At 44.9% G+C, this 125,863-nt stretch overlaps 3 protein-coding genes and 1 long non-coding RNA gene across 9 annotated transcripts; 2 read left to right on the forward strand and 2 right to left on the reverse strand.

Moving 5' to 3' along the window:
* The first annotated feature begins 10,742 nt into the window (after window positions 1-10,742).
* Window positions 10,743-85,067, forward strand: MLPH (melanophilin). 4 transcript variants are annotated; one of them, XM_079978500.1, is made up of 17 exons: window positions 10,743-10,947; window positions 23,351-23,481; window positions 34,943-35,164; window positions 37,137-37,273; window positions 41,074-41,112; window positions 42,629-42,720; window positions 43,893-44,012; window positions 45,173-45,374; window positions 49,111-49,274; window positions 58,171-58,254; window positions 60,030-60,233; window positions 72,947-73,102; window positions 73,744-73,836; window positions 75,184-75,276; window positions 76,536-76,593; window positions 81,531-81,628; window positions 82,501-85,067. In XM_079978500.1, the coding sequence occupies exons 2-17, from the start codon at window positions 23,369-23,371 to the stop codon at window positions 82,525-82,527; spliced, it is 1,902 nt and encodes a 633-aa protein (XP_079834626.1). In that variant the 5' UTR covers window positions 10,743-10,947; window positions 23,351-23,368; the 3' UTR covers window positions 82,528-85,067. The 4 variants fall into 4 exon arrangements, with proteins under 4 accessions (XP_079834626.1, XP_079834623.1, XP_079834625.1 ...); XM_079978497.1 differs by lacking the exon at window positions 10,743-10,947 and adding an exon at window positions 11,432-11,548; XM_079978499.1 differs by lacking the exons at window positions 10,743-10,947; window positions 75,184-75,276 and adding an exon at window positions 11,432-11,548.
* Window positions 79,857-82,629, reverse strand: LOC307220241. Its single transcript, XR_013840786.1, has 2 exons — window positions 82,494-82,629; window positions 79,857-81,621 (listed from the first exon to the last, which is right to left on the reverse strand). It is a non-coding gene; the product is annotated as an uncharacterized lncRNA (long non-coding RNA).
* A 3,545-nt stretch (window positions 85,068-88,612) lies between the features above and the next one.
* PRLH (prolactin releasing hormone) lies at window positions 88,613-93,038 on the forward strand. Of its 2 annotated transcripts, XM_079946941.1 has the most exons (3): window positions 88,613-89,025; window positions 91,830-91,999; window positions 92,796-93,038. In XM_079946941.1, the coding sequence occupies exons 2-3, from the start codon at window positions 91,900-91,902 to the stop codon at window positions 92,957-92,959; spliced, it is 264 nt and encodes an 87-aa protein (XP_079803067.1). In that variant the 5' UTR covers window positions 88,613-89,025; window positions 91,830-91,899; the 3' UTR covers window positions 92,960-93,038. The 2 variants fall into 2 exon arrangements, with proteins under 2 accessions (XP_079803067.1, XP_079803066.1); XM_079946940.1 differs by lacking the exon at window positions 88,613-89,025 and having other exon boundaries at window positions 91,652-91,999.
* A 2,981-nt stretch (window positions 93,039-96,019) lies between these two features.
* RAB17 (RAB17, member RAS oncogene family) lies at window positions 96,020-116,690 on the reverse strand. 2 transcript variants are annotated; one of them, XM_079983126.1, is made up of 6 exons: window positions 116,568-116,690; window positions 111,102-111,279; window positions 108,153-108,304; window positions 99,843-99,968; window positions 98,486-98,579; window positions 96,022-96,722 (listed from the first exon to the last, which is right to left on the reverse strand). In XM_079983126.1, exons 2-6 carry the CDS (start codon window positions 111,274-111,276, stop codon window positions 96,598-96,600), a joined length of 672 nt encoding a protein of 223 aa, XP_079839252.1. In that variant the 5' UTR covers window positions 111,277-111,279; window positions 116,568-116,690; the 3' UTR covers window positions 96,022-96,597. The 2 variants fall into 2 exon arrangements, with proteins under 2 accessions (XP_079839253.1, XP_079839252.1); XM_079983127.1 differs by lacking the exon at window positions 116,568-116,690 and having other exon boundaries at window positions 96,020-96,722; window positions 111,102-111,298.
* Window positions 116,691-125,863: the final 9,173 nt, after the last annotated feature.

Here is a 125,863-nt window from a genome sequence, read left to right on the forward strand (position 1 = left end):
AACAACAACAATTTGCTTTAGTTGATATATGTCTTTTGATTACATAGATACTGTATGCCATTTTTGTATAACTTCGTTAAGGGAGGGAACTTAGAAGGGTGGTAGTAATAAATTATAGAATTATAGAACTGTAGAGCTGAAAGGCACAGCAAGGGTCATCTAGTCCAAGCCCCAAAAGCATCCATGACAGATGACCATCCAAATTCTGCTTCAAACCCTCCAAGGAAAGAGAGTCCACAACCTCCCAAAGCAGACGGTTCCACTGTTGAATGGCTGTTACCATCAGAAAGTTCTTCCTGATGTTTAGACAGAATCTCCCTTCTTGTAACTTGAAGCCATGGGTTTGAGTTCTACCCTCCAGAGCAGGAGAAAACAAGCATGCTCCACTTTCCACGTGACAGCCCTTCAGATATTTGAAGATGGCTGTCGTATCTCCTCTAAGTCTCCTTTTATCCAGGCTACACATACCCAGCTCCTTCAACTGTTCCTCATAAGGCTTCGTTTCCAAGTCCCTTGATCATCTTGGTTGCCCTCCTCTGCACTCGCTCCAGCTTGTCAACATCCTTCTTATATTGTGGTGCCCAGAACTGGACACAGGACTCCAGGAGTGGTCTGACCAAGGCAGAATGGAGTGGGACTATTGCTTCCCTTGGTCACTTTACTTCTGTGGATGACAGCCTAGAATAGTAAATGTAAAGGGACCCCTGACCATTAGGTCCAGTCGTGACCGACTCTGGGGTTGCGGTGCTCATCTCGCTTTATTGGCCGAGGGAGAATGGCGTACAGCTTCCGGGTCATGTGGCCAGCATGACTAAGCCGCTTCTGGCAAACCAGAGCAGAGCACAGAAACACCGTTTACCTTCCCACCAGAAGGTTTCTACTATTTATCTACTTGCACTTTGACGTGCTTTCGAACTGCTAGGTTAGCAGGAGCAGGGACCGAGCAACGGGAGCTCACCCCGTCGCAGGGATTCGAACCACCAACTTTCTGATCGGCAAGTCCTAGGCTCTGTGGTTTAACCCACAGCGCCACCCGCATCCCTGCAGCCTAGAATAGCATTTGCTCCCCCCCCCCCAGCAGCCACTCCAAAATGCCAAAGGGAGAAGGCTGGCAGCAGCGGTCATGGAGAGGCTTGGCCTGCTCATCCTCCTCTGTTCTGGAGGGGGAAAGCAGAACATGACTGGATCCAAACAGAAACTGGGAATGCTTCTGTGGATCTGGAGCAGTTGGAGAAGATGCTTGATGCAACGGCATGCATTGAAGCAAACTTAATTATAGTAGATTTGAACATGCTCAACTGCATCCTGCATTAGAACCAAAGCATTAATAAAAAATTTTTACAAAGACATGTTACTGCCCTCCAAAATCAATAGTAATTTTTATTTTCCATAGGGATTATAAATACAGTGACCCAAATTTTATCTCTGAATGTGTGTTTAACTTGAATTTTCTTGTAATTGTACTGTTTCCTCTTTATTTCTTCAATACATTATTAAATTGTGGTTTTTTAAATTAAATAATTAAAGAAAATAATAATAATAATAATAATAATAATAATAATAATAATAATAATAATAGAAGCCCGTGCTCTGGATTACACACCCACAGGTTCTACTGGAAGTGGCAGCTCTCCAAAGCATCATGAATGGTTGGATGTGAGGTGACCATGCAACTTCCATCTGTGAGCGATCCCTTCTCTGAAGCTGTGGGTTAAAAGAGATCGAAAGAGAGCATACTTTGTGTGTTTGTCAGGGAGAGGAGGAGTTGCGTTTTGAGCTCTTTCAAAAGCGAAGTTTCCCACTGTTGAACTTTTATTAAATGAACGCCCCAAGGTCTGAGCAGCTGTCTTAGGAACATAGCCTAGATAAGTCCCCTCCAAAAGACCCAGAGGCTGGAGACAGATGTTTCCCATTGTTCCCCACTGCTGGGACTCTAACATAACTCCCTCCTTGATCACACTGTTTATGAGAAAGCCATGTACACTATAGTTTTTTCTTGCTGTAATGGAGGGTTACACAACAAGTCATAAATGAAATTCCCCTTTCTGGCACCCCATCTTGCTGCTCTGGGATTGGCAAGCTACATCTGGGTTGGGAAGAGTGACTATAACAGAATTCTCCTTTCAAGGCAGCAGCTGGGTCCATTTTGGTTAAGAAGATTTAAGTAGGAAAAGCAATGCTTAAGGAGGAAAGATCTTGACCCTTTAGCTGAATATTTTTAATGCGTGTTTGCAGCTGAAAAAATAGAGGTTTAGATTTGTTTCCCTCGATGCAGATTCTCCTTTTCAAGCATATGCAATTTGCAGAAGATGATTAATCATCGCTACATGCTCCCCAGTTCCCCAAGCACCAAGAGCTTCCATGGGCAAGAATTCCATTTCACTTGGATGTGAATTCACTAGAAACTTGTATCTTGGTAATATTTGTTCTGTTTACAAATATACAAGCAAAGCATAGCAGAAGCAAGCAGACAGTTCTGCAGTAGGAAGCAAATCCTTTAAACTTGCATCAGGTTCCCAGAGATCAAATGCTACAGCCCACCGCTCTGCAAACAGGCTGACCTAAGCTTAGTCAGATCCCTCTTGAAAATCCCAGCTTGCTTTCTCTTCTCTGTCTATCTCTACAGTGGTACCTTGGGTTACAGATGCTTCAGGTTACAGACTCCGCGAATCCAAAAATAGTACCTCAGGTTAAAAACTTTGCTTCAGGATGAGAACAGAAATTGTGCAGCGGCAGTGGGAGGCCCCATTAGCTAAAGTGGTACCTCAGGTTAAGAACAGTTTCAGGTTAAGAACGGACCTCCAGAATGAATTCAGTTCGTACCCTGAGGTACCACTGTACATGTAAACTGGAAGTTGCTTCTTTGCCATCCTGCTAACTTGGAGAATGACACTTTCTGAAGACTGGGTTCAAGGCCATCCAGAAAACCTGTTCCGCACTTGTTAAAGGCAGACTGTGTTCCTTTCATTACAGTTCCTCACTGCTCAAGACATCCCAACTCACACAAAAAAATATTGTCAAGGTTAGCTCAAAGCACAGAAAGGTGCCATGCCAAGGTGTTGTGAGGGGTGTATGAGGGCCCCTGATCAGGGGTGTAGGATGGGGGGGCGGGCTGCCCCGAGTGTCATCCATGAGGAGGGTGACAAAAAGGCACACTGCAGGACCCTGCACACGGTGGATCGCCCTGCCACCACCCCTCCCCCCCGGGTGTATGGCATGGCTACCACTCTGGAGAAGAGGAGGTTAAGGGGTGATATGATAGCCATGTTCAAATATATAAAAGGATGTCACATAGAGGAGGGAGAAAGGTTGTTTTCTGCTGCTCCAGAGAAGCGGACACGGAACAATGGTTCCAAACTACAAGAAAGAAGATTCCACCTAAACCTTAGGAAGAACTTCCTGACAGTAAGAGCTGTTCAACAGTGGAATTTGCTGCCAAGGAGTGTGATGGAATCTCCTTCTTTGGAGGTCTTTAAGCAGAGGCTTGACAACCATATGTCAGGAGTGCTCTGATGGTGTTTCCTGCTTGGCAGGGGGTTGGACTCGATGGCCCTTGTGGTCTCTTCCAACTCTATGATTCTATGATTCTATGATTCTATGATCACTCTGGGTACCTATGCAGCTAACTCCGCCACTGTCCGTGATCCCCAGGTCTTTTGCTGTGGACTCTGGCCTGTTCTTTAAAAACAACAACTTTGCTTGTAGGCCAGCTGGGAACACAGCAAAGTCCTGTGCTGGCAAAACCCTGGCCACCCATCCCACTAATTTCCCAGAGGCATTGATACATATGAATTGTTTCTGCAGATTTTATGCAAATATGTGCAATGGTCCTGTGTGTCAAGTCCTGTAAGACCTAGCAGCACCTCTGGAGCAGTGATACGGCAAATATTGAAGTGTTCGGAACAAAAGATACATGATAATCCAAGAGGTTGGTCCCTCTTGAATAACTTCTCTATTTGACCTGGGCCTTGCTAGAGTTTGAGACTTTTACAACTGGATGTTTAAACAACTACTCTCCTGTAGATTAGCTATGGAAATAGTTAAACTTTTCCTTAATGCATTTAGAAAAATACACCCACAGCTGCATAGCCTCAATTCAGGGGATAGTTGGGGAAGAAAGCCATAATAATTTATGATGTTAGTTTACAGGGCAGTATGAAAATTAGTCCAAGTATGTTGAAACTGATGGGTCTTTCCTTTTTCTGGGCTTAAGATAAGGCCTCCAGAAGAGCTGGGTACTTAGAGTTCTGCTATAATTTATAGTGAGGAAGTCTGCTTGGGTAGGAAGAAATTTGAAGTGTCTGCATTTTAACGATGAAATGATTGCTCCACCCTCACCCCCACCCCTTGCTACTATGGAGTGCCGTTTCATACATTAGCCTTGACTGTGTGCACATGCAAGCAGCTCAGTCTGCACATGTGTAGTTGTGTAGCACAGTTCTGTGAGTCTATGAGTTGGCAAGTACACCAGTCAGCTGCCTGGCAGGAAAAGGAGACTGAGGGAGCTTCTTCCAGCTCCTTGCTCGCCTTGCTGAGCACCTAATTCCCACAATCACTGAATATCTGAGGCACCTCTTCATCATGTGTAGTTCCAGCTGCTGGACTGGGCTGCAGAATCACTGGTGCATTCTCTATTTGCAAGTGCGTTTCTTCATCTAACAATGGTTATAAATGTGGATTCATATAGAAATGTGTCCAGTTCTGGGTGCCCCAGTTTAAGGAGGATATTGTGAAGCTGGAACGTGTGCAGACGAGGAGAACTGTAGAGTTGAAAGGGACCCCAAGCGTAATCTAATCCAGCCCCCTGTAATACGGGAATCTCAACTGAAGCATCCATGACAGATGGCCATCTGACCTCTGCTTCAAAATCTCCAAGGAACCTCTCATGACAGTCTATTCCACTGCCAAACGGCTCTCATTGTCAGAAAGTTCTTCCTGATGTTTAGTTGGACTCTCCCTTCTTGTAACTTGAAGCCATAGGTTCAAGTCCTACCTAAAACAAGCTTGTTCCCTCTTCCATGTGACAGCCCTTGAGATATTTGAAGATGGCTCTCATATCTCCCCTCAGTCTCCTCTTCACCAGGCTAAACATACCCAGCTCCTTCAACCGTTCCTCATAAGGCTTGGTTTCCAGTCCCTTGATCCTCTTGGTTGCCCTCCTCTGCATGTTCCAGCTTGTCAACATCCTTCTTAAATTGTGGTGTCCAGAATTGGACACAGTATTCCAGGTGTGGTCTGGCCAAGGCAGAATAGAGTGGGACTATTACTTCCCTTGATCTGGGCATTAGACTTCTATTGGTGCCACTGAGAATAGCATTAGGTTTTTGTTGCTGTTTTTTGCTGCTGCATCACACTGTTGACTCATGTGAAGCCTGCAGTCTACTAAGACTCTGAGACCCTTTTCATGTGTACTACTGGTAATCCAGGGGTCCCCCATCTTATATTTGTGCAGCTGGTTCTTTTAGGATATTGTGATTTAATCACACAGATTTACAACAGCCTCCTACTCTGCCAAGATTAAACTCTGCAGAATAAAAGTAGAGTGTATTTTGGAGGCAAAGCAGTCAGGTATCAGTCCTGTTGCAGGGATGGGTAACCTATAGACCTTCAGTTAATGTTGGACTCCAACTTTGATCAGCCCTAGCCAGCATGGACTGATGGGAACATCTGGGGGACCATAATTTCCCCACCCCTCTCCTACTGAGAGCAACAGAATTCAAGCACACGGCTTCATTTTGATGACATTTATGTGGGCAGATTTGTATGTGGAAGTTTGCATTGAACTTCCAGTGTTATGAGGTGGGACAGGATTTCTTTCCATTTCCCTTCTCCAATAACAGGAACTCTTGAGAGAAAAGCCTTTTGTTGGGTTGGCTAAGAAAATAACTGAAGCCACTTACACTTTACAAGTATATAGATGTAGAATACTGGATGGGAAGCCACCATAAGGGCCGTCCCACCCATGAGGCAAGGTGAGGCAACTACCTCAGGTGTCAAGATCCACAGCGGAAGCAGATATGGCCTCCAAGAAATGCATTGTCTGCTGCCGCCGCCACAGTAGCTGTGACAGCTGTGGTGCACTCCTTGGAAGCTGGATCTGTCATCGTCTTGGTGGAACCCCAAAATGCTGCTTCTGTAGAAGTTCTGTTGCTTCTCTCTTGGAGAATAGGAGGTGCTGCTGGTCCCCCACCCCACCCACCTTGTTCCCAGTGTAGATCTTCACTCACACCATTCAGTGGTTCCTCTTGGGTGCCAAAATGCCTTGAGCCCTGTGTATCTCGTGGCTACATAGGAGGTTTCTGCTCCACCAAATGTTTTCCAGAGCTGGTTTGTGTTTTCCCTCCTAGGAAAATCCCTTCTATTCATATATCCATGTGGGCCTCAGAGCCCACACAGATGATGAAACCATCCCGAGGAAGCAGGACAGAAGTAGAGGCAGAGTTATCCTCAGGGATCTTGGTCATTCCATAGAATCATAGTATTGTGGAGGTGGAAGGGAGCCCAAGACTCACTTGTAGTGCTCTGCCAAGTGATGGGAATAGGTTTATCACCCAGCAACAGCCGGTGTGTTGTGAAATGTTTATATGGTTTGTCTGAGAGCTCTTCTGCACATCACTGTGCAATTTTGGCTACAGGTGGGTGTATGTTTCCCCCCCAATGCTCTCCTGTGGAAGAAGCTCATCAGGAAACCCTTTACCTGAAGTGGGTGCAGGAAGGGGTTTTGCTTCCTTTGTCCGAAAGTCTTTTTTAAAAAGCCAACCTCCCCCTGGACTCTGAAAGTGAACAAGGCCCAAGAACTCAGGCATCTCACTCCACCACCTCCTGCTCCCTGCACAACTTGTCAAGCAGCTTGCAGAGTCCTGCTTCCGAGCCACACACACCTTTCCCTGGTGCTCTGCAGAATATCAGAGACTGTCTATTTACTTTCTTTAAAAAAATCAAAACATTTCCAGTAGAATTTGTTTTAAGAAGAATAATCAGCAAGATGACAGATTTAAGAAGCTGCTGCATAGAAACATAAACTATAAAAAGTGAATGAAAGAGGGTGAGGCGACCACATTCTGAAATAAAAGAGAGAGAACTGGACCTGCTGAGAATCATATCTGGTAAATTAGCAATGCAGTGAACAAGAGGAGTGACAGTTTGTTTCCTCATCTGGGTCTGATCTCTGGTCACAAGCCACCAAACTAGTTCCAGCAAGATCGGGGGAGGGACGCACATGGCAGCCCACATGCCGCTCGTTTGGTGTTCCAGAGAGGAGCAAGATAAATGGAAACTCGTTGCAGGGCAGATCAATAATCAGCTGCCCGGACATTTGGAAAGACAAATTGGATTCTCCTTAGGCGACCTTGCTGAGAGCATTTGCACTGATGCACCCAATACATGTCCAGACGTGGATAATTATCAATGAAATGCATGTTATTCAGATTGTCCCTGAACTTCATGCAAGCCTCCCTCTCCTCCCCCATTCAAATCTGCCCTCCCCCCCCCCCCAGTGGCGAAGCTACCTGCTCCGGCACTGGGGGCGGTGTACATCCAGGGGTGTGGCGTGCATCCCAGGGGGCGTGGTGAGCGCTGAGCATCCCGGGGGCTGGGGGGGCCATGATGTCATCCCCCCCAGATGGTACCCGGGGCAGGCCGCCCCCCACCTTTGTCCGCCAGTGCCCACACAGAGAGAACAGGCCAGCAACTTGTGAGAATTTGATTATGGCAGAGATGCTGCAGGGAGGGAGTCTAACCTTTCACAGAGGGGGGAAATGGCTGTTCTGTTGGTGGAAGTAAATTCATAATGGGGAAAATGCCAAAGGGAAAGGGAGCCATGATGAAATTTGAGGGGGTGGGGGCTGCACTTCCTTTAAAGGAAAAGCAGAAACATCTAGTGATCTGAAAACAGATCTCGCATATGTCACTTAATCTGGCCTTTTCATGGGCCTCTTTGTTGAGCAAAATCAGTTGACTCTGACTCCACTTATGGATGATAGTCTGTCCTGAAGAACAATGAATGGCTTTGTTCAGAGCACATAAAGCGAGCACACAAAATGAGAAGGCCTTGTTTTATACTTAACTGATGTGTACAACATAGTTTAGAATTTACATGGGATTTTAAAATTGCTGTAGAATCAAGGAATTGTGTCATTAGAAGGGACCAGGAGGGTCACCTAGTCTAACCCCCCTGCAGTGCAGGGATCTCTTGCCCAATGTGGGCTCTGAGATGAAGAGTCTCCCTCTCTACTGACTGAGCTCTCCTAGCCTCTTCCACTTCTTGCAGTGACCACACAAGCAGCACAAAAAGAAAAGCAAAAGGTGCTTTTCTGTGTCATCCATGAGGGTGCCTTTGCGGGGTTTTTTTTTTTGGGGGGGGGGAATACTCCAGAATGAATGCAGATGAATGCTAGACACAGGAATAAAAAAGAATACAGATGCAATTAAAATATTGTTGTCCCATACTGGAACAGATTGAAAAGGAGACAGTTTGCACATCTCCTGATAACGCTGCAGTGATTAATAGAATGCAGCATGGATTTGTCAGTAATAAATATTGCTAGATTAGCCTCGTGTAAGAAGGCTGTGGCATTATTTATCTTAATTTCAGCAAAACATTTGATTGTTGTTGTTGTTTAGTCGTTTAGTCGTGTCTGACTCTTCATGACCCCCTGGACCAGAGAACGCCAGGCACTTCTGTCCTCCACTGCCTCCCGCAGTTTGGTCAAACTCATGCTGGTAACCTCGAAAACACTATCCAACCATCTCGTCCTCTGTCGTCCCCTTCTCCTTGCGCCCTCCATCTTTCCCAACATCAGGGTCTTTTCCAGGGAGTCTTCTCTTCTCATGAGGTGGCCAAAGCATTGGAATCTCAGCTTCAGGATCTGTCCTTCCAGGGAGCACTCAGGGCTGATTTCCTTCAGAATGGAGAGGTTTGATCTTCTTGCAGTCCATGGGACTCTCAAGAGTCTCCTCCAGCACCAGAATTCAAAAGCATCAATTCTTCAGCGATCAGCCTTCTTTACGATCTCTAATATTTTGGTTAGCAAACTGATTGAATGCAGTCTAGACAATAATATTATCCAATGGATTTACAGACTGTAATTTCAGACTGTAATCTTTATTCTTGGAGAATGCGTAAAATTCACACAGAGGTGGGCAAATGTTGTCCCCACCTTCAGAAAAAGGGGGAAAGAAGATCCAGATAACTAGGGATGGTTCAGTCAGTACAGCATGAGACTCTTTACCTCCAGGTTGTGGATTCAATCCCCACTTTGGGCAAAATATTCCTGCTTTTCAGGGGTTGGACTAGATGATCCTCATGGTCCCTTTCAACTCTACAATTCTACTCGCTTGACCCATTGATACCAGGAAAGGTCTTAGAGCAGATAATTCAACAAGTCAGTCTGTGAGCACTTAGAAAAGGATGCTCTGAGTACTAAAACCCAGCATGCATTTCTCAAAATCCATGCTGGGGTTCCTGCAGCACTTGGAAGGGGGGTGGACTGAGGGCTGCCAAGAGCCCTTTCAACTCTACCATATCTCTTTAAAAACAAACCAACAAACAGATTCAGGTGATTAAATGTCCCTTTGCCACGGGAGAACACATCACCAGTGGGCTATTTTATAACTTTGCATATTTTATTAACCACATGTGAATAATAGTGCAATCCCTTTACATAAAAAATCAGGTTGACAGCATTTTTAATTGATTATACCTCCAAGTCAGTTCAGTTGCCTGGCATTGAAAAGGTTGCCAAAATAATTGCCCACTCAGAGCGACTTGGGGAGTCACCCACAAGGGCTAGTCTCCAGCGCAGAGTTTTCTATTGACACAACTGAGCGCAACTCAGCACAAAGGAATTCAAAGTATGAATTCACTTTTCACATTCTGTTTGAACAGGGAGATCAGGTTTAGCTGATAAGGAGTGAAGAAAATAACACAGCGGTTAAGAGCATTATGCAGCCCATGAATGTGCATGAGTGAGCTCTTTGCAAAGGGGTGTTTGGGAAGGCCCACTGCCTGGGCTGCTCACACACATATTTGAAGAACAGGGCAGCAGGCATTTCCCACTTTTGTCTCAGAAGATGGGAAAACCCTGCTGAGTTTTGGATGGAGCATCCTGCTTCCAACCGTGGGCAGCAGCGGGATGATTCGAGAAACCCGCAGGCAGGCGAGTGAGGCAACAGAGTCTCCGTCTTTCTCTGAAGACGCAACTTTTCTCCCCTGGATCTCAGTGCGAGTTGCTTTTCATTCGCCTCGGGCTGGATAGCTTACCGTTTTGTATATGTGGTTTAATGGTTGCGTTGTTAACTCACTGTGATTTCAGGAAAGGCGGCATTAAAATATTTCAGATGGTTAAATACGAGGGACAGGTTACTGCCTCTGCAAAATGAAGGTTCATCCTAGCAGGCATCCTAGCCTTGCGCAACCCGATCTCGCAGTGGATTTGCTTAACCCGCTAACCTGCTTTTTATTGATGCAGTTTAAAAAACCTTGCTCTTTCAAGTCCCACTCAGATTTAAATACCGGCTGACGGGGCCATTTATTCCCGCGCCCTGACCAAGTGCCTCCCACGTGCCCCACAGGTAGCCCAAGCAATCTTCCCCGTGGTTATTTAAAAAGCTGCCAGAGGCTGCAGCTCTCCCGTCGCATTTCTCCTTCTGCTGCTCCTCTTCTTATCGCTTTAGCTGCTGTTGCTGCTGCTGCCCAGGAAGTGGACTGGGAGGCCAGCGCTCGTGGGGCCATGTGATCGCTGCGCACCGATTAGGTGGTTGGATCTGGTGAGCCCTGGGCGAGGGGAGAGGAGGATGGGAACCCAGCACTGGAAGCATGTGACAGCCACATAGTTTTGCACCACCTTCTAGGGCAGGATTTCCACCGAGAAAGAGACCAGAGAGAGGACTGAGCAGCACCCAGGAAGCAGCAGCAGCAACAACAACAGCAACAGCGCGCATTGCAAGGTAACCGCAGCTGCGCAAAGGGCGATCCCCAGGGGGAGAAGCGCAATTGCAACCTGCTGCTTGCCTGGGCAGGCCAGGGGGCTTGTTTGCCAGGGGCAAAGGCAGTGAGCAGCAGCCCGCGAGGACCTGGCGGGCGTTGGCAGGGCTGGCACCTGCCGGCCTGGCTGCCAGGTCGGGGGCAGAGGAAGGACCGGGAGCGAGGGGCTAAGGTGAGCGCGGGCTGGAGGAGGAAAGGGCTGCGCATTAGGAGAAGGGCTGAGCTGGAAAGGACGGGGGCATCTCCGCGCACCAGGGATCCGCGAACTGGCAGCAATAGTCCTGTCACAGTGAAACCAACCTAGAGGAGGGATGGGAGAGTCTGCTGCTGTCCTGTGACACTGAATGCTCTCTGGCGCGCAAAGAGCTTGTGACTTCCTGCTCGTGGGGACGCCTTTTCGCCAGAGGCGCCCCGAGGCCGACTGAAGGTTAATTTGGGAAGCAAGAAGCGCCATGGCTGCACATGGCTGCAGATGACTCCACATGCGCCCTTTCTGGCAAAGCTGCCGACTGCGGTAAAAAGAGCAACTTCCTTGACTTCTTCTTTCCTACTGGAGATTTAAATGTGGGTTCATTTTTACTGTTGACATCTTGTAACTGGAAAGACACATTTCTAATTTACTGTATTACCGATTTGTTCAATGCAAACTATGGAAGTAAAGCCAATGCAAATCTATAAAAGGGTTCCCCTCCATGGAAACTCCCCTTTCAATAACACTTTATTGAAATATTTATGAAAGTGCTTGAAATAGTTTTGTCCGACAGCGGATCTATCTCGTTTTTGATCAGGAGTCAGGTTTCAGCTCCATGGAAGTTGCAGCAGTATTGGGACAACTCCTCCTATTTATGGAAAGCTATAGGAGGCCAGTCTGACAAGTAGACCTAAAGCCCCAGAAGTTGTTAATGGCAAACAACTCTCAACTCCAGCCAAGGGGGCTGCAGATTGTTTTTCAGACCTGCAGATCAGATGATGCCCAGAACTGGTATGTGGCCAGCTGACTGGAGTTGGGGCTGATTTGCATATCCGTTACTTGTTCTCCATAAATCTAGTCATTTGTCATTAATAATAATAATATTTACCTTTTTACCTTTAATCACCACCATCATCATCATCTGTGGCTGTGGCCTTTTGTTAGATTGATTATCTTTAGCATTTATTTTAGGTTTCAAATTATATTAACTAGAAGGCCAAGCTTAAGACATGGGGAAAGTTTATGCAGAATTTACCACCTGCAAATACAATCATATTCAGTGGTAACTGAGGGTACCCTGAAATTGTGTAAAGAATTGTCATATGCCATGAATAGAATGAGGTGACTGGGTGTCAGAAATCCAGGATCATAGAACTACTTTGTTAGAAAGTTCATTGATATGAATTGGGGAGCTTGACCTGATCTATCAATCAGGTACTGAAGCACTCCTCAGAAGTGTGGCATTACAGTGGTACCTCAGGTTACTGACGCTTCAGGTTACAGACTCTGCTAACCCAGAAATAGTACCTTGGGTTAAGAACTTTGCTTCAGGATAAGAACAGAAATCGTGCGGCGGCAACAGGAGGCCCCATTAGCTAAAGTGGTGCTTCAGGTTAAGAACAGTTTCAGGTTAAGTATGGACCTCCAGAACAAATTAAGTTCTTAACCCAGGGTACCACTGTAAATGAAAATTGCATCTCACGTCTGTGGAGATTGTAGTTTGCTAGGATTCCACAACCCCATTAGAAAAAGGGTCCTTTGCTGTCTGTTGCTGATGCTCAAAAATATCCAACAAGTCCAAACTACTGTTGTTTATCTCCTCCTTGTCACCCCCCCCACCCTTTTGGGTGTGACTTCAGGATAGCAGCAAAAAATGAGAGGTGGGTTACAATTTCTCACAACTTCTGTGTGCCTAATGCACCATTCTATTTCTCCCCTCTGCAGGGGGGTTAGACAAGGAGCCAGCATAACTGACATCACTGTGCAGGTGGACGGAGTCATATTTGACAGAAGCACGTCTGGCCTCTTTCAAAATCACTCCGCAGACCCACCCTCTAGTAGCCGGTCTACAGTCAGCACCCATATCTTTAGGAAGAGGCTTTTGGACTGTAGTTATGATTTAGCCCGGGGGTGGGTGAGTGTGGAACTAGTCTGTTAACCTCCAGAGGTTGTTTGGCTCCCAACTCCCACCAGTCCTGGCCAGCACAGCATGCTGGGAGTTGGACTCGCAACAATTTCTGGACTCTGTCCCTGGTTTCCCCATGTCCGATCCTAGCAACATTCAAGTATTTTGGAATTTCAACAGAATTTCCCACTAAGTCTTATTTTTGTTCTTTAAGGAGGCATGGCATAATGGTTGAGGTCCCCTTTGGATGATCACTGCTCTCTTGGAGGGATTTGGTCTCACACCAGCATGTTTAGGTTTGCCCAGTTAGCGTGGATTTAAAGCACAGTTGCCTGGAAATGGCCTAAGAGACAGAGTGACAAATCAGGAGGTTCCTGTTCAGATATCAGCTCTGCCACCTTTTCTAAGCCCCAGGGCCTTCATAACATGGGGGGTGATACGGACCTACCTTACAGGATTGGTGTAAGCATGAAGTACTTTGAATGCTCTAAAGCACTGTATAAAAGTGAAGTAGTATTATTCGCTATTTTCCATGCTTAAGCCAGTAACAAAATGATTGACTTGACCAGGTTTCCAAATATGGGGTGCATTAACTTGTGGAGATTATACAGTAGTGGTAGGGAGAAATTGCAACTGCCTGCTTTCCTTCTGGTGGCCTCCAACTTTTCTCATTATTTTGCTTCCAATACCTTGAGCTGCTGAGAGTGGCATGATTATTAATTTGAATCACAGGAGAGAGAGAGAGCTTAGATTGATAGGTCGCATTGGCAGCAGTGATCTGGAGTCTCCAGTCTCCTCGAGGTTGACCTTGTTCCACCTTTGCAGCTCTGTTGCAGGATGGAGGCCTTTCCGGCAGGGCCAGGTGACTTGGGTGTGCTGGAAATGCCTTTCACAGCTGCCCTTCCACCTGTAGGCCGCTTGAGTGTTCCCCCTCTGACCCTCGCTGGGATGGAGGACTTAAAGGAGAACCATCTTCTCCCATCAGCACATCACCCAGAAGGAGAAAAGACACATTTTCTGAAGCCACTTTTGAGACCCTTCTCTCTCCTCTCTCCACCTCCCTTCTCTTTTAAAGTTCATCACTTTATATCATGTTTCAGGATCCATTGGTCCCTTGCAGTTGCTTTTGACTAGGATAATTGTTCTTTAGAATTGTGTAGAAAACTCTTGTTCAAGTCAGTAAGCAACAAGGCATAAATATTAGGCCAAGTCTGCAGAATGTAGGAAGCAATACTTTCTCTTACGTGTGCCTGTGAGATCACCGAGGGTGGGGTGGGGTGGGGTGGTTAACCATGGGGTGTTCACTCTATTTTGCCTTTGTCAGACTCCACCTGGAGTCCTGTGCCCAGCTCTGGGCACCACAATTGAAGGAGGATATTGACAAGCTGGAAAGTTTTCAGAGAAAGGAAGCAATACCAGGAGAATCCATCCTGGATTATTTAAACTAAAAGGCTAAAACTAGTTTATCTAAGCTTCTCTTTAAGTTGCAAAGGGATGGCACTCTGCTCACGTGAGGAAGGAAGGATAATAGCTGATAAATATATCCTCTCCTGGCATCTAATTCACATCCCAACATAGGTTATGGGACCAGATTAGATTATTTTTGAAGTATTTTGGTGAATGCAGCTGAATTCTCTTAAGAAAGAAGAGAGGTGCAAAGCAGAACTCTTTCTTTTGTTTCTTGGTGAGCATATGGTGACTCCATTGTCTCCACTGTGAGGAGAGATTAGCCTCCACTTCCCTCACAGAGCAGTAACTAGGTAGTGGAGATTTTTTATCTTAAATTTTCCTTTGGAGACTTTGTTCTGGTTTTGGATTTAGCACATTTTTCTCCAACTTTTGAGTTTTGGACATTTCCTCCGTTTTTGAGATGGCCAGTGAGGTTTACTTCAGTGATGGAAGCCTCAAGATGCCCAGATTACCATCCTTACTCAATGGGGAAAGTATCTGTTGTTAATAGCAAAGAAATACTAGGTGGCATTAAAAGTAAAAGGCCTAAAGGCAATAACAAAGAATCTAGAGCTCCAATCAATGTATGAGAACGGCAGAATAAGCAAGCAAGAGCCACAACTTTAAGCAGCATTTCAGATGCCCAGGTTGTGCATATTAAGGAGACTGATACTGCAGCCCAGATACTTGAGGCTCTGGAACTTTCATATGGATTTGCAAGCAAAAGTTTCCATAGAAAACGGATGCGAGATTTGCTGAGGCTCAGGTTGAATTCTAAGGCAGATTGTCCCAAATATGTGACTGAGATCTTAACACTTCTCGAGAAACTAGAACTGTCAGAGTACCCAATGCAGGAAGAGCAAAATATCTGCAATTTCTTAGGGTCACTAGAACCCAAATTTGGGACTTTTGCAACTCTAATGGATGGGAAAGAGGACTTGACTTGACTTTCAAAAGTTTAATTGCCTGTTTAAGAGAGGAATGTGTACAAAGGAGAGAAGAGTCTCCAGTCAGGAGTGCAAAAGCCAATGATTCTAGTTATGTGTCTAAGTGTCAAATGAAGGGCAAAGCCATATCTATGAAAGTTGTGTGCTTTAATTGTAATAAAGAAGTACACATAGCAAAAGCAGGGCAAGCAAGGTTCTGGAAACCAAGCCTTATGAGGAACGGTTGAGGGAGTTTGGGTTTTTTAGCCTGGGAAGGAGGAGACTGAGAGGAGGTATAAGAGCAACTCTTCAAGTGTCTTAAGGGCTGTGTAAGTCCCAAACAGATTAATTATTGCATTTTCTGAAGCAGGAGGCTCATATTTAACCCCTTTAACTCCTAATGCTCAAAACCTGGAGGTAATGTTAGTTTGTGGGTGGGGAAAACAATCATCCAAAAGTGGATGTAGATAATTTTATACATGTATTAGAACCATGATGCTTACATTGTTTTTGCTTTCAGATGCACATTTATGTTTGTTCAATTGAATTGAATCAAAATCTTTTGACATTTCCATTTGTGGCGCTTGTTTCACAGCACACTGAAATTATTGGCCATAAGCAGATGGAGGAAGGGATGGAGCACTGAAGGCTCCTCAGCCTTTTGATCCATCCCTTTCACCTGCGCCCATGGGAGAACAGACTGATAGGTATCTACCATATATGTGGTGCTTTCCAGAACAGACACTGCATCTGTCTGCTATACTAAAATAACAACAACAACCCCAAGTCTAAAAATCCTCTGACTACTTGAGAGCAACCCCATCATATTCAGCAAGACTTACTTCTGAGTAGACCTACATAGATTTGAGCATTCTAACTAGAGTTGAAGCCATGGTGAAAATTGAGGCAGAACATTCTTTATTCTGGACAAGTTAATCCAGAACGCTCTCAGCTCTGACTCTGCAAACTGGCAACATCATCCCGAGGGAATGAGACTCTCCCTTGACTCGAGGGGAATGGACAGCCAGAAGCAATGTCAGCCCAACAGACACGTGTGTTCGCCTCGTATTCATACCATGCCTCCAGAGAAGTGCCAGGCGGCTCCTGCTCCTGCCTGGAAGCTTCTTAGCTTCTCCCTATCATTGTTGATACTGAAGAGCACCCCAAAGATCAGGGGGCCCCAGAGCACCATCTGTTGTGTCACAAGAAGCTGCAGGAGCTTTTCTGGAGACAAGCCGTTGAACACAGACAAACATTGCTGATATCTGTGACTGTATGGCTAAGTGCTTGGCAAGGCTCTTCCCACATCACAAAGCACAAAAATGTCAATGGGAAGCAAAACAAAGGAGGCAAATCATGCTATTTTGATATGAATTCACATTGCAAACATTCTTCACACATAGGTGGCATGCATGAGGGAAGGGCCGCAGATCAGCAGTAGAGCACCTGCGTTGCATGCAGAAGGTCCCAGGTTCTGGGAACAGCCACTGCCAATCAGTTTAGAGAATACTAAGCTAGGTAGAACAAAGGTCTGACTCAGTTCTATGTTCCTATAGATGGTGCAGTGGCATTGTAATATCTATGGCAGAGATCTGTAATGTCATCCTTAAGAAGACTTCCCTGGACTCAGAGGGGTTAAACCCAGTGGCAAATATCCCCTTTCTGGGCAAGGTGCTTGAGAAGGTGGCAGCACCCCAGCTTCAGGCATGTCTGAGGAAAACTGATTATTTGGATCCACTCTGTTCCAGTCTGGGTTCAGGCCTGGTCACACCACTGAAATTGCCTTGGTCACCCTTATTGAGGACATTTGTCAGGAGAAAGTTAAGGGGAGTGCAGCCCTGCTCGTTCTCCTAGATCTCTCTGCAGCTTTTGGAACTGTTGGCCACTGGAGGATACTTCAGTGGTGCCTCAGGAAGGTGTGGATGGGGGGGCACTGTCCTAAAGGGCTCCTGGGAATTATCCTGGGGTGTCCCACAGGGCTCCATCTTGGCCCCCATGCTATGTAACATCCAAAGAAAGCCTCTGGGAGCTGTCATTAGGAGATTTGGAGTGAAGTGGTGTTAAAATGCTGGTGACAACCAGCTCCATCTCTCTGTTCAGACTGAATCAGGAGAGGCAGCTGAGGTTTTAGACCACTTCTCGGAGGTGGTGAGGGGCTGGATGTGGGTCAATAAATTGAGGCTGAATCCTGGAGAGACAGAGGTATCCCAGCTCCTCATGTCTGTGAGGTGTGGAGGCGGCCTATCCTGGATAGGTTAGCACTCACCTGGAAGGAGGCTCAGGTAGCCTTGATGGCTTGGAGTGCCTTCTTTGGGCTCCAGCTGGTTTGCTAGTTATAGCCCCTTTTCAACAGTACTTGGCTACTGTACTCCCTGCTCTGGTCACTTCCAGATGGAATTATTAGAAGGTGCTGTACGTGGTGCTGCTCTTGAAGATGACTTGGAAACTTTGGTTCATCGTAAATGCATTGAGCAGACCAAACTGGGTTGGGATAAGGAGAGAGGGAAAGTTCACTATGGGTAATATTCTTGGATATTTATACAGTAAGCTGAATATAAGGTGACTGAGCAGCCACCACCTCTCTTACAGGGTGACTTAACAGGGTGTATGTTGCAGAGCCTCTCTTTAAGCAGAAAGCACAGCGGTATGCAATATACAGGCCTTCCCTTTGCTTAACAACCATCATAACAGTAGTCATTTTGCTAGGTTAACATAAATATAATCTGATCTTGATTGCATTACTTCTGCAAATAAGTTGTGTGCTGGCTTGTTCACTGGAAAAAAAATGGCAGAAAATCAGCTGACAGTCATGCTGAATTCATTTTCCCTCTCACAAAAGGGAACAGTCTTATACTTACTTGGGTGTTGGCTGAGTGATCCAGTTGTGCAGCTCTGTAAAATCCCACTAATGGACTCTAAATCTTATAACCAGGTCATCTTGTCTATGTAAAAATATACAGTGTCCATGTTTAAATACTTCAGATGCTCAGTGTTGTGTGAGAAATGCATCATCTAAGTATGACTTGCACAAATAACATTCATTGGCAACTAAGTTAGTTCTAGGTATGAGCTTTCGTGTGCATGCACACTTCTTCAAGGAATTTTTTCCTTTTATTTTGTATTCATTGGCAAGTAAAGCAATATCCGCTTACCGGTATCAATTGGGAGTAGGGATTGCAGCCAAGTGGGGCCACCAAAGGTCTGGGGGGCCTTTGGCCTCCTGCATCGTCAATGGATGACGTCAGCTCCTCCATCAGCCACTAGGGTGGTTGTGTCCCCCCACAAATTTTGAGTTTAAACTTTTTATCAGGGCAAAGCAAGCAGGCAGTTTCACAAGGGTGGATCGGACTACTGCCTGACGTTAGACAGGTCCACCAACTGACCATAAACACAGGCTGTGCTGGTGCTCAGTGGATCATCTAGTCCAACCCCCTACAATACAGGAATTTCAACCAAAGCATCCATGGCAGATGGCCATCCACTTTCTGCATCAAAACCTCCAGTGAAGGAGAATCCACCCCACCCCACCCCAGTCTTTTCCAGTGTCAAACAGCCCTTACTGTGAGATGTTTAGTCAGAATCTGTAACTTGAAACCATTGGTTAAGGTCCTTCTTTCCAGAGCAGGAGAAAACAAGCTTGCTCCACCTTCCATGTGACAGCCCTTCAGATATTTGAAGATGGCTATCATACCTCCTCTCAATCTCCTCTTTTCCAGGCTAAACATGCACAGCTCCTTCAAGCTTGCTTCATAATGCTTGGTTTCCAGACCCTTAATCATCTTGATTGCCCTCCTTTGCACAAGTTACAACTTGTCAACAACCTTCTTAAATTGGGGGTGCCCAGAATTGGACACAGTATTCCAGGTGTGGTCTGACCAAGGCAGAATAGATCAGTACTATGACTTCCTTTGATCAGGACAATTTCTGTTGATGCAGCCTAGAATAGCATTCACTCCCCCCCCCCCCCCATTATTATTATTTTGCTGCTGCTGCTGCTGCATCATCATCAAACTGTTGACTCATGTCAAGGTTGTGATCCAACAAGACTCCTAGATCCTTTCCACATGTTCTGCTAGTAAGCCAGATGTCCCCCATCTTATATTTGTGAAGCTGGTTCTTCCTGCCTTAAGTGCAGAATCTTCCATTTGTTCCTATTGAATTTCATTTTGTAAGCTTGGACCCAGGTATCCAGTCAGCTAAGGCCATCTTGATCCTGATTCTGTCTTCTGCGGCATTAGCTACCACTCCCAGTTTGGTGTCATCTGCAAATTGGAGATGAGTATCCCCTCAATTCCGTCACCCAAGTCATTTATAAAGACGCTGAACAATGGTCCGAAGACAGAACCCTGTGGTAGTATCCTGTGGCACCCCACTTGTCACTTTTTTCCAGGACAATGAGGGACCATTAATGAGTACTCTTTGGGTATGGTCAGTTAATCAGCTGCAAATCCACCTAACAGTTATCTCATCCAACCCATCTTTTACCAACTTCTCTGCAAGAAGTTCATGGGGGACTTTGTCAAAAACCTGACTGAAATCAAGATACACTAGGTCCACAGCACTCCCCTGATCCAACAAGCTTGTGACTCCATAAAAAAAAATACATGAGATTTGTCTCACATGACTTGTTTTTGAGAAACCCATGCTGGGGCTCACCACATCCTTTTCTAAGTGCTCACAGACAGACTGTTAAATTATCTGTTCTGGGCCTTTCCTGGTATTGATGTCAGTAGTTGGCTGGGTCTTTCTTTCCTCCGATGGAGACAACATCTGCCTGCCTCCAGTCTGCAGGGACGTGTCACCTGTTCTCCAAGATTTTTCAAAGGTAATAGGCTCTGAAATCACCAATTTTTTCCATCTATAAGACGCCCCCATGTATAAGACGCCTCCTATTTTGGGGGGCTCAGATTTAAGAAAATGGGGGGAGATGGCCCAGAGTATAAAACACCCCCAAATTTTTGACATTATTTTTTAGGGAAAAACCTAGTCTTATACACGGAAAAATATGGTACATCTGCAAGTTCCAGTAGTACCCTTGGATGCAGCTCATCAGGCCCTGGTGATTTGAATTCAGGTGTTCCCTTACTACGTCTTTTTCAGTCTTAGGCTGCAGCTCCCTCCTTACATCATTTATTCTGTTATCACCAGGTTGGGCATCACTTTCCTTTTGGGTGATGACAGAAGCAAAATAGGTGTTGAGCAGTTCTGCCTTCTCTCTGTCAACCAATAGCATTTCTCCATCTTCTCCACACAGAGTACCTACCATCTCCTTGTTCTTCCTCTTGCTTGGAACATGGTGGAAGAAACCTTTATTACAATGGTACCTCGGGTTACATATGCTTCAGGTTACAGACTCCGCTAACCCAGAAATAGTGCCTCAGGTTAAGAACTTTGCTTCAGGATGAGAACAGAAATCACATGGCGGCGGCGCGGCGGCAGTGGGAGGCCCCTTAAGCTAAAGTGGTGCTTCAGGTTAAGAACAGACCTCCAGAACAAATTAAGTTCTTAACCCGAGGTACCACTGTATGATTATTATTAACTTCTCATGCAAGCCTGAGATCATTCTGGGGTTTAGCCAGCCTGACCTTCCTGCTGCAACTGTTGGTGTATACTCCTCCTTTGTGATTTCCCCCTTCTTCCCCTTTTTATAACTCTGCTCACCTGGAAGCCCCTTATGTAGCCACACCGGTTTCTCTACATTCCTCACATTTTTCTTTCTTGTTGGAATTGTCTGCATTTGACTTGGGTCACTTTATCTGCTTTCCCAGTTTAAATGGGCCTTTTTATGGTTTGTTATCTAGATGCTGTTATAAATTTAATTCCGACTCATAATGAAGCAATCTTCTATTTCCGTAAACTGAAATGACCTGACATGTATGGTCAGATAAAGGCCCTGTTGTTCATTTTGCCCTTGGAAATGATAGCAGCTCATAAGGAGTGCCTCTGCCTGAATCCGTGCTAAGCAAAGTTGGCCTGCGTGTGGGAGATCAGCAGACTTTCTTGGCAGACCTTTCTGTCTCTTCACTGGCATCCTCCACAAGTTCAGTTTACCGGATAACTTCCTGGAGAAGAAGCAGCTGAACTAGTTTTTTCCCTTCTGGAAAGAAATCTACCCAATGTTAAGTCTGTCCTGTGTATTATTGCCAGTTCCTTCAACTCTGTGGCTCTGTAGAAAGCCCTTCACACTACAGTGCCATTAGCCTTATCCAGTGTGTGTTGCTTGTTTGACAACTGTGCAAAGGTAGGGGATTGCTGGCAGCCTGACATGCATTTCAGGGCGACAGGAATGCATTTCTCCCTTCATTTCTCATGATGGCTGCAAACTATCTTTTGACAAAGTCCACCATGAACTTCTTGCAGAGAAGCTGGTAAAATGTGGGTTGGATGAGGTAACTGTTAGGTGGATTTGTAGCTGGTTGACTGACCAATCCCAAAGAGTTCTCATTAATGGTTCCTCGTCATCCTGGGGAAAGGTGACCAGTAGGGTGCCGCAGGGTTCTGTCCTGGGCCTGTTGTTGTTCAAAGTCGTTATAAATGTATTGGATGAAGGAACTGAGGGGATGCTCATCTCCGATTTGCAGATGACACCAAACTGGGAGGGGTAGCTAATGCCGCAGAAGACAGAATCAGAATTCAAAAGACCTTAACTGATTGTATACCTGGGCCCAAGCTTACTAAATGAATTTCAAGAGGGACAAATGTAAGGTTCTGCACTTAGGCAGGAAGAACCAGATGCACAAATATAGGATGGGGGACACCTGGCTTACTAAGAATACATGTGAAAAGGGTCTAGGGATCTTGGTGGACCACAGCCTTAACATGAGTCAACTGTGTGATGCAGCAGCAAAAAAGTGAATGCTATTTTAGGCTGCATCAAGAGAAGTCTAGTGTCCTGATCAAGGGAAGTCATAGTCCCACTCTATTCTGTCTTGATCAGACCACACATGGAGTCCTGTGTCCAGTTGTGGGCGCCACAATTTAAGAAGATGGTGGTGGTAGCCTCATTTAATTTATTTGCGTGTTCATACCCAGAGATCTCCCCCTTAAATAAAGACACATTTGACTCAAATTTTGTTTTGGTTTTTGGCAGAATTTAGGCCACAACTTTATTGATTACAGAAAAGTGAGTGGTTGCATAGGCTCTGGTTCGACTAGCTCCCTACACCCTTGCAGGTAGCACTGACCCAGAGCTCTATCATAGGTAAGCCAAGGGTGAACACTTGAGGCAGGTGAAAAGCCTGGGAACAGACTCTGTTCACTCCCCAGATGCTCCCCTGGACTCAGGCATGGGCAGAACCCCCTCTCGGGGGTTGACCAAACCATTGAGACCCTGGATTCCTTTAACAAAATACCCTTCACATAGGGATGGCAAGACCGTTCTCCCATCCCTATCACCTGAACCAGTGCCTATCCGCAACCTTACAAGTTGTGACGAATTGCTACGTGGCAGGTGAAACCCAAATGGCAACAGCAAATCAGCCAAGTGGGGGGAATTCCTGCCGTGCCCCTGTCCCAACGACAGACAACACATGACGGCACAGCAAGGTCAATCGCAAAAATGCCCTAAAATTAGAGAGAGGTGGGCAGGTGTTCCGATGCACAAGCCGAAAGGGGAAGCTCTGGGACACGTGCAAGGGATTATATAGGTCCCTCAATCCTTTTAGACTTCACCCCATTGGCCAGATTAAACCCAGCAATGAGGGACCTACCAATCGGGGGTTGTGGCTATCCAATAGACCCACCCACAATCAGGAGGTCAGTCTCCAGGTCTCACCACAACACGTGCCCTCTTTTAGGGAGGAAACGGTTTATTTTAATTAAACAAAAATTATTGGAGAATAATGAGTTCTAACCTGTTTGACTCAGTTTACCCGGCTTTTGTTCTTGATTTTTAGGTGCTCTGTTTTCTAAAGATGGGAAGGCGGAAACTGGATCTTTCCAAACTGACAGATGAAGAGGCTGAGCATGTTTGGGAAGTTGTTCAGCGGGACTTCGATCTGCGGAAAAAAGAGGAAGAGCGTTTAGAGTAAGTGGCTAAAACATGAGAATAGGAACTTGGATGATTCTTCAAAAGGGAGGCCTTTAGCATTTGTCATTTTCAAGCTGTTTTCCAGCTAGCTTGAATCACTACTGCTAGACACATGGCGGGGGGGGGGCTACAAAAATGGCTATGGGATAATATAGATAACGTCATTACAGAATTTGTTAATATTTGTAATGATACAGTTTAATTTAAATTTAAAACTTCCTAAATTTAAATAGGAAAATTCTTTTACCACTTACTAGCTGTTGTATGCTAGATCTTATGGAACAGAAGACTTAAATGCATGAGATTCAGGAAAAGACAGGCATTTAGTGAATGGCTGGAAAAATATGTACTGTACTTTTGTATTTTGCTTGGTCCATAGATTTATCTTGTAGACTTCTCTAGGAGTTGGTTAGTTGGAAAATGCAGCTTATACAAAAACACTCTTTCCATCTTCTCAAAAGTCTCAGTTATGCGCTTCTGAAAGTACACGTTACAATTTTTACGCATCTCTGGCTCTCTCAGTTTCAATGTCAGCCTTTGACCGCATGCGGCTGTGATGTCACTTTGGCACAGCAAGGTCAGAGCTACCCTCACAACTCCCAGAATGCCAATTTAAATTTTTAAAAAGAAATATCTGTGTTTCAAGCCCTTGTTGTTTTGGAGATCTATTTAAGAGCCAGGCAGCGAGTACTTGACAAAGCATCAGGAACAAGTTTAGGAAGAGTCCTTTCCACGTGGCAGTAAATCATGTCCCATTTCTCATGTATCCATGGTACTGTTAACTTATGATCATCAACTGCTTTTTTAATCATTCCCCAGAAGAGCACAGGATGCTCACAGTACATGGTGCTTTCCCTTTCTCTTCAGAACAACCCTGTGAGGTCGGTTAGGCTGAGATTACCGTTGTCCTTTACTTCTCTACGCAGATGATGCTGTACTACTCTCTTACTCCAGAGTGGGTTTAAGGAGGGCACTAAAGATTTTTGCGACATATTGCCATTCTAATCATCTGTCTATCAACCACACCAAGTCCAAAGTACTGATATTTTCAAGGAGTCGAAAACTTTATTCATGGAAACTGGAGGGCACGAAAATTGAACAAGTACACAAATTTAAATATTTAGGAATATACTTTCAATATAATTTAGGGTGGAACGCGCATGTTGAATATCTTCAAAACAAGACAAAAGCCCTATCACACTCCCTCCTTCGTTTTTTCTATTCTGAGGGGGCCTTATTCATCCCTGCGGCCCTGAAAGTGTATAGCATCAAAGTGATGGCCACAATGGCCTATGCTGCACCTTTATGGGCTGCCTTTGCAAACCTCTCACCATTAGAGTCACTTCAAAGCCAATTCTTACGCTGACTTTTAAAATTACCAACATGCGTAAGTAATGCGGCTATTCGCTTAGAAATGAAGATCCCGTCTGTGGAGTTAGTTATATGGAGGAGAGTTTTGATCTATTGGATATCCCTATGGCATAAACTCCCGAACCACTATCTCATTCAATGCATGTGGCGAGATGACATCACAAATTTGTGGTCAGGAAAAATCCTTGCCAAATTGCAGTCCTATGAGATCTCGCCCACTGAATTGCTCAAACTGGATCTAAATGTGGCAAAAAGGTGTATAAATCAAAGGCTGGATGATGCGGAGCTATACCAAAATTTCGTAGCTGGTGGTGGAGCCTGTTCGCCGTTAAATTTTGGCATAACCCCTATCTACCGCACTCCGTCCTACTTAACATCGCTTATGGCCGCGTCTCACCGATATGCCTTCATTAGAGCTAGGTTTAATGTCTTTCCAACAAACGTGCTGAGACATAGATTCACTAAGGGCCAAGTCCCTTCAACATGTGCTTGTGAAATGAAAACATCTGAATCTCTATATCATGTTATGTTTATCTGCCCTTTGTACAATTCAGCCCGTGCTAGCATACTAAACTCCATAATCCAGCCAATGGCTGACAAACCAGTAGACCTACAGCTTGCCTGGGTTCTTCAAGATGTGGATCCTTATATTACTCTACAGGTTGCTAAATTCCTAACAGCCGTCCTCTCGTACAAGAGACGGAATGGAATGTTAGCTGATTATTGATAGTTATAAGATTTTTCTATAACGACATCAGATATTGATTTTAGTGTAGTGCAAAATTTTTTAAATTTTAATCTTAATCTTAAACTTTTCTTATGAATGGCTAATATTTGTCCTTGTGAGTTGTGAACTGTGTTATACTACTTGTGGCTTGTACGAGTCCGCTGTTTTATTTGCTTTGTTTTGTTGTGTTGTGTTTCATGATGGGCGTAAAGCCGAATAAACATTTTGATTGATTAGGCTGAGAGACAGCGAACTGCTAGTAGTTTTACCTCAAGTGTTCAAGACTGCCCTGGGATGGATGGAAGGAACATGTCCATGGTATTGTTTTGCAGTATAATCTGAAGTACAGAAATGTATAGTATGTTTCTAGGCACAGAAGAATTGTGAATGCATGGATGTAAAATGGAACCTTTAAGGAGTATATCCACAGCACTGCAGAAATGGTATTCTGGCAGTGGGGAGAACAGCTTAGCTCTGCATAAAATTCTCAAACAGCAACTTTTGAATGCTAGAAGGAAATGAAGAGTTAGAATAGTTATTTTTCTTTCATTCTTAATCCTTACAACAGGAGTCAGGGCAGAAGGGGGAGCTGCAGGAGAATTGGAGTGGCTTTGTCAGGGTTTTTAGTCCTCTTTAGAATAATTTAGTTTGTTGGTGTTTTTACCAGAGAGGACAAGCTGTCATACTGCAAAATTAAAAATAAATTAGTTATAGAGTTGGGAGTGCCTGGACCCTGCCTTGAAGAACAGAGGTGAGGATGTGAAAGAGAAGCATGCAGTTGCCATGTTTCTTGGGAAGAGAAGGAAAAATTAATTCACTCCTCTTAAAAGGAATTATTTACTTTGAGGGAAGAGGCAGGAAGTGAGTCATCAGATGGATGGCTTCTTTAATGTGTGCACTGACATTCATGGTTTTACAGTATCCATAACGAGAAAAAGAAAAAGAAAAACTTTCCTATGTCCATGTACTATGAGTGGTCCAGGAGGAAATGCATTTTTAGACTACTATAAGCCTTCTGGGCTTTTGTCAATCTGCTATAACCCTTTCCCTGAGGAGAATTCATTATATTTATTCCAGATTCATTCTCTCAACCTAGATTTCCCAGGAAAGGCAGTACAAATTATATTCAAATAGCAATAGATCTGTTCTTGCAATCTGAAGAGTTTTTGATCCCAATAAAATTACACGACCTCCTTTACTTCTACTGTCTTTGTAAGTCTTGCACCCAGTGTTTAGAGCAATCCTCCTTTCCCCCCTTGCTGCCTCCATTGCATCCTCTTCGTACTCCCAAGATGAGATCTTTTGAGTGGTTTGAAACTAATTATACACTAGCCCTAACGGGGGGGGGGGGAGCCACTCAGTGACCTGCTGTGATTAAAAATAAATCAGTTATACAGTTTGGAGTGTCTGGACCTTGCCTTGAAGAACTCTTTGTATGAGTTTCAGTTGGTGCTGCTCAAGGATGTGGAAAAGGTGCTTGGCCAAGATTGTGTGGCCGTTTGGGTGCTTCACAGTGGCGTAGCGTGGGGGGTGCAGGGGGGGCCAGCCGCACCGGGCGCAACATTTGGGGGGGGGCGCGCTCGCACTCGCAGCTCTCTGCCCCTACCTGGCTCACTCACTCACTCTCACTGTAGTGCTGGCTGTGCGAATCCAATCCGAGCTGCCGGGTCGCCGCCCACTGTGGAGGGGGAGGGTGCCAGGCGTGCGTTGTGGTGTGGAGCGGAGAGAGAGCGAGGGAGGGACTATCTGGGGGAGGGACAGTGCAGCGGCCGCCCAGCGCAGCACTGAGCGCGGGAGAGAACCACACCCGACCAGCCCAGGCAGCAGCAAGAAGAAGCTGGCAGCGGCGGCAGGTTAGGGGTGCAAATTACTTGCCTTGCCCCGGGTTAGGGGGCGCAAATTACTTGCCTTGCCCCGGGTGCTGACAACCCACGCTACGCCGCTGGTGCTTCATGGCTTATACTACCCAGCAAGGAGGTAACGGGGGTGGGCCAAGGAAATGACTATTGCCTTGTTACAAGAGGGGGTGGTTGCAGGCCACCTAACAGGCCACCGGGTGTGGCCATTCCTGAAAAGAACTTTCCATGGATCTTGAAGATCCAGATCATGACAGACCACTTGCCAATGTTCCCTCTTGGGTGAGCTTCTTAAGCAGGCAATCTGCAGCCAGGCCCAGGCACTCCAGGATGAGTGATTTTCTGGGTCCAGTTCAATCTGGGTTGAGACACAGTTTAGGCACTGCAATTGTCTTGGTTGGCCTGTATGATTATGCTTGTCAGGATAGAGATGAGGAGAGTGTAACACTGTTGATGCTTGATCTCTCAATAGCTTTTGATACCCTAAATCATCATATCCACCTGGAGCAACTGTCTAAGTTGGGGTGGGCAGCACTGTTTGCAATACAGATGACATGTGACTCTTTTTCTATGGGAGTGGTGATGCATTGGTGCTTAGCTGCTCTAAAAGACAGGATAAAGGCCGATAAACTAAAATTCAATCCAGATGTCATGGCAGAGACACTGTTAGTAGGTGACTGCTGTTCCCAGATAAGTAGTGCTTACCCCGTCCTGGATGGGGTTGCTCTCTGCTGACAGCTCATGTTAATAGTTTGTGGGTACTCTTGGACCCCTTGTGGCCTTCATGGTTTGGGGTGCCTTCTAGCAGGTTCTGTAGATTTTTCAGCATCTTATCACTGCTTTTGGGGGTTGATCATTTCAATGGTGATCAGGCTTACGCTTGTAGGGGAAAGTGAGGTCCCAAATACTGCATAATCACTTTCAGGGTTTTAGTGGCTAATTGTTTTGCACCTTGCTGGAAGCCATAGGAACATACAAGTGAGCAAAGGCTCAGCATGAAAGAGCGCCATGCTGGTGCATGTTGCTAAACTCACACCAACCCGACTCCCCTCTTCGCCGACAGGAGAGGAAAGAAACCTCACAGCACCAGCTTGGCATTGCATGCGGACAAGTGTTTGTGGTTTCATTGTCTCCAAACAAGCCATGAGAGGAGGTAAAGGTTTGTTATTGGCTTCCTCCTGTGGTTTGTCTGGAGAGAAACAAATGTGATGCTTGTTCCCCTGTAGTGCTACAACGGGGTGGAAATGAAGTCATACTTTGTAACTATAGTTTACTGTGACGTAGGACTTGTCTTTTGTCTCTTTCGCCTTCCTCTGTTGTTTGTATCTGATCCCTACAGCAGCCTCTACTTTGCTATGCTACTCATGGTCCCAATGCTTTGGAATTTCGCCTACCAATTGTGTTCTAATTTGCTAATGCTAACCTTATGGTCCAGCTAAGCCCTAGTGCTAAGAATTTTCTGACCCTAATTCTGCAAAGACTCAGGGACATTTCATGCATTCATTCTCAGTTTAATATCCTCCAGTCAGAGAAAAGTTACTATGGGGATTGAAATGTGTATTATCACTGTGTGGGGATTTCTGCTATTGCCACAGTACCCAAAAATGGCTGCAGAGTGGCTGAGCCTATGGTTGCCTGTGGATAGTTAGGTGGTTAAAATTGTTGCATGAACCACTTAGCTCACAAGGGTTCTTCTGCATGTAAGCAGCCAATGCCTCCTGCAGTTGCATGGGGATAAATTTGCATGAGCCATCACTTGTGTAGATACACCACTGCACTTCTTGTAGTTTGGGGAACTGGGAAAACTGCTGCAAAGCTTTAAAGCCACCCTGTGATTAGAGGGGTGCGCCTGGTTGCATGGATGGGAATCTGAGAATTGGCTTGCCTCTAAATATGTCTAGTAAAAGTTGTTCCTTAACAAGTTCAAGAACTGAGAGCAAATATATTCAGATTGCAAATCTGCCTCCAGGAGCAGTGGAAGAATAGAGAACAGCTTTGGAATCTAGAATTGGGCTTGCATGTTGATGAGCTTGATTCAGTGTGATGAGGATTGATCTCTGGTTTTTCCTGACCCCTGACTCTGAAAACACTGAAACCAGCTCCCCCAAAATCTGCCCCTTACGATTTGTAATTCACACAATGCCGAGGCTTGGAACACATGGTTGGGATAAAACATTTACAGCAGGTCCATGAATGCTTTTAAAGCACTTGTATTAATGAAGTGCTGATAAGATAGCTGATATTCTGCCTTGCAAAAACAAAGATGAATTTATTTACCGTGGTTGTTTGGCATTGTTGCTCAGTTTCCAGAGTCCTAATGACGTTGAGGTATGTATACTTTTTTGAGGCAGCAAACTAGCTCCAAACCTTCATGTAAAAATATGATACAAAGGGAACAGCCATGCTTGCTTATTCATGGGTCTACCACATGTTAGGTTTAAAGAGGTAGGAGTGATTTTTTACATCATCAGGGATGTGAAGGTGAGAAGAGCGGAACTCAGCTACTAGCTCCCCATGCTTTGCCCAAGTACTTACTCTTCACCCCCAGCTCAGCTCACTTCTGGCATAGGAAGAAAAGTTCTTGAAACGATGGAGAACAGAGTCTGGATGGGAGTGAGGTGGAGGCCCAGATCTTCTCACCTGCTCTCATTTTGGTGTACAAAGTAGAGCCCCATCTCAGCTTCATACTTGAATGAGAAGTGTCTGCTCTCACCCCACTCAACTTGGCTTTCGGGACTGCATAACGTGCACGAGGCATTTTCCGATGACAAAAATGATGGATTCATTTAAAACCACTAGGTTAAATTTACTTGGAGTTTATGAATAAGCAGATATGAACAGTGGTAGCTTTTCCACCCACTGGCTCTTGTAGGAGAAAATGTTCCCTTCATTGCCTCAACACCCAGCTGTCTGCCCCCAACACCTTGCTGTTTTGAGTAGGTCCAAATGAATTTGGCCAGAGAAATGAATGAATGAATAATACACTTTTGGAAGGAAATCTGTTACATTTTTGGAAAATCCAAGTTTATAAATACACAACACATAAGCATCACTTCTTGTATCCCTGACGACAAAAAGGCCTGCTTCACTGAAGGGTTGGATAGGAATTTCCAAGACGGGGAGCTTGTCACATCCTTGATGTGTTGAGTAGTACCAACAGGGCTGCCCCTTAAGCACTAAAGCAAGTGCCACTCCCATCTTCATCACATCTTCTGCTTAACTGAGAGTGGGTGTGGGGTGTAGAATCACAGAGTGACCAAGGCTCAAATCCCCACTTAGCCCTTTTGCTGGCAGGGTCGTTTTGGACCAGGCACCATCTCTCACCCCTGTCTGTAGAGGGTGTGGTCAGTGTGGTCCAGTGGCTGGAGAGTTGGACCTGGGTTCAGATTCCCACTGGGCCAGGAAGAATGACTCTGGCTGACCTTGGGGCAGCCACTATCAGTCAACCTACCTTCACAGGGTTGTGGCGGGGATTAAATGAGGAAGAGAACTATGGATCCCACCTGGAGCTCCTTGGAAGAAAAGCGGGCGGGATTTAAGTGCAATAAACACATAAATTCATGAAGACATAAATAAATGGAGAGGGAGGACTGTGCACACCACTCTCAGCTAAGGGGAAGGGCAGAATAAAAACAAAGTTTCCCATTAAATGCAATGGGATGTAAAAGTGGTTCTGTTTGGCTTCGCAGTGGTGTGGGTCCGTATCCGCTAGCCTCATGTTCTTCAGATGCTTGGGACTGTCACTCCCATCGGCTCCAGACAGCACATCTGAAGGGCAACACATTGGCAAAGGCAGATTTTTGTGTTGAGAAGGTTCTTTGCATACTTTGCTCTGTCTGCTCTTCATGGCTGGCTTTCCCCCGCTTCTCAAATGCTTAGCAGACATTTTGCTATTATGACAAGAGAGAAAACTGCTGTCCCGTTAGCACTCCTCTGCCCTGTCTTATGCCACCTGCTGTTGCCACACAACTTGGCCTGCCTTTGGGTACTCCAGTGGTGCCCTCAAGCCCTCCATCCCTTTTGGCCTGGGCATCCTTGGGCCCTTCCTCACTTGCTTTTGCCAGCTGAAGAGGCGAGGAGGGTGGCACCCTGGGTTTGAGTCACAGCTCTTGCACATCTCCCCTGTCCTGTCCTGGATTCTTCTCATCTAGGCAAATGCCCAGTGCTGGCATAGGCTCAATGGCTCTCATGGACCAAACCAGAACCCCAAACTGTCAGGTCTTCTTAATGCATCACTCAAGCATTCACGTATACAGAAAAGTTGGCTTTCTGCAAGTCCTAGCTAAGATCAGTATCTTTTTGTCTGTTTCTTTGGAGGTTTCTGTAGCTGGTCACACTCCCAGACACAGCCTTAAATAGGAATAGAAAACATTTCAAAAAGGTGTGTGTCGGTTAATGTACCACAAGAGCATTGCTAATTACTCTCTAGGTGAAAAATTTCCAGCCCTGCCTACATGCCTCCAGGGGCCCATCCTACTAACCAAACATTGCACTTCTTACTTGTAGCCCCAAAGGCAAACAGAGGGCCGTGTCTATTTCTGGTTGCTCTGAAAGCAAACAGAAACCTATCGCACAGCCTGGCAGATCCTGTCCTGCTATAATCCAGTACAAAAGCATTCACTTTGATTCAAACCTCACCAGAAGGGGTTTTTAGACACCACACAAGGGTGTTCTGCTTGGAGTAGAGTTTCTAGAGTGGTTTTGCTTTCACATTGGCTGCATGTGGATGTCATGATAAACAAATCATAGTTTAGTGTGTCACGTACCAGCCTGCACAAGTCTTGGGCTTGTTGCTGTCTTCATCCCGTCTCCTCTTCTAGCATGGCTGCGAGAAGTTCAAAGCTTTAGTTTCCATTTTAAATTAACTGCAGTTTTAGCTAAGATTAACAACAGGATTCAGAGCTTAACTATGGCTTGTTGAAACAAGCCAGCTTCACAACCCATAGTTTGCAGCAGGGTTGTTCTGTTCTACTCTCAACCTTTCTGAATAGTAAAAGCTGTTTGACAGTGAAACTGTCTCCCTCAGGAAGTGGTGGACTCTCCTTCCTTGGAGGTTTTTATGCAGAGGTTGGACGGCCATCTGTCATGGATGCTTTAGGTGAGATTCCTGCATTGCAAGGGGTTGGGCTAGATGACTCTCAGGGTCTCTTCCAACTCTACAGTTCTATGAAACAAACCACAGTTGAGATTTACCACAGGTTAGGCTGACATAGCAAGCCATAGATCAGCATAGGTCCCAGTTTGGCTTGCAAGGCTGTCTTCTCCAAACCCCAAACTATGCCCACAACCTACACCTGGTGTCATATGTGGTGTCAGGTAAGATCCAGTTTCCCATCCCTGCCATAATGAAAAGTGAAAGTGAAAGCTTCCAAACATTGCTGCACTAGCAGAGTGGAAGGGAGCAAGAAGGTGTGCCAACCAGAAGCTCGAACCAGCTCCTTCTCAGAATTGGGGGAACTCAGGCCCTGTAGGTGAATCCAGCCTCCCTCCAGGACTCTCTGCCCAGCCCTTGGGACTCCCCCCCCACACACCCCTAGAGCCTGCTCCTCCCACTCAAGTGCTTTTGCTTATCTTTAAGGTGACCATTCCTCTTGTTTGCCCTGGTGCTCATGTGTCTGTAAAGCCCGACTTTTGCATGGTTAGAATGAATCATGCCATGTGAAGGTAAGAGCGCATCCATTGCTCAGCCACTTTTTGGCTCCAGTCACGCCCACTTTTGACTGGCATGTGGCCCCCAGAAGGTCATCCACAAGAGAATGTGGCCCTTGGGTGGAGCAAGGTCCCCCACCCCTGTGATTGTACCTGGTTTATCATGACGCCCCAATGCAGCCACTTTCTGACAGATTGGAGCATTTCTGTTTTCAGCTAAGAAAGAAAAAAAAATCCACTGAAGTACCAGACATCTATAGGATTGTCACTAACTGTTGGGATACTGCCAGGGAGACAAAGGCCATCAAGCCTCCACACCGTCTCCGGACGATCCATCGATCTCTGATAGAAACGCAGTATCAGTCAATTAGCGACACAAGCCTCAGAAATAGCATGCCACATTCCAAGACTAGGGCACGCCCTTTCAGCAGAGTTTCCACAGCGAAAGATGCACCCAGGAGAGCATTATTTACAACTTTATTCAGCGTTGGTCAGAACAAAGAAAAAAACATGACTGCCTGCTTCGATGTCCAGACACACAGAGAGAGCAAAAGCTATATACAAAAACAGAAACATCCTGTGAACAGGAAATACGCAGGCTGTGACACAACAACCTGCTCCCTTCTTAAGGTGGAACGGAAATATCCTAACACTAACAGCTTTGGTTTCTAAAGAATTATGGAAAGTGAAAGGGTGTCAAAACTGCAAGGCAACTTCTTTATAGATTATTTTGTGAGCAGATTTAAGGTACCATCTTAACGGTCCCTTGGAGGATGTCCCAAGAGCCATTGGAATGAGAGGTCTGCCCTTGGATTCCTTCTCCAAGGGATGGTGAAGATGTCCCCCAAGAGCTCTGGGGATGGGGGTGGGGCAGAAAGGGTGTCATGTCAAAGGCGGATTGTAGGGAGTTTGGTTGGATCCATCTGTAATATCAGGATAATAATACTGGTCACCTTTGCAGGGCTACAATTACAGCAAGGAAATATATGAGACGTACTTTGAGTACTGTACTCTGAATCATACAATTATTATTGCTATTATTGCAGCCAAAGCAGTCATGTAGGACAGATTCCCAAGCCTTCTTCAGAGGACATATGCCTGCTTGTACTTTGAGTACTTTGAGAATATACTGTAGACAGTGATGATGTTGCACAATATTTATTTAATGGAAACCCATAATGTTTTTCTGAGTCATGAAGCTGAACGATGGGTGTGGGTTTTGACAAGAGTTCCATAATGGTTTGCCACTAATCTGGACTCTCTGTTCCTAAACAATCACCACTGGAGCCAAATATATGAATCAGGCAGAGGCAGATTGGGGGGGCTTTCTCCATGAGTTTGACCACCCAGATTCAGAACTCTCCCTGTACTGCTCTCTCAAAGTCCAAGCCATCGGCTCACCACTTACCCTGAAGCAGTGAGAGAGATACATTCAGTGGCCAGAGGGAAATACTACGTTGTCCCAGCCTTGATAGGTGCATGTTTGTTACTGGTGAGAATTGGAGGATTGTAGAAGGTAAGAGCCAGGAGAGTTCCAGTTCAGATCCCACCGCTGACCCAAATTCACTAGTCCTTTACCCATCGGCTTGCTGAGGGTTTGGTTGTTAAGAATTACTCAAACAGTATGTGAAATGTTCTGAACCCCTGAAATGTGCTAAGTATTAATTGAATACAAACGTTTGTTGGAGCCTGAACATTTGTTGAACTCCTGTTGAGTTCTGAACCAACTTTTAGGGCAGAATGATCCAACTTCTCTTCTGTGCCTTCTGGCTAGATCTTGAAGCCTTTGTTTTTTGTTCAAAGTTTACTTCCTGTATTCAGGTTCTAAATACTCCTATTATCATTTTTTTCAAAGGGAACTGAAAGGCAAGATTGAAAAAGAAAGCACAAAGCGTGAACTGCTGTCCGGTCAATCCCACCTCAATGAAACTCATTGCATTCACTGCCTGCAGCCCTTCAAGTTCCTGGTGAACAACAAACGCAAATGCTTAGACTGCCACTTACACACCTGTAAAAATTGTAGCAGCTACAATAAAAAGGAGGAAGGTTGGGTGTGTGATCCTTGCCGTTTATCCAGGTAAGTAGGACAGATTCTTGTTGTTGCTGCTGTTTGTATAGTAGTGGGCCAAAGTGGATGTGAGATTGGGTTCTGTCTGGTACTAGAATTTCTCACAGGTTTCAGTGTTTATCCACCTAGCCCTACAAAAAACACCCGAAATGATTTTATTTTCATTTTTTATTCCTTTGCGTGAACCTTCTGCAAGTTCCACTTAATACTCCAGTATATCAGAACAGGATTGAACTGGTGTTGGAGGGTTGGGCAGGTGAGCGGTTGCAATAGGGAGGTGCTGCGTTGCCATTTGACTTTTCTGTTTTCAAAAATGGGTGAAACGGTCATTGTTTCATTTTTATCTCATCCTTTACCTAGACAGCTCAGGGTAGCTGCACACACCTCTCTTCTTCCCCTAGCCCTGCGGGATAAGTTAGGCCTAGAGACAGGGATTGCTCCAAGGTTAAAGTCCGGCACGTAAGATGCTCTCTTAGCAATTCATTTCACTTCTGCTTTGCTCAATCCCCAGCATCAATTCCCTCAAGCTTCAGGCACTCATCTGCCAGCAATGTGACTTGAGGGTGCTTTCTTTAGTTGTGGTTCGAGGACCCGACCCCCACAATGTGGAATGAATACACAAGGACACGTGATATAAGGTTAATGGGCAAGAAAAGGCCACAACTTTATTGATTACAGCAGTGATAAGGTATTGGCTTAGGCATTGGATGTCTAAAACAAGGGGGTTTATTCACCAGTAGGTGGAGCCTGTTGATGCTAATCCAACTATAGGGTCTCCCCTGATGTCACCGAGGGTCGTGCCATGGCCTCCCGCCAAGCAGGCATCGGACAGAGTACACGACTGCTGGATTCCTTTAACGGAATACCCAAAAATTGAAGGCATAGGCGATGGCCACACCTAGCTCTTCGACACCACAACACATTATTCCAATGCCTAACCTACCCACCAATACCACGAAAGTTGTGACGATCGCTACGAGGTAGGCGAAAAAACCAAAAAGCCTAATGCCAAATGGAAAAATTCCTACCAGGCCCCCTGGACAACCAGGGCGACCAACCTAAGGTCCATAGCAAGGCCAAGGAACTAAGACCCTGAGCTTGAAGGGAGTGGAGGGTGGGTGACTCGCGACGAGACGACGGAGAGGAGAATGAGGCCGAGGAGGGGCTGGCGCCGCAGCACATAGGCTGCTGAACACGCCCCCTCGGAGGCACCTGGTTGGGTGCCTGCCAATGGGCGTGGGCGCCAGCCAGGTGAGTGGGGGAGGCAGGGGGCTACTGCCCCCTACTAGGGGCGGAGCTCGGGCTCCCGCCCACAACCACTCCCCTCTCTTCCAGGGAGGAGAGTCTTTTTCATAACAGGCCTTTATATTTGGGTATTTTCCCCCATTACAGTGGTGTGAGGGGAAGCACAGAAGGACACCTGCTGATCCCACCCAGTCCCTCACATCACCTTATAGCATGAGCTCCTATAGTAGGCTGCCCAAGTGAAAAAGTTCATGGAAGGAGGTGGAGCACTTGCAGCCAACTAGTGCAGTAGAAGAATGTGTTGTTGCCAAGCACCAATCTTTTCTATCTCTCATTCCACAAACTTGGTTGCTGAATTCCCTGCTTCCCTCAGAATGTTTTATCCCCAGGCTTGTGTTACCTATGCAGGGCACTACCTGTGCCTAGAATAAGGAGCTGGGCTGCATCCATGACTGGGCCAGCCATCTTCCCCAACAGCCACTCATTGAGCACAGACAACTGAAGAGGAGCCCCTGGAGATGAACAGCTGCTCCTGCCAGGGAGCAGTCAATATGGGGATGGAGAGGCCAGGGCTAATCTGGCTCCATGGCAATGGAAATGTTACCTTTTTGTGTGTTTTGTGTTTGTGTGGTGCAGTCAAAACGGCACTAAAGTCAACAGGTGTGTTTTAATTGATTGAAGGTTTGGGATCATACCTGTGTACATAATCCTTTTTTTGTCTTCTTCTACTGGACAGGATTGTGAAGACTGGATCTGTGGAATGGTATTATGAGCATGTGAAATCTCGTTTTAAGCGGTTTGGAAGTGCTAAGGTGATGCGGTCGCTCTACGGAAGGATGACACATGGACAGAAAATGAATCCTACCTTGCTTGGTATGGGCAGGGGTCTGGGGGGGGGGGTCCTCTCAGTATCTTTCTATACAGCACTCTGAAGGTTCCACAGAATAGTAAAGGTAAAGGGACCCCTGACCGTTAAGTCCAGTCATGGATGACTCTGGGGTTGTGGCGCTCATCTCGCTTTATTGGCCGAAGGAGCCAGTGTACAGCTTCTGGGTCATGTGGCCAGCATGACTAAGCCGCTTCTAGTGAACCAGAGCAGTGCACAGAAACACCGTTTACCTTCACGCCGGAGCGGTACCTATTTATCTACTTGCACTTTGACGTGCTTTCGAACTGCTAGATTGGCAGGAGCAGGGACCAAGCAACGGGCGCTCACCCCATCGCGGGGATTCGAACCACCGACCTTCTGATCGGCAAGCCCAAGAGGCTCTGTGGTTTAGACTGGGTACCAAATTAACTGTTACCACAAATCACAATAATTACATCTGAGTAGCCACAGTCTGTTCCCACACATTTGGAGTGAGTGACATGGCTCCAAAGTTAGAGAGTGTGGTTTCTCAGCTGGCTTGAATCCCAGCACCTTTGCTTTTAGAAATTAATCACCATTGGTGAGCGGTTTGGAAAAAGTGAATTGCAATGAGCTGTTTGCCCTTTCACTTAATGCTAAAATTAGGAGCACTCACTTGGAAGTTAACTGCAGTTGATTTAAAATTTATCCAGCAACAATTTTTGAAGGCAGAACCATTTGTTACAGTTCCTGGTAGCAACCAATCTAGTGTTTAGGGGTGTCGTTAACATTAACTATTGAGAGATCAATGGCAAATCTTCCTGGAGCATCTGAAGGTGGTCTCTGTTGAAGAAAGTCAAAGGAGGCTCTTTAGGAGCTATGCAGGTATCAGGTTCCCCACAGGGAACAAAATGCATAAGACTGGCCGAGCTGCCATCTGTGAAAACACAAAAATTGGTGATTGCCCAGATCTGTTTTAATTTTGCAGGCCAAGTAAAACAAAATGTCCAAATAAGACATTATAGAAACAAGGCTGGAGACGAACAAAATAATGGTAGTAACAACAACCACTTCTACTTCTACTACTATTTCAAGCAATTGTTGTCAGGTTGTGTACACACTCATCTCTCTGCAGTTTTCAAGTGAAGTCTTTGCATGTTTTTGTGTGCTTCTAAAAGTCATGATCGATGGGAACAATCGTACCAAAGAAATGAATGTGTACCATCACCTACCAGCGAGTGTAGTATAAAATGCCCTACCATGAAGCTGATGTTCACCATTCTGGGGAAAACGTAATTGGCGCAGCAACCATTACATGCATGTTTTTCCTCACAGAGCAAATGGCAATTCACGGACTGAATTATTTGGGGAAATGAACCAGACAAAGGGTTGAGACCCACTAATTTGCATTGCTGTGATGCAGGTTCAGATTGCCCCAACCCTGGATGAAACTGCAATTTGCCCAAATTTAAAGAAACGAGAGGTCTGATGACACCTTGCCTCATTTGGCCCTCAGCTGTGAGGGAGATACTTCAGAACACACTTATTGTTGGCATCCGTCTGTCTCAGGAGACAATGGAAGAAATGCAGACTAAACAGGCCTCTCTGGGCTCATCCACACTTTTGCTTCTCCCTTCCTTTCTAGGCACAGGTCTGAGTGGTTTTTGGTTTGTCCCACCACTTTCCCCAGGAAAAGCTCACTGTTGAATCAGAACATCAATCTGCAAAAAAACAACAACAATTGACTTTGGTTCTGATTTAGCGGTGGGACAAGCAGAAGTGTGGACAAGCTTTCTTTGCCTGACTGTCCTCCAGGCCTGCCTTCTTAAGAAATAGCCAGTGAGCCAGTGTTGCATCTTTAAGGCTGGACATTTCATCCTTAAGTCTTGTGCAAGAAAAGTGAAACCTGATCCCGATACGTTATTCTGCTCATGTAGAAATTTGTGCAGCCTCTTGCTTAAGCAGAATCGCTATAAGAATCGCTATAGGCCCTAACTTTTTAGCACTGTGTGGCTGCCTTGTGGAAGACTGCTAATGGTTATTTTCCTTCTGCTTAGAATTCTTTGAACCCAGTCCAATAGATCTGCTCGGCAGCTGGAACATAATGACTTGCTGCTGGCTTTCCTGGGACACATTGACCTCCAGGGTTCATTCCAGTGAAGCATTCTCTAATATGGCCAAAGCTTTCTGTTGGCTGAAACATTTGCTTCCGGCTATGAAACCTTGTTTTGTCTATTTGTCTCGCTATCTTCCTTTTCTATCTGTCAAATACTGATGCAGTAGGCTAGCCCATTGGGAGCCACTGTGTAATGAAGACCTCACAGTTTGTGTTACCAAACGCATCACTGGAACCTATATTGTCTATGTACTTAGGTAGACTCCTTGCTTATCCAAGAACTCTAAAGCAAATTAGAATAAAATGTGGAATATATAATGAACAGCATTATTGAAAGTAATATAAAAAATAATAATTCTGGAAACCTACAAACTTAACAATAATGATATGTTTAGGAGAATCTCAGATTCTTTCTCTCATGCTTGTTAATTCCCCCACCCTCATTAGATCTGTAAAAGTTTAATGTCTGAAACTGAAATCCAAGGCACTCTTAACTTTGGAGCACATCTTAACCCAGTGGGACTTAACTTTGGAATACATGCACATTATCAGGCCTGAAAGTGTGTGCATGTGTGTGCATAATGCATTTTGTTTCTATTGCTCATACCTGCTGAATTGTACCTGGCCAATAGATGGCAGTCTTGGGCAGTCTTGCAGGTTTGTCATGTGAAAGCAAGCTGCCATTTACAACACACTCCATGAGAAGTGACATTTGGAAACCTCTGGCTCATTAAGGAAGAAGGTGTTTCTATGGGTCTTCCTTGTTTTCAGCATGGGATCTTTGGGAAAATTTGTATCCCTGTTCACTTTTAAAATGACAGCACATTAGTTTTATACAAAATCATACCAAAATCATGCCAAGGATGGGGTCATTTACATTAGATCCTCCTTCATTTGACTGATGATATCTGGGGTTTGGGATCATTAATAAGCAGAGATCAATATGGTTAACAGAGCACCCTCTGATTCTGGCATGCTGACAGAGTGACAGCAGAATCCTCTGCAAAGCAAACCAGGGAAATCCACGCTGCTCTGTTGCCCCTTGGTTATGGGTCTGTTGCAAAAGTTGGTTATAACATATCAGGTGCATTATATTGTACTCATACAAATGGCTTCATGCAGGGCTGAAATAACCACCCTCAGTTCTCCATGCTATTTTGGCATGGGCTGCATTTGTAGCCTGATGCTGATGTCCTGGTGCCATAGCATCAACCCAGGACCAGGGGAGCCCCATGCTGTTGCAGGATGGAGAGATGCCTTTCTCTTGTTCCACATTTTGGCACTGTGGTGACCCCAGTTATTATTCCACCACATCTTTGTAAGTGTTTGCTAGTAGACCAGGTTATAGGAAAAGCCTACAGAGATATAAATATATCTATCCTGTATACATATTACATGTGTCAGTGGATGTTGATTTAAGTGGAAATCAGGCACAAGTAACTGTTTCCTAACAGGAATTGCCGACCTAAACCTGAATTATCCCTACAAATGGTAGCTCCTCTCAAAGCCAATACAGCATTTTCTCAGGAACTAACTTGCATGTGACCACAAGCTTGTTGGTTTTCAGTCTAAGCTGGGGCTCCAGGCTGATAATAGATGCTATTTTTAATTGTCTTTACATGCTCAAAGGGATAATTATTCAGCCCTACATCAGACTTACTGCAAAATATGTTTTAAAAGTATTTATGTTGCATTTTCTTCTTATTCTAGGTCTTCATGACAGAGTTTATAGCTTGCCAGACATCAACAGTAAGTGGCTTAAAACAAACAAACAAACAAGCAAACCTATACACCCTGCCCCACCAAGAGATGTCAGGATTGAACCTGGAACCTACTGCAGGCAAAACAGATATTCTGCCACGGAGCTATGGTCTGTCAAGGACAGAGGAAGGGGACTAAACTGGCTTTGGCATCCCCATAACATGGGAACAGCAAACATTCAGGCCACAATCTGAGCCACTTACCGTATTTTTCGCTCCATAAGATGCACCTAGTTTTTAGAGGAGGAAAACAAGAAAAAAATATTCTGAACAAAACAGTGGATGTATGATTTTTGTAGTTCATGCTGTGGCCACAGACATGTAATCTGATGGTGAATTTGGGGTGACCCAATGCAAAAATCCTGAGGATCCATGTGGATCTGTGCTTTGCAACCACGTTTTTGCACCATTGCGGCCCCACGCAACAGTGGGTGCGTGATTTTTTTGGTGCAGACTGTAGCCATGGACATGCTATGTGATCTAGGGGTGAATTTGGGGTGACCCAATGTAAAAATCCTGAGGATCCATGGGCTTTTACCTCCCCCCTCCCAGGCTGCCTCCACCAGCATCCCATATCTCTCCTCCGATCCCACCGATCAGCTGTTTCCTTTCAGCACTCCCTTCCCTCTTGTTTGCTTTAGTGTCTTTTCCTTAGCTGGAGCAGTTTTTTGCTCCTCTTTTTCTTCTAATTTCTCTCCTTATTGCCTTTCTCTTCCTGTTTTCCCCCTTTGCAAGTTTGCTCCCCCCTCCCAGGCAGCCTCCTTTATCTCTGGCATCCCTTATCTCTCTCCCCGATCGGCAAACGATCAGCAGCTTTGTTTCAACACCCACTTCCCTCTTTCAAAAAAAAAGAAAAGAAAAGTGCATGATCTGCTTTTTGCCTCTGGGCAATTTGGCTCCAGGGACCATGCATTCGCTCCATAAGACGCACAGACATTTCCCCTTACTTTTTAGGAAGAAAAAAGTGTGTCTTATGGAGCGAAAAATATGATACTTGGAAGTGAGCTCCATTGAACTTACTTCTGAGTGAAATGCCTAGGATTGAAACAAATGCTGTGCATTCCAAAAATCTATAATAGCAATGATCAGAAATGAGGATAAGGTGGTCTTAGGCTGAGTCAGACCACTGGTGCCTCCTTCAATATGCAACCCTTTTCCAAAATCTCAGAAGCTTTTCCTCATCTTTGGAGGAGAGCCATAGCTTAGCTGTAAGCGCATCTGCTTTGCATGCAGACAATCCCAGGTTCAGGGCCAAGCAGCTCCTGGACTGGCAGAGAGGCCTTCTCAAATGTTGAGCTGCTGCCATGGCTGGACCAATGGTCTGACTCTGTATAAGGCAATTTCCTATATTCCTGTGTCTTTCCTGCTAATACCCTTTCTAGTGGAGATGGCTGACACATTCTGAATGTAAAGCATGCATTCTCCTGCTAAGCTACAGCCACTTCCTGAGTGCACCTCACTTGCCTGATTTGACCGACCTGAGGGCCCATCTCTTTGCTGTCCAGGTGACTGCCGCTTCTACAGTGGGAATGAGGACAGTGAGGAGGGAGAGGCAGAAGATGCTATCGATGGTGGAGAAGCAGAGTGCTATGCAAGGGTAAGGGCACCTGGGAATGGACTTTCTTCCATGTTAGCACTGGGAGCTCATTTATATATCACGCTGGGCCTTCTTGAATGAAGATATTACTCCTTCTTCTCTGGGAAAAGGCAATCTTTCTGCTTTTGATTTCTGATATAAATCTCATTTCCTGTGGAGTCATTTATTGGAGCCCTCGTGCCTCAAGCTGGCTTCTGGGTGATGTTGTCTCATTTCTGTGCTCACAGGCTCTAGGAAGAATCTAAATTATACCTCTGCATCCACTGAAAATGTAAAAAAAGGAAACCCACCATTTTGCCTTCTATAACCATTTGTATGGAGTGTGCAAAAGCTGTTGAACGAATGACCGAGTGTTAGCCAATAAAAGTTGAATGATCTTGAGTCATGGACCTAGGCATCAGCCCAGTAGGATAGCCTCACCCATATAAATGATTTATTTTAGGAAGAATTGTTATTTAGGTTAGGAAAAAATTCTCACTGAAATCTTAAATCCTCAGATTCAGATCTTTAACTTCAGCTTTGGCATTTCAGTATATGTACAGTGGTACCTCGGGTTACATACGCTTCAGGTTACATACACTTCAGGTTACAGACTCTGCTAACCCAGAAATAGTGCTTCAGGTTAAGAACTTTGCTTCAGGATGAGAACAGAAATAGTGCAGCGGCAGTACAGCAGCAGCGGGAGGCCCCATTAGCTAAAGTGGTGCTTCAGGTTAAGAACAGTTTCAGGTTAAGAATGGACCTCCGGAACGAATTAAGTACTTAACCCGAGGTACCACTGTATAAGGAAATCAACATTTGAATAAATTCCAAATTCAGAGTGCAGAATGCTGGATCGGAATGTTTTTGTTTGAACTTATTTCTGCCCTTTTGGGGGAAGTAAATTGTTTTCAAAGGAGTGTTTGCATGTTTTCTATATAAATCTATATGGAATAGCTCTCAGCTGCCCCTGTTCCTTATTGACCTGAAAAGCATCCCATTAGGAGAGAACAGCAGGGCTGGACTTGAACTCTGGCATAGAACTAGGGAACTGTGAGGAAAATCCCCTGCAGAGCACTGCGTGGAAAGTAGCAAGATGGTTACTAACCTTTCCAAGAGACCTGTGAAAATATTTCACTATCAACTGTATTTACAATGGACTCTGGTTTCTTAAACTCTCTGTGCTTTCTAAGATGCGCAAGACCAAGCGCCTGCTGTCTGTCCATCCCTTTGATTTTGAAATGGACTCGGAATATTCTTCTCAATCTCGCCGGCAGTCTGAGCAACTCTCTCCTGGGAATGAAGGTCTTCAGGTATTACGGTGGCGTGCATGCCTTCCTGCTCGCTTGCATCATCCTTGGCACCTCAGAATTGCTCCCCTCCCTCATTCTTCTCATTTTCTTGACCTTTGCTAGCCCAGCTTGTCATATAAGCATTTTCGTCTGCCCTGTGAAATGTATTAGTGAAAGCTACAAGTTGGAAATAAGCTAGAAAGTGAGAGAGCAGATTCAGATGTCAGGAGGCTTTTGTTTGTTGTCACTTTCTGACTGTAGCATCAAGCAGTGAGTTGCAAATGTGACTCAGCCTTCAGTGATGGAGCACCACAAATTATCACTTCCACCACACACACACATATATATATGAGTTTAAATTTTTCCCATGGGGAATTCTTTGAAACACAACGGCAGTAAAACATCAGGTATTACATAGAAAGCTTCATACAGTCCTATTCATGCTTTTGGTAAGCTGTTTAGGATCTCCTTATGTTAACTCAAGCACAACACTTCAGTGTAGACTGTTCATGCATTTAACAGCCACCCAACTTTGAGACTGGGATGCGGGTGACGCTGTGGGTTAAACCACAGAGCCTAGGACTTGCCGATCAGAAGGTCGGTGGTTCAAATCCCCACAACAGGGTGAGCTCCCATTACTCCTGCCAATCTAGCAGTTCGAAAGTACGTCAAAGTGCAAGTAGATAAATAGGTACCACTCCGGCGGGAAGGTAAATGGTGTTTCCGTGCGCTGCTCTGGTTCGCCAGAAGAGGCTTAGTCATGCTGGCCATATGACCCAGAAGATGTATGCCAGCTCCCTCAGCCAATAAAGTGAGATGAGCGCTGCAACCCCAGAGTTGGTCACGACTCGACCTAATGGTCAGGGGTCCCTTTACCTTTACCTTTAACTTTGAGACATGAAGTGGGAATTACTATTTTTCCTCTTGGCAGCTACCAGAGTGACTGTGGCTGCACATTGGAAACCTCCTCCTCCTCCTCTGCAAGCCCTCTCTGAGTTTCCCACTCACCATCGTGATTTGGGGTGTGTGCATGCAAAAAAAGATCATTTCAATCAGGTGTGGTATCAATTCACCACATATATAACCAACACTGAGGAAGTGCCCCTCCTCCAGACACTTACCTGTCAATGAGAGATCAAACTGCCTCCTTGTTGACACTGATGGGCACTGTTTCTTCTTAGAGCTTCGCAGGATTTCCCGGTGCCAAGGAAGACCCCTCCCAGAGGGAATCAATGATTGCCGAAGCTGACCTGGCGGCAACGTTCCACCACCTCCTGCAGGAGCAGGGGCAGCACCTGCTGGCCCCTGAGCAGGAGTTCAGCACCGAAGTTCGGCTGACCGTCAACTCACAGCCTAAAAGCCTCGAGAGAACTCCCAAGGCGGGTAGGTTCTCCTGTAGCCAAACACCTGAGGAAATGCCTTCTCAGCACTGTTTATTTTAAGAAGAGCTAAAATATTAAAAGTACAGTGGTGCCTCGCAAGACGAAATTAATTCATTCCGCAAGTCTCTTCGTCTTGCGTTTTTTTCGTCTTGCGAAGCACCCCTATTAGCGGCTTAGCGGATTAGCGCTATTAGCGGCTTAGCGGCTTAACGGCTAAGCGGCTATTAGCAGCTTAGCGGCTTAGAAAAAGGGGGGGAAGGGAAAAAACTTGCAAGACTCGCAAGACGTTTTCGTCTTGCAAAGCAAGCCCATAGGGAAATTCGTCTTGCGAAGCGCCTCAAAAAACGGAAAACCCTTTCGTCTAGCGAGTTTTTCGTCTTGCGAGGCATTCGTCTTGCGGGGCACCACTGTACAGCCTTTTGTAGATTTCTGTCCTTTAGAGTGAATCTAATTTACATGCAAAAATCACGTGTCTCAGAGGATACAGAGGATGACCAGGCATATCCCTAGCAAATGGTTGCAGAACAACATGGGTCTTTCTTGCCGAATCCTTCCTGCCAAAGTGGAACAAATACCACACTAATATGTTATTAAAAATGAGCCCTGCTGCAATGGACTATGTGAACTTCTTTTGAATTTTCAGATCATTGCTGTAGTTAGTTACGATTTATGCTCATTTACATAAATACATTTGACTAGAAGACCAGGAGGAACATGGTTCTCCTAGAGTCAAACATGATTTCTGTAATGATGCTTAGCAACAGCAAACCCTCAGTGCCACCCTGCCAAAATGGTGGAAAAAACCAAAAAAAACCCGCCCTGCCAATATTATATATAATCAATATATATAATCATTATATTAAAATAAAAAGGAAAGATGTTACACTAAAGCCTCTTTCTGGAGACACTTCAGATATTACTTGAAATTATCAATTAGAGTGAGAGAAACAAATTTGTATCATTTGTGTGTTTACACTGGGGAGGGGGTCTTTTTTATTTTTTAAAATTAAAATATTATTTTTAAAATTGCATTTTGAAATGGTTATAGTGTTGCTGTGAACCATTCCTCCGCTGTGCTAGCAGCCACTGAGCTTGCTGAAGAAGAGGGAGGTTTCAGGGCCACAAGGCCTGGGATAAATTGGTGGCCCCCAGGATAAAGGACAAGCCACGCATCCCAGGCCAAAATTGCCCCTGTGCTGTCTGTACTTCAGACCGTGGGGAACTACATGATGAAATATTCCCTTCATGAAAAGAAATTCCTAAACTGATATGACAAGAGCAGCTTCCTTTTGGGTAGCGTGCATCATGTTTCCTATGCACAAGAGCTGTTTAATTTACATCATTCCTCCTAATAGCAAAAGTGGCTGGTTAAGAGTCTGACAGTCTGCAAGTGAAATGGGACCTCCCAAAAATAAGGGTGTGGCACCCAAACACTTGGGGGAGCACTTCTCCCTAAATTAAAATGTTAATAATAAGTTTAAAATAATGGAAGAAGAAGAAGCAAACCACCAAGCCCATCCTAAGAAGGATGAACCAGTGTGGTGTAGTGATTAAGAGCACTCATAATCTGGTGAACTGGGTTCGCTTCCCCGCTCCTCCACATACAGCTGCTGGGTGACCTTGGGCCAGCCACACTTCTCTGAAGTCTCTCAGCCTCACTGAACTCAGAGTGTTTGTTTTGGGGGAGGAAGGGAAAGGACAATGTTAGTTGCTTTGAGATGCCTTCGGGTAGTGATAAAGCAGGATATCAAATCCAAACTTCTTCTTCTTCTTCTTCTTCTTCTTCTTCTTCTTCTTCTTCTTCTTCTTCTTCTCCTTCTCCTCCTCCTCCTCCTCCGCGATTCGCCGCTTCTGCGCATGTGCGTGACGTCATTTTGAGCATCTGCGCATGCGTGAGCGGCAAAACCTGGAAGTAACCCATTCTGTTACTTCTGGGTCACCGCAGGACGCAACCTGAAAAGATTTAACCTGAAGCAAACGTAACAAGAGGTATGACTGTATCCTGGAGGGGGATGGTAGCTGTGAGGTGAAAGAACTCCAGTTCCTGCATTTCCCTTTCCCACTCTCTGGAATTCCCCGTCCCCACGGATGAAATGGTGAATTCTAGCAAACCAGCTCCAAGCCTGACCCCAAGCCCAGTTGGAAGAGACCTCAAGTCCTCCCCCCCTCCCCCTCATGGTTTAAGGCTGGCTAGAACTTTGAGGCTGCCACACCAGCAATTGTTGCAGGTCTATAAACTGTACACACACACCCTCATGTGGCAGTGCATTCAGACAAGACAAGTTGGCCCACACAATAAGCTCTTGATCTGGAGTGGATTTCTAGAAGGGCAATTGGAATGAATTCATCGCACAGACACTCCAAAAGCATAAGCCCAAGCCATCACCAACAGCCTACAGTTCTGGCAGATGGAAGACCTTCTTTCTTGGCACTTGGGAATGGCACGTTGATTTACACCTTTCGGCAAGGTGCAGAACGCCATGCAGCAGGACGCAGATAGCTCTTCTTCCTAGGCTCACATTGCCCACCAGAGATTTGCATTTTAAGTGAACTTATTGTAAAATTGTCTATGGAAATGGATCCCTGTCCAGTTACTCTCAGAAGGTTTTGTTGTGCCACAGGGTTCAGTGCTTTACAGTTACCATAAATACCTGGAAAATGTGATTATTGGAAACTAAATTATCCCTAATGTGGTTTCTCTTAACAAGGTAACAAAATGGAAAAGTGCATGGTGCAGAGATTAGACACCTGCAGCCTCTCAAATGCTGCGCAGTGTGTTCCTCATTTGTTGGTTAGGTAATGCTGCTCAGAGTTCAAAGGCTCTCAACAAACCAGGGCTGAGCTACTGTGGAAAATACGGGGACAAAACTCCAGAACTGGTGACAAGAGCCTTCCCCTTGTAGTCGCAGAGGATCTAAGCAAACTAGAGTGTGATGTATTTGGAGAGTTTTGCATAGGGCAGCGGGAGTTTCTGTGAGCCTGGTCTTCTGCCTCTTAGCATGGGGCGTTGGGAAGCAATGAATGGAGAGGAGTCATTGCCCAGTGGGTGGACTGCGTGCTTCGCAGCATAGCGGGGTTTATCTAAGCACTGTTTCCCCAATAAACATTACTCTCCCTCCCAATCCAAAAAGTGGCTTTTTGCTCCACGAGAGAAAACTTTGGGGTACATGTAGCTTTCTCTTAATAGGTCAAATTGCCAAAGGAGGTGGGAAAGCACAGGGACAAAGTTAAGCCTCCCCCCACTCTTGCAAACTTTTAAAGAAATAGATAATCTGATCACATATCTCTTTCATCTAGTTTGCCCCTGAAATAATGACCACACTTTTCACATATTTTGATTTTTCTGGGTTGAAAACTGGCAATCAACAAGCACCTGGCTATAGAAATATTCTATTCCTTGCAATTAATTTGCTTCCAGCTTTTGATTTGTTTAGGGAAGTTTTTAATGTTTGATGTTTTATTGTGCTTTTAATTCTGTTGGGAGCCACCCAGAGAGGCTGGGAAAACCCAGCCAGATGGGCGGGGTATAAATAAATAATTATTATTATTATTATTATTATTATTATTATTATTATATTTCCCCTGTTTTTGTAAACATATCTGAGGCCAAAGTGAATAAATTGAAACTTCTTCCGGAAAGTTTCAGAAATTAGTAATCTCGCTCAGATTGCCCTGAAACACAAGATTTGAGTTTTGCGTCTATTGCTCTGAATCCCAGCCTTGTTCTGTTCCCAAAGGCCGTCCCTGGAATGAGCAGCATCCATCCCAGTACTCAGCTGATCTGGACACTTCCGAGGAAGACATGGAGGGAGTGCAGAAGACCCTTGTCTATCAGCCCCACCACACAAAACGCAGGAGCCGAGCCTCATCCCAGGAGAACATAAATCCACCTGGAAATCAGGTAAATAAGGAATTGGACACCGTCCTTCGAAGCGTCTGCCCCTGAAGTAAGGCAAGAGCTGGGGTTTAGGGGTGACTCTTGGCTTGGAGTAAGAATCTATGTCCAGGAGCAAACACAAGATTGCAAGAGTCAAATGCCTGCAAAACAAAATGTTTTTATATTTTTCCTGTTCAAGGTTTCAGAGAAAGCATGCTGCAAAACAAGGAAACTTACTTCCCTTCCTGTTTGATGAGTCTAAACGGACATGAAATCATAGGCTGTAGCGCTATCCCATTCACCCACTGTTAATCTTGTTGCATTTTATGTTCATTAATTGGTTGAATTTTGGTTTCAAGGCATGTGTTTTAAATGCATAGGATTCAATGGATTTCTTTTGGAGCACAAAACAGAACAACCCCTGTTGATGAGTTGTAAAGTGCTTGAAGTCTTACCTGCAGGATCAATGCTGCTTTATCCATCTCTGAAAAGCTGCAAGCAGAAATGTAGAACCACTTTTAATGAAATGGCAGAAGGTTCTGATTGTCACTCAAACTGGAGATGAGAATACAATTTAGAGAAAGCATTCGTGATCTAACTGATCTCTTTCTACAGTTGTTCTAAGTTTCTGCAACAAGACCAAGAATTTTATGGCCTTTTTTTCTTCCTGTAGACCATGGGGGGGGGCCAACTACTGATCTGAAGCTTCCCAGTTCTTCCACCCCATTATATAGTTCTCTTTCTCCTTATTTTTATTGGCTTTTTAAAGCTTTTCTATCTCATTCCAGAACAACTGGAAGGAGAAATAGTTTAAGAAAAATACATTGATTACAAAACAACAACAACCAAAACTATGGCTATACAATTTGGGTGAAATAGGTTTTTACTCCATCTATCCAAAAATAGTTTGGTAAGATTAAAAAGGAATTACTTTCACTGGTTTTCCAGACCAGTAGATTCATTGGTCTTTTGTAATAATAATAAAAAAAATTACAAGCCTCCTCCCTGTTCCCCTTTAAGTTTTGAGTAAAAGGGATTTTGACAGGTGAGTGGCCCTTCCCATTTATCAAATTTGGCCCACGAAACAGTTCCTGGTAAGGATCTGGCCCATTGTCAGGGTCCTTGTGTGGATGGATGGGGTGAACTGCAGAACCCCAATTCATTTACACTCCAGCAACTGAGAGCGTTGAAAGTGCCTACCCGGGTCCTTTAATTATTTGTCTGCAAGTCACATGAGAAGCCAGATTCTCTCCTCCAAGAACATTTCCCCTTGAATCCAACTGTTTATAGCTGAAGTTATTGGAGGCCGTGAATTTTTAATTATTTTTCCAGTTTACAACCAAGCAATTCAATTCATTCAGACATTCAAATATCAGTGAAAGTTTTACTTAAGACTCAGTTCTGTTTCACACTGTGAAAACTTGAGACCAGTTCCAGCATAGCATCTTATTCATTAGTTTGATTGCACATTACATGTGTACATCTTAATGCTTATCCACAATTGCTTCCAAGTTCTGAACTGGAATCTGGAGTTCAGAAAAGCCATGAAGACACCTGGGGCTTTAAGCCCAGTGTGAACTGAATTCTGGAGCCAAGGACCAGGGAAAGTACCTCACATCTCCAACAGTTAACATTATACCAGTGGGAGTTGTCTTGACTATGGTGGGATTAATCCACTGCCAATTTGCCATGGTCCCAATCCTGATCCCCTTTGCTATTTAGAGCTGGTGGGTTACCTTTTTTTGGCCTGAGTGCCACATTCATCATTGGACAGCCCTCTGGTGGCTCAGGGGCGACATTTGGTGTGGTCACCTTATTGCAGATATTAATATTGCACAGCTTGAAGCAACTGAATGCATAAGAACCTGACTCCTTTTGGAACAAAACATTGTCCAGACCCACAAATATTGTTCAAAGCTTTACTAACCAGAACTTCTTCAAAACAGGTACAAAAAACATGGAAGCTACATCTACATAATACCATAAGACATACGCCCATCCAAGGCATAGGTTCATCGTCTTAGAAATAAAATAACTTATAACCAGAGTTGACAAACATAGCTCTCTGTCACACACATAGGTTCCATTAGCCTGAGCTCCTGTTACACTTTCCCTCTCCCACGGAGCCTGGAAACAAAGAAAAACTCTTCCAAGATGGCGAATTTGCAATTGAATGCCTTCATCAACGTTAAACCCTCAGTTAATTATCAACTAGTTAGAGCTCAGAGAGCTCTCAGGATGCAGCCATGGCAAATCTCCAGTGTTAGCAAGGTGCATTCAGACATTCTCAATTTCAGAGTCAATTAAGCCTTTACTTACGCCTACTCACAACTCTGTCTCTCTCTCCCCCCCTCCCAGCCCTCCACCTTCAGCTGCTCTGGCAACAATTCCCTCTCCCTACTCAACTGATGAGGGAGATGTTCCCCAGCTGGCCTCTGGGCTTTCTCTGCCCGCCATACTGACACGTCTACTTTATTTTTTCATTTTTGCCACCACCAGCAAAATCAGGGAGGTCCTTGGCTGGGCCAGACCCTTGGCTCAGGTTTAGCCACCTCAGATTTAGAGTGCATTGGGATGGGGAGATTCACAGAAGTTGGGGCTGTGTTTTGCCCTGTTCAGCTATTTTTTCATCTGTGAAGCACAGATGTTATGGCCCACTTTTGCTTCTACTTTCCTGGAAATAAGCAGCAACATGTTGTCCCAGAACTAGTTCTCATAGTCTACCACTGAATGCTAAGTAACTAATACTAAGGAACAGGCCCTTCCATCTTTGTTACTTTTCTTACTGAGAAACACACTGCATTTTATCTTTCCTGTAACAATTTGGCTCTTTTCTTTTGGCATCATTGATTTTTACAAACATTCCCACCTTTTGAAAGCCATCAATTTCACAGCCTTTTATGGTTTTCTGTTGGCTGCCAGTGGCTTCCCCCACACTAGGCATCTTGAAACTGATCTCACCAGGGCTCTTGGATCAGGGACAAATCTTGGAGTGGGGCATCTAAGCATCAAGAACTCTCTTCAGTGCTTCCTCCAAGTGTCCAAATCACAGCAGAGCTCGGTCACAGTGACTTGTCACTTGCTAGTCTGACTGATGCAACTGAGTTGTTATTTTTCCCTGTAAAATGAGATTTATTATCTCTTTACCCAAGACCCTTGAGCTACTCGGGAAAACACATGCTGATTCTACAAAAAGTTAATTATACTCAGATACAGTAAACATTTAGTGTTTGTAACAAAACAAAAAAAAGAGAACAAATTAAAGCTACTTCTATTCCATAACTCTAAGATCTTCTCTTGTCTGAATTTGTTTTATCAAAGTAGCTACTATATGGTGGTCCTCTATAATCAGTAACCTCAGTTACTGAAAAGCTCATTTTGTACTTTTGTATATCTCAATTAGAGTGTTTTGCTATGAAAAGAGCAAATAGTCTTTCACAATGGACATTCCCCATATACCAGGATTCATGTCTGTACCTTCTCGCAACTTCACTTTCCAGCAATGACAACTCGAAACATTTTTCAATCCAGAGCAGACACTAGCCAGCTTCTTGTCTGCTTTAGATTAGACTCCCACAGTTGACCTGGATTTGAAGTATGGAAAGGGTTCTTGCATTCTCTTGAATACTCGCCACCAGCACCACCTCAAATACAAATTCTGGCCATGACCCAGAAAAGCGTGCAGTTATTTCTTCCTGTTCAAGCCACACACCCACCGTGCCATGTGGAAAACTCCTTTTGGAAAGGATGAGACATTTGAGAGAGACTTGTGCCCTGAGCCAGGCTTGCCCCAGTGCTTGGATTTGCCTAAAAAGAGGTAGTTGGGTCTGAATTACTGACATTATAGCCAAAGCTGTTATTAGTTTGGGTTTAACAACAGAAACACACACAATTCTTCAAGAAACTACAGCAGGAATTCACAATGTGCAAATGCAAGGCACGTAAACAAATTTCATTTTCACAGAATTGGAATGCAGGAATAGGCAGCGGTCCCATGCAGGGATCGAACCTGCAACCTTGGTGTTATCAGCACCACCCTCTAACCAACTGAGCTATCCAGGCTGAACTTAACTTGGTGTTATTTTTGTCATATATATTGTTAGCCTTTAAACAGGACACATCTTAAGAGGAATGTTTTTGGCATTAGCGTTGCCCTGAGATATTAAGATCCTTAGCACTGAGATTGTTTTAGCAGAGAGGATACAGCCTCGTTTAGACAGATATAGCACATGTGTCAGAAATGCCGTGCTTTAGTTCCAAATGTTTGTAGTCTGCTTTCGTCATGAACTCGTTAAGCCTCACAATTGGGATTTATTAGGAAAGAGCCAAGCTTTCTTTAGCTGTAGAGATTCAAATACTGAGGTCTAATGAATTGTGCTGAGCTAAGGGGGTAATCCAATTATCCTAGCTACCTAAATGGCTTAGTCTTGGCCGTGATATAAGAGATAAGGTGAGTGTAACCCTATTATTCCTGCCGTGTTCACAGTCGGGGGCAAATTCTGCGCTCTGGAGAGCCGTGCAATCCCTTTGACCTATGGGAGGATTTAAGTGGAAGCAGAACACAAGAGCCGGTCTAAGCATGGTTTCAATTAGAGCCAACTCCAGAACAGAATTTCATTCCTACAGGAAATTCCACTGTGTTTGAAATTTTGTTTCTGCTCCAAGGGAAAAATAGAATATCAGACTCAAAGTTCTGAGGTGTTTCAGTGAGGACAACAAAAATTGATCTGATTTTCTGTCATTGCTCACAGGGTGCGTACATTTTGTTTTGTTGTCCGGCAAAATTTTGATATACTTTAAAATTTAAACAGCAGTAGGAGAAACAGCCTTACTTTAGATTGCCGCAACAAATATTTGCCAAACTTAAATTTTAACTAACCAACCTTCTTGGGCATTGCTTAAACAACCCTCAGATAGGCCCTTAAAACTAGGAAATTTTAAATAAATTTGTTAAGGTAGTTACAGCCACCTCCACATGATACTGAGTCCCCTTCCTCCCAGTCTGCTCGGGGGGGGGGGGGGGCTCCAATCCAACATATTTCATGAGAAACTGAGGTGCAGATGGAGGGACAGTCACCAAAAATGGCCTTCCCCCTTCCACTGATGGATGCACTTGGGCTTTCAGTCCCTGGAGGCTTTTAAGCACAGCTTGGCTGGCCACCTGCCCTGGATGCTTTAGCTGAGATTCCTGCATTTGTGGGGTTGGACAACAGGACCCTCGTGGTCCCTTCCAACTCAAAGATTCTAGGATTCTGTGAAGGGACACCAACCAGATACCAACCTTAGCCTTTGCAACAGAAGACTTTTTGCTATATTTGCTGCGACGGACTCACATGGCAGACTCTGGAATTTGACAGTTTTATCCTGCTTATTACGCAGCTCCCGGGCATAGCCCTTGAAGTGGTTTGCAACAACTTTCAAACAATAAACTGCAATGCAATCTAACAATGCAAACAGCCATTACCTGAATCACAACACATTCGTGCAAAAAACATTTAGCAGCGACATCCACCCTCTGAAGGAGTAGCTGGTAATGAAAGCTAAACAATGATGAAGCCAGCTATCTCTTGTGTAATCACAGCGAGAGGCGCCTCTCCTGCAGATCTCAATGCACAGGCAAGCAGGTTTAGGCATTAAGATGCTAGGAGATGCTTACAGGGGTGGCAACTTGATTAAAATGGGGGGGGGCAGGTAAGCCCCGCTCCACATAATTGATCACAATACATGGTGCATGCGCACCATTTGAATGGCAGTGCCCATCAACTTGGGGTGTGTCCCTCTCAACTATTTTCCTGGGGGGCAAAGGGACCTCGGCCCCTAGCAGTTGGCTTCTGCACCTCAGAATTGCATGAGGAGCTTCCGACAAAATGTTGCCGCATGGAGTGCTCAGGTGCTTCAGTCCAGCTGACCAGTCATTTGTTTTTCAGATATACTCAGTGTCATTTCTGCTCTCCTTGGTTCCTTACCCCCCACCTCCCACCCCACAGCAGTCAAACAGCATTCTGTCCTCAGTCATCTCATTTGATGGGTCCCCCCCGCCAAGCTTTCTTTCTGAAAATTTTTAAACTTATTGGTTGGACTCGATGGCCCTTGTGGTCTCTTCCAACTCTATGGTTCTATGATTCTATGAAACCTTGGGTTTTCCCCAAACTACCTACACCTGCCACTTGTTTGTGGGTGCGGCCCTTTTGGCTACTTAAGAATGGGCTCTCGGAGCAGGAGTCCACTAGCGTTATGTGCCAGGAAATGACCTATCCAGACAACGCATCATTTGTCTCATCTCTCCTTCGCATCCCTGTGCGTCTCTTCCTCTGTCCTTTCCCAGGATACACCGTTCCTTTTCGTCTCCCAACTGGTTTCCCATTTTCCTTCCTCTCAGCAATTCAGCATTCAGGGAGATGGAGCTGGGTGTGATAACACCCCTCACAAACCCGCAACGCTCCCTCTTGCACCACATGAACCTCAGGGGATGCGGCCTCGGTGCGCATGAGGAGGGCTGTGTGAATGACCTTTATATGAACAGGGAAAAGGACCATGTATTTGGAGGAAAGCTGGGATAGGAATGAAGGAAGGGAAGCACTTCTCATAAGCTCATTTGTTTTGATTCAAAACTGAAAAGGGGCTTTTAAAAATTAGTGGCTAAACTTAGGTGAATAGAATATTCTGACACAAGCTGAACTACAGAGGAGTTTCAGCCCCATGACTGTCATTCTCCCACAGCAGATGGAGGAGGAACCGGCCCATCCCAAAAGATCCCCACCAGCATGGACCACCCATTCCCTCTGCCACCTCTCCCCTCATCTCCTCTCCCAACCCACAAGGGGAGATGTCCCTGGTCTTCATTCAGCCCTGGAAAGGGCTTAGAGAAATTAGAGCCAGCAAATCCTAAACTGGAACCATGGCAGAGAGAACTCATCTTTCTGATGCCCTTTAATCTGCCACAAATTCTCTTGTGCTAGACTTTACAAAGTAATTGTTTCTCTGGTTTTCCATCTGAGAGGTTGCCAGCTTCATCTGGTTAATTTGTCAAAAGATTTGATCAATGTTGTGCTTGCTTCTAGCTGGACTTGGTTGCTGAAAACTCACTTCAGAATTTCATGAAACATTTCCAGGCTGCATATTAAGATCCATTAGAAAATATTTTCAATTAAGGATATGGATTACAGCATTACTTTGACCCTAGCCAATTTTACAATCATCTTTCCCAGTGTGCTTTAATCCACTATGCTATGCAGATCCATATGGTAAAAATTATTCATGAGGGAATTAATAAAAAATGAGGCAATTAATCACAAAAGCATAAGAAGCATAAGAGGCCCTACTATAAAAGCACTCAGGTTGTCTATTGTCCTATTATTATTATTATTATTATTATTATTATTATTACTTAGCCGGATGCCAAAGAGAGCAGTGAGGCATTTGGGCAAACAGATTTGGTGGAGGAAGGCTCATGGTTGGGCTGCAACCACAATAAGCCACCCCTTCCTCATTTCATTTTTAAAAAGCAAAGCAACAGAAAGAGAAGGAGAATTATGTTTCCTCACAAGTTAGACAAGGCATTGGCACATAAGTATGAATTATCAATTACATTGATGACACTAATAAGAAGAAGAACCCTTCATACAAGTATCCCAGAGCGGCTTACAAAATAAAAACACAGAAAGATATAACATGGTGTTATTTGCTGTCTGCTTGAGCCCCAGACAAAAAAGAGAAAGTTGCCCTCGCAGGTGACCACTCCCTCTTTTGTTCCTGTCCCCCCATCTTGAGAAGGAGAGACCTGCATTCAAACTTCATATAAAACTCAAACTTTGGAAGTTATTGGGAAAGGCAGTTTAAACTTGCACAATCTGGACATTCCTCCCTTCCCACTTAACAAATAAAAAACTTTATTGTTCACCTTCCAATGGAACAAGTCCAAGTCCTTGTTATTCCTTCATTCTCCCCTTAAGCCCCCCTTTTAGGCATTATGCATGAAAGTCTGTATTAATGAAAGGTGCAGCTCTTCCACAGCTGGACTGGCACTATGTAAGCATTGTTTTCATGGTGATCCTGGGAAGAATATGTTAGCACAAAATGGTCGTAATCTGATACAGCAAACTACAATGTATATTTTCACCAAAATTGCTACTACTCTCCTGCTCTTAAAGCCACCGTCCCAGAATTTTGTTGTTAAATAAAATACTAGTGTCCTGATCCACCAACTGCACATTGCTCCTCTGTAGCAGGGGTTTTAGGGAAAGGAAAGGGGGGTGGGGAGGACTTTGAGAAATGAAATAAAACATATGAAAGGCACAAACCATAGAACAGCTTTCTCCTTTACCACATGTGCCTTGATTGGGGTAACAGATTTGTAGTTTTTGGGAACTTGAGTGTTGAACCCTTGTGTGAAAATCCTGAAAAAGATTACCTATAAATAATCTGGCATTGCTGAGTCCAGTAATTTCCACTGCACATTTATGGTGTGAAGAAATTTATATTATTCACTTCATTTATCTTCGCAAAAACCTTTTTCCCATTTAGCTCCCAAAAGGGGAGCAAGTTAAAGCATACAAGTTTATAACTGATCTGGAACTTAAATCAAGGCCTCCCAGTCTCAGTACATAGTGTATCAGTTCACATGGACAGTCTGCAAGTGCAAAAAACCAGGAAAAATAACTCACATTTATCATCTTAAAAAAAAAACTCATTTGGGTTATTCTGGTAATATTACAAGGCTTGTCTTGCTATTTTTTAATGGATTGAAATTAGGTGTGCTGCTGTTTTTGCTTTTGTTTTATTGCAGTGGCTGGGACTGCAGATCTTCTGATTTCTCCATCTGGGGGCAAAGGTGGTGGAAGCTATTCTGTACTTTCTCTTTAGCTGCTAAGAAAACTGTGGTGGTGGGCTCTATCCTATGCTGTCATCTTTCCTTTCTCAGATTCTTGACCTGAACAAACGCATGTCAGCTGTCGAGCGCATGCTGAACCGTCTTGAGGAGAAGATCCTGGTTCACCCAGATGAGGTAAACTCAGGAAAGAGGACTCCCCTCCCCCCCCGAGCTTGTCCATCCTATTATATCATAAAGGGAGTGTTTTGGATATTGTGGCCATCAGAGAAGACTAGCATTCACTTCCTTTTGGGGAAGAATGGGTGAATAGTTCATCTCCTTCTTCCTCCATTTGTCTGGTCCTCACACACCTCACTGTGGTCCATGTCAACCATCCATTGGCAAAATGGAAAAATAAGAAGATCAGAAAACCCAGAAAACATTAGTTTCCCATCCTGAGAAAGCACCATCTTGGAAGCTGATCACCTCATTCAGAATTCATCATGGAGCACTCTCCTTTCCAAGAACTTGCCCTAACACAACAAATACCAGCACTGACCTAATAATGCATTCAGCTGAAAACACTAACTATGTGAATATTGTTGCAAACAGTGCTATTTTTCTAGAAAAAGAGGTGCTGGAACTCTCTATGAACACCTCCCTTATTCTTTTAGAATGGCAAAGGTGCTGGAACTCTGTTCCAGTGAGTTGTGGCTAGGGAAGAAGCCCTGGGTGTAACTGGTTTCCTCACCCACTTAGGCCTTCTGCGTATGGTGCACAGACAGGTTGGTTGCTGCCAAATACTAATCTCATGCGCTGGGTACTCCAAACCTTTAGAACAGGTGAGCAATTAAAGGCATGCATTGGCCATGTCATGTGGAGTGAGAACTGCCTTGGAGACGTTGTGCGTGACAGAGCCAGCACCAAGAAGGCTGCAGCTGCTACAAGTGTAACTTTTCTCTGTGCTTTTAATAGGTGTTTGACACTGTTTTTTGTTAGTGATTTTTTTCAACAGCAGCTATGCTGCCCATTTAATGTACAAGTGAAAGACAACCCCTATTTTATGTCTCCACATTGAAACTACCATACTTAATGGGCAAGTGACATGGTGCGGTGGTTCTTCATTTCCGCACCACCGAGCTAAATGTTCAGTGAAGGCAAAAAGCTGGACTTTCTTTTCTTCCTTCCTTCTTTCTTTCTTTCTTTTCTGCAAAAGGGAAACGTGTGAGCCCAATGAGCATGCTCGGACTGGCTGTCATTGCATTCACGTAACAAGAGAGCTCACTCTGTGGTGGCTATGCCACATAGTCATGTATTTATGAAGGCCAGAAAAAGTCCTTGGTCTCTGCAGATTATAATTTATCAACAAAGGAAAACTTTTTCCCAACGTGGCTCAGGTTGCAAAACTTTCCATAGATAGGAGTTTGTAAATATGGGGGCGAATTGCTGTTTGAAATGATGAGTGTTGGTTAGTCCTTGTTTCCAGGCTTTAGAGCTCATCATTTTCGCCTTGTGATGCTTACTAGAGAGGCTGCCACTGACTCCGTGGCAGGGTGGGCGAGAACAAATAAATGTAAGTTCAGAACTTGCCATGGGAAATCAGGTGGGTGGGCAGGCAAGGCATGGGGCTTGGAGAGGGACGAAAGCTCTCAAAGGCAGACTGGCCAGGGGAGGGATGCATGGAGGTTGACAGGTGGACAAGCGAGCAAGCGCCAGCCTGACACCTAGGGGCACCCTCAGCTGGGCAGCCAAGCTGCTCACTTGCCTGCCTAGTCAGACTCAGCAGGGAAAGCAATAGAACCCCAGGTTCAGGGACAGTCTACCTCTGAACACTAGGCAGGGGACCATGTTCTTGTTCTGCTCAAGTGGGAAAATGTCTTGGGTTGGTCCTGAGGCACATTAAAGCATGAACTGGATGGCTGAAGTAAACTGAGTATTGCTGGTCTGTCTGTCTGTTTGTTTGTTGCTAGCCTCCAGCTCCTGAGTCCCCTACTGATCCTAGCATAGAAGAGAAGGAACTGAGGAGGAAACTAGAAGAGCTGGCAAGAAACATCAGTGACAAAGCTATTTCTTCTGATGAAGAAGAGGAGGAGAAGGAGGGCAGAATGAAGCAGGAAGGGTCCATACCAGAAATAAGCTCGTCTAGCGATGACCCGCCTACTGATGCCAAGAAGGTATGGTCTTCCTTGCATTTGGCGTTTTTTTCCTTCTGCTTGTTATATTTTATGGAAAGTAGTCTTCATGCATCTAAGCTAACCTGCCTTCTGGTATGATCAGCCTAACTCATCTAACTAGTTGCTATAACGCAGGTCTTAGGGTGGATTCGAACCGCCTAATTGTGCATCTTGCAGGTGATGATTGCAATCTCCGCTGAAATTATCCATATGATTGCATGGAGATGATGATTCTGCAAGGGGGGTAGATGATATTCATAATCACCATGTGGGCAATAAGGTTTTGTAAATCCACCCTTAAGTTCTACTAACAAATAACACTTAGGGTCACACAAGATGTGGCATTGGGAGATTTATGAACATATCTCATAGTGTTTGGATAGCATTCATGGGGGTCTATGGCCCTGGGGTATTTGCATTTAATCTTTCCCTCCACTGAATTTCCCCAGTTTTTGTCCCATTGGGGCAAGCCAGGCAGGTACCATGTGGGGCAGAGGCAGCAGCTTTGAGGGAGGGCCCTAGTTTCATGATTAGAACAGAATGAAGGAAGAGGGTTTGTTTAATTTTATTTAATTTATGTATTCACTGAATTTATATCCCACCCTTCCTCCTTGGGGTACCCCGCTGATCACTGGATCCTGTGCAATGCCCTCTGTAGCAAAAAGACAGATCTAGGGTATGACCCACAGCATGTTTTGGGTGTGTGATGCATTGAGACAACTCCATGGTTGTCCTGGTGGCCATGAAGTCTTGAGTTGGCCCAGACGAGGCATCAGCATGGATGTCCCTCAGAACAAATGCCCTGGGGTTCTCCAACACTGCGCTGAAGACCAGCTCTGCCAGCTCAGCCAGCTGGGTGGACTGAACACCAAGATCCCTGTTCTGTCTCTGCTTCCCAACATCCAAATACAAACCCTCATGTCAAGCTCCCAGATGGACTGGCCTCCTGGTGAGAACTCCCTCTCTCACCCAAGAGGCTGACTTAAGTGCAAAGAAACCATTCTGGTGGTTCCTGGCAATCACTCCGGAATCACATCCATGGTCCTGTGTTGCAGCCCCACTTGGATCAAGGGCCTCCCCAGAACTGCTATTCCACTTTGAAATACCAAGTGGAATCTCTGATCGCTGGCCTCTTGATACCGCATCTAGTTGCACCCTAAAAGCTGGAATCCTAACAATACTTACTGTGAGCGAAGCCCCATTTGAAACCTGCAAGACTGACCTTTGAAGAATGACTGGCTGTTTAGGTTGTTTACAAAATGGTTCATGCAGATCCTCACTCCATGCATGTTACATATATTGTGTTTCAAGCAAACCGTTAAACTTAATGTCGGCCTGTTATTCTCAGGCATTTGCATGTCGGAGCTCAAGGGTTCTCCAACTTCCCATGACTACATATGAGTAAAACAACTAAGAATCTAATCTTAAACACATCTAATAAATCTATCAAACTCTGTAGGACATCCTTCTGAGTAAATGTGCTCTATAAATTTTCAGCTTTGCCAGATCCATTAGCCTAGGCAGGAACGTTATTCTTCTTAAACTGAAAAGCCTTTGCCAAACAAATGGTTTTTGCCATTGCTAAAACACTGCTCTAAGCCATTACTATCTCCATGCAGTGATTAATGAGGCATTTCCATCTCTGATTCCAAGAGTCTATGGACCCGTATTGATAGTTTTGGCCAATATGTGTCTGGTTGTAACACATGAAGGACAAGGAAAGATTCAAGTGTAATTTTAAAATGGAGGAGTGTGTGTCTGGCATCTTTGTGAGCACTTTTCCTTTTGAGGGGCTACATTAACACAAAATGCAAAAAGTTGTATTCCTTTGGGTTTCTAATGGCTTCTTTGTCAATCCTGCCCTGTTTGATTGTTTCCGAGTCTCATTCTGCCCCTCTGAATGGACAGTCATAGCACTGATCTTGAGCCAGGCTCTCTATATCACTCTGTGAAAAGCGACTTTTATCTTCATCTAAGAGCAGGAGCCTTTTTCTCATGAGATCTTTCATGTTGTTCATCTGCAGCTTGTGGGGTTGGGCTAAAAGATTTTCAAAAAATGTAGATACTCGGAAGAGAAAATGATGAGATGCTAGTGAGAGGGGTAATTAGTAGATATTTGAGATAGGTTAGTGCCTCTGACAAACACACAAACATCCAATTCAGAAATTGCTCAGATGAACAGAAGTATTTTTTCTTCGTATCTGAACTTAAATTAAAATTAGTGTTTTGAACATCTGAAATATCCCTCATTATCCTCCCATCCCAGGCACTCATTGCTGCATTTCAAAGACACAGCAGTATTTTCTACCACCTGGAACAGGAGTTGAGCTGACCTGGGCATCCATTTCCAAAGTCTCTGCCCAAGTCTAGCATTGCCAACAAGCCCAGATCAAATCTGGCCAGAAAAAAAAGACTCTGGGGAATGGAAATCTGATCCAGATGAATCCCCAGGAGCCATAATTCCAAACCTGCCAGCAGATTCCAATATATTCTGTAATTTGACAGTGACTCTGTTCAATATTAATTCAACATTAAAAAATCACAAGGTACAACCCCACCTCGAATTTGCACATCTTTAATTGGAATAATAGAATCCCCTCCAGAAGATGGCGGACGTAGTTCCTAGAGCGCCCCTTCTTAAACATGCCAAGGTGGGTGCAGCATTCATGCTCTGCTTCCTTGGCAGTGTTCAGGATGATGCTGAAGTCTGTACCAGGCAGTTTCGTCTTGCTAGAGGGCCCAGCAGTGTCATGTTGAGATCTCTGGAGATTCTTGCAGAGAGCTGAGCAGGGTAGCATACAAAATAAATTCTGAAAAATCATCGGCTTGTAAGGCTTTCTTAATTTATTCATACTTCTACTAGTTTACTTACATTGCATGTTTTGTTTCGTTGCACTTTCACAAATGAAAGTGAAAAGACAACATTTTTGCAATACTGAATGACAAACGCAAGCAGTGACTTTGCTGGCAGTCATTAAACACCCAGCAGCAATTAACCTGCTCTTTACAATTTCTTGGCCATTGTAATATCAGGTACAGATTTCACTGAGTTTCACATGTATATAGCCATTGTTATACGTGATCATTCGTCTCCTACAGAGACCCTGCACACTGCAGTAACAAGCTGGACTTCAAGATCTGGATCAGTGTTTCATTGCATTCATTTCAGACTTCATTACCATCAAAGGCATCTTTTTTTGAATGTGCAGCAGCCACAATCCTGAAATGTGCATGCCGTGTGAAGCATTGTCATTCAAAGCTGGGTTTCACTGAGATGGCTCTAAAGACGGACCACTCTAGTCTTTTTATATTCATCCAGACTTAGGAAGTGGAAGTATTGCAAAGCTGCTTAGGAAACGTTAGTCAAGCAAAGTACATAAAAACAGTTGTTCAAATAAGAAATGTGCTCATGAATCACTGTTGACAAACTACAAATGAATACATACAAACTTCATAGTCAAACGCCACATCAATACACTGTTGAACGCATCAGATCTAAAAAAATATGATTATTTTTTAAATCTGCGAAGATAGCATATTTTGGCAAACCCACTGTAATCTATTTGGGGGTTCTCTTGCTTTCCACCTTCATCATTTTTAATGGACACCAATTAAAAGTCCTAATATTCAGCGTTGCCTACACTTTTTAAAATTGCTTTCTGTGCATACATTAGTTGTTCAGCAATCGTATATCAAATTAGCACTCATCATGTAGTGCAGACATGCCTGCTGAGATGCTGTTTCTCTTTTTGCCCTTGGTCCCAACCCCGAGGTTGACCTCAGAAATGGGGGCAGGTCCATGTAGTTTGTGCCCACTAATTGCCATGTACAAGCATCAGCAGGGTTGTTCCTTGGGAAATCCTCATCTCCCAACTTTGCCTTTCTCCAGCCATCCCACAGATATTTAGCTTTAGTTAGCATGTTTAGTATTCTGGGCATCAGCCCTAGTGATTTAGCAAGTTTGGTCAGCCTCTTGCCAACCCCCTCTCCTGCCCCCTGTTCATGCTGCCCCTCCATTTTCAAGAAGGAAGTCTTTAGAGATGATGCAGACGTAGGGTTGCCATATTTCAAAAAGTGAAAATCCGGACGCAAAACTCATTGAGCTTTTTTTGGAATATCTCAAAGAAGAAGAAGAAGAAGTTTTTGAGCTATTTTAAAGAAATCTCACCTAAATCTGCACTGCCCGGACGTATCAGCTATTTCTGCCTGGACACTGCCAAATTCTGGCTATGTCCAGGAAGTTCTGGATGTATAGCAGCCCTGTGCAGACCTAAATTAAGGAGGCTTTGGGCCAATGTAATCATGCACAATTGAGGTTGCACATCCTTAGTACAGGGCATGTGATAATGCACATACAATCCTGACAACATTTACATCCCCACCATCCAAACTACATGAAGAGAAATTAAAACATTAGCATCTACTCAGTTCAGCCAGCAAATTGCTCATTTGTGGACAGAATCTTTCTCAGCCAGAGTCTGAACACCAGCCAGCTGAATGAAGAGCACTTGTGAACAGAGCAGCCATGAACTGGGTTAGGGATCCCAGCAATATCCAAGAGCAGAAGCTGCATGTACAGTCCTAATGATCCATCCTTGTATTAAATGGCACAGGTTTCTAAGACACCTGTGGAGCAACAGGTATCTCAAACACAAAACAGAGGCAAAAGGAATCAACCCCTGATTCAAGTTTCATCTTCATATCACATCTTGCTAAACCTGAAACTGAGGTTATAGACTTCTGTTTCCCTTTGTGCCAGGCAACTAAGAATGCCTCTGAGATGGGATTTTCATTTCATTTATAAAAGTGAACACTCCTCTTCAAATACTTATGAGCAGGGTTGAGGCAAGCAAACTCCCGCTTATCTGGATCCTCCTCTTACCTGGATCCTGCAGGCATATGGACCCGCTTCCCCCAGGGCCACATCACTTATCTGGGCAGTGAGTGGGTACTCCCACTGGGCTCGTTTTCCCCGCTGGGCTTGGGACTAGGACTGCCAGTCCCAGAATCCTTTGCACGGAGTCAAGTTTTCTGTTAATGGATACTTGGACTGGTAACCCCAATCCCATTCCTGTCAGGAAATGATGCTCTGCCTGGGGAGCAACTCCCTGTTCCCTGACCCAAGGTAAGTTTTGGGTGTAACATTATTGACAGTCTGCCTCCCAAAAGTGAAGATAATAAGAGCCTGGCTGGTCCAGCATTCCACTTCCCACAGTGGCCTCCATGCTAAAGGATGGGGAAAATGTAGACGAAGGGTTTGCTTTCAGAGCTCCATCATTTCCACTGCACACAGGGTGCCTGCAGGCCTTCACCCCATCACTCAGCCCTGAACCCTCTGCAGCCCCAGTGGAAGGAGGGCAAATGCCCACGCCAGCCGTGCTAGGCGACTTACGGGTGCGTCTGCACGGCCAGCCTCGCTTTCTCTTTGGCAACCCCCCTCTCTGTGAGAGAGTCACCCCTTCATAATGGTTACAGTCTGATCTTCTCTTGGGAGCGCTCCAGGACAATCAGAAAGCTTATGGATACATTTGGACTATGTTCTGTGTGTGGCTGAACTGTGTGCTGTTTCAATTTCAAAAGTACACAATTAAGGAGAAATGTCCAATGTACGGTATCTATATTGTTTTGCTACCCTGACAGTGAAAACTGCATTATGCACAATGACAAGGACCCCTGGGCAGTAGCAACGCATCATCCAGCTTCATCCTTAAGCACTGCCATATATGATGCATCTGACTGTACTTGATGAGCTCTGTGATATAGTCATTTTGCTGAACTGATATGCTTGGTGGCTGCATTGTTTATAATCTGCCGTATTAAAAAGTGGCAACTCTACTTTCCGGTGTTCCTGTTGGTGTCTGCCCAAGTTGGTGAGGTTGGGGAGGAAAGGGGTTTGAAAGGAAAGGGACTGATAAAATAGGCTTCACTTGGGGAGGCACGATCCGCCATGAGCCATGCGGCTGGGCAAGAGCCCCGCTCCCTGGGCATGTCTGCCACTCCAAGTGCCTTCCCTGCGGGAAGAGCTGTCTCTCAGTGGCAGAGGACAAGGTCCTGGGTTCCATCTTTGGTATCTCCAAGCTGGGCAAAATCACGTTTTACTGCCTGACACAAAACGGAAATGGGCTGCCCCTCGCCCCATCATTCCCATGCCCCGCTGCTGAAGTCAGCAAGGACTGAGGTGTCCCGCAAGGCATTCTGGCGTCGGGACACGTGGGTGGGGTGCTGAGGCGTTCTGCCTCCTGCACTTCCACTGCCTGAGGCAGGTGATTCACCTCCCCTCATGGGCGGGCTGGCTCTGCTCCAGCTCAGCTAAGACTGGGAAGAGCCCTGATGCAGCTGGTCAGTGCAATCAGCGTTGAGGTAGATAGAGCAATGGGCTGACACAGGGCAGCTCCCTTTGGGGAAATAGTAGGGGCAGCCTGTCCTGAGGTGAAATGAGAAGGTGCCACTATTGCTGCTTCATTTTCTGGGGTCACACAGCCGGCAGTGGCTGTTCCCTGAAGCTGGTAGCAGCAGGAGCGGGGGGACGGACACACGTGTGGAGTGGCACCCCCAAGGGATTCCACCGCCCAAGGTGGCTCCTTCCGTCTGCCTCATGGGCAAGCCGGCCCTGGAAACATGAGCCTTATTAGATAGGCAGAGTCTCATGGGCTAATGACCTGTGGAACTCAAGATGGCTACAAAAAACATTGTTTAATGAGAGAGACCATTTTTTACCTGGGCGTGGGGTGGGGTGGGGTCAGCACAGTGGACACCTCCAATGAGTAAGTAATCCTTCACAATGCTGCTTGAAATTCAGAACATGAATATGATAGTGGCTTCAGTACTGAATTCAAGGCAGCAGAGATGACTACCTTGCTCTGGGCTTCCTAAATCTGAAATCATCTTAATTTGAATATTTTTTGACTGGGGGTGGGGTGCTCACGTTCCTCAGTTCTAAACTCAGTTCAGCATGAAGCTTGCAGTGCAATCACTGAAATGTCCATTTAATATGCAGATGGTGATGCTGGTGCATGTAGAAAGTCAAGATTTGAATGCTGTGGCAACATGCTGAATATGTATTTCAAATGTGTGAATTCACATGGTATAAATCCTGTTTCCCCACCCCTCTGCAGTCCTCCATCTCCATAACGATCTGGTTTCCTCTCAGCCCACCTGGCATTGTCCTGAGCAGAAAAGAGAAGTTGCCCCTCATAAAAATTCTTCCCATTGGACACAGATGCTCCCCAGCATGAAGAGGTTCCCGTGTCTCTAATGGGAGCTCTTCACTTGCATACTGAGGTGCTGCCTTTGTCGCAGCTGCCTTGAGTGAAGCATTATCCCAATCAAAGCATTACGTGGACAGTTCCTCTTGCAGCTAAGAGCCCTGTGGGGACAATGAGGACCCTTTAATTAAAGATCGACGTACGTTCCCGCTCCTTGCCTGTCTGCTCTTGCCTCTCATTCCCCCATTTCCACTGCACAGCACAGGGGTTAAAGTGCCTCTCTTTAGCTGAGCATAGAGGTTGCAGAGGTCACTAGCTAAGGCTTTGTGTGGCATCACAGCCCAAGCGCTTAAGAGCCATTAACGCCCAAGAAAGAGCCCTGCATGACTCATTGGAGGGATAAAGGCTTTAGGAAGAGGGCTCTGTTCTTGGATCTTGAGAAAGAGGTAGGAGGAGTTGCCTTTAACCTATCAAGGACTTGAAAGAAACCTGTGAGTCAGATGTGTGTCTTAAATGAAATAAGGCTGTTTAGTCTGTGCACAAATAATGGACGAGAGTTTTGTCTTTCGCCTTATAAATATGTAAATGGGGATTATAAACTAGGAAAGGATCACATGAAGGTGCCAGGAGTTATAGCCATCCCAGTTTGCTGGCTACTAATATCTGCTGAAACTGGTGGCAATATGAAGGGGTGGGGGGGGATTCTTATCCATAGAGTAATGCAAGCAGAAAAGGTGACTGTCTAGTGTAATGCCATATTTTGCATCCCAAATTTCAATCTCACCTCAGCCAGGAATTTTCTGTGTGACCAGCACCAGACCTACCACTGGGCAGAGTGAAGGGGCCTCTTGTGAGGTTGAGGGGAGAGGAGCGTTCAGAGTTCCCCCAGCCACTCTTCCTGCCGGGTCCCCCTCTAAGCTAGCCTCCAGGTGCAGTGGAAGATGCACCTGGAGTCCCAGAATAAGATTCAGCTCCCAGCCTGGTCAAACTTCTGTGGCCCTGCACGGGCGAGTGAGGCAGCTGCTGTTAACCAGAAGGCTGGTGTTCTGAGCCCACGCAGGGACAGGGTTCCTGCACTGCAGGGAGTTGGACTAGATGACCCTACAGTTTTATGGTTCTCTAAATGATTTACAGAAATGTAATCAGGATGATGCTGATGAGTGCAAAATGTAAAGCTGCACCTACTCACAAGCAGTGCTACCTGGGCTGCCCTGGGCCCTCTAGGAGCAAAATGGCTTGGGCTGACCCTTTGGCTCCCCTAAGAGACTCAACATGCAGAAGAGCTCTGGAAACAACTTCTGATGGGTTGCTTCAGTGTCCTTGCGAAGGGAGAGCCCTCCTAAATCCACCCGAAACCACACAGTGGCTGTCAGTCACAAAGACATGCCACCTCACTCTCCCTGACCCTCACCCTGAACAGTGACATTTTCCTTCCGTAGGGGGCTTGCAAGAGGTCCATGGATGTCTAAGTTGGCCTGGCGGGGACATAAAAAGAGCCACACTTTCAAAGCTCATCATGTTCTGAAGCTTCAGAGGTAGCCTGAAGGGTCACATCAGATAAGACTGCTTTCATAGAATCACAGAATCTTAGAGTTGGAAGGGACCCTTGGGATCATGTAGCCCAACCCCTGCAATGCAGGAATCTCAGCCAAAGCATCCCTGACCATCCAACCCCTGCTTAAAAACCTCTAAGAAAGGAGGGTCCACAAGCTCCCACTGTCTGCTGTTGAACGGCTCTTACTGCGTTACTTTGATGAAGGTCCAAATACTTCCAAAGCAGCCTGCTTTGGGCTCGGAGGCTGGGCTTCTTCTGAAGCCTCTGGTCCCTCTAGCATTTGTGTTCGTTCACAGATAGGAAAGCTGAGGATATGTGGAGGCAAGTGGAGGCACTTGCTCAGCAGGCAGCCGGTCCCCAGGGAGCTCCTTGTGCAACACAGCTCCCCACACTGTCCCTTCTGCACTTTCCAGCAGCTCCATCAAGAAACTCAGCAATCTTTCACTTTCTTTCTGTCTCTGCCCTTTCAAAGTCCCAGGCTGCTGCTTTTCACATATACAGCCTGCAGAGTCATCTGCTCAGACCCCACTCCTGCAGATGAATTTCCCAGTCAGAGATCTTCTAAGATCGCTAATAAACACTAAGACATTTTGCCAGCTCCCTGACTGCTCACTCACCATGATCAAGCCAGCCAAGTCTTGCAAAAAGCAAACGGCTACATTTAGGGCTGTAGTGCACATTATGTGAAAATGGGTGCTTGGCTACTGGATTGATTTTTTTTCTTTCAAAACAACAGCTTCAGGGAGATGGGTTTGACACACACACCATGGTCATACCAAAAATCACCAGTCTTGTAGCTGCAATTTAACCAATGTCATCCTCCTTGTCAAAGCTTAAGGGCGGGGGGTCATTGGGACCAAGCTGCAGAGAACAGTGTTAAATTCCCCCCCTCTCAGCTGCTGTGTTAAAAAGAAAACACACACACAATCCTCCCTACCACAAACACACAAATCCTACTGAGTTAAAAGCAACCAGGCCAAAGTGTTGCTGCTTCTTCCTCACAGCCGAGTAAGATTGTCTTCCATGAACACAGTCTTAACAGTGAGTCCGTAAGTGACTGTGGAGGCCAATTCTGGATCCACATGTCCTTCTACAAGGGGGACATAGGTTTCTGTGCAGGAGTTGATCACGGCGAGGGTTTGCCAAGTGTGCCTTCCTCTCTTCCATCCTGAGTTTGAGCGTCTTCAAAGTCCATGACTGTTTTCCAGTTGGAGCGCTCGCAGGCCAGTGTTTCCCAGTTTAATTGTGTTTTATGACCACTAGGTGGATACCCCACTGGGTGTGGTAATCCAGTCATGGAAAAAGGGAGGCGGACCATGTTTAGGGCACCTTTTCAGGGTGAGCAGAGTGGATCCTAAAAAGGGCTGCCCAGTCATGGATACAGCTGCCGAGCTGCTCAACTGCCTTGTTCATTGAGTCAGAGTGACTGAATCTGTACCCACCACCCATGTGCTGGTTCATGACTAGGGGCTTCCAGATTTCACAGTGCTGCCCCCATTACCATTTGCCGATTACCATGGGACTTTGTTGGGTTTGGGTTTGAGATGGGTTTTTAGAAGACGCCTGTGCGTTAAATTGTTTTGTGTGTGTAGATCAGTGCACACTGACCACTGCACAGTCTTTGCAGTAAGGCTCTATTCCGATGGCCTGAGTAAATCACGACGACCAGTAGTTTCTTATCTGCTGCTGCCTTCATTCGCCTTCATAGCCATTGTAACAAACTGCTTGTTATCATCTGCCTGCTCTGCCATTGAGGACTTCTTGGATCATTCTTTGTCTAGCTTCTCCCCTTTGACCTTACTGCCTTGGGTGACCCTGCTGGGAGTACGAGATTCCCGATGGCTTCACTCACAAGGGTCATAGGAATGTGCAAGCCCACTCACCACAGCAAGGTGATGATCCAGCGAGTGAGAGGCCAAAGTGCACCTGTTTGCTGGCCCATAAGGTATTGGAAACCATGTACAGTCATACCTTGGCTCCCAAACGCCACAAACCTGGAAGTGGGTGTTCCAGTTTGCGAATGTTTTTCAGAATCCGAACGTTCAACATGGCTTCTGATCGAGTGCAGGAAACTCCTGCAGCCAATTGGAAGCCATGTCTTGGTTTTTGAACCATTTTGGGAGTCAAATGGACTCCTGAAACAGATTAAATTCGAGAACCAAGGTACGACTATATATGAAACTATCTTCCACGGGATCTTTGTGAGAAGCAGAAACAAAGGATCTTCATGTCATTAGCAGGGCTCACTGGTCAGGCACAGCTAATCCAGGGCTTTGGTGGGTTGTAAAGTACACCTTTGACTGTGTCATTCATTCATTCATTCATTCATTCATTCATTTTTATTATGATCAATAATAAAATTTGAGCTGCAAGCAGTAAGGATATTGACTTGAAACTGAGGGGGAAAGAAAGAAATACAACTTAAATCTTAAGCAATAAGTAGATAGCAACAAATAAATCCCATGGAAAAATAAATAGATAGGTAAAAAGCTATAAGGACATGTAAATAGAATATTATGGGCTGTAATAAAATACAGCATTTAAAATAGTTGGCATGAAGGCACACACACACACACACACCCAGTCACACTGCCATCTCGCTAAGAAGAAAACCTTCAAACCATCCGCTGTTTTATCACCCTCTCTGCCAATGCTAAAGACTTTGCCACTACCAAAAGGAGAGAAAACCTTATATGGTAAATTGTTGGTCTGCCAGGTAAAGGACCCATCAGGTGACTAAGCAGGTGTCTGAAATGCCAGAGAAGATGCAAAGCAAACAGGGGCCTATGTGGCACAGTTGCCACCTTCTGTGATTGCCCAGGCACTGGCTGCCCCTCCGCTTGGAGGCTCAATGTCATCGCCATGGCCCAGAGCCACTGATAAACCTCCCTATTATTCGGTTCAGTTCCCTTCTCCAGTTGTCTGAGCTAGTGACCGTGTCTTGTAACCATGAATTTCATGGATTAACACTGCCTCACATGAAATGACTCTTTATTTTGTCTCTCTAGAATTTGCTCCTAATCAAATAAATTAGACGATCCTAAGTCACATCAAAGTGCAAGTAGATAAATAGGTACCGGCGGGAAGGTAAACGGTGTTTCTGTGCGCTGCTCTGGTTCGCCAGAAGTGGCTTAGTCATGCTGGCCACATAACCCGGAAGCTGTACGCCGGCTCCCTCGGCCAATAAAGCGAGATGAATGCCGCAACCCCAGAGTCATTTGCGACTGGACTTAACGGTCAGGGGTCCCTTTACCTTTACCTTTTTAAGTTCCAATATGAGAGGAAGAAAATAATTTGTCCGTCCACTTTTTCCACATTCTGCCTACATTGATAAACCTCTATCCTCTCCCTCCCCTGTTGTTGTTGTTTAGTCGTTTAGTCGTGTCCGACTCTTTGTGACCCCATGGACCAGAGCACGCCAGGCACTTCTGTCTTCCACTGCCTCCTGCAGTTTGGTCAAACTCATGCTGGTAGCTTCAAGAACACTATCCAGCCATCTCGTCCTCTGTCACCCCTTTCTCCTTGTGCCCTCCACCTTTCCCAACATCAGGGTCTTTTCCAGGGAGTCTTCTCTTCTCATGAGGTGGCCAAAGTATTGGATCTGTCCTTCCAGTGAGCATTCAGGGCTGATTTCCTTAAGAATGGATAGGTTTGATCTTCTTGCAGTCCATGGGACTCTCAAGAGTCTCCTCCAGCACCATAATTCAAAAGGATCAATTCTGTGGCGATCAGCCCCTAGTCATCTTCTTTTTCTAACCCCAAGCCCCAAATTCTTAAGCCTTTTGTCACAAGGAAGATACGTTGACCCCTTGATCATTTGGGCTTCACTGTTTCCAGCTCCGTTATAGCCTTGCCTAGATAGGGCTTACGGGAGTGTAGACATTAGTCCAAATGTGGGAGATAATATTTTAAAAATCTGTATCTGGAAGGTGACTTAATATTGTTGGCTCCAGGTGTTTGTTTCTGCGGGAAAAGCATCTGGGCTAGAGAAGAGGCCAAGAGACCGAGGCCATGGCGCCTATCACAGCACAACCACTGACTCGGAGCTCTCTGAACTTGAAGACAAAGTGGCCTTTGCAGTGGCGCAAGTGCAGCACACAGAGAGCGAGGTAATCCTTGGTTTTGGGAAGTCAAAAACTTTCAAAAACAAAAGCAGAAAATTACCATATTTTTCGCCCTATAGGATGCACTTTTTCCCCTCCAAAAATGAAGGGAAAATGTGTGTGCGTCCTATGGGGCGAATGCAGGCTTTCGCTGAAGCCTGGAGAGCGAGAGGCTTCAGGAAGCTATCCGCAAGCCTTGCTATCCGCAAGCCTCGCTCTCCAGGCTTCAGGAAGCTATCCGCAAGCCTTGCAAGCTCGGTGGGAGTTCCCGCGGGCTCGCAAGGCTTGTGGGCAGCAGCCTGCAGCCCGAAGCATGGGGCACCCTCCGGAGGGCGCCCCGTACTTCGCGCAGGTGTCCGCAAGCCTTGCGAGCCTGACAGGAGTTGCCGCCGGGCTCGCAAGGCTTGCGGATAGCAGCCTGTTCTGGGGCTGGGGTGGGGAATAAATTTTTTTTATTCATTTCCCGCCCAAAAAACGAGGTGGGCCGGTGCGCCTATGACCTCCATGTTACTGCTATGGAATCAGAGTGAAACCCATAAAACGCATTGAATGAAGCACACTTTTGAGAATGTCTGGTGTTTTATGTCCTGCTTACCTGGACCATAACTACCTTCACTGGGAAATGACATGGGCTCTTTGCTCTCAAGGTATCCGATATAGAATCTCGAATAGCTGCTCTTAGTGCTGCTGGCCTGACTGTTAAACCAGTGGAGAAGTCTAAGAAGAAATCAAGCACCCAGGTGAGTAGACTAGAGTTTTGCAAAGGATGGGAATACTTATTCATGAACTCTGGAAGGAGACCTTTTGGTAAATGTAGTTCAGTTTAAAACAGGTTGGAGACCATTAGTATTGCAGTAATAAATAAAATTCAGCTGCAGTAATGAAATGGTACACTGGCATTTCCCCATGGCTAAATGTGGAAGTGGCCAGGGACTGAGCTTAGAGTCATGGAAGGCGTTCCATAAATGGGTTTCAGTGAAGAAGACACTTTGCCTGTGGACAACACTTTGTTGCTTTCTAGGGTTGTGATTCTAAGCATACTTCCTGGCAGTAGGTCTGATTGCACTTGGTGGGAGATATAGGCATGTTCAGTATTATGCTTCACATCTGAGTTCTTAATCATTTCATTTATATAGCTCTTTACAGGGCAACATAAGGAAAAAATGGGTCCCTGCCCTGATGAGTTCACACTTCAGCTTTAGAGAGGTTTGGGAAGGAAGGCAAGAGCAGAGAAGGAGAGACATATGCCATTACGTGGACTTAGGCTTTGTTTCCGTTGGGGATAAGGAGTTAAGTCAAGGATATCTTACTTAAGATGCACTTTGCATTAGTGCTTGCATTGGTTTGAGAAATGTTCTGGGAGGAAGCTATAGGCATAAGAGGCAGCAAAAGAGAATGGGTGGAGAAAGCAGGTTTGTGGACAAAAGTAAAAGCAATTGCTATGTAGTAAACTTTTAACAAATATTAACAACAATACTAATAATACTAATACGTACTACCGTTTGGTGGTTACAGCTCTTATCCACAGCACTGTGAATATTATGTAGGAATCAGGATTTGCTGAAGTTTAATCACCAAAGGACATAAGCCAAAGGCCCATGTAGTCCAGCCTCATGTTTTCACAGTGACCAGCCAGATAGCCATGGGAAGCCTGCAAGAGGGACAAAAGCACAACAGCCCCCTCCCTGCTTGCAATCCGTGAATTCAAATGCAGGCTGCCTCTGACGCTGGAGACAGAGCAGAGCCATCATGGCCAGTCGCCCCTTGGCTACAAGAGTAGCCCCAGTCTCTGCATGCAAGCACCACACACCAGGGCATACTCTAGGAACAGTCTCACTCCTTTTGCGACATTATATAGATACCTCATTTTACTTTGGCTTTGCACATAGCAGGTGGAGGTGCACAAGCCAGAAGCCAGGTACTCTCTGAACAGGACACCAGCCAGAGGCTGGGGCTGAGGGAGCAGAATAGGGAGGGGTGAGACATCTTGACGTAACCTGCCAGTTTCTAGTTGAGGTGTGCTTGTTGGTCTGTTTTTTGCTCTACAGCAAAGCAGAGCAATATGTTTCATTTCTTCCATCCCCAAGGTGTTTATCCTTCAGCCTCCCAGGAACTCTTATAGTTCTCTAGAAGATCAGAGTCCAGACACTCCTGTCGCAGCATCAGCCGGTGACTTCAAAGTGAGTGCACGTGCCTTACTGAGAGGCAAGCAAGACCAGAATCCGTTCGCAATTTTCTGGCCAAGAGATAAAACTGTGTTAGGGGCCCCCACAGGGATTAAACAATGCAAACTGAATAAAACTGAAAAAGTGACAAAACGGGATTATGCTTGGAACAGAACATTGGCACGCGGCTTTGAACCTCTCTCTGTTTGTGTTTTTGTAGGGTGGTCCAAGGGCTTCCCTGACTGTCTTAAAAACAACAACGACAACAATGTGTAGCTGCTTACTGTTGGTCATTGAAATCCTTTGACTATATAGTCCTGGAACCAGCCATGCCTTTCAGCATGCCACCCATTCCTGGGTTTGTGTATGGCAAAAAAGATGGCTGCCCCCAGTAGAGTGTCCCTTACAATGGCCTTGTAAGGAGGGAAAGGAGGCTGTGACTCTAGCAGCCAGAATTGTTTTTAAAGTAAAAAGGAGCCAGGACAGCCTTCATATCATAAGTGCCTTCGATTTTTTGAATTTTTTTTTAAAAAAGGGTGTAGATTTAATTTTTTAAATATTTTTTAGAATTTATTTTTTCAAAAAAAAATTTTGCCTAAAATATCACAACGGATGTTTGCTGGAGGGCCATATTAAGAGCATCCCAGCCACCCCCATCATCCTTTGCATAAATATTAAACAGGATAAAAATACAGAACCAAGATAAAAGTATAACTACACAATACATAGGACTGCCGAATGCCTTAAAAAGGTGCAGGACTGCAGGACTGGACCCTTTCTCCTTGGAGTGCCTTATATATAAGGGTGGGTGTGCTTATGCATGGGGCGGGAGTGTTCGTGTATACCCCCCCATGAAAGAATAGCTGGACATTCCTACCACTCAAACTGTACCCCAGGAACATCAAAGCAGAAACCTGCCCTTCCCTTAACTATGGAATGCGAGTCCCAAGGTCTTAGCAGTACTTCTGTTGGTCTCTTGACACCCAGCGTTATAAAACTGCAAACAGAACTAGGCTGAATGTAGTTGGGATCCACCATCCCATAGAGGTGAGGGGGTGGGGAGGAGAGAAGAATAGGTTGCTTAACATTCCTAACATCTCTAACTGTGCTTACACACCATAATATAAATGTTAGGGTGGGATGGGCATGACCGTCCATCAGGTGTGAATGAAGTTTCAGGAAAGCTGTGCTTAAGCTAAGGTAGAAGAGCCACGATTAATGCTGATCCACACACTGGCTTGTTTGCACTCTAATTAAGTTTGTACTCCTTTTAGGTGATGTCTATGCCACATGTGTTGAGGAGAAAATTCAACACTTCACTTGAAACTGCAAGTAAGACCTGTGCTTATTTATGTACGAAGTGGAGGGAAATGCTTAGTGGTTTGGAGAGGGAGAGTTTTTGCAGTAAGCCTGGAAAATCCCCCGCTTAGGAACGGCTGTCCAAAGTATGGCTAGAGTTCAGTTATTGTCTGTTGGGGGTCTCTGAAGTTGTGGACCCTGATCTGTCCGCATACAAAGAAATGTTCTGAGCACCTAAGAAAACCACAAAATCTCTCTCTGAAAGTTAGTCTTTTTACAGGATTGTCTGATAATATAAAACACAAGACAGCTTTAAAAGTATTATAACTTTCAAAATTAATCAATTTTCTTGAGAAATTTTAAATTGCTCACAATGAACTAAGAAAAAAAAGAAAAACATAAAATCGACAGATTTACAAATTCTTGGCCTGACTTCAAACATTCTACCTTTCAGATTTCATTCTAAAATGGGCTTATGCTGACTTGCAGCCAAGTAAAATTTAAAGTCTTGAGTAGGCTAGGAATGAAACGTTGATACGTCTATCCATGCCACGAGCCATTTCTTCTCCAGGTTTTCTGTGACTTTCCCCCGCAACAATTTTTTTCAGTGACTCTTCTTAAAAATTCTAACCAAGTTCAGACTACTGTGTTCAGCTGCCCCCCTGCACCCCTGGGTGCCCCATGTTTTTTCCATAATGGTAAAATGCTGCAAATTTTCCAAAAGTAATTTCCTGTGGCAGCTGCTGGGTAAGTTGCCTCTTGCTTCCTTATTCACAGCTCATCTCAGTCACAGCACTGAATTGGGCAGAGATGTTTTGTCTCTGGTTTTCATAGGCCAGTGTGTTGAACACTTGAAACACACTGTACATGTGTTTAGTATTATTAAATGCTAATGATAAACCCCTTTTGTAGAAAGGCTGGTGGGGAATGGGAAAAAGCAGTCATGCTCCCACAGAGTCCCAAATCCTTACCATTAAACTTGAATGGTGAAGGAGTATATTTCTTGATCTGGGCTGTGCAGTGTCGTCTGTGTTGTTCCGGAAGAAGTCACCCAGTCTCACCCTTAAAGGGCAGAAAGATAAACTGGTTGACTTTTCACTCTGCTTATGCAGATAGAGTGAAAATACAGTTAAAGGAAAGTCAAAGGAGAGTAGCCTAATCACTCACAGTTTTCAGACTGGAAGGGGAGAGGAGCCACATCTTCCTGCCCCTCTCTCTTGGGGGTCGATGATGTACCAAGTAGCTGAGGGAAATATGCAGATAGGAGAAATTGGAAACAGACAGTAGTAAATTGGAAGATTATTTTGGAAGAGATTCAAATGTCTGACTTCATGCATTTGTCTTAAATGGTGCTGCAGTCCCATCCCAGAGGGAGTCCTGATGGGATTTTAAAAGCAACAGAACACCCCAGTGTGAACACTATTTATTACCTTTGAATGACATGAATCTGCAAACACAATATGATGGTGTTGCTGCTTTACCCCCATTTTGGGGAGGCCTATTGAGAAAATGCGTAAGCTTCTAAGGAACCACACTGAATCGCAGACAGAAAAGTGTGTGTGTGTGTGTGTGTGTGTGTGTGTGTTTTGCAGGACTCTGCTTTCCCCTTTGGCCCATCCCACCCCCCTGATTTTGTCTTGTTGGCAATACTTTTCTGATTAGAAATCAGACTTCATGACTTTGTGCAAAGGTTTCTGGCAGAATAGTTCCATCCAAAGGCTGATCTCCAACATAGTTCAAATTGACTCCTCCTCCAGCAACCGGACCTCCTCTTTCTTCTCCTCTTTCAACCTTCCAGGTTGTGCAAATCTGCTCCAGAGGAAGGGGAAATCCCACAGCATGAGGGGAAGTTTGTTCCACTCCTAGACAGATCCAGTTAAGTGTCACCCAAAGCATTTATTTGCTGCCACAGCAAGAATAAATGTAGAAATCCAAGTAGCTAAATAATGAACACTTGTACCAGCCCTCTGGTACCACGTTTCAAGTTGCTGATTTAAACAGCTGCAGCAAAATCTTTCCCCCTCCATTTGCAGAATAGTTCAACTGTTTCATACTTCAGACCCAAAGACTTCAAACTACTTCATGTTCAGGTGTTTACTTCTTAAAATATACATGCAGAATCCATGGAAGCGAGGTCCCAATCATTGCCCGTGCAAATATGCTGGCACAAGTTCTATATTTGGGCACCATTGATGCCCAAGGTGAGGAATATGTGCCCAAGGTCAAGAAGAAGTGTTGTCAGAATATGTCCCCAGACCACTCGAGTTCTTCTATGGCAGAGTTGCTTTTTTTAAATGGCTGCATGGCAGATCCCTGTGGACGTGTGCCACCAGAAAGGGTGACCCCAAAGCTAGTTTTTGGCCAGCTAGGCTTTTGCAACTTGCTAAAAACCAAGTACAGTGGTACCTTGGGTTAAGAACTTAATGCGTTCTTTGCCTCAAACTCTTCTTAACCTGAGGTACCACTTTAGCTAATGGGGCCTCCCGCTGCTGCCGCTGCACAATTTCTATTCTCATCCTGAAGCAAAGTTCTTAACCCGAGGTACTATTTCTGGGTTAGCGGAGTCTGTAACCTTAAGCGTCTGTAACCCGTGGTACCACTGTATAACTCTTTCAGAACAAGGGGAAACATTTTTGTGTGTCAAAGCTCATTTTAAAATGACTGGGTGTTTCTTGTTTTGGTCATCGTTACAGTACTCTTTTATGCTATGAATTGTATGTGATTTTTTTTAGTGGTGGATAATTGGCTGTATTAAGGAGTTTCATGGTTTAACATGTTGAGGTGGGTTTTAATTGTACTTTTGTGGTTTTATGTTGTAAGTCACTTGGAATACTTCTGCAGATAGACAGACGAGCAGGTAGAGTCCCCCAGCATCTGCAACAAGAGTGCAGTTTGCCAGTTCTTGTATTGGTCTACCAACATAGTCCCATTTTCCCTTGTGAGCAGTTTGGAGTGTCCTCCTCAAGGAATGCCTGGACTTGGCTGCAGGTGGTTCCATTTCACCAGAAAACTGCCTGATCATCACACAACATATGTTCTCTCACCTTTGTAGTTCCATGAAGGTTCAGGAGTTCGCAACTAGAGCTCAGAAGTGAGGTTGTGTTCTTGCAAGCATAGGTTTTGCCTGAATGATTCTTATGGTAATAGCATAATGTCATAGGCCCAGTCTGGGCTAGCAAGCAAAAATATTACGCCACTCACTCTGAGTCATCCATAGTACACTGAAATCTTATCCTGCTGCTTTATTTACATGTGCCAGATTCACCCTGCAGCAGACATAGGCATGCTTTATAAAAAAAAAAGATGGAACTTTGCAAATTTGGCCAGGGCAGTTTTTGAAGTCCTATCTCTGTGCCCATGTGCAGTGCAGACTAGTGGAATGATTACTGGACCGTGTCTTGAAAAGTGTGGGTTCAGTGTAACTGACTAGAGTGTTGGGCTTAAAACAAGTCAATCTGGGATTAAATTCCCACTTAGCCATGGAGCCACAAGAGGTGACAGACCTTCTCTCAGCCAGACCTCCCTCAAAGTGGGGGGTGGGTAAGTCATCATTGTCCATGGAAGGGGAATGAAGTCTTTTCTCACTGGACTAGTCTGAGGTTTGAAGTGTTGCTATGTCCTCTGAATCTTAGAAATAGCCACTTATAAACGGGTTCAGCTGTTTCCTTCATTAGGTTTCACAGACAATTAGATTTGATCCATAGTCATTTACACCCGGTCATGAGAGCATGTAAAATGTTAACCACGTTGAGTGGTACTTTGGCCTGGTATAAATAACTTCATGCGGTATAAATTGCTATATAAATGTGTCCTGAAATGCTGCCAGCAAGATACATTTTGTGCCCATGTTGTGTCATTCCCCACACCCTGAAATGCCAGCCAGCTCCAAGCTACAGAAACCAGGTCATCTGTGTCCCTCTCTAGCTTGTGCCTGAACTCACTGTGCTCAAAAAAATATTAAGAGCTGATGCATTGAGCTACGAATTGGGGAGTCCTTGCTTCACATCTTACCTCTGCCATGAACCAAGGTGGCCTTAGGAAAGAGACCTTCCTTTCACTCAGCCTCGCCCCCCCCCCCAATATGGCAGGGGTCATTCTCACATCACAGAACTGTTCCAAAGATGACAGCAGGATAATGCTTATTAAGTGCTTGGCAGCACTGTGCACAAGCTACCGTACATGTTAAAATATTTGTGTGTATCAGTAATGGATTGCCACGAAAAGAATTCCAGTGCTGATAAGAGCGAGCTTCTGAAAACGAGTAGGAAGTCACAGACAGGTTCAGCTTAGTGTCCTGTGACTAGGGATGGGGAAATCTACCCATTTTGCTTTCCTCCTGTTTCTCATTTTTCCAGGCTTAAGTTCAGTTCTCCTCATTTCCACACCAGTTTGCAGTTTATTTATTTTTAAGTCCTTGTGAAAATTCATCAGTATTTTAATTTTCAGATTTCTCCTTCTATTACATATTTTTGTGTGCCACTTTACCTAGCATGCACACTTTTTGCAAAGCAATTTCCCTAATATTTTGCATGTTATTTTCTAAAATATGCATGATTACGCACACCATGTCCCAGTAGGTGCATTTTTTTCACATTACTTGGCTGGAGAAATGGAAGATTCAGAGAAGTGCAAACTTCAAAAGATGGCTGTGCTTCTGTTCCAATCCATTCCATTCACTTGCTTTTGGGGAAAGTGCAAATTTGGTACTTTCCCTTTTAAATGTGGACTGAATCAGACTTCTCACTCCCCCTCCCCCGACTCCCTGTGACTGAATAGACTATGAATCACTCAGTCAGCAAAACTTCTGAATGATGGAGATGTGGCAAAAGCCATCTGACCTGTATGGCTCATAGATAGGCCTCCTGTTTTCCAACACCTCAAAGGCTTCCTCTCCAAGCAGATGGTTCTAGAAAAAGCAAAACAGTCAGTCGCAATGTCCTAACAAACACCTCTGCCTTCCATTTTTCAAGACAATGCTGAATCATTTGCTCGGAACTCCAATTACAGAGGATCTTTGACACAGCGAAATCCAAATGGAAGAAGCAGGAAAGCAGATCACATCTTTGCGGCAAGTATTCAGAATCCAGCTCATTGCCCTTCTGTAAGCTGAAAGGTAGTAGACTAGCCAGGGACAGCAGAGAGGAGTTAGTGCAGGCCACCCCAAATCGAGATGCAGAAGGAAAACGGAGTTTTGTTTCTTGATCAGAGGTTATAAGTATGTAGGCAATTCAAAATGGGAGAGGTACAATCTTTCATGGGTCCAGCTCCTGTTAATACGAGAACATGCATATCCTTGAATTATGCAAAACTCCTTATCAGACATTAGACAGAATGAAAAGCAGCTGATTAGAAATTTCACAGAATGAAAGTACCATGCCTTTTGGTAACAGCCATATAATTGCCCAGACGTTTTGTCCTTGACATGTGTGCATTGTTGGGTTCTGCTTTAACCCTTTAACTGTCTTAGTATGGTTCCTTACATTGCCTTGGGGTGCTTCCAACACAAGAAAGATAGCATTGTGGATATCTTTTTTGCTATAACTTTATTAGTGGTAGAACCCTGTTCGGTGAAAATGGTGCACTACAGGCGACTCTCCATTTAGGTGGGGTTACATTCCAATCTCTGTGCACATCAGTGAAATTGCATAAAATGGGGAATCGCCTGTATCAGCTCAGCAGTCGCACGGGGAAGAAGTTTCCCCTGATGTCAGCTGTGCAAGCCCCTCTGTCCCTCTGGACTCACGTGAACCGAAGGGACGACAGGGCCTGCACAGCTAACCAGAACAGCTTACCACCCTGTTTTGTCCCTGCTCACTGAGTATCTCTGAAACGACCACCTTCACACCCTGCAAACAGTGAGATGGGGAATGTGGGTGAGCAATTTTGGCCCATCCTCATTGATACCAGAAGGGTTCTCATCAATGTTTTGATACTTTACAGAAGCCTGTGATGACCCATCGCTCTTGAACAGAATGAAGTCTTCTAAGACCTCAACACAAGATTTCATCCCCTCATTCTATTTTCTTTCTTTTCTTCTTTCCATCTGTTCACCTGCAGCGCTAGATCTACACATTTTCCTTCAGGGGGCAAAAGCCTACACTGCTCCCTCCCTTTGCCTGAGTCAGGAAACAGGAAAGAAGCAGGTTGGAAAATAATTCTCTGGGCAACATCCCTTTGGAATTTGGTTCCTACAGTCATTGCAACAGCACGCAGAGCCCAACTTAGTAGAAGGGATTTCTGTTCTAGGATTGACTTAATTACCTGTCCACATCTATTGAATAGGACTTGTAGCTAAAATGTTTTTTCTTCATGCACTGCTAAAGTATGCGTCCATATTCTGATCATTTGGGCTGGTGAATTAAAGTCATGTCATGCAGGTTTCAGTGCTCAGGATTTCACAGTGCCCTGCAGTAATCAGGAGGGTTTTTTCAAGGGTCTGGAATATGGAACCAGAAGGCAGAATGCTGGGCTTTCATCCTTAGCTGCCTTTCAGTATCAGATGCTAGAGAACCCCCAGAAAGCACGCAGAGGAGAGGGGGAACGTTCTGTCTGGCAAGTCAAAGTGCTGCTCTGATGGAACGTTTGATCGCCTTAGTGCAACATGGGATTCTTCCCAAAGTGTCCTGTGGTTTCTTGAAGACTAAGAAATTTACTATGGCATCATAAGTGAACTAGAGCCCATTTTGGAGCCCCATGGCAACGCAGGGCACAAGGAGAGCCTTACTAGACCAGACCATTTCCCACAGTGGCCAACCAGATGCTCATGGGAAGTCCACCAAAGAGAGCAGGAGCAGCACAGTCCTCTGACCCTCTTTTTCCCCAGTGACTTACACCACAAATACATAGGTTTTTGTCAGCCTTCAAGGTTCACAGAACTCTTTGTTGGTTTTGGCATGCCAACGTCTTGCGGCTCTGCCTCGTTCTGGAATATATTAGGGTCCTGGTGCTTAGCCAGGAGTGCAGGCCATGGTTGCACAGGCATTAATCAGAGAGGCTTTCTGCTCAAATTTCTCCATGCAAGGCATCTGCCTCCTCAGAGTTGCAGAAATGGTCTGTTCATTTAAAAAAAGGTATGGGGTGGGGGAGGGAGAGATGAGAAACTAAAATGGCAGGAAGTAAAATGGCAGAAACAGTGGAGGAACCATGTCTGAGTGGAAGGTCAGGACTTTTCAAGGTCTGATCCCTGGCACCTCATAGACAATACTGGGCAGAGCAGAGGCAGAGATGCTTGTATGATCATGCCATTCCTTCCATGCTATAGTAGCATGTGTCTTTGCAGAGCTTTAGGTGGATGAAGAACAGGCTTATGAGTAACAGAGCTTAAATGAGATATGAAAAGAATCCCCTATTCCATATGCTCTAGCAGGGGAATGCAAAAAAATTTCTCCTATTTCTGATAAGCACATTAAGTAGAGGCTCAAGGAAGCACATCTGAATTGCTGTTGAAGGTCAAACATTACGATAGGCAGATACGCTCACAGCTGCAGACCTGACTTCTTCCCTTTGCAAGTTGTCATGATAAATAAGTGATAGGATAGTTAGCTTTCAACCCTGATTATAGCTTACTTCTGAGTTGTATAGAATTGTACTGTCTTCTTCAGGTATCCTTTGAATCCTCCTCAGGATAAATCAAATGTTATGACAAACTTGCAAATTTATCCCCAAAGAAATTGGTACCATGAGTCAAATGGCACAATTATGTTTCGCCCTCACACAGTCCATCTGGAGTTTCTGTTAAAGTGCACGGGAGGAAATTCCATATTCGATGCATTTCCATTTTTATTTCTTTACTGAAAGCCAAACTTTTTTTTTTTTTTTTACACAACCATCAAGTGTCATCCTGAACATCCAGGATTTATATGGCACCACGCCTATGTGACTGGCACTCAGACACATGGAGATACAGGAATGCAATTTTTACCACACACTGCGAGGTATACAAAGGACACTTAAAATGTGTGCACCTGCCTCCTTTGCTTGTAAAGCTTTGCCCTATGAACAAACCACAGAAAGGGTCAAAGGCTCCTGCTAAGACAGCTCACTGCATCGCTGGCCGGAATCCTCTTATGCTAGGAAGCATTTCCCCCTTGCAGCACCACCCTGAAATGTGTCTCATTTGCCATCAGCCTTTTAAGTGTCCCACATCCCCTCCAGTGATGTCCATTAGTTTCATGATGCAATCAAAGGCAGAAGTGCGTGCTGCCTTTAGTTCCACAGTTCTTTTTCCCAGGGCTATTTTTATCAGATAACGTAGCTGTTGCGCAAAGGACCAGTGGAAGGCGGGGGCAGCAATGACCACCCCCAACCAAAGGCGCCTCACAACTGCTTTACCCATTTAAAGAGAAGCCCTCGGGACAAAAGTTGTAAAGAACATTGCCTCATGTCTCCTTTTGGCCTAAGATAAAACATAGTCATTCTGCTCATCTAAGCCATTGGCCTCTATCCATGTATCTATCATATGTATATGCTAAATCATACAATAAACACTGGCATTGTGTTCCTATTAAGCAATGTTTCCTGCAGTATCTTTTTTTCCTTCCTGATTGCTGGAGGGAGATGGGGAGGGGAGAGGGCACTTCATGCCTACCAGCTCACACTTACGCCTTAACCAGCTAGTGCTAATAATGTCTTATTAGTATATATATATATATATATATATATGAAACAAAGTTTTGACGCCAAAGTGGAAAATGAAGAAATCAGGTAGTGATAAATATAGCACACCATCCCTTTATATTTCCATCTTGCTTACCACACGGGAGGAAATTATTTCAGGTAGCAGACTGAATACTGTCCAAATCTGATTTGTGAGATTTTGAACCACAGAAGGTTTGTTGTCAAACACAGGTCTTTTAAGCAAGGTAATATACTTTATGTTCTTGAATGGAAAGGCTTGATAGTTTATCAGCGCACAAAAGAGGCATTTTGTCGTAGGTTAATTAATAACAGCATGTAGAACAGAGGGAGTTTTCAGGCCAGCCTACAATGCTATGTAATTCCTAGCATTTCAAAATGGGATGGAAAAGCCAAGGCTGCATGGGCTGTGCCTTTAAAAGAGTTGTTGCTTCATTACAATTCTTTGCTTGTGTTTGGATGATCTGACATTCCAAGGATGTCTCAGAGAAGATTGGTGCAGTGGGATAAAATGGAGATTCTGCCTTATCTCCTGGAAGTGAACCATATCCAGTCATTTCAGGACTTGTCTAAGTTTCTGCACATATTTGCTGGAATGTCACTAGAAAATCCTCCCAAGAAAAAGCTCAAAGCAGGGACAGGGCCTTAATGGAGGAAGAGGTTCCTCAGAAGCCCTCAGGAGTACTGGGTGAGTTGCATCTGTAAAGTAAAGAGACATTAGAGGGGGCTGGGCACCCACACAGTTGATAGGCATTGCCAGCATATTTTTTTCTGGGGGTACTCAAGGGTACACAATACTGGCACTCCCCGCCCCCCATGTTAAAAGTGTGAAACTTACTGTAACAACTTCATGGTTACTGGCACCTTTTTATCGTCTTTTTAAAAAAGCACTGGGCATTGAAGAGTTTTGACTTGATATCCCAACTTTCACTACCTGAAGGAGTCTCAAAGCGGCTAACATTCTCCTTTCCCTTCCTCCCCCACAACAAACACTCTGTGAGGTGAGTGGGGCTGAGAGACTTCAGAGAAGTGTGACTGGCCCAAGGTCACCCAGCAGCTGCATGTGGAGGAACGGGGAAGTGAACCCGGTTCCCCAGATTACTAGTCCACCGCTCTTAACCACTACACCACACTGGCTCCTTGCCATTCAAATGGTGCGCATGTGCCATATCTTGTGATCAATTATGTGGGGAAGGGCTTACCTGCCCCCCCCATATTTTATTCAAGTTGACACCCCTGGAGCCATTGACAGCTAGGGCTGGCAATCTTAAGTTCAGTTCTTTGAATTTCCACAGCAATTCATGATTATCTCTCTTTTTTTAAAAAAGGCCTTGAGAAAATTCATGAGGATTTCTGTACAAATTTATCCTCCAACACATTGCTTTGTATTTTTCATATGCAATTTCCCCTATTGTGCACATTTTGTAAAGCAGTTTCCTCATACAAGCATATTTTTGTATGTTGCCTCCACTGATACGTGCATTTTTACAGTGGTGGACTCTGGGCTCTCGGAATTCAATGGCGCTGCCATGTGCAATGCTAGAATTCAGCTTCCCTGCCTCTTGGGCTCCTTTCTACAGCATGGTAGGGGCTCCCTCTGCAAAGCGGCGCTCAGTGTGGCCAAGCTGGTTACACTACCCTAAAACTGCCTCTGATTTTTGTGCACAACATATACATTTTTGCCCTCATAACTTGACTAGAGAATTCTACTGCAAAATCTGGAGAAGGGTAACTGTGTTTTGGTTTACTTCCTCGCCCCCGCCCCAAAGTGCAAACTAGGCAGGTTCACTTTTAAATGCAAATTGAATCCAGTTTCTCCTCCACCCCTATAGACAGCTCTTGTGGCTGCTTTGCCTGACCCCCAATACCATGGCATTCCAGGCCAACTCAGTCTTGCTCCTAGCTGCTCTGGGTAGGGATAAATAAAAGTACCTTTAGTGCCTTTCAAACCAATCTTTGGAAAATCAGGTGCTGCTTTTGGATAAAACAGTATATTTTGAAATGCCTTGGTTAGTTAATTCCGGTATGTTGGCACATACATTGCCTGTCCAATCCTTGACACATTACCCTTTTATCTAAAAGTCCCGTGTGGGAAACTCGCTATTTGCTTGAAGTCCAGAAGCAGGCCTTCATTACTGGGCAGGGAATATTATGTTTCCTAGTTACAGCTGCAACCCGCTAGAGAGAGAATAGCTTGATGTACTGTTTGCTCCAGACAACAACCTAAACATTAGCATATGGTTATGGTAAACATCCCTGCAATTCTCTGTGCCCAAAGAGGGCCCCACTGCAACACAGCTAATACAAAACACAAACACCACAAATCCTAAAAACCTAACTTTCATGTCTTGTGTAGTACTAAAAACTAAACATGACAGACCTTGGCAATCAAAATCTAAAGTATCCTGAAACCACAAAACACAACATTGCAAATAGTGGAGTGTTTGTCCAAATGAATCCCAATCATGCAACTATAACAAAAATGCCACTGAAGTATAATTTATGGCTATGAAGCAAGCTCCCAGACTTCCCTGTGCAAAACTTGGATTTGGAGACACCATCAGGTCTCTCAGTTTTCTCTGAGACAATTCTGGTGCCAGAGATCAGGCTATTCCAGCTCCCCTCCCGTCCTAGGTATCGTAGCAGCCGCAGGTTTATATTACAGACTAGTGTTCCTTAACCATTTAAACTACGTGTTGTTCTCATCATCTGTCAGCCATCAAAATAAAAGATGCAATATAAATACACTTTTCACTCATACAGCACAAAAACTTACAGCCTGAGGTGAATAATTCCCCACTCCCCAGAATGTTATTCCCTTTGGGCCAGAATTAAACAGGGATAGGGTAAATTTGTGCTTCCACTCCAGTAAGTTTTTGCAGAACTAGGAATAAATCCATTGTGTGCCACCCAAACTCTGGAAACCCACAATTCCATAGTGAACACACACACACGCCCTCTAGGTGCACAAGGAACTACCAGGCCAGATAGGAATGTCTGCTTGCATCTTTATATAAGAGGCAAAGACAGGCAGGATGCAAGCAGTGTGTGGTTTGCAGTGCTGTGCACCCCATGGCTGAAGATCAGCCCAGAAGAAGAATGGAGAAAAGATGTCCTCCCCCTCTTCTGATCTCTTTCAGTCAGTGGCGTAGCGTGGGTTGTCAGCACCCGGGGCAAGGCAAGTAATTTGCGCCCCCTAACCCGTGGATTTGCGCCCCCCAACCCTAACCCCCAGATGTTGCGCCCGGTGTAGCCGGCCCCCCCTGCACCCCCCACGCTACGCCACTGCTTTCAGTGCATGCACTGAAATGTAATGGATCATGCTCATAGTTTCCATTGTATCCATGAGGACAGAAGGAAGGAACGGGGTGGGGTGGGGAGCTTTGAACATTTGCATTTTAATCTTGGAGTACTGATTTTTAGGCTGCAGTCATATAAAATGTAATATAGTGCTGTACACATACACATTCTCACCTGGGAGAAAGTCTCCTTGAACTCGGTGGGATTTACACCAGAGTAGGCATGCATAGGATTGCCCTGTTAATAACCAAATATGCATTTTAGGTTATTAGAGTACTATACAAAAGCTGAATTCTCAGGTGCAATATAATACGAAGAAGGACCCATCTTTTGCAGCCCATAACATAAGTTGTTATGGGATGATGGGAGGATTATGCTGAGATGCCTTGTTCCAGTCCTGGTGATGTCACAGGCAGCCATACATAGACAAAGGGACAGCATAAAAAGGAATAGCGCGACCACCGTCTCTCACCGCGTCACTCACTGAAAAGAGAGCAAAGCAGTGCCACTCTCCGTCACTCTAGGGAAAAAGTAAGTATTCCTCTTCAGTTCTGCTTTTCATTGCCTGTTTCAGATAAAAGTCGGGATGAGCGAGACTAAATAGAAGGCATGCTTTGTGTGGCACCTGTAGCCTCATCAAATAAATTTGGGGAGCGGTCTGAGTAAAATGCCTTTCCATCCCATGCCCACCGTGAGCATTTTCTAACTTTGCTGCTTTGTTGTGTGTATGTGGGCTTGTAATTTCATTTTAAAGTGATAATGGTTTGCTAGGGTAATAAAAACCAAAGGGGTTTCTAGCTAGATCTTCTAACAGCTTACTTTTATTTTCTGAAACCAAAGCTCAGGTATCCACTTTTGGAGATAAACTAGTGCTGCTCCCAGTAAAACAAAAGAAATAGTAGATGGTGCTGTTCAATAATTTAGGATTTTTAAGATTTTCAAGAATAAAATTGTCACTGCAATTATTTTAGGTATATACCCTAAGAGATTGACATAAATGACAATCCATTGGGAGGCAATTATTATGCCAGATACCAGGTTAGGAAAGTGAGGCTGGGAAACAGCAACTGACCCAAAGCCAATGTGTGAGTTCCATGTCTAAGCTGTGGTTTGATTCAACCTTATTTCCATTTAGGCTTGCTGGTTTTCAGAATGAACAGTTTGCAATGTATTTTGCAGCCAATAAATACAACAGCATGGTTGCTTTTGGCGAGAAGCCTTTAAAGGTCAGGCTATAATGTGAGGATGAACAGGAAATGTGCCAAAACGCATCAGGACTTGGGGAAAGATGCCCCTAGTTCAGCAGGTGTGGTCAGCACATAGGAAAGAAGTTTCCAGACCCAGGAGAGGACCCCTGCGCAACACGTATGATGCTTAGAAATGGTAGAAAGCCTTGTGCTTTCTGCTGGGTCAAGGCTGCACACAGATCAGTTTTCACAGACCCGACTCACTGTGCTTCCCTGCAACTGAAATCTGCACAGTGGCTCACAATTCCAATCAAATGTTAGCTGAAATGTCTTACCAGTTTAATCTGTATAAGTGCTGGGCATTTTTGAAAATTTGGCTACAGTTATCCTGACTACAGTCCCGCAAAACAAATGCATATACATGTGTATATGTGGGAGAAGAGCTTCACACACACAGCCGGAAGTGCCTTTGAACTTTCTGCCTCAGTTTTCTGCACAGCTGAACAGGCAAGCAAACTTTAAACTGAAAAGAGGCCGGCCCATTCATCGAGGTGCTGGAGCCATTGCAGTAGAAGTTTCAGAAGCATCTCCAGCTCTGCACAGATTTCTCCCCTTGCACTTCCATGCCATGCTGTAGGACTGCAGCTCTAGCTATGAGCCAGGGCACGTCTGTTTTCTTTCTTTCGCCAACAAAGGATTCAGGTACAGACATAGCAAGAAAAATTGCAGACACCCTGAGAGTTAAAACAATTCTGGTATCTTTTCAAAACACAAATTTACCTTAAGTTCTTTTACTTAAAGACTGCTAGAGAATGATGGCAGTTGTTCTTCCAAAGGTGAAAAACAACTTTTATTAGCTAACAGGCTAATGTAGAGTGAAGGTTAAAATGTCCACATTTTGAAATACTAAATAGGAAATATTGAAAGTAATCAAGGGGCACCCCGATCCAAATATGTGTGTGTGCACACTGCAGCTGCCCCTTTCCTTTGCCTGTGTCACAACTATGGTGTTACATGTGCACATGAGGACTTCATTCACATAGGAGACCTTTCATGGTTACGCCTCCCGAATCTTCCTCAAAGTTACCTGTCGGCACCAGAAGGTGACGCTTGATGGGATTTGCTTGTGCTGTATGTTGTTGTCTTCTCCCCTCAACTACTACTTCCCCACCCTCCAGATGTTCTGGAAATCTGAGGTCCTTTGCGGAGGCATTTGTCTCTGTGGGGTGTGTGTGTGTGTGTTTGTGTGTGTGTGTGTGTGTGTGTGTGTGTGTGTGTGTAACTCTCTTCTGCTGCTGAGGCTTCCCACCTAACAACTTGAGAGCTTCTGATCCTTATAGGACCAAGTAAATCATTTACTTATTTTCATTTTATCGTACTTACTCTCCAAAGAGCTCCAGGCAGAGCCAGGGACTGGCTTGGCTAAGCTTTGCCTGAGAGGGATTTGAATATAGGGCTTCCCACTTTAAACATATATGATGGACTGGGATGTGTAGAGTCGATTTCAGCTTCTGCTGGAGAAGTGGCAGACTTCTGGGTGATGCCTTTTTTAAAATAGAGAGAGAGAGAGCCCATATTCTTCCTGGGTGTCTCAATCAGGTATTGTCTCAATCAGATATGTATGGATAGACAAGGATATTCATTTTCATTCACGTTCTCCCTCCCCCCACCCCACTCCTCTCTCTGTCTCTCTCTCAAACAGAGAGGATTTAGGCATAAAAAGCACCAAATCATGGAAAAAGTAGAAAACTTCTTTTTAAAAAATGCTCTGCATGAGCAGAGCGCACTGCATCATCAGAGACCCAGACTGCATGAGGAATGCTACTCAAATTCAAGCTCAGGGGTGGTGAGGGACTGAGGACAACCTGCTCACGAAGACTTGAGGATGGGACTTGCATGTGCTCACTTTGAGCCTTTGCATGTTCAGGCAAATACCTGAATACAGCTGAATACCTTTCCCTTTCCCTTTCCTTCCCTTCCCTTCCCTTTTCTTTTCATATCCCCCACTAATAGTTCTTGAAATGAAAGTTTCAAACCTGTTGTGCATGTTGTAGAGTTTTGTGTTACTGCTGTCACTCATCCTGAAGTGTGCTTCTGAAGGGCACTTTCCTTGCCTGAAACTGATAGACCTTTCCCTTGTGACTGCAGTTGGGGCCTGAGCTTCACCAGGTTCCCCTTACAAGTCACAGAACCTTTGAAGAAGGAAAAGGGAACAGACATGAGGCTCTTCATCATCTGCCTCTTGTGCTTGCTGATGGACTGCTTGATGCTGCCTGACGCCGAATGCCGAATCCTTGAGCGATCCATGGAAGTCAGAAGTAAGTTCTTGGGGACTGTACGGGGTAGAAGACAAAACTTTTAAAAGCAGCTGTGCTGAAGAGACCCTTTCTGAGGAAGCTGTTTATCACTGTAGCACTGGGAAATGGCCAGTGTCCCCTGCAGTGAGTTAAGGGACGTGGCAACCACTGATAACTGGATGAGCAGCTAGACCCACCAGAGTGATGGGTGTGCAGCACAATCATCAAACTAGATGAAGTGGAATGTGAACTTTCATAAAGGAGTTCAGCTCAGGATAGGGTTTGCTGATCTGTAACATGCACTTGTGATGAGTCTTGAGGGACTTTGGGAGACAAGAGAAGGGAGCGTGTACAGAAGGTGGAGGGAACCTCTGGACCTCCAACTAGAGGTGGAACATTTTTGGAAGTTTTGAAGCCAGGGAAGAAAAACATTCCCCCTTCCAGGGTCCCCCCGGACAGGGAAAGTGGAAATTATTGGTTGGTTTTTCTAATAGCATTCCGTATGCATCGAAAGTCACTTTGCGACATGATGTCCTTCCTTGTGTGATTCTCTTTCACTCTGTTATTCCTGCCACTGCCACTCCTAGCGCACAACCCGCAGGCGTATTAGGCAGCTGTGAAATTAGACAGGTAGAAAAAATGCCACCAGCTCAAGAAGGGTAGTCTTGCAAAAAAGCTTTGCTAGTGCTGAAAAGCTCACATTGCCTCCCCACAAACAAGTGTGCCAGTGCTTTAGAATATGGCAGAGCAATGGCAGGAGTGGGAAGGACTTTTCTTTTTCCTAGGCTCTCAATACCACCTGGGCTTTGCCTTCCAGATCCAGACATTGATCCTTCCTGGTACACGGGGCGAGGGATCCGACCTGTGGGACGGTTTGGCAGAAGGAGAGCAGCTGGGGAGAATGCCCAGAAAAGTGACCACCGGCCCCAGCAAGCCTGCTTCCCCATAGGAGACAGCGATGAGCAGCTGCAAGATGAATGAACGATCTCCCATCCCGACATGAAAGAGCACACACACATCGCAATCTCTCCAGAGGCCAAATAAAAAACGTTGGACTTTTTGCCCTGTCTCTTTTATGTCTCGTGCCAGAGGAGTAGAGTTCAAGAGCAGGGTTTGGCTGAAGAATTTCCTTAAACTATATCTCTCTACGCCCTCACATTGTATTCCTTTTACTGTCAAATTCATTTTCAGATTTCTTGCACCCGTAAAGGCTGTCCCTTTTGTGAATGACTTTAATGTGTTGCAGAACAACTATCCTTAAACTCCACTCCAAAGCACCCATTTGTTGATGATACAAGTTTTTATTTCATTTACTTGCTTTTATAGTACCAGAGGTGTACATTATTGGGACTTAAAAAATGTAAGAGAACAGCTCCCAGGCTCTTATATAGCCCAAAATTTAATACAATAGAGTTAACAGAGTAAGGGATGGGGAAGGAGAGTCAGTTATAAATAAGGAATTAATATGAATTTCTTTTAAATACATACAGACTTTGACCAATTAAGTCCCCCACCCCAGTCAATATCAACACCATCCTGACCTTAACAGGACACCAAATCTAATATATTCCAAACTGAGCATTGAACCAGACATCATTAGAAACAGTTTCCACAAAGCAAGACCAGTGGCAAGGGATGATGGGAATTGTAGTCCAAAAACAGCTGGAGGCACAAGATTGGGAAACACTGCCCTAGCAGAATCCTCTCCTAACTCAAGAACCCAACACTATAGGCAAACACAGAAGTTTGGTGGACTGTTGGACAGGAACCCCGAGCGTGGAGGTTTAATCTTGACCAATCATGGCAGCACCCGTTCTTCCCACCCATAAAGTTGATGCTGCACCAAGAAAGCCTATCAGCAAGGCTGAGAGAAGATAACCCCACCCCCAAAGCCACATCTCTGTCATGCAAGTCAGACTGGCATCCTCATCTGGGATTAAGCGGCAGAAGGCAATGGTTTTACTATTCACCAACACTGAAGGGAAATATTCACAAGCTTGACAAATTAGAACAATAGAACCATAGAATTGTAGAATTTGAAGGGACTCCAAGGGTGACAGGTGGCCATCCAAACTTTGCTTAAAAACCTCCAAGGAAAGAGAGCTCACCACCTCTCATGGAAGTCTGTTCCACTGTCAAACAGCTCTTCCTGTCAGAATGTTCTTCCTGATGTTTAGTCAGGATCTTCTTTCTTATAATGAAGTCACTGGTTCAGGTCCTCCCCTCCAGAGCAGGAGAAAACAAGCTTGAGCCATCTTCCATGTGGCAGCCCTTTAGATATTGGAAGATAACTATCTTATTTCTTGCGTGCCCAGGCACCCCCCGTAAATAATGAGACCTGTTGTATTTGGGTGAAATCAGGCCACACCTTTACTGACTACAGGTGTAGGAGGTTTGGCATTGGCACTGGGTAGAACCCCACCCCTTCTAGCCCATCTGCTGGTAGGACTTGCACCTGGGGAGTGCTGTGACCTAGCCCCCACCAGGGCATCTGGGCAGAACCATCCCTTTAACAGGATAAGCCATTTTCTGCAGGGGCAGGCAGAAACAACAACCTCTTCTCCAACCAAGACTGCGCCTATCCAATGCCTAAACCACCACTCAAGCAAATGCTCACTGCCAAACGGCTCACATCTGAAGCCAGGATCTTAAGCCTCCCACCCGTAAGTCATTTCACACTCCAGACATGTGCACCCATCCTGCTGGAATAAGGCCTCTCAGTTGAAAGCGATACCCAGCAGCAGCACCTTGTGTTTTATGGCTCAATTCCCTTTCTTCCTTGCCTTGTTCATGCCTGCCGGCTCAGGGGTATTGCCCCTCTGATCACGCCAACACCAACTCTCCAGTAGCTTAGATCCAAGCAGCAACCCTTTGAGATGTAATCAAGTTTAGAGTGATGTGTGTCGGGGCAAACTATCCTAATTTGACATATATGTATGTCATATATATATATCCTGCATACATATATATACATCCATACATATATATCCTGCAGGATGCATCTCACCCGGGATACAGTCTGTTTGCACTACTGCCTTCTGGCAGGAGATATAGAAACATCAAGTCAAGGACAAATAGACTGAAAAATAGTTTCTATCCAAGAGCTGTGGCCTTTTTGAATGCTGTAACTCGATAGTGTGACCTGGGAGTTTGATGGGTGTGGGTGTGGGTGTGGCTGGAATGTGGTTTGTTTGGTTGTTGTTGCTGTTTTGCTTTTGTTGTTTTTTTAAGGGATGACATCCAATTTCGTTGCACTGTGCAATGTTGCACTTGTGTAATGACAATAAAGAATCTATCTATCTATCTATATGCTCAAGGGATGTGAACTGGCGGTGGCTGAGCAGGAATGTGACCCTGGCCCACTTCACTTGTGCTACCGTGGTGTAGCCTTATTGGACTTTACCAATTTGTAGGGTGAGCGTTGCTCCCGGACAGGAGGAAGGAAGTCAAATGACACTGAAGGTTGGTTCAGAGAAAGAGTTTATTCTGCTCTCTGGATAGCAGAAGGCACTTGCGTGATCAGCTCACAGCAAGTCCAAAGAAATGAGAAATTTCATGCCGTATATATATCCTCCAGGCACCCTCTCCCCCTTCCCCAGGAATCCAGCCACGTCAGCTTGTACACGCAGGTTGACATCACAGATGTTCCTGCTCCGGCACTCTTAACCATAAAAGGGTTTTCCTTCCTGTAATCCTGACCATAAAAGGCTATTCCTGTTCCTATGCTCTTATCTTGGAGCAAGAGGTAACCAACTCCAAGAACACACTCTGGCGCTGTTCCCGGACTAGGTCTGTGCGTCAGAGTGTGGTAAGATAAGACTCAGACATGTCATCCCTACTCCACTGGAACAGCCAAGGTCATCCATTGCTGTGACTGATAAAGGAGAGAGCTTTGTTTATACAGCTGTGTTCTTGTTGTGCATTTGCTCAACAGCTCAAGTTAATGCATTTTAGAAATGCTCCCTTGGAGAAAGAAGAAAAGAGGGGTTGGGGTCCCGTTTCAAACTGACTACACAGAAACCAATTCCTTCAGTGGGAAGCAGGAGACTAGACAGGATAGACCGCTACTTTGGTCTGATCTGGCAGGGATCTTCTCCTATTCTTATGAAATGACACAATGCTATTTTTTCCTCTTCTGTTTATTCTCTTTATTACATTTGGATACCAAAGAAAAACTATACTATTGAAAGCTTTTACAAATAATTTGGAAATGTGTGTTGTTTTTATGATGTTAGCTGCTCTGAGCCTGGCCTCAGCCAGGGAGGGCGGGATACAAATAAAATTTTATTACAGTGGTACCTTGGGTTACAGATGCTTCAGGTTACAGACTCCGCTAACCCTGAAATAGTACCTCAGGTTAAGAACTGATGAGAACAGAAATTAGCTAAAGTGGTACCTCAGGTTAAGAACAGTTTCAGGTTAAGAACGGACCTCCAGAACAAATTAAGTTCTTAACCCGAGGTACCACTGTATTATTATATTATTAAAACTTTTTAATGTCTTCTCACAGTAAAAAGGAATGAGGTAGGCACATAAAGCAGAGCAAACCCTCCGGCTTGGAGGAGCCAGCTTCCATTTTTTACTGCAGCAGCAACCCCAGCCACACTGAACAACTAATCTCAAATGGCTTGGCAGCATTTCGTTTCGGGAAAACTTGTTTCTCGCAGATCAACATGTGATTTCTTCCATTGTGTTGATTGAAATGTCTTCTCTCTCTGTTGTTCTTGTTTTAACAATTCATGAGCTTTGTGAGGAAGGGAGAAATGGTTATTTTTCTGTGAAATATAAAATTTACAGCCTTAATTAAAAGTGCAAGTTTTTACTTATCTGCTTACATGGAATAACAATTGTCCATGTGCAGCTGTTTCCTCCACCACATGACCAGTTGGTGAGCCTGAACCTGTTTCTGGGTTTCAGAAAGAGTAATGTGATGTCTCTGACCCTTGAAGGTCAAACCGTGGCCTTCAGATGCCCCCTGCCCTTTAAAGGCTAGAAGCGGCAGCTAGAATGGTCATGGAGTTGATGGCCAAATAATAGATCATTGGCCCAGTTTGCAAGACGCAGTAAACCATAGTTAAGAACAAAACTTGGCTTCCATAGGTGGCCTTTTGGGAGAGAAACAAACCTGGTGGATGGCATGAGAGGCCAGACTATTGCATTTCCCAACAAGGCAGCAGCAGCAGCAGGACCTGGGAGAATGGGAGCGACTGCAGTTTCAGCCCTGCGCATCAGCATGCTGCTCAACCACCTAAAACGAACTGGGTGATTGTTTTGCAAACGCGGCTATTATTCTGGAGCAATGATGTTAAACGGTGTGGACATAGAAAGTGGCTTTTCTCATCTATGCAAGAGTCATTTTACAGCCTCCAGCTCCACCTGCTACAATTGTTTCTTACCACTCTTATATGTTGAAGAGAAAGCAGGTGATGTGCTTTGATGGCTGAAGCAGACATAAGATAAAGTGAGAACGTGGAACAATTTCTACAGTTGTGCTCTCAGATCACCTTCAGAAGCACTCCGTCTTGCATGCAAGCAAACTGAGCACGGGCTCAAGGCCTTTAGTCTTTCCCTCATCCAGCAGGCAGCAGCAACAGGAACCAAGGATGGAAGAGTCAAGGCTGAACACCATTCTCAACTACACAACTTTCAGAAGACATCTGAAGGCAGCCCAGTATTGGGAAGTTTTTTATGTTTGACATTTTATTACGTTCCCACCCTGCACTCAGTTCTCACCTGTGGCTCCTAGAAGCTGTCAGGAGGCAACAGTGACCACACCCCAGGAAATGGCTCCAACAGGACAGCTAAACCAGGTGAGGGCAGCCAATAGGTCTCAAACCCTTATTGAGTTAGGGATTTGTCTATCCCCTGCATGCGAAGACACGCTCGGGTGGATTGAGAGGACAAGACCAAGCGTGGGTCTAATGGTCAAGAGGGTACTTTCTGCACATTCTGTAGAGGGATGTGAGGGGTAGATGGGACCTGTCAACCTGAGAAGGTAGCCCATCTAGGAGAAGGAAAACTCCAACCTCTGCTGCCTTGTGGGATATCTTCAGGAGAAGAAAAGGCTAAATAGCAAACCCTACACAAATCCAGACTGGAGTCACTAAGATGGTGCCTTGTACGCCTCCTTCTGGCAACTCCTGCAGCCAAGTTGCTCCCAAACATCTTGCTCTGCTTTCCTTTGGACCCCATCAGCGAGGCCAAGACAGGGGTCTTGTCATCTGGGCAGCCCAGGCCCTCTAGGCACACGGCCCAAACTTGTGCCCCAGGAGGTCACTTCAGTGCTAACACAGCAGTTTTGACAACACCCCCCAAGATGCACTCCATTGTCTCTTGAGACACATGGATGCCAACAACGAAACAAGATTAGTACTTGAAAATGAAATAGATTTTACGTTGGGTATTCAATCTTGAGAGAAGCATAAGAGCATAAATCAGAAGGCAGGCAAAATTTTGAGAGACAAGAGAGCACCATTTGTTAAATGTTAACTGTGTAAATTAACTTACCCAGAGACACAAAGAGTTCTGTCACTTGGTAATTAGATTTTGCAGAGGTTTCCATGTACTGCAGGTTCTTTGTTTGTGCAAACTCCTTTGCCTCCTGGAGAAACAACATATCTATGATTTCAAGGAAGTAGACTCTCTCTCTCTCTCTCTCTCTCTCTCTCTCTCTCTCTCTGTGTGTGTGTGTGTGTGTGTGTATACAGATATAAAGGTAAAGGTAAAGGTACCCCTGCCCATACGGGCCAGTCTTGACAGACTCTGGGGTTGTGCACCCATCTCACTCAAGAGGCCAGGGGCCAGCGCTGTCCGGAGACACTTCCGGGTCACGTGGCCAGCGTGACATCGCTGCTCTGGCGAGCCAGAGCCGCACACGGAAACGCCGTTTACCTTCCCGCTGGTAAGCGGTCCCTATTTATCTACTTGCACCCGGAGGTGCTTTCGAACTGCTAGGTTGGCAGGCGCTGGGACCGAGCAGCGGGAGCGCACCCCGCCGCAGGGATTCGAACCGCCGACCTTTCGATCGGCAAGTCCTAGGCGCTGAGGCTTTAACCCACAGCGCCACCTGCGTCCCTTTGTGTCCCTTTGTCCCTTTGTGGCACCTGGGCCCCTCCAAACAGCAGTAACTCATTGGGGAAGTTTTGCAGATCTAATAAAGCAGGGGGGGAAATCACAACTAATGCACTATTGTTGTGTTGCAGGGAGGCACTGAGCACTCTTACTCCACCCATGTGCTTTCCAAAAACTAGCAGCTACTTTTAAAATATAACACACCCTCTACGCAACTCAAGGTGGGTTTCTTTCTTATTTATTTATTTATTTATTTGCCTTCTTTAGTTAAGCAAGAGTGGTGGTTTATGTGTTTATTATTAAAAGGCACAAATTTGACCTGGAGAGCCAAATGAATCCCACCAACCATCTATGATTCCTGCATTGTAGTAGTTTGGACTAGATGACCCCCGTGACCCTTCCAACTCGGCAATTCTACGATTCTGTGATGGGCTGCCACATACATGAGAAACTCCAAAACAGCTATGTGAGATTGAGTGTTTCGGCAGAGGAATGTGAATACAGTGGTACCTCGGGTTACATATGCTTCAGGTTACAGACTCCGCTAACCCAGAAATATTACCTCGGGTTAAGAACTTTGCTTCAGGATGAGAACAGAAATCGTGCAGCGGCAGCAGGAGTTCCCATTAGCTAAAGTGGTGCTTCAGGTTAAGAACAGTTTCAGGTTAAGAATGGACCTCCGGAACGAATTAAGTTCTTAGCCTGAGGTACCACTGTATATGTATGAGAGGGAGAAGGGGAGAAGGCCTACATTTGTAAAAGTCATTGGCCGAAATACAAGAATAACGTCTACCTGTAATGTGACCTCCCGTTCAGCAGAAAGGTCCAGTTTATTGCCAACCAAAGCTATAATTATTTCATCAGGAAGGAATTCCTTCTCCAGTTCTGCCAGCCACACTTTTGCTTTCTCCAAACTTTCCTGAAAAGACAACTTATATGTAAATAACTGATATACAAGCAATAATGGAGCTATAATTTCTTAAGAGAAATTAGGTTCTGTATTAGTGTGCAAAATGTGTCATGTGCAACCAAACAACATTAAAAAAATGTGCTTAGTAATGAAGGATGGGGTTATACTCCCTCTGAAGGAGCAGCTATGTAGCTTGGGGGTCCTCCTGGATCCTTTGCTGTTGCTTGAGGCTCAGGTGACCTCGGTGGCACAGAGTGCCTTCTATCAGCTTCAGCTGGTGGCCCAGCTGCACCCCTGTCTGGACAGGGACAGCCTAACTACTGTTGTCTATGCTCTGGTAACTTCAAGGTTAGATTACTGCGTCATGCAGAGGGCAGCCCTTGAAGACTGTTCAGAAACTCCAGCTAGTGCAGAATTCAATGGCCAGGTTGCTCACCAGGGCAAGAAGGTTTGGTTAACTGCACTGGCTGCCAGTTAGCTTCTGGGCCCAATTCAAAGTGCTGGGTTTGACCTATAAAGCCTTAAACAGCTCACAGCTGCAATTCCTCAAGGGCAGTCTCTCCCCATATAAACTGACCTGGACTTTGCAATCATCATCTGGGGCCTTTCGTTGTGTGCCTCCCCCATAAGAGGTCCAGAAGATGGCAACACAGGAATGGGCCTTCTCTGCAGTGGCTCCCCATTTGTGGAATACTCTCCCCAGGCTATGATTCTATGAACAGTTCCATACTGCTAGCAGCCTCTTCCATACATCTCCACAAGTTAACGGGCTACTTGAGACAAATTTTTGGTAATGAAAGCTGTTCATTTAGAGAGGGCTCCTGGAACAGAACTGAAGGGCAAAGACCATCAGAGGCCACAGCCTTACTTTGCATAAAAATTCACAATTCTCCACAATGTCATCATATTCAGCAAGTTTGACATCCTCCATTTTAAGATGTTTTCTTTGTCAGTAACACTTTCGTGTCTGATTCATACGTTATTGTGTGTGACGACATCAGCCTGGTTAACTTTTCTAGGAGATTTTGATTTACACTGCTGTGATATTGTGATTGTTCCAACATGCTCCCAAATTGTCCTGGTTTAAGCCACTTTTAAAAAGGTTTTCCAGGACTTGAAGGTACAAAAAGCGCAGAGAGCCCTTTTAAGGGTTTTCTGAGCAACACGGAGGCTTGGGGGAGTTGCATAGGCACTGCACCCCCAAAAAATCCCAGGGGGGAGACTCCTGGGGGATAGGTTTCCCGGCTGCATGGGAGCGGTTCGGCTGTCTACCGGGTTTTTCCTTTTTTTCATGGGAAAGACTTGGGACGGAGCCGCGAGCGCAAAAAGGGATTTCACCAACTCCGTGCTGTGATGCCTCTAGCTTCTGCCGAAAAAAGAGCGACGAACCTCCACAAGATAAAACGGTTTCTCCTACGTGTTGTGAGTTAAAATATTCTCAAAAATTGGAGTTTAAGCGGGGAGAGCCGTGGATGTTTAAAGATTTTGGTAAGGAATCCATCCGGCTGAAAGCAGAAAATGGCACGGGTGATAGAATCGCAGACGTGGAAAAGGAAGTAGCCGCTTCGGTGTTCTTCTTTCAGTAGCCTGACTGAGTGAGTACAGAACGACGGGGCTTTTTCCACCCCGGTTAACAACTATCAACTATAAAGTAGCGAATTATTAACCACAAACTAGCGAAGAAGATGCCTAGTTGAACTATCCCCTGCCGTGTGCTCTGTGTCTTCCGTGGAAAGACGTAGACACTGTTGCAAAACTCTAACTGAATTACAATTGAACTCCGCGGCTGGGACTGTGCTAAAAGCGGCGCCAAAGGGAGAAGTAGGAGAAAGCGGCGCCGAAGGGAGAAGTAGGAGAAAGCGGCGGTGGAAAAACGAAAAGATAAAGAGATAGAGGTGAATATCCAACACGGATGTCTCTTGGAATACTTTTTTTTTTTTGAAAACTTTTTGGAAGCCTTTTGGAACTGAACATGGACACACTGAAATAAAGTACTGTGAGTTAAGTATAGTGGGGGGTGTAATGCTATAATGTTACTTTAAGAAGTGTTTTCCCCCCCACCACCCCTTATGCTACCCTCCATGCTACCCTCCTCTCCCTCCACCCTTAACATTATTAATTTGTACGATATCAGCCCCCTCTTTGATATTTAATAACTGAATCGATAGACTTTGTTACACCTCTGGTGCAGAAATAGAACGTGAAATTGAATGGTGTTTGAGCACCGGATACTACTTGTAGACATAGGGGGAGCTGTGCTTCAATCAATCCAGAGTGGAACTCTAATACATAACAAACTCTGCTATTTATTTCTATTGACTGTGCTGGATATCTCTACTACAATCTTGAGCTTATACCCACTTCCTTCAATGTTGGATTAGGCCGCCAAGTGGCCGAAGACACTGAAGATACTCAGATTAAATCTGGACGGTTTGGAAAATCTGTGTGAAATAATTTTGGTAACACTACCATTTCCTCTTGAGATATTCTCCATGTGCCTGACCTGACCTAACCCAGTCAATTAATTAGCATAGAGGTGAACCCCTTTTTAAGGGGCCAATACTTACTATACTTAATGGTGGGCTGAACTCATTTATGGTTGAGTCTACCCCCTCGACGTTCCTGGGGAAACATTTAATTTCGGTATGCACTCTTATCTCTTCCTGATTTTGTGACACACTCATTTGCCCTATGAGTTAAAAAAGGATCAATTGAATAAGTTGAAAATACAATAATTTATCCCTAAAAACTGCTCCTGCAGATTAAGTCTAGATAAGGGAATAAGATATCTTATAGTTTTATTAACCCTCTAGATACCCCTGGAGGCGATAGAGGTTAGAACTTACACAAGAGAGAGAAAAGATTGTGAGCCCTTTAAGGGAGAGTACCTGTATAAAAGATAACACGTGAAAGCCGGGATACAATGTGGGGAAAAGATGGGGGAAAGGCGGGGGGGACCCCAAGTGAAAGAAAGTTATCCCGACAAGAAGAAATCAAAGATCTAGATATTCTATGGCTGAAAATTAAGGAGGAGTTTAAACAAAATGAAACTCATATGGAAAACAAAATGGGAGAATTACAGGAATTAATAGATAGAAAGATAGAAGGAGCAGTAGGAGAACTCTCCGCTAAAATTCAAGATTTATCTGTTAAGTCAAAAATATGTGAGGAAACTAACAAAAAAATTCAAAAAGAGATGAGAGAACAGAAAAAAGAAACAGAAAGGATTAAGGAAGAAGTGAGAGAAATGAACAAAACACAGGAGCAAATATGGGATAATTTAGCGATGACAGAAATGCGACAGAAACAACTCCATCTAAAATTCAGAGGAATAGGGGAGGAAACAAAAGAGAATATAAAAGAGAAGATGACCAAGGAGCTGGCTAAATGGTTAGAACTGGAGGAGGAAGAGGTGGCGGGCACAATGGAGAATGCTTTTAGAGTAAAAATGAGAGCCCAGCAACACAGGTCAAAAAAACCTCTTGGAGACTGTCTGGTAATTCTAAACTCAATCGAGATGAAGAACCTAATACTAAAAATGAGCTACCATAAAAAATTGATAATTGACGGTAGACCAATTATTGTGCTTAAAGAAATACCAGTTAGGCTTTTGCGTAAAAGGGAAAGATACAGACAGATAGCCGGGGCCTTGAGGAGAAATAATATACAATACAGATGGGAATTCCCTGAGGGGATTACCTTTTTCTTTAAAGATAAAAGATTCAAACTGACAGATACTCAGGAGGTGGAAAAATTTCTGAGAAGGTATGAGAAAGAGCTCGGCAAGGTAGAGGACAGGATAAGAGACAGAGAGGGATCAAGAGATGAAAAAAAAAGAAAGAAGGAGAGGAAGGAGAGACAGAAAGGAAGTGAAGTGGGAGAAGAAGAAATAGAAAAGGAGGAGGGAGTGGTGGGAAGTGAGGAGGAGAAAGAAGAAGACTATTCTGGGAACGGAAGCCCCAAAACATAAATTTGAAAACTTTGACTGATCAAATAGATCTTTGCGTCAGTAATGCCTTTGAATGTTATGACTTGGAATGTAAACGGTTTGAATGAAAAATCAAAAAGGAATAAAATAGAGAAAGTTGTGAGGAATAAAAATTATGATGTGATTTGCTGGCAAGAAACACACGTAGCTAAAAAACACAAACATATACTGATAAACAAAAGGTTAGGAGTAGAATTTATTAATTCGGATGTAAATAAAAAAAGAGGGCTGGTGATTTACATGAAAGAGAAATGGGACCCAATATTAATCTGTAAAGACACCGAGGGAAGAATTCTGGGGGTCCAAATTAACTATCAAGGAGAAAAACTTAATGTAGTAACTGTGTATGCACCTAACACAAATAAAGCAGAATTTTTCCAAAAATTGGAGCAAGTGCTATTAGAATTAGAAAATCATAAATTAATTCCGCTTGGAGATCTGAATGGAGTACCCCTACCAGAATTAGATAGAAATGAGAAAAAGAGGAAAGGGAATCAAGGGAAACTCCCAAAAGCGTTTGATAACCTCCAAGAAAATTTAGATCTAATTGACATTTGGAGATATAAAAACCCAATAACGAAACAATTCACGCATTTCTCAGAACCCCATCAGAGTTGAGGTAGAATTGATCAGATATGGGTCTCAAGAGAACTATCGATTAGAACAACGAAATGTGAAATACAACCCAGAACCCTCTCTGACCATAACCCAATTGTGATGGAAATAAAAGGTAAATCACCGGGCCCATATAGATGGAGAATGAATGAATACTTACTTGAAATTGACGAAATAATTGAAAAGGCTAAAAACACTTTGAAAGAATACTTTGACATAAACTTGAATAAAGAAACAAAAATTGATGTAGTTTGGGACGCCAGTAAGGCGGTGTTAAGAGGATTTCTAATCCAACAGAATAATTACAGAAGGAAACTAAGAGAATCAAAGAAAGAAGAAATACTTAAACAATTAAGAGACTGTGAGGAAAAACTAATAACAGACCCAAGGGATGAGAGAACTAAGCAAATCTCCAAAGTGCTGCAGACACAATATTCAACACTAATAAGTCAAGAAGTAGAATGGAGAATTAAATTAATGAAGCAAAAATATTTTGAATCTGCAAACAAAACGGGGTGTCTACTGGCGTGGCAATTGAGAAAAAGGAAAAAACAGAATGTGATTAATAAAATTAAAATAGAAGAGCAAATACTAGAAGACCCCGGTAAAATAGAGGAAAAGTTTCTACAATTTTACGAAAATCTCTATAAAAAGGAAGAGGAAGACCCAGCAGAAATAGAAAATTATTTGGAGAGGAACAGAGGAGAACAGCTGACGGATGAAGAAAAAATATATTTAAATAAGTTAATAACAATAGACGAGGTTAAGGAGGCAATTAAAAAGATGAAGCCAGGGAAAGCACCAGGACCGGACGGCCTGTCACAAAAATATTATAAAGTCTTAGAAGAACACCTGGCTCCGGTCCTTCGTGATGTAATGAATAACACTCTACAAGGAGGAAGGATACCTGATTCCTGGAAAGAGGCCTATATTACGTTAATTCCTAAATCAGAGTCGGATAAGTTGGATATTAGAAACTATAGACCGATATCACTACTTAATAACGACTACAAAATCTTTGCAGAAATAATGGCTAATAGGCTCAAAAAATATCTATCAAAATCTATTCACAAAGACCAAGCTGGTTTTTTACCTAATAGATATTTAAAAGATAATGTAAGACATATAATAAATGTTATTGAATACTTGGACTTTAAGATAGATATCCCTGCAGCCCTAATCTTTATCGATGCTGAAAAGGCATTTGATAACGTATCCTGGCGGTTTCTACTAAAATGTATGGAGAGAGTTGGAATGGAGGGGCCATTTATGGAAGGTATAAGAGCAATTTATTCGGGTCAGAAAGCCAAACTGATTATTAATAGTAATTTAACTAATTCGTTTGAGATTTCAAAGGGAACAAAACAGGGATGCCCCCTATCCCCTCTCCTATTTATTATGGTGTTGGAAGTAATTACAAACAAAATAAGGGAAACCCCGGAAATAAAAGGAATTAGTATTGGGGCTAAAGAATACAAATTAAAAGCCTACGCAGATGATTTGGTAATATCGCTAAGAGACCCAGTAGAGTGTATCGACAAAGTCATAGAGTTGTTGGAAGAATTTGGGAAGCTATCCGGTTTTAAACTGAACAAGGTTAAAACTAAGATGCTAACAAAGAACTTATCCGAAGATCTAAGAAACCAGCTTGAGATAAAAACAGGAATTAAGGTGGTAAAAAAGGTGAAATACCTAGGCATTTGGATCACTACGAAAAATATAAACCTAGTGGAAGATAATTACACAAAGACCTGGAAAGAGATTAAAAAAGATTTGGAGACCTGGAGTCGTTTAAAACTTTCCTGGTCGGGGAGGATGGCAGTAATTAAGATGAGCATTCTTCCAAGGCTGCTGTTCTTATTTCAGAACATCCCGGTGATTAGGGGCACGACGCTATTTAAAGATTGGCAGAAAACCCTGTCCAGATTTATCTGGCAGGGCAAAAGAGCAAGAATTAAATTCAAACTACTCACAGACCGTAAAGAAAGGGGAGGGTTTGCCGTCCCGAACCTAAAATTATATTATGAGGCTTCATGTTTGTGTTGGATCAAGGATTGGATTGCATTGAAAAACACGGATTTGTTGGACTTGGAGGGATTCAACGCCAGATTTGGTTGGCATGCGTATTTATGGCAGGAAAAGGAGAGAGTACATAAAGGATTTGCCAACCATGTTATCAGAGGAGCGCTACTTGAGGTATGGAACAGAAATAAGAGACTTATAGAAAAGGACACCCCATGGTGGCTGTCACCAATCGATATCCTAACAATTAAAAAAGCCAACATGGAAGGTCAAAGATGGACCTATGAGGAATTACTGGTAGGAACAGACAAAGGGTGGAGACTCAGACCCTATGAAGAAATAAAAGACAAACTAACGACTTGGTTACAATTTTATCAAATTAATGTGTTATGGAACGAACATAAAAAAATAGGGATGAGTGAGAAAAAGTCTAGATACCAGGTGGAAATAATAGAAGGAAACTCTAAACTCCTATCTAAAATGTATAATCAACTACTAGACTGGGACACCAAGGATGAAGAAGTAAAGGAAGTGATGATCAAATGGGCCATGGACCTTGGATATAACTTAGAGTTTGATAGGTGGGTGAAACTTTGGAACAAGGACATGAAATTTACAGCATGTGTTGGACTCCGAGAAAATTTACAAAAAAATGATGTACAGGTGGTATATAACCCCTGTGAAATTGGAAAAAATGTACAAGACCGGGGACAAAACCTGCTGGAAGTGCAAATCAAAAGAGGGTGACTTCCTTCACATGTGGTGGGCCTGTGGAGAAGTGAAAAGGTTTTGGGGACTTATTTACGATGAGCTAAAAAAAATATTGAAATACACATTCCCTAAAAAACCTGAAGCTTTTCTCTTAGGAATGGTCGGGGAGGAGATAAGACGAGAAGATCAAACCATGTTCCAATACACAACGGTAGGTTACTTTTAGCGCAAAATTGGAAAACCCCCAATATTCCAACTATCAGAGAATGGCAATCCAAGTTATTTGAGTATATAGAGCTAGCAAGGATGACACAGAAGATCAGGCATCAGAAAAATGTAAAATTTATTAATGATTGGAATAAATTCATTACATACATAGAAACAAATTTAGGAAATATTAAAATTACAGTAGGTATAACATAGAGCCTGAGAGGTATTGATAAAGATGGCAAAAAGAAACCGCAGGAAGATAAGGTAAAAATAGAGCTCAAACCGTGATGGAGGGAAGTCTTTTAATGTAACGTTGTAATTTGTTATGTGTATGTGGTTTTTTTTGTTTGTGTTTTTTTTTTCTCTTTTTTCTTTTTTGGATGCGTTTTTTGTTTGATATGTTATGTTTGATGTTGTTGGTTTTCTCTTTTGTTTTCTGTGTTGAAAAAGAGCCTAATAAAAAGAATTAAAAAAAAAAGAAGATACAAAAATGCACTAGAGCAACCTTTTCATACAAATATAGAAAAATATGACAACTTCTCCTTGAAAAATAAAGCACCATTTGGAAATTATGCCAAATTACACATTCAGAAATGGTGAAATTGGAAAAGGGAAGGGAAGGCCTACACAAAGCATTCCTGCCTTACCTTCCTCGTTATATCATAAACCAGAACAGCAGCATTCGCTGCTCTGTAATAGAGATGGCAGACACTATGGTACTTCTCTTGGCCTGCAGTGTCCCAGATCTCAAGCTTAATTGTGGTGTTATCCAAACTTAGAACCTGCGTGAAGAAGGAACCTAAAAGCAAAAGAGAAATGAATCGCTTTCCAGTAGAAGCTGCAGACACAATGGAGATTAGATTTTTGTTAACTAGATGGCCTTACTGGCCGTAAACCAAACCATGGCTTTGCACAAATGCACAAGTGTGAGGGCTCTAAGAAAGGAGATCACAGCTGCTGTGTTCCTCCCCTGGTCCTCCCGTTGCTGAACTGCCATGAGCAAAGTCTTGCTTGGCTTGAGATGTTGTCTGAGCCCAGACTCTTGGCTTGTTTTGCTCCAGACAAACTGTGCAGAGTAAACCTAAGAACAACCCACAGTTACTAGACAAGTTATTGTTTGGCTGGAGTGAGACAAGCTGCAAGCCCAGGGTTGAATGACATGCTAAGCCAAAACATGGCTTAATGGTGGCAGCACAGCAGGAGGGAGGAGGGCAGCAAGGGCCAGGACCCTGCCCACTGGCATGAGTGCCCTAGATCAAGGCTTGGCTCAGGGCAACTTGCTAACCAAGCCTCTTGGAACATTTGGTCAGGCTATATAGATATGAATTTTTATGAGTCAACCGCTTAGCCAATTAATAAATAAAGCTATAAATAAAGTCATAACGCTATCAGTGCGAGAGAGAGTGCAAGGATTGCCTCTTTCAGGATGAGAACTGCTTCAGCCATGTGTACATCAATGGAAAACAATGTTCAGGTCTATTGGTTTTTTTCTCATATCCAAATAAATGTGATCAACTGATTTGCACTTCTATCAACTTCCAGACTCACAAAGCAGCTTCAGTAATGTTCTATATTAATCTTTTTCTACTCAAAAGTCAAAATATGGAACTTTGATGTGCAAGTAAGGTTCTGCACCTGCCCAGGCATTGCTTTCTTTTAAAATAACAAGGTGTGCCATGCTGGTTGGGGAGCCTTCCTGGTGCCGGCCAGATGCAGAGGGCCCTGTCCACTGGCCAATCGTCAGGGATGATGGGAATTGCATGTAGTCCATCTGGAAGGCACCAGGTTGGGGAAGCCATCCTTGTTAAAAATGAAGTGGTAATAGACTATGCATCCATTCAGATTACAGGTGACTTTAATTGTACAACATGCCATCTGTCGCCTGCATTCCCAAGGTGCACAAGAGTGCAGAAATCAATTGTTATATCAGTATATCAAGCCATCATATAGCTGAGAACCAAAGTCACTACAGTGGTGCCCCGCAAGATGAATGCCTCGCAAGACGAAAAACCCGCTAGACGAAAGGGTTTTCCGTTTTTCGAGGCACTTTGCAAGACAAATTTCTCTATGGGCTTGCTTCGCAAGACGAAAACGTCTTGCGAGTCTTGCAATTTTTTTCGCTTTCCCCCCCTTTTTCTAAACTGCTAAGCCGCTAATAGCCGCTAATAGGGTTGCTTCGCAAGACGAAAAAACCGCTAGACGAAGAGACTCGCGGAACGGATTCTTTTCGTCTTGCGAGGCACCACTGTATAATGTTGCCCTTCTCAATGAACGAGTCTGTTCAGTGCTTCTGGCACTGCTGTTTCCCATTCCTGCACATAAGCCACTTTCCCAAGTCTCCTTCCTCAACAGCCCTACCTAGTTTGTTGCTTCCTTGCACATAGAATCCCAGAGTTGTGAAGTTGGAAGTGACCGTGAGTATCATCTAGTTCAACCCCCTGCAATGCTTCCCTCAGCCTCTGTCTATTGCTTCTTTAACCCTGGACTATTTTGAAAGCATGTGAACTCTGCCACAATCACTTCCACGTCCACTTCATTTCCTAGCAATTGGCTGATAAATACTGGGAAGGGCAACTCTGGGCCCCTCTCAATGTCCTCATGATACTTTGCAGGGAGGGGACCCAAGTGGTCCCACTTTCAAAATTGCTTGTGTATGTGACATAAACATATGAGAGTGCTGGAGGTGAAATAGTTAAACAGGTTACCCAATCAGAACCCAGGGGGTGGAGTCAGAGGGACTATAAAACCAGCTCTGGGAGGGGCAAAGGGGAGAGTTTGTTGGGAGTTGGGTGGTTGGTTGGAGTGGGAGTGAATTGGGATAGAGTCTGTGGGTAGGTTGAGTTAGTGTAGCCAAATAAGCCGAGTCAGGAACAGTTAGGAGCTAGGAAGACAAGTAAATATCTGAGAGGTGGTTTAGTGAGTGAGAGCAGGTAGCGGAAGTTATAGGTCTGGATAGGCACCCCATGATTGTAATTGACCAATACCATTTATGAAACCATACGCTTCTTAAACTGCAATAAATAAACAGAAGTTTATGTTCCAATTTAACCCTGACTGGACTCAGTATTGTACCAGGTAGGGCCTGGGTGCTGGCAGTGAGAAATAAAGTGGTGGCACAGGGATCAATAGACGGTGAAACGTCCAGGGACCCCGTGTGATCGCCACAGCGTCTACAAATACACAGACACACCAAGAGGTTCTTCCGTGTCTTCTGGCCACGTTCTTCACCTCCTCATCCGCTGCACTTCAGCAGCTGGGGGGGGGGTGTGGATAGATGTCAATTAGCCATGCCCCCCATCACATGATGATGTTCAAGTTGTGCACTGTGTTGCTTTTATCACTGGGTGTCACTCTGTCACTACAGTTGCAAGGAAAGAGATAGTGCTCCATCCCTCTAGGGTGTTCTGTGCATGGTTGCCATGGAGACAATATTTCATAATAAAAATAGCTGAGGCTCTGCCAAAGCAGTTCCTCGGCCAAATGTTCATGACTTGCATCCTTGGCCTTATTCTGAGTAATTTGTAGCATGTCGGTTAATGCAAAAGGCAGGGCACCTTCAGCCAGCGTTGGGGTCCTACCCCTCACCATTCACTTACAGCCCACGGTAGGCAGAGAGTCCCGGAAGTCCTTCTTCACATAACGATAGGCTAGACTTGACTTTCCTACAGCCGTGCTTCCCAGAAGAACCACTTTGAAAATGTAAGAATCTTTTAGGGAGGGGACATAAAGGTAGGGAGTGGCCTCCTTGTTCTGCACCCTTCTCTGAGCCATGTCCTGGAGAGGAAAAGGAAAAGGAAAGGGAATGATTTGGCAGCAACAGAGGCTCTGGAACTGAGAGAAAGAGGAGATGAAGCCTCACAACTATGCGGCAGTAAATGGAACACTTTGCCGTTGGATAATGACATTTCTCAACCTTTGCACCAAGTACAGTGGTACCTCGGGTTAAGAACTTAATTTGTTCTGGAGGTCTGTTCTTAACCTGAAACTGTTCTTAACCTGAGGTACCACTTTAGCTAATGGGGCCTCCCACTGCTGCCGCTGTGCAATTTCTGTTCTCATCCTGAAGCAAAGTTCTTAACCCGAGGAACTATTTCTGGGTTATCGGAGTCTGTAACCTGAAGCATCTGTAACCTGAAGCGTCTGTAACCTGAGGTACCACTGTAGTTCCTTTCAGGTGTATTTTTTGCCTCTGAAGAATGCATTATCAAAATGCATGGAGTTTTTTATATTCCACAATTAAGTTTTCCACATGTGGGCACACATCACACCTCTTTGTTCTGAGTGTTGGCATGCAACCAAGGAAACGGGGGCAACTGGCAGGTGTGCCGGGCAATCTCGAGTCCTTGGTGCAGCATCTGCGACCTGACCTTCAGAACCTAGGGCATGCTAGAATAAATGCTACACAACAGAAGTGGCTACTCTGCAGAGTAAACGCTACACAACAGAAGCGGCTACTCTGCAGAGTAAATGCTACGCAACAGAAGTGGCTGTGTGAGCATATTTACAAGCAGTTTATTCAGGACGAAAGGGAACATGTCTGATCTCCTTCATGTCCAAAGCAAGACAGCTAAAGCAAAAGCTATACACAAATGGAAGTTCCCAGCAAGCTGTGCTGGAGTGTAAACAGACATGTGACACGCAACAATCCACACGTCTGTTCTTAAGGTGGAATGGAATATCCCAACACTGAGAGGCACCATGAGGATGGAATAAAGAAAAGGCCTATTCATGCAACCGATGACATTAAGTATCTCCTGATCAAATAACATAATGATCCAAAGTATGGTGTTACTTTTAAAATGCCATGTAAACTATGATTTCTGTAAATACATTTTTATCTTACTTTTTGATCAATATGATTTTCTTCCTGGAGTTCATGCACAGCTTCCTTGCCTCTCATGCCTACTTGGCTGAATAAAGTACTGTACACACATCCCCAGTTATGTTCCGGCTTGGTTTGGGGACTCTTTCATTGAGTGTCTATTTACTTGCCTGTTCAAAGCACTTAGATAGTGACAGCTGCTAAAGTAAGTGTTATCAAGTTGAGGGGGTGCTAGTGTCCTTGTAACTCCACTGCCAACGGTGTGTGACCCCAGATGAGCCCAGAACATCAGTGCCACTATCTCAACCGCTTGCCTTGCTGTCCTTGTGCAAGAAAAGACCTCTGACCTGGACAGAGTGAAGCATCTCTTGAGGAAGCTGAGAGACTTGAGTGGGGGCCCAGGGACTAGAGAATGGGTTGGGGAGGGAGAATGTCCACAGATCACGGGGCAAGAATAGAAGAAGCAAAAAACTGACATGGCTCTGAAAAGCTGCTAAATCTCAGGGGCTACAATGGAGAGGCAGATGGTGGCAGCTGCTACTGAAGGGGAATCACGTTTTTCTGGGATATCACACTTATTCCCAAATGCTGCAAATAACAGCACAGGTTATTCTTTTCACTTGTGCCTGGCCACTGTTCAGTCCCGCCCCCCCCCCGCCCCGCTTTTGTGAGTGGCTGAGTGAAGGTGACAATAAGGGTCTCTGTCTTCAGCTTCAACAAGTTCACCTGAAGGATCACTTTTCTCACATATGCCCACTCACTGCTTCAGACTGCAGAAATAGTCCCTTTTCAAGAGCCACATACTGTTAATTCCACACTTGAAAGTAATCAAACCTTCAGCATGAACCGTTTACCTTCCTGCCACAGCAGTACCTATTTATCTACTCGCGCTGGTGTGCTTTCGAACTACTTGGTTGGCAGGAGCTGGGACAGAGCAACGGGAGCTCACCCCGTTGCAGGGATTCAAATCACCAACCTTCTGATCGGCAAGCCCAAGAGGCTCAATAGATTAGACCACAGCGCTACCTGCGTCCCTCTTTAATGCACCTGAACTTGGCTACCTCCACTCCACTTCAGCAGTTGGACACATGCCTTTACAGGATGGTGCAGAAGAAATAAAAGGTCAATTTTATCATACAAAGTACTACTTTTTTCTTTAAGGAATTGTTCAATCTCCATTCCGAATGCTTCAGAGGGTCACTTCTCCTGGAGCTTAAGCTAGCCTCCAAGTTTCTAACACAGCAATACTTAATAGGATGTAATCTTGCTGAAATTTGAGTCTGAGGAGTAGCAGGTCCAGCACCAGCACTTGGCACCCCAGGAATCCAGGAGGGCCCACCCCCCACGGTGCCTCCAAGCCGCTATTTTAATTTCCTCAATGCTCAGAGTGGCACTATGCTGTGGGAAATTAAAATAGCAGCTCCCCAGTATGACTGGTGTGCTGTTGTCACTGCCAGGTGACTGAGGGGGCCCATCAGTATAAGGAGGGGGGTCCCTCAGAGAATGAACAACTTCCATCCTGCTGGGATGTGCACATCATAGTGAGCTCATCATTCTCTTTCCATCGAGATGAAGCAATCGTTCCTTCTCTTCCTGCCCACATATTCAAACATTTCTTAGAAACATTCTGCAAATGTAATTCCTGGGAACTTTGCGTAGTCCACACAACTCAGCAGTGGACCTCAGCAGAGGTTGAGCCAAAAAAGTTGAGGCTATTGCTACAGGTCTGAGGTGAAGAGACTGGTAGTGAAATAGAGGTCTTGGGGCTGAGGAAATCCGCCCATTCAGAAGGTAAGGAGAGCCTTGCTGGATGTGCCATCATGAGTCCTCTTTCTCCTGCTTCTGCTCATCCAGCTCCCAAGAGGAAGGACCACCAAGTCTACTTTTCTGCTGGGTCTTCCCCTTTCAGCAATCCCCTCAGCTACAACTGAGAAGAGAGGAGCTAGCCTGGATGGAGGGGAAGGCCTTGGGGAACATGACCCAAGAAGCAACTGCAGTCTGGGACACCTCAGTGGCATCCCAGCACTGGAGGAGAGAGCACCAGAAGCAAAGCAAGAGAGTAAGGAGAGGTAGCTCTGGGCCCATTGCATGGAGGCGGCTGGGGAAGCCTGGGAGGAGCACAACCTGTTGCACTGCCAGGATTGCAATCCTGCACAAGCCACACAACTTGCCAACGTGCAACAATGACAGGGAAGTGGGAGGCATTATTTATCCCAGGCTAACCCTGGGCCAATCCCCAAAGTGGTAAAACTGTCCTATTTAGTAACAATACTGCTTAGCATTTATTACATGTTTGAAGCATATATCTTTTTACAAGCTTTAAAAAGGACCGTGTGTCAGGGAACTGACATCAGAGCGAGAGGCGGAGGCAGGGCTCCAGAGCGATGCCGGAGAGGGGACCAGCAGGGGGGAAGGAATTCAGCGTAACACCAGTAGAGAAGAGAGGAAGATGGAGGAAGTGGAGGCAGCGCTCCAAGACCCTTCACCAGAGACTAGTGGAGAGAGCGCTGACACGCCCCTGCCTTCCCCGTACTTGCGCAGACGAGTTCCGCGCAGGGAAAGTAGGAGGAGACTAGGCGTCAAACAGCTCTTATGCTGGAAGAGGTTCAAGAAACGCCCACTGACGGATTCTGCAAGTGACTGACCGGTCACAGAGTGTGAGCTGTCAGCCAAAGCATGGTTGGCCAGGCAATATAACTAAAACTGAAGGCAACTTACGCACAAGTAACCCTGTGATGGCCTGGGATTCCGATTCAGAGGCTGAACCAGAGGAATCCCGGCCTGCACAGGAGTCCCCGCCTCCAGGGCCGGCTGAACTGGGGCAAGGCCTAGATTCTGAGGAGCCTGCACCTGTGTCAGATCCTCAGGAGCAGGCACCAGGTGAAACCCTTCTGGCCCCAGAGGTGCTTGAGGACTCAGTGGCTACAGGTGAGCCTCCTCCGGGGCCCAGTAACCCTTCGGCCTCTCCTGAACTACAGAGGCTTAGGGCAGAGAGGCGAGGGGAACTGGTTGCTCCCAGGAGGAGTGCTTGCCTTAAGGCCAGAGGAGGCGGGGCTCCTGGGGGCCGGGACCGCCCCTGGCCTTAGAAGAAGATAAAGGTCAGTCAGCCCGGTCCCAGGTTGCGGGAGCAACGTCGTTGTTGGCTTCAGATCTTCCAGTGTTCCTGTTCCCTGCCCGGCCTCCTGCTCCTGACCTTCCAGCATTCCTGTTCCCTGCCCGGCCTCCTGCTCCTGACCTTCCAGCGTTCCTGTTCCCGCCCGGCTCCCAGTTTCGGACCTCGCCTCTCATCTTGTGAACTCTGACTACGATCACGGTACCTTCCCCCTGGGACCAGCACAAACCCCCTTACAACCATTACACCGTGGTTGCATTGCCTCCCATACTGCAAACAGGAAGTTGGGCTAACTGAGTTCAGGTCAGAGGGGAGATTTAAGTGAGAACTTCCCTGAACTGTAGCTGAGAGGGCTGTCCAGTGGGATCCTTGCACAACACACCCACTCCCCCCCCCCCAAAAAAAAAGGTTTTGTGATAAAGAAAGTGACAGGAAAATGCACAATAAAGTGCAAGACACTTCCTTGATGCGATGTCCTCTAACCTCCCCACAACAAATGCAAATGAATGCTCAGGACACAACCAACATCATCTAATCTCCCTGAAAACAAATAAGGATGAATTCTCAATGAACAGGTTACCAGGAAGGGCCCTCAGTCTTTAGCTGTTTGATCCTATGGCTATTTATTTGCCCAAAAGGAAATGTTATTGAATTTAGTGGAACGGCAGTCCTTAGGAGTGCTACCCCAGATACAAATCACCTAGATGAGATTTGTAGTTTGGAGCACCTTTGGTTGTGGAAATGCTGTAGTAGTAGAATAACTATTTCTAATGTCTTTAATGGCTAAAGCTAATGCCTGACAGAAATTATCCACACTGGAAGCAAAATAGTTCCTCTTGCAAATTCACCGTGCAAGTCCGTATGGAGCCTGATTATCCCTTGTATATTCCTGCTATTTTTCTAAATGATACAAGACCCATTTTACGTGAGGACTAATCTAACCAGTTTCTCTTTTAGCTGAACATTCACCCACCTCTCATCCAGGCTGTCCATATCAAAGCAAACAAACCATTCTGGTAGCTGCATGTCACAAGTTATATATTAGCAAGTCCCGTTCCTCTCATGGGTCACTGAGTAAGCGTTTTGCTGAGTTTCTTCTATCCTGGTGCTTCTCTCTGAAGATCTTACCTTTCCAGATGTTCCTGCCGTGTTCTCTCCTTTTCAAGATTTCTGCTCATTTACTCGGGGGTGCTGAGGTGGGAGAATTGGCAGCCTCGGCAGTGGCACAGCAAAAGAAGACTCCTCCAGTCAGGGAAGGGCTCTTGTACTTTCCCAGCTGCCTGCTGCTTTTATCAACAAGCTGACCCAGAGTTTAAGGTCCACTGATTTCCCTCTTGGACAGTCACCTTCAGAATTGCACTGTAAAGAATGCAGAGCCATAAAACCTGATGATCCAGGTGAGTTGCAGTTGGCAGGGGGTGTTTCTCACAGGGTGGAGCCCTGCGCAACTCCGTGAACCTCAAGGCAAAACCTCTGCCTCATACCTGTTCCCAGCCATTTCCCACTACTGATTTACAGACCACTTCCTGTTTGGGTTTTTCCTTTTTTTAAAAAAAAAACTGCAAACACTAGAAATCCAGGGGATTAACCAGAACTACCTATTTATTTGTTAATTTATTTTAAAAACAAAGAGAGTACCCTCATCATATTATCATACCACAACGTGGTGTTATGGGTCTTTGCAGTGACGTTGTAAGGGAGTTGATCCCAGACCCTAAATAAGCACACGAAAAGGCTTCCATGTGTTTTTGATTAAGCCTAGCTTTGTGTACCATTCAAGACCAGAGTGCCTTTTATATAGCTCCTCGCCGTCTGATCTTACCTGGGCTACAGCCAGCCATTCCCCATGGTCTCCTCCTCCTGCAAGGAATGAGTCATTCTTGCTATCTGCTGAAAGTGTTATGTTAGGAGCCACTTTCTGCAGCTGTGTCAGTCCACTGAGTGACAGAGTCTTGTGGCATCTTCAGAAATAACAAATGTTATGCGCAAGCTGTGATGGCGCCACTGTAAGACTCCACAAGACCCTTTGTTGATTAGGAACCAAGTTTTGCCAAAACTTTTACCTGCCTAGTTTGTTCTAAAAGTCTTCAAGAAAACTTTTGATAATGCACATCAGATAGAAAAAAAGGCAAGAAATGACATTCCAACTAAACATTAGGAAGAGCTTTCTGACGATAACAGCTGTCTGACAGTGGAACAAACTACCTTGGACAGCAGCAAACCTTCTTCATTGGGTTTCTTTTTAATTAAAAAAAGGTTGGCTGTCCATCTGTCATGGATGCTGTGATCACTGCATTGCAGGAGTGGGACTGGATGTCCCTTGGGGTCCCTTCCAACTCCCCAGTTTTATGTCTCAGTGAAAGACAGTGAACATCCAATGGTCACCAGTCTCATGTATTGCACTCTCATTCTGCCTTAGCCGCTTGTTGCATGAAGAACAGGAAGGAAAATGTAGCAAGCATTTCTACAATCCTAGGAGCCAACTCCTAGGGCCTGAGGTCCCTTTGATTCTCCCCAATAAAATATTTGAGGGGGCCACTCCCCAAGTTGATGGATATTGTCATTCAACTGAGGTGTGTGCACACCCTCATGTGATCAATTATCTGGGGGCAGGCCTTACCTGCCCCCCCCAATATTTTAGTCAAGTTGCCCCCCCCCCCTGTCTACAATGGTCATTTCCAATCAAATACAAGCTCAAAAGCTAGCTTGAAAAAGCTGCTATCTTTTAAAAACAGCAACAGAAAATGCCAAATAGCAAAAGCTCTGGCAGATTGTTTTTGGATTGCAAAGAAAAGCCCCAGGTCCATCTCCTCAGCCCAGCCGCACTTGGCTTATCACTAATCTTGTTTCTTTCTCACTGAATGTATGGTTTTCCCAGCCTCCTTCTCCAGAATCTGTTCTGCTGTTAGCATGCAATTTGCAGCCTTGTGTAAAAACAGCACCTGAAGTTAGAGGCAAGGATTCTCCGGATCTTGTTTTGCGTAGTTTCATTGTGGTTTTCTTTTGTGGTGCCTTATGATCCTGTCCTTTTGTGCCATTCCTCTGTTTATCAGAAGCCATATGTGTCATCCCATGGCTGAGTGTTGGGAGAGGGCGATTTGTCTATGGAATGAAATCTGTGGTGTGCATTTTAATTTCTTCCCTCTGTGCTGAATACTAATTCCCATGATGTCACACAAATGACATTGAGCGGTGCTAGGAGGCAGCCCAGCCTGTCTGTGCCAAGCTGCAGTTGCCTTTCCCAGCTACACCACAGCTGCACTCCCTCCTCCCCTGAAGGAATGACCTATATTTGGTGCTTTGAATTTTTGTCCTCTTCTGGAGCAAACTGCAGCCTGAGCAGAAGGAAGAATCGCAGAAAAGTGGCATTTCCTTCTCCTTTCAACGGAGAACTTGGAGAAATGCACACAATCCTGGCATGCTGTGGTGTTGCAACACGTGCCCCACTATTACCCATTTCAAAACGACAGATGCCATGAGGGGAAGATCTACAGAAGCTGTTTCTCGTGTTTGTTTTTAATGCTACAGCAGATCTTGCATGGGGAGTCCACCATTCGTCCACTGGGTACTTTCTTTTGTGCCGACAGTGTGTAGCATGATGAATTTCAGAAATGGACATGCTCAGATTATAAATTAGCTGAAAGCCAATTCAAGTCACATGGCAACTGTGCTGGGTTCTGGATTCTCACCTCTTGACCACCCAGTTGGTTTTTACTGCAAGCCTGGTAAACTGAGCTCTGGATTTCAAGGGCTTTATCAAGGCTGTAGTATCAAGGACCCCATGGGCGAATCCTGACCCACTAGGCCCTAGAAAGTCCTAGCCTCTGTGCTTGCTCTGCCATCTAAGCAAGTGCTCTCTTGGATGGTGACATTGACTCAGTGCCTCCTGCCTTTCCCTGGTGGGTTCTTTGGATCTTGGACCCAGCCTGGCTTTGACTGAAAATCTGCTTCTGGCTCATTTTGACTGATAACCCCCTCTGGAGAGCCAGCGTGGTGTAGTGGTTAAGAGAGGTGGACTCGTAATCTGGTGAACCGGGTTTGCTTCCCCGCTCCTCCACATGCAGCTGCTGGGTGACCTTGGGCTAGTCACACTTCTCTGAGGCAGTGGCGTAGTGTGGGGGGTGCAGGGGGGGCCGGCCGCACCGGGTGCAACATCTGGGGGTTAGGGTTAGGGGGCGCAAATCCACAGGTTAGGGGGCACAAATCCATGGATTAGGGGGCGCAAATTACTTGCCTTGCCCCGGGTGCTGACAACCCACGCTACGCCACTGCTCTGAAGTCTCTCAGCCTCACTCACCTCACAGAGTGCTTGTTGTGGGGGAGGAAGGGAAAGGGAAAGGAGAATGTTAGCCATTTTGAGACTCCTTCGTGTAGTGATAAAGCGGGATATCAAATCCAAACTCTTCTTCTTCTCCCCTGGGTCCTGCACCTGTAACATGGAGCTAGTTATGCTAGAGGTTAATTTTTTACAATGTAGTGCAGATCTGGGAGACTATTGGCCTTCCAGATGTTGTTAGACTCAACAGTGCCACCAGCCCCAGCCAGCAACATCTGGAGGGCAAAAGGTTCCTGAGCCCTGGCACAGTGAGTGACACACTCCCCAACACAGGAGTTCACCAGTAAACAAAAGCAGGACTGGCTAAAGAGCAGGCCCAGATGTTTCTAAAGGCTGTCAGCACATCGTTCTCGAAGTTCCAAAAAATGTTCAGACCTGACAAGCTGCAAGGGGGAGATGCGCTCTCTCTCTCTCTCTCTCTCTCTCTCTCTCTCTCTCTCTCAATAAATGATCTCCTGTATCTTTAACAGGCACAGAAAATCAGTAGGTGCAGCCTTGCCCATCAATGTGTTGTCAGAGGCACAGCTTCTAGGCTTGGCTCCATGCGAAATTCCAGTCCTGTCCAAGCACTGTTTTCTCTTTTTTTGCCTCGCTGCTTTCCCCAGGAAAACCTGCTCTTTAATGCTGAACTGGGGCAAATGGCAATCCAGGTTTTCTGCAGAACTGTTTTCAGCAATGAAGAAAGGGTTTTCGCAGGAAAGCACCAGGGCAAAAACCAAACAAAGCAAAAACCCACCGACACTCGGACATGGAGCTGTAAAACCTGAACCTGTGCCTAGAAATGCCACATGAAAGGAAATCTGGATGAGCCCTCAGAGTGATTTTTGGAAGATGTAGCCCTACATATGTGGAGCTTAGACCAGCAAGTTAGATAACAAACTTCTTCATTTATATATTTGGGTGTTTTTCCCGTAAATCTGTTTCATGGAAATGGCATATTATTTAATTTATTTCATAAAAACATATACATCGCTTGATTCTAAAACCTCATAGTGGTTTACAAAGATAAAGCTGTAAAATCAAGAAAAAAATCACAACCCAAACCTAATTTAAAGCATACCAAAGTTACAATACTAAAACAGATTAAAGTTATTTCAACTTTCTAAGCATCTGGGTAAAGGTAAAGGTAAAGGTAAAGGTACCCCTGACCGTTAGGTCTGGTCGTGAATGACTCTGGGGTTGCAGCGCTCATCTCGCTTTATTGGCCGAGGGAGCCGGCGTACAGCTTTCGGGTCATGTGGCCAGCATGACTAAGCCGCTTCTGGCGAACCAGAGCAGTGCACAGAAACGCCATTTATCTATTTACCTACTTGCACTTTGATGTGCTTTCGAACTGCTAGGTTGGCAGGAGCAGGGACCGAGCAACGGGAGCTCACCCCATTGCAGGGATTCAAACCGCCAACCTTCTGATCGGCAAGCCCTAGGCTCTGTCGTTTAGACCACAGCGCCACCCACATCCCCAAGCATCTGGGTAGACTTCTCTAAACAGGAGTGTTTGGGGCAGACACCAGAAACAGTACTGTGTAGCTGCCTGCTTGATCTCAATAGGCAGGGAGTTCCAAGGGGCAGGTGCTGCTACATTAAATGCCATTTCCCCCATTAAACTTACTGAACCCCAAAGCTATTATTTGCCTCACCAAAGAAATCTTACAGATTCAGAATTTCATCATTAGGTAAATCGCAACCTGGGGTGAATTCAACAAGGAAAATGAGAATGAGTTAAACACTCCTTCCCCTGATTCATGGTCCTGATTCAAATCACGTTTCTACTACAGTTTTTTTCTTAAAAAAACAACAACTGAGACCCCTCTGCTGGGTCTCCTGGGTCACATCTAGTTTGGTCCTCGGGATGATTGTGAACCAGCAATCTTCTTAATTTCCACGTGGAAGGATCAGGATCTAGAGGGAGAACTGAGGCAGGAATAATCATCAGCATAAAAAATAATTAATTTAACAAACATACTATTAGATACCCAAAGTTGTCAGCTTGGAAGTCTTTTAACTTGAGCTCATTTTGCCAAGTGGACAGTGTCTCCGTTTATTAGGTTCCCTGCCAGGGGGGATGTCAGATCTGCTCATGTGGGCACAGAGCTTTTCTCAGCTCATTTCTGCAGAGACTGTGATGACTTCAGCTCTCTCATTTCCTATTATGTCTTCTTTGCTTTTCAGAATGAGAGCACCCTTTCTTTGTGCCTTCCCATAGGTATGTCTACATAAAAGGGGTATTTTGTTTTTGTTTTTCGCTTGCTGTGTATAGAGATTTACTTAGTTCTCCAAGAATGCTTTTTTTTTTAAAAGAAACAACAAATAATATGCATTCATGACATGAGCGCACAGCAGTTGAATTGGTTTTTCTTGCCTCAGCTGTGCCTAGGAGGGGATGTGACATTATTGAAGTCTGGTCTTTGAGGCTGATGTGTTCTGATGGCTTGTTCACTGGGACATTAAAATCATTGCCTCTGTCTGTGTGAAATACACAGGAAGGAGAGGGATGGGAACACAGGTCAGAAAAGGATTGTTTGCCCTCCTTTTGTGGTATAGGAAGTCACACAGAGAGCTCGGGCGTGCTGCCTCTTCCAATGTCACCCCTTCTACTGAGCTAAAAGACTATGGCAAAATTGGACTATTTGTATTTGGGGATTCAGTGACAAGGATCCAAAGAGTTCCTTTAGGAACACCCAAGGGCTGGTGTAAGCCCAGTGGGATTTTGAGTCTTTTTCCTTCAACACCAGCCCGCCCTTGCTTTCACTGGCCACAAGGCATAGCAGTGGGGCTTAAGAAACAAAAGTTCAAAGCCTCATTGCACATAGAATTTCAATTGCTGGCCAGTATCTTCTTGATGCATAAATAGTGTTTCACAGCCAAGCTGAGACTAAAGAATACAGAATTAGAGCAGAGACCACAACACACACACTGTCAAGCATCAAAATTGGTCGCAGGAATGATCAATGCATTTGTATTGTTCATAACTTGATGTGCAAAACTGAAACTGAGCAACCTTACTGTACTAAACCCCAGCATAGGTAAAGGGACCCCTAACCGTTAGGTCCAGTCGCGGACGACTCTGGGGTTGTGGCGCTCATCTCGCTTTACTGGCCAAGGGAGCTGGCATACAGCTTCCGGATCATGGCCAGCATGACTAAGCTGCTTCTGGCGAACCAGAGCAGTGCACGGAAACGCCGTTTACCTTCCTGTTGGAGTGGTACCTATTTATCTACTTGCACTTTGACGTGCTTTCGAAGTGCTAGGTTGGCAGGAGCAGGGACCGAGCAACGGGAGCTCACCCCGTTGCGGGGATTCGAACCGCCGACCTTCTGATCGGCAAGCCCACAGCACCACTCACTGTCCTGAACCCCAGCATACCCAGAGGTAAATCCTGATGGTGCTCACAGCCCCAAAAGCAACACTAGAGAGGAGGCAGACTGTCCAAAGGGTCAAATATCGGTCCAGGTCCAATACAATGAGCAAGGTCCAAAGTCAATCCGCAGAGTCAGGTTCTGCCCTCTGCAGAAGATCCAGGGTTGGAACACCTGGGGTCAGCCCCAAAGTCACAGTCCAGTGAGGTCCCCAAAGCAGCCAAGTTGTGCTCCAGCAGCGGAGGAAGTTGAGCAGACACAGTGCCTCTGCCTTGTGTCTCTTTTTCTTCCACCCAATCTTATTTGATGTATCTGAGTTTGTGCCAGCTGTGCAGCTATGACCCTCACCTGCCCTGAGCCTCATCCAGCTGAGTGACCACAAACCTCATCCCAGAGCTAATGAGCCCTGTGATTTCCACCTGATTCCCTAATAATAATAATAATAATAATAATAATAATAATTTTTATTTATACCCCGCCCTCACTGGCCAGAGCCGGGCTCAGGGCAGGTAAAATCACAGTAAAAACATAATAGATGAAAACGAGAGGGGGGGGGGGAAACAACCAATTTAAAATACAGTTTAAAATGCAATTTAAAATGCAGCCTCATTTTAAAATAGCTGATAAATCAAGACCATAAGAGAAGGGAAACATAAGGGTCAGACCGAGTCCAAACCAAAGGCCAGGCGGAACAGCTCTGTCTTGCAGGCCCTGTGGAAAGATGTCAAGTCCCGCAGGGCCCTAGTCTCTTGGGGCCAGTGCTGAAAAGGCCCTGGCCCTAGTTGAAACCAACCTAACCTCCTTGAGGCTCGGGACCTCCAAAGTGTTGTTATTTGTGGACCTTAAGGTCCTCCACTGGGCTGGGTTTCCTTGCCTGCCTCAGTCTCCTGGATGCACTTCTTGCTGTTCCCAGCTCCTCAGAGATTGCTGCGTTCCTGGAGATAGGGGCACCTCTGGTTCTAGTGATGTGTCCCCCTCCCCAGGCTCCCCTGGCCCCTGCAGCAGCCTCTCATGTCCCGTGAGTACCTCTTAAGTCCCCAACCTCCCCTTCCCTCTCTTCAGCTTATCCTGATATGTACCAATCACAGCTACACCCCTCACCAGGATCCTCCTCCCTTTCTTTGGTGTCCTGCCAGCTCAGGACACTCAATTTCACTGTTGATCTATTGTTTTTGAAGTGGAACTTGGACCCCACAGCTGGCAGAATCAAATTCAGAGGGAATTTCCAAGTATCTGGAATCACTTATGCAGCTACCGGTAATTCCCATTAGCCATACACAAAGGTTCTGTTCACTTAGGACATACATTGTGTGCCACAGATATAGACTGTCTCAGTTTGGGTACCAACTATATAATGCGGAGTGGACAGTACTGTCAAAGATGCATACAGAAAGATTTGTGTTAACAATCAAATTACAAAACTAGTACAGAATAACATGCTGTCACTATTGGTTCCTCCAGAGCAGAAGGTCCATATCACAATGAAAGATGACTATCTTTTTTTTTACTCTTTGTACATAACATGCCAGTCCCAAGACAACCGTCGTAAAAAGGGTTTTCCTGTAATTAGCCTCAGCCAATGCCTCCATCAAATTCAGCCTTGGCAGGAGTGCCAAGGTTTGAAATGCTCATCTGCTGTGTTTTGTTAGCTGGCAGCCTCCCTCCTCCTTTCTTTCAGAATTCTGAAAATAATTCTGTAGCACCTTATCCTATGGCAGTCAGCACTTCTGTTAAATTTTCCAGTTTATCTCTATAAGAAGATAAGATAATCTTAATCCTTGACATTTTCTCTCCTTGTCTCCTGAAGTGCAGAGTATCTTCATTTTTGCCAGGGACTGAAGCTGAGTTAGCTCAAGGCAACCTATTATCCAAATAACTGACAACCACATATATGGAGCCAGATCCACAATGCTCTACTGCTCGAACCACAGTATCTCCGACCTAGTTAATTTCTCCAAAAGATGAGGTTTTTATGCAGCAAATTATCAATGACAAATGTCTTCCCGTCTTTCATTGAATAAGGAGGCTGGAAGGGTTAGAGGGCCATTAAGTCCAGCCCTTGCCCCAAGGTAGCTTCTTCCATACATCAGTCTCCTAAAGCTCTAATTCAAGTATCCAGGCACGCCAGGAGCAACAGCAAAATAAGTGTGCCATACCAGGAAACACGGGGGACGCAGGTGGCGCTGTGGGTTAAAGCCTCAGCGCCTAGGACTTGCCGATCGAAAGGTCGGCGGTTCGAATCCCTGCGGCGGGGTGTGCTCCCGCTGCTCGGTCCCAGCGCCTGCCAACCTAGCAGTTCGAAAGCACCTCCGGGTGCAAGTAGATAAATAGGGACCGCTTACCAGCGGGAAGGTAAACGGCGTTTCCGTGTGCGGCTCTGGCTCTGGCCAGAGCAGCGATGTCACGCTGGCCACGTGACCCGGAAGTGTCTCCGGACAGCGCTGGCCCCTGGCCTCTTAAGTGAGATGGGCGCACAACCCCAGAGTCTGTCAAGACTGGCCCGTACGGGCAGGGGTACCTTTACCTTTACCTTACCAGGAAACACAAGGAAATGTCCCATATGCAAGATACAGTCAGTGGGGAATTCACAGAATACAGGCAAATGCTGCACTTTTACATTCAGTGAGAAATAAATAAGTAGATACGGCTGTGATTCCTGCAGGGTTTTATTTTGTACAACCAACGAAATCACAGAGATCTTGTATCTGAGTGTACATTTTAAGTTGTTCAAG

Source organism: Podarcis cretensis, assembly GCF_951804945.1.
Source record: "Podarcis cretensis genome assembly, chromosome: 1".
NCBI classification, from domain to species: Eukaryota; Metazoa; Chordata; class Lepidosauria; order Squamata; family Lacertidae; genus Podarcis; species Podarcis cretensis.

Excerpts from the sequence above, each read along its gene's own strand:
- RAB17 (XM_079983127.1), bottom strand. The coding sequence starts at position 111,276 with ATGGCTCAGAGAAGGGTGCAGAACAAGGAGGCCACTCCCTACCTTTAT. Across the intron at positions 98,580-99,842 it reads AACGGGAGGTCACATTACAG|GAGGCAAAGGAGTTTGCACA; the intron begins GTAGACGTTATT and ends TTGTTTCTCCAG. Across the intron at positions 96,723-98,485 it reads AGAACTCTTTGTGTCTCTGG|CTCATGAATTGTTAAAACAA; the intron begins GTAAGTTAATTT and ends TTCCTCACAAAG.
- PRLH (XM_079946941.1), top strand. The coding sequence starts at position 91,900 with ATGAGGCTCTTCATCATCTGCCTCTTGTGCTTGCTGATGGACTGCTTG. Across the intron at positions 92,000-92,795 it reads GCGATCCATGGAAGTCAGAA|ATCCAGACATTGATCCTTCC; the intron begins GTAAGTTCTTGG and ends TTTGCCTTCCAG.
- MLPH (XM_079978497.1), top strand. The coding sequence starts at position 11,447 with ATGGCTGCAGATGACTCCACATGCGCCCTTTCTGGCAAAGCTGCCGAC. Across the intron at positions 73,837-75,183 it reads AGAAGAAATCAAGCACCCAG|GTGTTTATCCTTCAGCCTCC; the intron begins GTGAGTAGACTA and ends TCCATCCCCAAG. Across the intron at positions 75,277-76,535 it reads CATCAGCCGGTGACTTCAAA|GTGATGTCTATGCCACATGT; the intron begins GTGAGTGCACGT and ends TACTCCTTTTAG.